This window comes from Tauraco erythrolophus, chromosome 1 (assembly GCF_009769465.1).
Source record: "Tauraco erythrolophus isolate bTauEry1 chromosome 1, bTauEry1.pri, whole genome shotgun sequence".
NCBI lineage: Eukaryota > Metazoa > Chordata > Aves > Musophagiformes > Musophagidae > Tauraco > Tauraco erythrolophus.
In genome coordinates, this window is record NC_141465.1 from 107349120 (window position 1) to 107462792 (window position 113673).

General features: G+C 41.4%; 1 protein-coding gene and 1 non-coding gene across 2 annotated transcripts; both read right to left on the reverse strand.

Annotated features, from left to right (window-relative positions):
* Window positions 1-2513: 2513 nt before the first annotated feature.
* TRNAN-GUU (transfer RNA asparagine (anticodon GUU)) lies at window positions 2514-2587 on the reverse strand. Its single transcript has one exon. It is a non-coding gene; the product is annotated as a tRNA-Asn (tRNA).
* Window positions 2588-32529: 29942 nt separating this feature from the next.
* On the reverse strand, window positions 32530-95238 carry COG6 (component of oligomeric golgi complex 6). Its single transcript, XM_086620843.1, has 19 exons — window positions 95113-95238; window positions 94362-94505; window positions 93863-93934; window positions 90351-90409; window positions 74443-74554; window positions 72532-72614; window positions 72223-72293; window positions 70928-71021; window positions 67130-67258; window positions 66926-67017; window positions 62488-62552; window positions 58309-58400; window positions 56439-56556; window positions 46012-46143; window positions 45306-45473; window positions 43200-43307; window positions 41648-41701; window positions 39006-39085; window positions 32530-35038 (listed from the first exon to the last, which is right to left on the reverse strand). Exons 1-19 carry the CDS (start codon window positions 95236-95238, stop codon window positions 34891-34893), a joined length of 1947 nt encoding a protein of 648 aa, XP_086476969.1. The 3' UTR covers window positions 32530-34890.
* Window positions 95239-113673: the final 18435 nt, after the last annotated feature.

The following is a 113673-nucleotide window of genomic DNA, read 5'->3' on the forward strand; positions in this document are numbered from 1 at the left end:
AGTTTTTCTTGTTGCCCTTGATGTCCCTGGCCAGACTTAATTCTATCAGCGCTTTAGCGTTCTTAACCTGATCTTTGGTTGCTCAGATAATTTCTCTGTATTCTTCCCAGGCACCTGTCTTTGCTTCCACCCTCTGTAGGCTTCCTTTTTGTGTTTGAGTTTGTCCAGGAGCTCCTTGTGCATCCGTGCAGGCCTCCTGGTGTTCCTGCCTGACATCCTCTTTGTTAGGATGCACTGCTCCTGAGCTTGGAGGAGGTGATCCTTGAATATTAGCCAGCATTCTTGGACCCATCTTCCCTCAGGGGCTTTATCCAATAGTACTCTATCAAGGAGATCCCTGAAGAGGCCAAAGTCTGCTCTCCTGAAATCCAGGGTAGTGAGCTTGTTGAGCACCCTCCTTGCTTCCCTAAGAATCTTGAACTCCACAATTTCATGGTCACTGCATCCAAGGCTGTCCTTGAGTGTCACATTCCCCACCAGCCTCTCCTTGTTCGTGAGAAAAAGGTTGAGCATGACACCTCTCTTTGTTGGTTCCTCTATATCTTGGAGAAGGAAGTTATCATCAATGCATTCCAGGAAGCTCCTGGATTGATTCTGCCTTGTTGTCCCTCCAACAGATATCAGGATGGTTGAAGTCCACCATGAGGACCAGGGCTTGTGAACGTGAGGCTGCTCCTATCTGTCTGTAAAGGACCCCATCCACTCAGTCTTCCTGGTCAAGTGGTCTGTAGCAGACCCCCACTACTATGTCCCCTGTCCCTGCCCTTCCTTTAACCCTGACCCGTAAGCTCTTGGTTGGCTCCTCATCCATCCACAGGTGCAGCTACAGCTGGTCTTTGACATAGAGGGCAACACCTCCTCCTCATCTTCCCTGCCTGTCCTTTCTAAAGAGCCTGTATCCTTCCATTCCAACACTCCAGTTATAGGATTCATCCCACCACATCTCCATGATGCCAATAAGATCATAATCCTTCAGGCATGCACAAACCTCTAACTCCTCTTGTTTATTCCCCATACTGCATGCATTTGCATAGAGGCATTTAATTTGGGCCCCAGATGAATCTGACTTCCTGTCTGGAGTGTCTGGAATTCCTTTCTGCTGCTATTCAGGTGCTCTCAGTTTGTCTTGATCAAGCTTGATATTATCCCCCCTCCCCATTCAAACCTAATTTAAAGCCCTGTCAATGAGCCCTGCTAGCTGTTGTGTTAAGACCTTCATTCCTCTTTGAGAAAGGAGAATCCCATCTGGTGCCAGCAAACCTGGTGCCATGTAGGCCATCCCATTGTTGAAAAAACAAAAATTGTGGCCATGACACCAACCACAGAGACACGTATTAATAGACTGGACGCATCTGCTTCTTCCAGTGACACTGCTTGCAACTGGAAGGATGGAAGAAAAGATAGATAACCTGTGCCCCAGAACCCCTTACCAGCCCTCCCAGGGTCCTGAAGTCTCTCTTGACCACCCTTGGACTTCATGTTGCAGCTTCATTGCCACCCATGTGGAAGAGCAATAATGGGTGGTAGTCCAAGGGCCATACCAGGCTAGGAAGTTTCCTAGCGATGTCCTTAACCCGGGATCCAGGGAGGCAGCAGACTTCCCTCAGGGGAGGGTCAGCCCGGCATATCAGTCCTTCTGCTTCCTTCGGATGGGAGTCACCTGTAACTATTCCCTGTCTTTTCTTCTTTGTGGAGGTGGTCGCGATACAGATGGTAGACCTTTCTGACCCTGGTGACACCTCCAGTGCAGATGGACCGTCAACCACATCATCTATTGATGGGCCTTCCACATCCAGAGCCTCATACCTGTTGGGTGTGTAGAGGCATCTGGTAAGGTGAGGTGAGCAAGGAGGGCGTTTGCCTGCCGCCCCAAGCATGGACTTGCCTCCATTCATTGCTTTCCTTTAGGCTATTGCCTTCTGGCTGGTGGGGGAAGGATACAGAGACTCCTTCATCTTGGGGTTTTTTCTGGAGCTCTTCCTGTTGCTCTCAGGTTGGGCAGAGCATGTCACCACCAGTCTCTCTCTTTCTCAGAGTCCCTGACTCTCAACCTTTCTACTTCCTCTCTCAGCTCTGCCACCATGCTGAGCAAATTGTCCACCTGGTCACACCTCACACAGCTGTTCTCACCACTGCTGTCCCTTACGAGGGAAAAGCTCAGGCACTCCCTGCAGCCTGGGACCTGGGTGGCGTTTTTGTGGGAGCTCCCTCTGTCCTGCCACATCCATTCTGGTGGGTGCAGAGGACTTAGCTTTCTGCCGCGGGGACACCATAGCTGAGCTCCTTCTGGGGAGGTGATGGCCAGCAACTAAACTCACCTGTCATTTCCCCGTGTCCTTCTGCACAAATTGTTTTTCGCTCTCCTGGTCACTAGCACTCAAAAACTTTGTTGCAAATTATATTATTCTACATATTCTCCATTGGAGAAATCATAGAACAGTTTGAATTGGAAGAGACCTTAAGGTCACCTAGTTGCAAACCCTCTGCCTTTGGCTAGAGGGAAGGGAAGACATCGTCCCTGGGTGGGCTTGAACCACCAACCTTTCGGTTAACAGCCGAACGCGCTAACCCATTGCGCCACAGAGACTCCTTCATGATGAGAAAGCCTGTAAGTATGACATTTTATTCCCATATTTGATGGATATATGCAACAAAATGTACTGCAAAAGAACACTTTAAAAGTATCCTTTAATGCCAAGCGTACTAAAGTCTTATTTTGGTGCAATTTCAGAGGAGGGCCACGAAGATTATCCGAGAGCTGGAGCACCTCTCCTATGAAGACAGGCTGAGAGAGTTGGGGCTCTTCAGCCTGGAGAAGAGAAGGCTCAAGGGACATCTTAGAGCAGCCTTCCAGTACCTGAAGGGGGCCTCCAAGAAAGCTGGAGAGGGACTTTTTACAAGGGTGTGTAGTGATAGGACAAGGGGTAATGGCTTTAAACTGAAAGAGGGGAGATTTAGATCTACAGCTCAGGGAGCCCTCTCCTCTCCTCTGGGCCCAGGGAGATCCTGCCTGGCTGCCAAGGTCTTTCTGAGGACCCCATCTCCCCTCAGCTGAGTGTGCAAGGCACAAGCCCCAAGTGCCATCAAAAGTCTCAGCAGTTCCTCTCTTTTCAGTTTGCCAGGCTGATTGGTCCAGGGCATATTTTTGACATAAGAGGCTTAAAGAGATATTAGGATAGAGTTTAAGTACATCTAAGCCTTTGAATAGGATCAAGCTGTGTGTAAGGTACCCGCAGCCTGCGCAGGCACATGATCTTATCTCTGCTGTCCTCGTTATTATAACTTCATGTTGATAGTGTTATAAGAAGTGTAATACGAATAAACAGAAAGAAATATCACTGCACCAGGAAATAAATCTTCTGCTTTATTGTATCCATGGCACCTATTAACACCTGTATCCCAGGCACTCACTGAGACACATACATGTACACAAACGCACTCTTTGTAGTGCTGACTCTGAGCTCCTCACAACTGGAAATGTCATTCTTTTCTAAACAGTCCCAAAAGCTGGGAAATATCCTATTTTTTTACAGTTGGGAAACAGAGATACTATGGACCAGAACTTCAAAAATATATGATCAGTTAATCTGCTCCCATGAACAAAGATGCAAAATCCCACTTAGCATCCTGCTCTCTGGCTCTGGGTAGCTCTAGAGCTGGCCACGTTTTGCCAGTGTTAAGCAACGAGTCAAACAAAACCAAGCTGGGATCTACAAGCTCCTCTCCTCCCCCATCTTGATGGTGAGAAGGTGACAGGTAACCTCAGTGCAAACTACCAGACTGATCTTCCCACAGACCAAAGGATGGGCAAATTTTTTCTACTCCCTGCCTGAAGCAAGCTGAAAGTATATCTTCTACTGCAGAACTCCAACCACCTTCACCACCTTTTGGTAGTGCAGGTTGACCTTCGATTCTTCTCACTAGAAGTTGTCACACTTTCCAGACAGGTGAGGGTGGCTCGAAGTACATGGCTCAGACACACCTCAAAGAAAGGATTTCAGTCCTCATTTCAGTGAGTGCTCAAGTATCACTCAAAATGACCCTTAGAGAGATGACTTAACTGCAGAGTCTTAGTCTTAGCTCCTGACTAGCTCTCCTCATGAGAACCTTTCTCTTTTCTCTCTCCTGTCTGAATCACCAGCTGTCGTGGTTTTTTTTTTTTTTGGACTGAGGGTCGAGACAAGAACCTAAAAGGGAGCACCCACCAAACATGGTCTCGGGCAAAACATGACTCGGGCTTTCTTCTTAAAAACAAAACAATTTATTAACAGTTACTAAACAAAAGACAAAAGGGAACGAAACCGGTTACTTGAGAGGAGAAAGAGAAAACAAGGCCCGATCTTAAAACAACACCTCCCCACCCCCTGTTTTCCTTTCGTTCCTGGCTCTGTCTTCCCCCCAGCGGCGCAGGGAGACAGGGAATGGGGGAGTACAGGTCAGTTCATCCATGTTGTTCACTGCCGCTCCTTTCTTAAAGGAGGAGGAGTCTTTACACCATTTTTCCCTTGCTTCGGTGGATCCCCTACTCACAAAGAAAAAGTCCCCAAACTTTTCCAAAGTAAGTCCTGCCCGCAGGATTGCAAATCCTTCCCCATGGATCGCACCAGTTCGGGCTTTACCAGTCTCGGCCTCTTAGGGAGCTGCTGCCACTCGCGTCGGCGTGGGTCGTCCCACGGTCTCCAGATGCCTCCACGACCTCGTCGTGCATTCCATGCCCCATTATCAACAGTACCTGGTCGCGCATCCCCTGCTCCACGACCTCTCCTGGGCTCAGGCATCTCCTTCCCGACGTGGGTTTCTCCACGGGCCACGAGTGGGTCGCTGCTCCGCCGAGTACACCCTGGCTGCAGGGGGGCCGCCTGCCATCTCACACCGATTTGCAAGGGAAGCCTCAGCTCCAGTACACCTCCTCCTGCTCCATCTTTGCTGACCCGGTCGTTGTGGTTGTCTTCTCTTAGATATTAATCCTCTCTGGGGAAGCTCGGCCCGGCGGGCACCCCGGGAGCGGGGCGCTTACCGAGTCCCCCATGCGGCTCCCCCGGCGCCATCTTGAGCACATGGCGCCGGCCCGGGCCCGAGCGGCCGCTCGGCCGGGAGCCGGGAGCGAGGCCAGCGCCCTCCTGCTCTCTCCTCGCTCCTGAGCAAAAAGCCCTTTTTCCCGCCCCTTTGTCCCAACTTAAATAGGGCAATTCGCAGAGGCGCCGCCTTGGCTCAACCTCCCCCGGGGGGGATGGGACTCAGATCTGGTGGCACAGGGAGCAAATCCCCTCCCCTGCCACCAGAACACCCCCCCACACATCAAACTATCACACCAGCCCATGTATGAGAAGTGTTGCTCTTTCCTCTTCTTGCTGTATTGCACAGAACCATAAGATACTCACCTAGCTCCAGAGCTGTGGTCCTCTGCACCTCTCAGCACCCTTACAAATAAAGATACAGTCAAATCCTTGTTTGGATAAGTCAGGACTACTGTGTCTTGAATGACAGATCCAAGTAAACATAAATCCTAGGGTGGTGGAGAAGTTAATGTGGAGGCTTACTAGAGTTGTCAGGAAATAACTCTGTGAAAGTGCTGAGTTCAAGTGCATTGGGTCTGCACCCGTGTCGCATCCTTTGCAAATAAGTCAGATATTTTAAGAGGAGCCTGGGAGACCTTGACACCCAGCTCCTGTTGGGTTTTGACACTTTTCTCCAAAAAAAATTCAACAGACTAAGCCACTATGAGTGACATTCAGAAGGAGGCTGTATGTGTGCTTTAAAATGGCTTAAATAAAGCAAAGGCAACAACAATATCCACAGTATTGCTGCAAAATTAGACCAGGGCTGACCCAGTGGGCCCAGCTGCCCACTGGGCAACTGAGATAAGGATTGAACAGGAATTTGGAGGCGTATGTTGCAGCATGGTCCTATTGCGTTGTTGCTCCACGGTGTCTGTCCCTGCTCGTTTGGCAATCTCAGTAAAGCAAAAGCGCTGCTGCATATATGTGTCTGCTGGACAAGGGTGCCTGGCACAGTACCAGACTGTACCGAAATGGGCAGTTGTCGGGCATCAAGTGTATGGTGACATTGAGGTATGACCGTTGTCTCCTGTGCCATTTTCATTGAGGGAACACTCATCCCTGGGAGAAAAAAAAGAGGTCATTAAAATAAGCATGAGTATACAGAAATGTTGACTCTCATATTTAACTTTAGGACCAAACAGGTTGGTGGGGTTAGAGAGAACTGGGCCTGTTGCAATAAAATCCAGAGAGCAAACACAGTGAATTTTCCAAGTGATGAAAGACAAATAGCAGATGTATTCACTTCACTGCCTGAAACACAAGCGGCTTGGGGGGGGGGGGTGGGGGGTGGTAAATTAACCAAAGTTGGGCTAAAGAAAAGCTTCTAAAAATAATTTATGTTTTTTAATGGCCAACCAAAGAAAAAAAAATTCAGTTCCAGGTAATTGCAAATCTCTGTCTTTCACGTGTGAGATTCCAAGACTTGGGAAGTGATTTGTGTTGCCCGGAGTGGCAGTGGAGCCACCCCACAGCCGCTGTACACACTGTCATCACTGCATATCTGATGTATCTGATGTCCACAGCAGCCGCAGTGAGGCACGACAGACGCTGTCATTTACAGAGGGGTCTCTGCACTTCTCGGGATTTGGATTTGAGTGCGAGTGTGCCTGACACTGCCTTTGAGGGTAGCCCAGAGATGTAGCCTCTGAATAAACATATATAAACATGTTTATAAACTTCAGAAAAATGAATAGACAAATACCCTCTAAGGGTTTGGCTGTCTGTGGTGAGGTGCAACGGTGTTGTTCTTTGATTCTATAGTCCCAGTAGTGATGTTCTTTGATTTTATAGTCCTGTTCAAGTTTTTCCAGGCTGATGGAGGTAGTAAACCAAGAAAAGCCCAAAGCATTTTGGAGTATGAGCAGTGGAGGAAATGCTGACCTCTTACAACTATCAGAAATACACTAATTGCTTCATTTTGCCAAATGTTCCCAAACACAGCATTGCTGAAACACTCTCATGAACTGATTGAATTACATGGTTTGACCTGACCTTAGTTTGCTTTACTAGGTAAGACTCAGTGGCCTACATCCAGAAAAAGCATCAGCTTTTTCTGTGAACATCAGTTCACAAAAGTCCACTGTCCTGCTGTAATCACATCGCAGGTATATTTACATGGAGCTATTAAGTGCATTTCTGGCCCCAGGTGTATGGACTGGTGTGTGATGGGCTCTGAAGGAGAGCTTCAGAGGAGATGGCAGGCAGCACAACCACACATCCCCACATGTGCAGGGTTTGCCCCTAAGCCTCTTAAAATTACTGGGAAAGATTGCACCCTTATTTACTTGGCACGGAAGGGAAGTTTGAGGCAGTGATTGTATACCAAGGTGAGCTGAGGTGAAGATTGCAGGAAAGTAGCCAATTACTTGCTATCCTGTCAATATGAGGGATGGTCATACATTTAGTTCACTAGCTGCACTGAGACTTCATTTAAGGTAATTAGCTTCTTATTATAAAGCAGGATTAAGATATTACAGAGAAAATCCTCCTCACTGATCTTGCAGTGAGGGAATGAATTCCTAAGTCTTTTAGTGTAGCTCATGCCCGACCTCAGCCATTCACTGAGCCTTCACAAAGGAGAGCTGCAGGCCATAAGCACTGCTTCTCAGCTTCAAGCGTGCTTTCCTGCCAGGGCATTAGACCTTCCCAGGCCCCAGGACTGCTCCACCAGTAGAGCCTGGTGGGCAGTATGCAGGCAGGAGAAGCAGTACCCCAGGTTGCTTTGATCCACCTGCATCCCGGTGCCTGCACAGCACACTGCAGCCATCCCCCAGGGATGGAGAAGTTCAGTAGACCTGTTCAAAGTCATGGCCAAGGTTGCTGAGCAATGACGATGAAAGCAGCTTTCACAGACTGTGGACATCTTGCGGTGTGGTGGACTTCTCGCTCCAGACAGGATTGCTGGGGAAAGGTCCCTGGCTTTCACTGAGACAACATTTCATTGGGTTCATGACACAAAAACTGGCATCTGATGGAAAGACTGGAATCTGAAAGATGGTGCTGAATGTCCAGCCCTCCCAGTGCAGCGCCAGCACAACAGGGGCATTGTGTTACCTCGCAGTGATGGTGACCGTGCTGTGCACAAACACCTGGCTGTTCTCCAGGAGGTGGTTATCCTGCATCCAGCCTGCACGAAGTGCAGAGGGAAAGGGGTTTGAACGAGGGGAGCATGTGTGCATTTTCCCTACATTTATTCACCGCTTTGATGCCCTCATACTCTAATGTTGTGTGGCTGGACAGGAGCTCATTATGCACTTGATTGCTCCACTGAAGTGCAGGGAGATTTCGTCTTTAATTTCAATGACATCACAAAGTAGGCAGCTGTGCTATGTGTCTGCTCTCATCAGAAGGATGAGAAGACGAATCCTTTGTCCTTTGTATGGGTGAAGATACATAGCAGGGATTCCTCTTAGCTAACGGTGTACACGCTGATAGGGTTTGCAGTAAGCAGTTCTGATGTTGTACGTTTGCAGAGCTAGGAATAGCTGCTGTACCATCACCTGCTCTAGCAGATACCTTAGCCTTGTTTCCTAAGGTTAATACATAATCTTAGCAAGTTTGCGAGCATATATGTGTCTATCCTGTCTCCGTAACGTGTAAACCCCGTGGTTTAATTCTTCACTTTTGAGTGAGAATTCTCTTGACGGGAGGCAATGGCTGATAAACTCATTATTGTCTGAACATCAGAGAATCCACACAGGCAGGCAGTGCTGGTGAATAGATTTCATACATGTCACTGCTAGGGGAGGTCTGGTTAAGATTCTGTTGTCCCTGGTTAGTGCCTTAGATGTGTGAGATGGTCCAGGCTATTTCTTCCCTCTCTCTGGGCAGCTATTTCTGGACAGCTCTCTCTCTGGTCCCTCTCTCTTACAAATTTCATAGAATCATAGAATCATAGAATGGTTAGGGTTGGAAGGGACCTCAAAGATGATCTAGTTCCAACCCCCCTGTCATGGGCAGGGACACCCTCCACTACACCAGGTTGCTCAAAGCCTCATCCAATTTGAGAAGGTAATTCAAAAGTCATAGCTCTCAAAGTGATCTTAAGCCCCAGCTGTTTGGTTTTGGTTTGTTGGGTTTTTTTGTCTTTTACTCCATGCAAGAGATTTTCGTGTAATCCCATACTACTGATGGAAATGGACGCCTGAAGACTTAGCAATTTAGACTTCCCATTCAGCAACAGCAATGTGTGTGCTCAGACGGGGACAACTGCCGAATGCCTTAGTTTTCCCTGGATTTGATTGCGAAACAAGAGCCTTGATCTCTTCCAAAGGCTGGCAAACAGCACCTGTCCAAAGAGCACAGCATCACACATTTACCTACACCACCTGGCGCACGTGACAGCAAGCAGGGCCCAAGGGTCGGCTTCTCCAGGGACCCCGTGGCAATGCCCACAGGGGAGCAAGGCTGGGCTGTTTGCTTTGCTCAGGTTCTTTATAAAAGGGAAAGCTCACATTGAGTCATGGCTTTGGAGGCTCCCGCTTCATGGCAATTCAGTTTGGCACCCTCTGAGCCCTGTAAGAGACAGACAGACTGTCTTTCACCGACTTTGTGTCTGGGAAATGACAAAACAGGTCTACTTAGTAGGTATGTGTGTTAGACCCCGGTACTGCCTTGGAAATACAGTGCAAGATGAAGCTTTGGACCAGGCTCATCAGTGGTGTGAAAGCTATCTCAACCTGTCACTTAACTTCTGTTGCTTGGTTAAACAATATACTTTCCAAATGGCAGCTCTGAAAAATAGAGGAGGGCAACTGGGGTCTGATAAATTGGCTGGGCTCCAGCAACTTCAGGATATTGTCTATTTACATCAGCTGTGTTGGGGGACAGGCCACGAAAAAATTGCTAATACCAGAAATCCAGAATATAGAAACTCTATCAACCTGCCTTCTGTGGTCTGAAGACCAAGAAGGAATGGGGTTGTTTTCTTTGCTTGCTCTCTGAATCAGAGTGTTTGCTCCGTTTTACTTTTCTGGTCTCTTAAATGATCAGAATAGGCACTCTGAAAACCATAAAAAGCAAGTCCCCACTTTGCCATGCTGTTGTCATCTCTAGCATCTGTTGCTATCTATTTATTAAGGTACATCCTCTTAATAAAAACATCCAAGAAATCAGCCTTTGTTTGCTGATTATACATTCAGGTATTCCATATTTATAGTGCTTATTTACCAAAATTGAAGCTTATGATGAGTACAAATTTTCTGCTAAAAGAAAAAGAGAAAATAGCAAAATGGTATGGGGCAGCGTTCATGTAGAGATAAAGCAATGATTGTGTCATTTGTTTTGGAGGGTAGATTTGCTGTTAAGCTGAAGTCTAAAGTAAGGTACATTGATTTACAGGAAATTGCTCACTTACACACATATTAGACATTTGCAAACCCTACTTCAGAAGCCCCTGAATACTGATAAGCCTCTGTGATTTCAGCCAAGTATGTCATCAATAACATCAGTGTCTGTTTATAAACATATTTTTTTCCTGATTCAGGTAGTCAAAGTTCAGGAAAATATTTGTCTTTGGTCTCTGCAAATGAATGGCTTGAAATTCAGTGACACTGCCCTCTTCAAAGGGAACTGAAGGAACCCGATCCTATTTCCTAGAAGAGTCTCAGAGAAGCAGGAGAACCTGTGTGACTTTCCAGAGAAGTGGCACCCTTCTTTTTGTTTTCATCATTTAATGAAAAAAAAATGGTAGTTTTCTCTTATTGTCCGTTTGCATCTTAGGAGCTTTGAAAAATGTTTTCTTGATCTCCTGGATTGCTTGTGGAAGAGCCATATATGTGAATTGAAAGAATGCATTAATAAATAAAAAACCTTCCTATAATTAAGAGAAAATTTGAACTTGGCCAGCCTCCATCTAATAGCTGGCACTGGGACCTTTTTCCTGAAAGGCTTTTGGCCCCATCTGAAGGTCCTGATTTAGCAAATCACTTAAGCACATGCTGCTGCAAAGCGGATGTGCTTAAGCATTGCTGAAGTGCAACTCTACATTCCGCTCATCCTCCCATGTGTAAAACTGCAGAAAACAATCTGTCTTTTGTCTGTCTTGTGTGCTGAGAGAGAAAGCTTTAGCAAGCAGGTGGTGTCCTCTATTACATTTCAACACAGAGAATGCACGATAATAGAACTTGGCACCGAGGCAAAATGCAAGTAAATATCATGTGGTGCATCTATCTCTTACTCTAAAGCAAACATTAGGAAATGAACGATCTAAATAATTATGTCCAAGAGGGCAGAGCACAGGCTGCTGTGACACGGGCTTCCGCTGCTCAGAGGCAGCCGCCGACGCTGCCGTGTTTCCTTCAGAACTGGCCACTTTCCATCCCTCCCTTGGACAGGCGGTGGCCCAGAAATACCCTTTTTTCTGCAAAGGCTGTGTAAGAGGCATGGGGAGACTTTTCATAAGGGAGAAAGGTTGTTAATTTATTTGCTTTGCTGAGTTTCCACAGCTGATTCCCACCCTGCTGTTCTGCAGTCTCCTTCCAGCCTCTGGTGGGGCAAAGCGGCTGCCCTCCTCACCCATCCATCTTGTGCCATACTCAATCCCTTTGGCTGACTCCAGCACAAAACCCAGCAGAAATGATGGTAACCAGTAACACCTCTTCCACTTTACCTGGGGACAGGTTTTGTGCCAGTGAATGCTCCAGAGAGGTGTCTGCTCTCTAGTGCTGCGGTGATGCTGGAGTGCCTCATGGCACTGGGATCTTGTCCTGCTGCAGAGAAAAATATCAGGCTGGGGCCAACACGAGGCTTCACAAGCACCTGAAGCACAAACTGACACAAAGCCAAAGCTGTTGTGTTTGCTCAGCAGCACTGGCGCTGCTGGGTGCCATTACTCTGGAGAGGTTATCCTGCTGTTTTTTCCCACTGGAAACCCTGAGGTGGATGTAGACATAAAGAAGAAATACTTTCTTCAAAATGAAAAAGATGCATGAGAGTTTCCTGAGGTGGCCATCCTCACGATGGCCAGGAAGGGAGCAGAGGGGTGCCTGGGGGTCTGACAGCAGTGTCCGGCGCATGGACTCCCATGGGTCACCTCCCCACACCACTCTGGCACCACCAGCTCATCTCCTGCCTCAGCGGCACTTGCTTCAGCTGCCAGCAGATGAAACCAGACAGCAGACAACTCAGCAACCTGCGGAGGATGTCTCTTCTGAACGCCCATCCGCTAAAAGCTGGGTTTCCCCTGAAGTTTGAGTGCCAATATGCCTGAGCTTCTTATCTTATCTCGTGTAACTGCGCACATTCTCATTACCCATATCGGTGCCTTATCCTTGTTGCGTGGCATGAGCTATTTCCCTCCTCCTGCCCAAAAGTGGGGCGGGGGGAAGAGAAGGTAGGGGAGGATTCACTGGCTCTTTAGTTTACCTTTCTGTCAATCAATCAGCAGCAATCCCTTCCAGATAATAAGAAAAATGTGTCTGTGCAGATCAGCAACAGCTCATCAGCCTCTAGGAGAACCTGCTGGGACTGAGCTTGAAACCAACGTGTTGAAGTACAGCATGCTGGCCGAGCTAACGAGCTGCGAGAGCCAAAAAGAAAGGGGAAAGACGGGGGAGGGGGGGGCGGCGGGAGGAAAGAAGGAGGCAGTGAAAGAGGGAGGGAGAGAAGTTTGAAGATCCAAGTCCTGTTGGAGCTCCACTGGGAGGTGGGCGCCCACCTAAGCGATACCTACAGCTTTCCAGCTCCAGAGCCGGAAACGGAGGGGGAGCAGCAGTGGCAGCAGAGCAGCTTTGCAAGAGTAAGCAAGGCTGAGAAAGGAGGAAAAGTCTGCAGGATCTACTGTAGCCACAGCATGCCCTCTAAAGGAGCTCTGCTGTTCCCCGCAGCTTTCCCAGACCTTTTCAGATCATCACTTTGGTTCTCAGCATCTCACCTAAGCTCCATGCCTAAAGCAAATGTGACTATGTATATGTACAGCTATATATGTGTATGCACACATACACCTCTCAGGATGGGTTTGAATGGACAGTTGTGATGCAGCTTTTGACACGCAGGTTTCGACACACAGTTTGCACCCCGTCACAACTCTGTCATTACAGATTATTTTTGTGCTGTTAAATGTTTGCAAAATGCGTGCACAGGTTCCCAGCAGCAATTGCCCCTTGGGAAACGACGACAGCTGCTTAGGAGATGCAAAGGCATTGTCTGGATGCGAGCCCTACTGACCGTGGCTCTCTTCTGTATGAGGGGCACCCACTTCTGGAGATCATCTCCCCCATTTTGCAGGCAGCACAGGAGGAACATGGAGTTTGTTGCTTTCCTGGCTTCGCAACAAAGTCATCCAGTTCTAAAATTATCAAAGTGAAATAGAGGCTTATGAAACGTGTGTGTGGGTGTTAATGGAGACAGAATCGCTCTTATAACTGCCTTAAAAGCTATTTCATAAAACAGTTTCGTTGTCAGGGACTTTAAACATACACGATTAATATCTTAACTGACTGTGCCTCATTTTGCATTATCTCAAAGGACAAATTTATAAGATGATACACACTATTTAGTCTTTAAAATGCTTGCATCCTTAACTGGCCTGCGTTGGGAGAGCTTTACCATCATCACTAGTTACAGAAACGTATTAACTTGCCATAAACAACTAGAAGTAAATTAATCAGATTCACAAATGTGTTAAGGAGTTAGCTACTATATATATACACTGCCAAAAGCAACCTGAAATCTATATGAAGTGAGGTAAATATTGCTTAGAGATATTAAACACCACGTGTATAAATCAGCTTAATTTAAAGCATCCTTGAAACTACCAATGCTGTTTTGACTTGTAACGTAAGGTTGTATATTTTATAGAAATGCTTTTACTGAAAATGTTTAGATTTAAAAAGTGTTACAAATATTTTATAATTTCCTTTTTTTTTTGAAATTTCATTTTTAAATAGGGCATCTATCCATTTTATTAGGTAGCCTCAATGTGTTAAGAAGGAAAAATAAAATATGTCGATTATAGGATACCTTAAAAAATTACTTCTCAGAAATGTTTCTTGTCTAGTGATCATCTCTGCATGTCAGTGTACTCATAGGAATCCCTCTGCTTCTCCAAGCATAACACATTCTCACAGTGTGGGATGCTCAGAGGAAAGGAAACCTTTTTTTCTGAGTGGACAGGGAAAGTTGTCAGCTTCCTTAGTCTTGCAAATCAAAGACAGAAAGGAGATGTGTTTGTTCCCTGTGAATATGTTAGAGTAAAATACCAAAAAGCTCTTTCATCTAGTGGAAAATATTGGCATAGAAATAAGTACAAGCATGTTAAGAAGACAAGAATTGACAGGTCTATGCAGCCCAGAGATCCTCTTTCTGACGTAGTGATATTTAGGGAAGAGTATAAAAATATATCCATTTTAAGCTATCCTCAACACTCCCTAAACATTTTGAAATATTACAGGAATCAAGAAGGATATCACAAAGCTCTGAGATTAAAGAGGGAATGTGATGCCCCAATTTTCTTGGAAAGAAGAAGTAAACCATCTTTGTCTTCAACGATCATTCTGGCACCAGACACATCTCCTCTACTTTTTCTTGACAGCAGTTGTCCAGAGCCTCAGAGGGTCTGAAAGAGCTGGGCTGTTGTGCAGAAAGCGTTGAGATTCCTGACATCAGGAGAAGAATAAAAAAGAAAGAAGGTGCGCTCCACAGTGGGACTGATGCCTACCCTGTGTTTCCATTAGCTAGATGCCCCTAGCACCCTGCACGATGTCTGGGGACACTGGATTACTCTCTGAAGGCTCCCTCTGGTCCACAACACTAGACCTAGACACTGACTCCATGGCTCTAAGAAGCCAAGGCATCAGCTTGGATGGATGGATCAGTCTTTGGGGTTATGGATGAAACCAAAAAAGCCTGTTGTGGCAGATGACATTCCTGTCACCAGCGTCCTCTAGAAAACACTTGGAAACACTCCTGGGGAGGACTGTAGAAACCTTGAGAAGAATACTGGAGAGGAGATCTACTGGGAAACATGGTACAGCAGAACACATGCGTTGCTGCAGACACATCTCCTTATTTCCATGCCTTAGTATTCTTTCTTGCTTTGACTCATCCCTCTGTGGAACTGTATCTCCTGCTTCATTGCTGCTGCCTTCTGCCCTCTTGCAGAACCACCTCCAAACCAATTTCTTCTCTTCCTTAACTGTAGGGTACATCTTAGGGCAATTGCACTCCTAATTTACGTACTGCTCCTGGGGTACTAATTGTAACTAGGATGACTCATGCAGTATAAGAGAAAAGGTGTTATCAGATATCAATTATCTGTTAGTCTGGTGACATTTTTTACAGCTGAGATGGCTTCAGGACTTATGTTCTCTCTGGCTTGTCTTGCCAAAGGTCTGCTTAGAGCTCGTGTTGCCATGCTGCCTCCTCCCCTCTCTTCACTTTTGTTAAGGGCTTAGCTCCACTGAGCACGTTATTTTGCCTGCCAGATCTGGACCCTAGTCCCATCCCTGTAAATGAGCAGCATTGCATTGACTGGAAACGATTTCCAAGTGCCGGATTGTCATACTGAAGTTGTCTTAGGTCTGAGATCTTTTTCTTTTTCGTACCCCAATGGCTTGTTGCATCAAAGTCCTTTGCAAAGCAGCTTTCAGGTGAAGTACCACAACTCTTCATGCCCATAGCTCTCAACAATTAGAAGACAGCGACGGACTTAAATACACAAAGAACAGCTGAAACATCTCCTTGCGAAAGTCTGCATTGTCTGAAACACAAAAGCACAGAAGCAGAAGAAGAATATTGTTCACCTATTCGTAGTTATGCCTTCTAAATCGTCTTCAAATTTTCAAATTTTCATTTCTGGGTTTGTATGTATTGGTGTTGCCTAAACCTTGCTTTGCATTCACTGGCTTTCTTTTAGAGACTTTCAGAGAAAGACTGTACTTTTGCTCCACTCTTCTTGTCAGGGAAAGTATCCTGCTCATGGACACAGACTCAGAAATCCTAGTTGTAACTCAAGGCCAGAGCAAGAGACCTAAAAGGTAAGCAAGTAATTGGCACACTAATGGATATTTGAGGTTAGACACTCTGATAGTAGCAATAGCCACACTGGTCTAAAAATACCTTATAAGATTCCACTAAGGCCAAGGAGCCTGTGTGAGAGCTATTTTCACGTGAAAACAGTCTGTGACTTTCAAGGTAAATGTATTTGTTACTTTGAAAAAAACATCATCTGGAGAATTTTTCTGTCTTCTCCTGTTGCCTCCTGCTTGCAACCCCCATCATGTTTTTGTTCTTTCCACTGTTTAATGTTTATCTTCCTTTTCAAAAACAAAAGTCAGATGGGAAACTGTCTCTTCTGGGCATTCCCACAGTGCCTATTTGCATTTTTGAGCAGTATCTCAATAGCACGGTGTTCTTCAGCTAATCTGAAATCACAGAGGCTATGCAGGTAGCAATCACAATACCATGCACAACTCTAAGTGACTAACTATGCCAACAGCCCAGCAATAGAACAGACTGGCTGAAGTGCAAAGGTTACCTGGCAACTTTACGCCAACAAATATATGCAGTCCTGGCTCCTGTGAAATGCGGGTTAAAAGGCAATGACATCCTGGGGTGGTGATTTCTTTCTCTGTTGTCCAGCCACTATGAAATTCAGGCTATATTTTACAGTCCTGTGTGGACCAGCAGCAGAGAGTGACATCGGTTTCCAAGAAAGCCTTTAATCTGAAGATACTTCAAAAGTTTCAGAAAACCTTGATCTAATCTGACAAATTGCAGCACCTCCAGAAAATTCATTCAACTTGAAGCATTTCTTTTCCTTTTCTTTATTTTATCCTCAGTCATGATGTGAGGAGGTGATAAAAGTGCCACCCTCCCCCCCCCCGCCACCATTACTGAAATGAAAGGTATCCAGTTTCTCCAGCACTGATGTTCTGACAGCTCAAATAGTAAGCAACAAGGATTTGAGTTGAGTTTTGTTTGTTGGTTGTTTTTTTGTTTTGTTTTTGTTTTTTTTTTCTTCCTGCCTGAGGGCTGGAACTGCATTTAAAAAGGCACCACCAGTTTTAGCCCATAGAAGAGCTACAGAAAGGGTCAGTGGTGAAGGGACTAGTTGCTGGGACCAGTCTGGCTCTTGGTGAGTCTTAAGTAACGCGGGCAGATGGAAGGTTCCTATAGGAAAGAAAGATGCTAACACAGCTTGTGCAGTAAAGCAGGAGTCAAGTGCCCTGTCTTTACAGCCTCTGGCTTGTATCCAGTCTTTAACCCCACCATGCCCTCCTGATTCAGCGTATAGCATTCAGCAATGCTCAATTCTGGCTGTGCGTTGGAGGGCTTTTTGGACGACGTCGTTCAGCACCACTGATGCCAGCAAAGATCCCTGCCTCAAGGTTTTCAGCTGGAACTGCTCTTTCCTGGTGTCTCTTGATAAATCAGAGCTAAGCAAGCAGCCACCAAAACAGATTTAAAGAAGCACTAGTATAAACAGGAACATTTTGCTGCTGTTTTCACTTTGCTGTTTTTCAACCAAACGCAGCTGCCTGCTGAACTGGGTAAATAGGGAACAGGGCAATGTTACACTTCATCTCTTTATCAGGGTTCAAGGCAAAACTTTCCCTCCTTTTTGCCTATTTTGTGCATATTTTGGAGCTCTTTTTAGAAGGTTTTTTTTTTAGTCTGTGTTTCTGGAAAATGAACTAGCCAAAACTGATTGTGAAATTATTCCCCAGCAAATGGTAAATACGAATCATGCAGAAACGCTGACAATACAAAAAGGTTTTCACAAAAATATCTTTGTTTTTAAAAAGTCTATTGTTTGGTTACCAACGTTATGCTAGCATGTTTTGACGTTCTCTGTGTTAAGAATAAACAGAAGTTGCAAATCTGCCATCCTGGACCAGACCTAAAGCTGAGCTGATTCCCCTCCTGCTTACAGTGATCTGGGAGAAGGGCTAAGCGGAAGGTGTCATGACTTCATAAAGGGAAGTGTACGGAGTCCACTTTCACAGAAGATCCCCAGCTCCATTATGGAATGGAGATTGTTTAAACATGAAGTATAATAAGTATTGTGCAACATTTATTTACCATGACAAAATTCTGATATTCTCATACACCTTCTACATGCCCAATGGTGCTTTAAAACTTGCTGAGATACTGGATCAGGCCACCTGTGTGTTTCTGATTTCCGTGGCTTAACTACACACAACATGAAAATGCCAGTTTTCACTCACTCACACACTCAGTTACGATTTTCCCATCTTTTAAGACAATGGAAGTATTTACTGGATTCCCATACTCTTACACTACAGCTACAGCACATACATTCAAAGAAATAAATGTTTTTATAATAGGATTATACAGTGAATTAAGATCATGTTTCTCAGGTACTAGATACAAAGAGATGGTCCCTGGCTGTAACTGCTGACAGTTTGAGCAGACAAGGCTAAAGACCAGGAGAAACGTATTATTTAACAGAATCACAGCATGGATTAAGCCTCTCTATGCCTGTCAGATGCTCCAATCCATTCATCATCTCCGTGGTCCTTCCCTGGACTCACACCAGTATGTCCACGTCTCTCTTGTACTGGAGAGCCCACATCTGGACCCAGCACTCCAGATGAGTCTCATCAGCACCGCGCAGAGGGAAGGATCACCTCTCTCATCCTGCTGCCAGACCTTTTCCTAATGCAGCCTAGGATAGTGTTGGCCGCCTTTGTCGTAAGGGCTTATTGCTGGGTCATGTCCAACTTGGTGTACACCAGGAGCCCCAGGTCCTTTTCTGCCAAGTCACTTCCACATGGTCAGCCCCAAGCTTGTACTGGTGCAGGACTTTGCCTTTCTTTCCCCAGGTGCAGGACTTGGCGTTTCTTTTTTGAACTTGATGAGGTTCTTGCCAGCCCATTTCTCCAGTCCTCTGGCTGGTTTCACAACCCTCTGGTGTATCAGTCACTCCTCTCAGTTTTATATTGTCTGCACTCAATGGGCAGAGATTTGACATCAAAAGAGGTGAGCAGCCCTCCTCAAACCATACAGGAAAGCTGGGTAAAACCAAGACCTGGCTTCAATCACAAATTATCCTTTTGTGTGCAACAAAATTTCCCTTTAACACACAGAAACTCTATTTGTTAGTGGTTTTGTTAAGAATATCATATCTATTTCCTTTCTGGATTATTTTTGTTATTATTGCAACCCACAGTGAGTTGTAATGGGGTGAAACTATAAAACAGTTATTCCTGTCTTGAAATTCTTACCTAACACGATATCTTGGTGTGGAAGGAGTCACATTTGCTCTCAGCACCTGCTGGAGTGAGATTCCAGTCTCTGACTATCAGATCTTCCCTCTGCCTTCTGCCACGGAGAGTCCTGTTGTCTTGGTCTCACTGGATCCCTCCAAAAGTTTGCTGCCTCCAAGTAACTCTGCCAACCTCTGAGCATTCATCCATCCTGAGGGGTCATGCTCTCGCTCTTATTTCTCCACTCTGAATAGATTGAGTCCTGTTGTGTAATGATCGCTCGCAATAAATGGGAAAGCCAGGAGAAATGCCTTCCTGTGTCAGATCAGTGTCCATCTGTCCTATTGCTTGGGGGAGAGCACATAAATCTTGCTTCTGCCTGAGGCTTGTTGTCCTCATAGTGTTCCATAGAGCAGTTGTATGATTAGGGATATGAGAAGATCTGTTTATGGACCTGTTGGTCATGAGATTTTTCTCCAGCCCTTTTGCACCTGATGGTACTGTCTGTCTCTACAACCTCCAGTGGCAACAAATTCCCAAATTTCTCTATTTACCACGTAAAATTTTTTCTTGCCACTATCTGCTATAAATTCATTCGTATTTCTTTGAGTGCCCACGCTTCTACTATTGAGGAATCAGGTGAACAATATCTCTGTGTTCACCTTACTATCGCCTTCATGTTTTGTAAGCCTCTGTCATATCCTTCCTCAGCCTTCTCCTCTCCAAACTGAAGCAATCCAGCCTTTTCAGTGTCTCTTTATAAGCAGCTTGCACCATTCTCTTCACCATTTTAATTGCCATTTTCTATAGCTTTTTTGATTCTCCTATATCCTTCAAGACCAGAGCTGCACACAATACTCAAGATCTGTGGGTGCACCAAGGTTTTACAGCATGGCTATTTCCACCAGTATGACATGTAGCGTATATAAAAAAAACCCAAACTAAACCAAGATAGAGAATGCAACCTGTACAGATAGGCTGAGAAGAGCATCAATATGGCACCAATCATTCTTATCCAGCTGGACTGAGTTGAAGATAATGACTAATTAACTACTCAACTCAAGGTACCTATCCTGCCTACAAGAGGCAGGCCATTTCCTCCTGGCTGTGGAGGATGCAATGGTGTCCTTGGTGCTGTAGCCCAGGCTGGTGAGCAACAACTGGTGACCCTGACGTGATATGTCCGTGAGACTCTGGGAAGCCCCGACTCCCTTGCTGGGCTGAGAGCCTGAGCCAAAGGAGCCTGAGCCAAAAGAGCTGGAGCCGGGAGCTCGAGTGAGAGTCCTTCGGAGAAGAAGGTAAAGCCGCAAGCCCCGACGTGGTATTTGTGGGAGGGAAGCGTGCTGGAGTTGGATGAATGGGCTGGGTCTCTGCTCACCCATAAAGCCTTTGTGAAAACAAAAAATGGTAAAACAAAAAGGGGGAATTATGGCACCAATCATTCTTATCCAGCTGGACTGAGTTGAAGATAATGACTAATTAACTACTCAACTCAAGGTACCAATCCTGCCTACAAGAGGCAGGCCATTTCCTCCTGGCTGCGGAGGGTGCAACAGCGTCCTTGGTGCTGCAGCCCAGGCTGGTGAGCAACACATCAAATATTCCAGAATGTGTGTGGGTAAAAGCAATGGTGAACAAGAAGTGAGATAGGCACTGAAAAGTGGAGAAGTTACAATCTAGTGAGAACAGGAAGAGCATGATGCTTAGAGTAATTAGAGATTTTATATTCAGGTCTCAGAGAAAAGAAAGCTGCTGTACTTGGTAAAGATGCAGTGCAGCGTGGTAAAGAAATCAGAGGCAGCTCCTGTGGCCAAGGAGCCAATAGATGGAGAACAGGAGAAAGGGCTTGAGCAACTGCTGGGTGCGGAAAGAGAGGGAAAATAATTCAAAACCTTTTCTCTTAAGATTCATGGCTTCTAAAACAAAACAAAGTAGAAGGTTAAACAACAAAAACAACAAAAAAAAGCTCTCCACTGATATAGAAATTACAACTTAATGATCTGCAAGGTAAAGAACTTGGAGGAAAATTCACCCTGAATCTAATTTTTCACAGTAAAAAGAAACTGATTGAAAGTAATAACAACAAACAGTGGAGGTGCTTAAATTCGGATTACCACAGGGTAAATCCCCAGTGCAAATGTCTATGATTTTATGAAAGCAATCTGATTAGTCACAAGTGACTAGGACTAAGGATTAAAATCAACCACTACGGGAGAAGGCTAAAAGATATGATCTCCGGTTTCTGATAGAAGATGAGGCTCCTGGAAAATAGCACAAAAGCAACGAGGCTTTACAAGGGAAGTGAAGTTGAGGAGGGAAACTGCATGAGAGATGAAAAAAAGGGAGCCAAAATGACAAGATAAAGAGAGTCAGGTAATTCTGATATAGAAAAGGCCAGAAGAAGATATGAAAAGAAGAAAAGGGCATTTTAATGTAGAACAAATCTTCAGTTGTTAGGTAAAAGATCTTAAGGATTTACAAGATCAACAAACATGAAGGCAAATATCTGTAATGTGCTCCCCATGACCAGCTTAACAATGTCTTTTCATTGTAGGGTGGACCTGCAGTATGTGGGGCTGGTGAAAGCCAACTCTTCCTTTAATGTACAACAAACAATTCTCTAGACGTTAGACAGAGCTCCCAGTGAAAGCTGTCATCTGGCAAGGTGGAAAGCGAAGAAATAATCTCTTTCAATAAACTTGAAGAGCAGCAGAAAAATAAGCAAAGCCTTAAAGATGAAATTGCCTCAGGTGGATGTTTAGGTAGGGCCAATGTGATGCCCCTATTGACGATTTTACAGCTGGAGTTATGGTCCACAAAAGGCACATATCCAGGTTTTAGACCTGAGCTACCTTCTGTGTAATCTGATGCTAGGCTGTGGGTTTTTTCTAGCTCTAGGTCCTGACCTGGTATTTAACTATACAGCTATCCTTACTGCCTTACTACTTGATAGCCTTTGCTAAGTGGCATTTCAGATGAGGGCAGTGATCCGGCATCCATCTACAATGCTGCTGGAGAGGCAGAGTAAGAAGGGCAGATAAGCAGATTTAATCTGCTGCTGCAAGCGGATGCCAGGGGATGCAGGAGGAGGGCTAAGCAGAGCCTCCTTCTTCCCGTCCTTCTGCAGGCTGCGGCCAGATAAGGGCACAAACAGAGCGGAAAGATTCAGATTAGACCGACAACATCAGCGTAGTAAAATATCTGCTTATTCAGTGCTGCGGTTTCGGATGGGAAAACACAGCGAAGAGGCCCTTTCCTCACCCCCGCCTGGGTGCAGCCCCCTCTCGCCCCGCCGGCACAGGCAGCTATTCTTGACTCCAGTCGAGCTATTCACGACATCCCAGAGCAGGGAAACTGAAGCCCAGAGATTAAGTGACTTCCCCACCGGTGGTGATGACCAGGAAAGAAACCCAGATTTCCTGCTTCACCGTTTCGGGCTTTAACCACAAACCTTTCCACCACGGGGTCTGCAAAAACTCTCCTTTGCTTATCCCCCTGCTCCAAACGAACTGCTCCTCATTGTTAGGAACCATCTGCTGTGGGGACTCTGAGGTTCAGGCGTTTAGTCCACTTGCCCCTTTCACCTCCCTTTCTCTCCCCACAGAGCTCACTAACTTCAGGTGCCGGTGCCCGAAGCAGAAAGGGTCCGGCTGGCACCGTGCACCCCTTCCGCCTCTCCCAAGCATCCCCCGAGGTTGTCCGGAGCTTCCCCGCCCTCTGCACAGGGGCAGGGGACAGGCACAGACCCCGCAGGTCTCCATCACCTGCCGGCTGCGTCATCGGGTCCGTGGCACTGCAGCAGGAACAGGGAGCGTGCAAGCTGCATGGTTTTGAGGTTTACGCAGAGGGGAACGTAACTCCAAAGTTTTCTAAATGAATGCTTGATTTCTGGGGTTTGTTATTTGTGTCTGGCATGTGAACACCTGTAATACGGTGTATTGATGTTTTTGGCTTCTGATATAGACGGGCCTGTCTGAAATGTCATTGCCCGAAACCTGAAAAGCCTTTATTCTTGCATGCCAGGGTCTATTTTCAATGCGTGGCATGATCCTTCGCTCAAGAATGATCACTAGCTGCCCGTTAATGTCTCCTCCCTGTTTCACTGCTCAGCGAGCAGCCTCTGATCCTGCTGCTGTCCCCTCCCAGCCGCGGAACAGCCTCCCGCCGTCTGCAGAAATGCCCTTCCCTGCCGCTCTGCGCCCCGCAGCCTCGGCACAGCCCTGTCCCCGTCGCCCGGGCTGCAACTGCCTCCTTTATCTCCACTTACCAGCCCTTCCTCTGTCTTTTTGCTCTGCCATCAAGGTCTAGAGCAGTTTCCTGTCGTATTTTCTGTGCCACTTGTATCTTAACTTCTGCCTCCAGTAATCTCTGCCTCTGGTGAGCATTTTCCACGTCATGTCTTTCTGCAGACCATATATCTTTCTTTGCTCCCGTCCCTCACACTTCCTCCGATCCTACTGAATCTCTTCTTTACTGACTTGTGATTTTAGGGTTTCCTGTTCTCAGGAGCCAGGATCTCCAGGCAATGTACTATAAACTACCAAACCGACTTTTGACCTTCTGATTAAAGTATTTAAGCTAACTTTGCTCTGTTACACTGGAAGTATACATTGCACATGTTGGCTTCCCCTGCTTTTTTCTCCTCATGCTTTTTTTTTGGTCTCCAAGATCAAAACCTGCTTTTGATCGTTGCTGCAGCTAAGACTTTTCACAAGGAATCAGTTACAGGTGATGTATTTAACAGCTTTACTATTAAATAACAATGTGAAAATAGGAGAGTCTGAAAGAAGTTGCAAATGTTCTACGTATTATGCCTTCAAACTAGAAAGAATGGGCGTGATATAAAAAATACGGATCTAAAATCATAGCACTCTATATATTTCCATTTGCTTAGGAGAAATCAAGACATTTAGTGAAGATTATGCTTTAAATATATGGACCATTAAAAAGTAAGTTTTGGAAAGTAGATATATGGAAAAGAGCTATAAATGAGGATTTCTTGTTTAACACCAAGCAGCATCAATATTCAAGTTAATACAATTTATTAGAAAATTTGCCTCTTTTTCCTTTTAGGAGGGGATAAAAAATAATGCAATTAGTAGATTAGTTTTAACTGAAGTTAAAAAGAAATTCTTTAAAAGTGTAAATACTGGCAAATATACATGTATGAAATTTTGCTAATATTTTTAACACACCTAAATGCAGAAAGAATGATTTTTTTTTTTCTGTTGGTTTGTTAAAAACTCAATCTATCAGTGGTCTTCTCCAGGGAGAGCTGGATTGGGAGTTTTCTCCTAAGCACATTTGTTAGATTCAGTCCTTGACAAGAAGAATGTTATTTCTTCATCTTCAGTTGCAGCCAGAAGTAACTCAGATGTGATGGGACACTCTTAGGGGCTATTCCAAGACTGTACCTCTGCTGAGAGACTGAGCCTCAAATGAGCTGCAGCGTCACACATCCCTGTGTAGTGGCGTACATGAGAACAGATGCAGATGCTCCCTTTCTTTGAAATCACCTGCTTAATTTGAAATACATACACACAGTAGGATTACTTATGTGCCAAAATGTGTGTATAAGTTTCTACAGCATCGAGAACTTACTGAAGAAATAAAGTATTAAAAAAACATGCACTCCCACCCTTTGCCCTCTGCCATCCCACCACTCTGGTTCCTACTTAAGCAACACTTTGAGCAACTTTTCTAGACCAAGAATATCATGACTCCAGAAAATGGATCCAGGGTAAGTATACTTGGGAAGCTAAAAACCTTCTGTTTCTGTATCTTAGGACACAAACAACATATTTTAAACCTACTTCATTTCTGCATCCAGAAAAATCAGTAAAATCAGTCTCAGAAATGCTGGTGCTGGTCCATTCTCATATCCCAGCAACGTGTACTTACCTAGTGAGAAAATACGACTTCAGGGAATGGGAGAAATGATGCCTACTACATTCATATCAAGCGACCTCTACTCAGGACTTTGGGAGTTACATTGGCTGTCAAGCTCTGCAGATGGAGGTGACGGTGGTAGTTAGAGGGTCTCAGCCTCATTTTTTGCTGTACGTACTCATGCTGCTACAGCTGCAGTCAGCATAGGCACCTTAGCTTCTCATGGCGCACCTGTTGAATGAGGAGCGTGGAGCAGCAGGATGCTTGGGAGTGGGGCTCAGGTCCCATGACATCCTGGATGTGCCAGGAAAGAAAGTGCTCAAACAGATCTTGGAGAGATCACAACCTACACTTCCTGTCCAGGAAAACACAGGCAGGAGAGTTTGTAAGTATCTAGCTGGTTAAGTGTCCATTGAATTATTTTATTTCTGTTGTGACTGTGACATTTGAGGGTCTTTTAGGCCATGCTGGGGTCTCTAGGTACTTAAAGCCATGCCAGTCCAAGCTAACTCTGTTTCCATGTGGTTCCATGTGAAGCCAAGCTCACTCAACTTGCTTTTCTCTGATTCTGCCTTTTCCTTACTTAACAGGGAGAACAGAGCAGGACTCAGGGTTCAGGGCTCGAACTGACCCAGTGCAGATGGCTGTCTCTGAAATAGTCCCCACTGTATTGCCTAAGGGAAGAAATAAGCACTTTTATAGCAAAGTTAATCCCTTCTGAAGCAGTTTTCTCTGTCTGACCAGAAAAGCATCGCTCTGAGCACCCAGTCCTGTGCCACCAGCACTGCTGGGAGCTGTGCCCTCAACGAGAGCTGCCTTTGGGCCCCAGGCACCTGTAGGACTTAAAGTACATATTTATGTTCCCATGTTGATGCCAGAATTCAAGCATGTATCAGGTGGTTGGAGGGAAAGTGGTAACTGCAAAGACCTGCAATGGAGAGTTGTAAAAAACTGAGTTGCTCTCCACATAACACTCCTGTATTCTCCACATAAAATCCTTATGTTATTTATGTCCCTACTTAACTTACAAGTCTGCCTGATAATAGATGAAATTTTGATTTTCAGCTGTTTCACTTGTGGTCTACTGGGCTGTTTTCTCTCCTAAAGTTAGCCTGAGTAAATATTTGACTTTGTCCCCTAAGCCACTACATACCGTTGTGTAACCTAATAAACCCTTTTATTTCATTAGCATCAGTTTGTCCAATGTTCCGGACTAATTGAGAGCAGATTTCCAAGAAGAAAAAGGAAGAACATGTTCACAACCATGGACACCTCCTCACCTGTTTACGAAAGAAAATGTGGGTTCTGCAGGACAAAAATATACCAGCAAAAAAAATGCCGCATCTCACCTTTCCACAATTTTCTCAGTCCGTATCAATTCCCTGAACTAAATCCCACATCTTGCAGTGTTTAAATAAAAATGAAAGCTAAAAAGGAAGGTCACTGTTTTTCTCCTCCCGGTAGGGATAATTGGAGCAGATTCTGCACTTACATGTGCAGCGATTGCCTCCCTCTCCATGCTCTGCCTTAGCCATCGAGGAAGCGGCCAGATATGTCCAGGTGGGAAGTGACGACCGGTGTCCTGTTTTTAGCCGCTTGCTTCAGCAGTGTGTGTGATTTTTGTAAGGAAAAGAGGAACCAGAGGGAAAGGCAAAACACCGTGGCAGCGACAAGCCTGCATCCCAAGCCTGTGTCCTGCGTCAATCTCCTTCACCTTGACCACGCAGCGGCATTGGGGGGGTTTGGGCAGTGACCGCCCCATGCCTGGCACAGTCGCTGCTCTGGCCATACCCACCGTGGTCTGACCTCCAGATACCTCAGCTTTGTCACTGCTGCTCTGTGGTCCCAGCTTAGTGTTCAATAGGACTTTCTGGGTTACACCAGAAAGCCTTGGGGATACGATGCTCTTTAAAGATATGGAAAAGGCACAACTCCTTATCCAAGGAGCTTTGTGTCTAGGTGAGGAAAAGATATACAATAAATGGCTGAAAATCTCGAGAGGCAAGAGAACAACTTGATCCAGCACAAAATCTGCTGCAGCAAAGTAACTCCTCCAAAACCCTCTGATTTGTCTTGAGCTAAATTTCAGCTGGCAGCGGGAGCTTGTACCTTGTACAGTGTTTCTCATCATGCAGCCACAGTGGCCCTGACATGATGTTGGCACCCGAAAAGCAGATTCCCCATCTCAAAGACCCACACGGTCACCCTTAGAGGCCTCCAGGAGCCGCCCAGCTCTCCATTGACTCGATGCCAGGATCCGCTCTGTCAGTGCTCTGCACTACTCTGAGCCGCAGCTTTATGTTCAGGTGTTACCATACCTGGGCTTCACACCCAAAGCAGGTGGTTTGAAAATAGCCTGACACCTCTTCTAGAAGAAGGACTAACCGGTAGCACTCCTCACGCAGCAGCCTAATTTGTACACTCGTTGTGAAACAGTTTTCAGTCTTTTTGCCATTCTGGATATAAAAAATAAAAATCAAAGGACTCTCTAAACTGATCCCATTTAAGCAGAAAGCTGACACATTTTTATCACTGCTGTGATATTCCTGTGTGCTGCCAAGAGGACCTGGGGAAGGGGATCCGAAGGAATTATTGTGTTATACAAACAAACCAAACAGTGCGAGAGCGTGCTCAAGTGTAAATTTCATTGCTGAAACCAAAAAGAGAACAACATTGCTACAATATCCTGAGATTCAGAGCTCTTTCTGAGTCAAAGTCCTGGCAGGCTGATCTTCTCCTGGCATTTACTTGAGTTGCTGTCCTGGAAGTCCCTGGGGCTCATCAGCTTCTCCTGCGGCGTTAGCAGGGCTGCTGTAAGAAGACCTGCAGTCCGTGCTGCTGTTGTGGGCTGGAGCACCAGACCCAAGGCACAGGTTTCTCTCCGGGCCGCAGGTGGGGACAGATCCTCGTAGGGATAGATGTTTGTCGTTCCCATAGTATTTAGGTATGGAGCAGCAAAGCCACCTGACCCAAAGGCAGAGCGGTTGGCCATGCTGTTCAAAGTTCTGACTTAGTGTTTGCTGGAGTGAAGGCTATTATTTCACTTACACAAATCAAGTAGCTTGTCTGGTAAATTGCCTGTGTTCTCTTCAGCCGAGAAGGATCCAGACAGCTCTACCCCAAGCTGCGAGCTGTGCTCAGGACACTGTTAACAAAGGCACCAGAAGCACTGTCCTTCGTGAGCACGGACAAGTCTCTTCTGCTAAAGTAGGCAGATGTCCTCAGAGCAAGGTGGGGAAGAGCTGGAGAAGGCAGATCTGCTCCACAGTGTCTCCAGTGGGGCCATGGGAGGTGGACACATGATCAAGTGTTCTTCTCACCTCTGTATCCAGGAGATTTGAGGACCTATGAAGCTTCTGGATGCAGTAAATCAGGATTAGAAATGTTGTATTTGGGCAGTTTTGACAATGGAGGGTACAAGGAGAATCAAGGAACTGGGATGACCATCCAGAACTGATACAGATAGTAGGGACAAGACCTTTCTTTAAGAATTTTCCCATAACTTGGTCCTTCTGAGGCACATTTTCTGAGCCATTTCTAAGGGAGAAAGACCTTTAAGAGCTTAGCCAGTCTTTTACGAGTCATCTTCTGAAAATCATTCACAAATTCCTATTAAAAGTTCATGAGGCTGCTAGGCTACAAAGAAGAACATCAAAAACACTAAGGAGAAAAAAAAAAAAACAAACAAAAAACACGATAATAAAATATGTGTCCTCTTCTGACTCTTACCCTCTTCTGACTATGATCTTTCAAGGTCAACTGCAGATCCAGAGAATGAGCTCATGTCCTGCCTCTGCAGCCTGGCACCGCTGCCAGGGCCTTTGGCAGAGCCAAGCCTGGGCATAGCTTCAGCACCACGCTCTGCCCCTGCGAAACCTGCCTTCACCCAGCAAAAGGGACCAGCACAGGATGCACCCAGGCAGCTCCGTTTTTTTCCCTTTTCGCCTTCTCGGTGACTCCTGGAATGTGTTTGCACATGGAAAAAATGCAAAGGGTAGGGAAAAGTGGCCAGGAACGTCACCCTCCCCATCGGCACTCAGCTGCGGGGCCGGCAGGCGCAGTGGCTCACGCCAGCATCGGTACCCAGGGAAGTCAGAGGAGCCCCTGATGCCTGTTGCAGGTGAACTGCCCAGGGACGAGCTGAATTTTTGAGGTGATCCATTTTGGAATTAAAAAAGGAAAATGCACTGTCTGCACAGATTTAGTTAATGTAAGTTTGCAGTGAAAGAGGTGAAACTTGTTTTGATCAGAAAACTGGCTTGCAAGGAGCACAAAATATTTCATCAACTTTCAAACCTGTTTGTTCCTCCCCTTTTTCATTAACGGGCATCTTTTATCCTGTCCTAAGCAACAGCAACAAGACTAATTAGCTTAACAAGTACGACAAATGGTTTTATTGACAAAAAAGAACCCTTTGAAATATACATTACATTCACAAAGGATTAAATTACACCCTATTATCCATTTTCCATAAAATAAAGATTACTTTGATAAATCACGACTAATGTTATCTTTGGCTGATAAGAACTCTGTGCTTATTTGTGTGGCTTCTATAAATAGTGTGTTCTGAATTTTTTTTCTCCCTAAATATAGTCAATGATACAGTCTGCCAGGCATTCTCCTCCAATTTGACAATACCACATCTGTGAACGAGGCAGCGATTGAAAGGTTCATTGTCTGAATACGAAACATGCAACAGTCCTTTTCTTTTTTGTCAGCTGCTCTGCAGTAATCTATCAAACACCTTTCAGCCAGATCTTGCTCGATCAAGGTTTCCTTACTGCTAAAGCAAGGTACTCAAAATAAACTTTTTTTTTTTTAAGAGAAAAGCCTTTGTGGTTCATCTTTTCATCGTATGCGAAGTCTGTGTGACAATTTAGCACAAGGGGGTCGTACTCCGATTTAGGCCTTAATATACATAAGATATGTGCATTAATGTACATAAGGTAAGTGTAAATTTTCAGGTGTAAAGGGCTCCTTTGCACTTTGTCTTTCCATAGCTTTGTACTAGAGGACTCTGCAGATTACTGAAGATTTACCTGCATCACCTTTGAGGGGTTGAACAAGACAGAAGCAGTGTCTTGGGTTTACTTCAGCCTCACACCAGCTCTACGTAAAGCAGCTCTTTACTCAAGGACGTAGACAACTGGGGTATTGGAAGAGGACTTTCGTGTGACAAGAGGTTCACCCACCTTTTGAGCATTTGGTGACCATGTCTCCTGGGCTAGTGTGAACATTCTCACTGGAGCACCAGGCTAGCAACCCAGCTGTGTGGCAAATGCCCCGTTTAGTATAGCACAGGAGCACATGCTCACCTTTAAAAAACTTTTGAAGAATTAGTTTGATTCTGAAAGAATGAAGTTGGCTTCCTACCATGCAGCAGACAGCTGGAGAGACCTGCTTTGCCATACGAAGGGCATTGCCTCTCCTGTTCTTCAAGATTAGTATCCAAATTCAAGACACATTCGTTTCTCATGGTTCGAAATCCTTTCAAGAAACAAACTGACTCCGAGTTCAACTACTGCTATGTACGTCACTGGGTGACCCAAAGCACCTTATTTTACTCTGAATTACACTTGGGTAATTGTTACAGGATCATCTTGAAGTCTAGTTTGCAAAGTGCTTAAGAGCAGGGGGGAAAAGAGCTAGAGGTTCTGGAAACCTTTAACAAGTAAATCCAATATGTGAGGGAGTTCAGTTATATGACATACTTTTTACTTCCACTGCCAATTTCTTCTAACCTGCATTTTGAAAATTCTCTGAACTATTCAAACACAACATCGATTTATGGCATCTAACCCTACCACGGCTGTTTTGGACAGGTGCCCCAGTCATAAGCAAACGGCTCTTTTTCTGCATTTTCCCTCAGAAGCAGGTGGCAGTAGATTTCAAACAAACCCACACCCACATCTGTGTTGCTTCTGGAGGGTGTGTTTTACTCATGGAAATATGTCTAATCCCTTCATTTAATTTCTAAAATTTTATAAGCTTCCCACCCCCTGGGTTGCCTGCAAAGTGACTCAGCAAGGCAAGCAAAGGGATCAAAGAACAGCTAGAGTTTTTTAACTGAATGGAAAAGTTTAGCAGTTTTGAAAGTATTTTCCTCCAACACATATTTCAAAAACTTCAGCAAAAATAATTACAGCTGAGTCTATTAACAGACAAAACGCAGGACTAGAGTCATAAATCTCGGAGAACAGGGAGGAGCACTCCGAAATGCTGGAAAACAAATGTATTATCACCTTTCCGAACCTCGTTTCTCTTTTCCTGTATTAGAAAACAAAAGATCACTGTGGCCGCGCTGCCATGTGCTTGCTCTAATTAAAATAACTTTTTTATTTTATTTCCATAGTGGTCTGTGTATTTATAAAGAGGGGAGGAGAAAATTGTACACACAGGATTGAAAACAGAGGCACTGTCACCAGTGAGGATGAACCACTCTGAGTCCAACTCAGACTCAACTCTGTAGCTTGCCGTTTGCCCGATATTCTGTGGGTGATAAAGTCCTGGGATCCCAATTTTGTTTCAGGGTCTCATATATTGGAGGTCAAAGACAAGGTCCCTATGTAACAACTGGAGGAAGATCTAGACCTTGGAGTCCTCAGGAGAGCCCTCTCATACGTGCCACAGGGACAAACTCCTCCTTGCTTATTCCATCTCATGCCTCTCATATTTTGCATTGATTTATGCACAGCTGCTAAATTCAGAAGAGAAAAAACAGAGCTGCCCCATCTCATGCTACACATCAGCCAAGGGTTTGGCTGCTCTCCAGGAAGGCGGGAGATGTCAATTCCAAACTCCTCTGGCTCAGAATCCAGCTCTCCCGCTTCTCACAAAAGCGCTCTTTGCATCAGACGATGATGCAAAAAGAGGCCTTTTATGCTTCTGTTCTCAGAACTGGGTTGTCAGTGTCAAATGCCCAGAGCACTGCCCACTATAGGCAGTACTCAAACAACTCCCTTTACCCAGTTTTCCCAAGAATATTGCTGTCCAGCATGGAAAAATGAACTCACTCTTTGAAGGCATGCCCCTCCATGTGAAGTGTTTAAGGACCGACAGCAGAAGTGCTGACTAACTCAGCCCAGCCAGGTGAGCGTCTCTTCTGGCACCGTGACGCTCAAGTGAGACCCACAGCAACTGGTCTGGACACGGATCTGGTACTGACAGCCGGAACGATGCCGTTCACCGCAACGCTTAGATGGTCACCCATCTAACTGAGCAATTAAAGGACTGCAGCTTCATGGTTCCTGGTGTGGGAATCCCAGGAATTTGTGAAGTAAAAGGGTCAGAAATGCCAAGCTAGAAAAGGCAGGTCAAAATTTAATCACCCTTTTCTTCTTCCTTTTAGGAAGGCAAGCAAGAGGAAAGAACACCACGGAAGACAGAAGTCAGTAAATCAAATGCTTTTATTGACGGTCTTTCTCATTTGTGACCCTTTGTCATTTACTTTAATTGCACAGACTGAAATTAGTGATTGACTTCAATTTTTATAAGTTACAACTTTTATAGCTTTCGCATTTTTATTAAGAGGAGATAAAATCATGGATTAATCTCTACATGGACTCAAATATAGGAAGCAACTTCTTACTAATCCTCATGCAAACTACTGACTGATTATTGGAGACTGAGGTTGAGTGTAATTTCAGAAAAAAGTTCACTCGTATGAGTATGTTAAATCTAATAACAAGCTAATTTACAATCCTTTCACAACTGATGTAATTTTCGCATATTAGATAATAATTATAGGCATATTAAGCACTATTAACATTATTAAACAACAATGAAGAGCCTTCTGAATCTATACTATGGTAATGCAAAATCTGAGTAATTTAAAGTGCCTTACTTGGTAAAAGAGCATAATTTTCCATTAGAGCTTTTCCAAGCTTCTAGAATTTTTTGTCTCCAGGTCTGGAGTTTTTAAACAGAACAAATCTAACATTCACATGTACAGAAGAACTTACGCTCGATTCAAGAACTCCAGGGACACTGACACTTTCAAATCTTTTTCTATTATACCAACAAATTATGCCCATTTGGAAAAGGAGCTATTGCTTTATTGTAGTACTACCAAGGAAGCTGAATTCTGAGCACACTACATGTATCTTTTGCAATGAGTTTTCCGAGAGACTAGAATGTATTGCTGCTGCTCTTCCCTATTTCTTGCTCTTTTGCAAGCATACACTAAACTGCGGACTTGGCTGTCACTAAGTATATCTATTATATGGAGAATATTATTATTGATAAAAATAAAATACCTTAGTTATTCAGTACGAATGGCTGCTCATCTCCCCCTTGATGCATATATATAAGCCACATCTAATGAGTGCAAACTCTGGCAACTGTAGTAACTCTATGGCATCCATACAACAACAAAGAAGGGGGAAAAAAAACGTTAAATGCTTCCAACAAAACGGTTAACTTAAATTATCCTTAAAAACAAACAAACAAAAAATCTAACCCCTAACCACCCTAAATTCTTTTCACTAACTTTTTGTTTCTTGAAGGTTTCTCTTTAACAAGGCTTTCCTAAAAGAAGAATATGTTTAAGGAATTTGTAGAGAATTTTCAGAAGGCCCAACAGAAAACAAATGTCCTACTTATCTATTTTCCTCTTTTACTGGAAGCAAAGGTCCTCTAAATCATAACTTTTTATATAACAAGGATTTCTACACAGAGCACGCTTAGCTTTGCACCGAAGGAGTAAAGAAATGAAACCTTCACTCATGGTTTTCTACGCATCAGCCTAGAACAACTACACACTTCAGCTGCCCCACATTATTCCCAGGACAACCTGTGGCAGTCGCAGGTGAATTTAACCGTAATTTTCAGGAGCACCACTGCAGACACATAAACCATGAAAATACCTTGGTGGATTATTAACTGAATAAATGCTTGTACTAGAGCAGATGGATTTTTATTTTTTTTACTTAAAAAAAAGGCAAAACAAAAATCACAAACATGTGAAGGATACATACTGCTGTGCAAAGCATTTTCCTAACCTACATTGTTATCGGTCCCAGCCTTAAGCAATCTGCAAGTTTCAACTGATATAAGGATTCCTACAAAATGATTGCACTAAACCAAAATCCTTCAGTAAAACAAAATTATACAAATAATTTAAAGCATTATTTTCAGGTTATGTACATGCATGTAGTTCAAATATTTCTTTTTCTTTCAGAAAATACCAGAACTAGCAACAATGATAACGGATTCAAAAAAAATACACAAATTTTGCCCCAAAGACTTAATCAACAGGATTTGAAAAACAGCATCAGATATTCTGAAATTATTTATGAGCTGTAAAAGTGATGGACTTGAGACATTCAAAGTATATAAGCTGTATTAAAATTACAGTTATCAGCATTTACTAATGATAGGCTGAGAAAAAGAATGAAAGAAAGGGAAAAGAACAAATAAAAATATCGTCAAGGTCGTAAGAGACACTGGTTCAATCTGTAGTTGAAAGGATTATGTACAGCAAGGAAAAAGCTTCTTTCTCCTTTACTCCTTTTTTCAAAGAGATTGCATATTGTCAAGGTCCATTTCCATTAGAGGAATACATTAAAATAATTTTTAATCTATATTCTATTTTCTGGCCTATAGAAGGTATTTAAAGACACAAGAAAGACTAGACTTCTGCCAAGCAGATTAAACAAAACTGCATTCCTACATATTTGAACCATACAGTTACACATCAAAATTCAAAACAGGAAAAACTCGATGCAAATAATACAGCATTATGGATTCTGATAAACCCGGGGGAAGCAAGACTATGAAAGCAGTGCCTGAACTTGATGAGGAGATCTGTGCAGTATGGTTTCTGGATCCTTGTACTCATTTGAAGGATCCATCACAGCTGCATATAACTCACTGTAAGCTCTGCAGACCAGTTCTGTCGACTGTTTTATTATCTGCTCTCTGAAAAAGAAAACAAAAACATAATTTTCAAATCATAGGGAATATTACTGTCCGACATACAAGGAATTAAAGATATACACTAAAAACCCACATTAAAAATCAGTGCTGATGACATTAAAAAGCCCCTTTACTTCAACTGTGAAAATGACTTGAAGTTTTAAAACAAAAGAAGGCTTCTTCATCTCTTTGTACCGTACACAGATAAACCCACATATATGATCCTGATAACCAACCAACTAGCTTCTTTATTTCTGCAATCATGAAGAAAATAGTAGAAGGATTTAAGTTGCATACATTAATTTTACATCTGCACTTCCCTGCAACTTTTAAAAGACTGATAATCTTAGTGATCTACCTTCTACCTCCTGTGGCTTCTCGCTGGCCTCTGTAAATACACACATTTTTTTGATCTACCAGCAAATATATTATATTTGCTTTATCTCGACAGCACCTGATTCCATAATCATTCAAAAAGGAAGAGCTGAAAGTGATAGCAGTCAGAGATTTAAAACGACCTACAGCCCTTTTACCAACAATGCTATAAAGTCTGTATCCTGTTATTTTTCTGCATCTAAACGAGTAACAATGCACAGAGATTGGGTGCTAAATGTAACCGGAAAGCTTAATGTTTTCTTAAGAGAAACTAATATTTTTATGTTACATTGCCCCTTGAATCATTTACGCTAATCATGGTGATGTGTTTACAGTTGTCCCTGCATTTTTATCTATCAGAAATAGTAGTTACAACTACTTTACAGCCAAATCTATGCAAGTGGAACATCAGGAGAAACTGAGGAAATCAAGGTAACCATGAATGCAGACTGAGCTCTGCTATAATACTCAGAAAAGGAATAAAGACACCAAAACTGCGTCCACTAAAATCAGGGCTGAATTTATCAGCAGTTGGGAACTGACAAGTTAAAGAAATCTCAAAGACTAAGTGCATAGAACTTCATCTTTGCAGGAAATATTAAGAAACGGAAGCTATGAGAAAGAAGATTAAGAGATATAACCTGCGTTCTATTCTGATGAAAAGTATCCAGTTTTTCAATACTCAGGATCAACTGCCAGTATCACTAGATTATTAGAACACCTGAAAACCAGACTGGTCTTATAATAGCAAATTTAGGAACACTATGATATGGGAAATATATTCAAAGTGTTCAGGTAAAACAATTGTCTGTGAACACAGTTCAGGATCACTAAGCTACTCTAACATGACAACCTTTTAATAAAGTATTGCACACAGAATTTGTATAAAATTAACTGTATTGCATCAAATAATACTAAATTAAAAGAAAAAGTTCATTAACATATTCCAGAGGATTGAACAGCATCAAATGAATCTTTCCATCACATAATGTCAGTGTCATTAATCAGTACATTAGGATTCCAGTTGCCATAACAACATGATACATTTTATCACTAACACAAATGGCAGCACTTTCTAAAAATAGTAATTCCAGCATTCGGTTTCTGTGATCCAACACAAATGAAAAGAGCTTTTCGAGACCAACAACACACAAATCAATAGCTTAAAACTTCTTAAATGAGCAATAGTCTTTGAAAGACAAGAGCATGCACTGGCAAATGTTGGAAGAAATGTTCCTCACAACTGTAAAGCTTAAATGATACTGCCAGTGAGTATGTAATATGCTGGTCCCTTATCAAAAGCATGTGGTCTGATTTTGAGAACCACAGAACTCCTGGGTTCCACCTCAATCACTGGAACAGTGGATCACAATTACGTGATTTCAAGGAAGACGTCTTCAAAACTGACATCCAATGTCTGCAAAATTAACGTGAAAATTTCAACTACTATAGCCAGAAATTAAAACTATAGTACTGATTAAATATTTTGCTTGAATTTTGAGAAACTTGAATTTTATAGGCTCGTTTGCTACAAAAAACGCTGACTATTAAGACCCTGATTCTATAGGCATGCATCTTGTAAATAGGTATCTTAACTTCAGAAGGATTGCTTGTGTTTAAAGCTACATGTTTGAAGGCTAAGGGGTTAACAGACTTTTTTTTTTTTTTTTTTAATTCAGAGCAGAACCTGACCTATAGTGTTGAGTTATAGAAGGTCAATAAACTCCTGCATGTTAGCTGAGCTGCAGCAGCTATAGCAATCATCCTCACACAGGCTCACCTCTCAGCTGCCCACTGTAGCAAGACAACATGAATTCGGCTTAAAATGTGCTAAGAGAGGTTTAAAAAGCTTATCAATGGGATAAGGCTAAGAGCGCATATGTGACCAGTTTATCTTGGTTCATCTGACAGAAGAAATGATTAAGTCAAAGTCATTTCACTGTGTTTGAGTCTTTATGGTAGCATAAAGTCTACTTCTGAAAAATTGCTTCTGTGTTAGCAGTGAAAAATTGAGGTTTTCAAAATACATTTACTGTTATTATGATTTTTAACTAGACCTACATTAAAAAAAAATATGAAGAGCTAAAATACAGGTTTAATAGCTTGACAGCTAGAAGCGGAATTTGCACTGCTTCAGTGACATTACTGTTCAAGCCACCCTGTTTGATCTGTACTGGAGCAGAACAGCTCTCTCACAACAGGGTCAGCTCTGCCAGCTGAGCTGTGGGAACGGTAACTCGAGCAGTGAAAAGCACCAACATCACCCATGCACCAGGTATATGGCATGAAACTGGAAACTGAAATGGGGAGAGGCTGTTCAGGAGGGCCTGTTGTGATAGGACAAGGGGTAATGGTTTTAAAATAGAGGGAGGTAGATTCAGATTGGATATTAGGAAAAAATTTTTTACCATGAGAGTTGTAGAACACTGGAACAGGTTGCCCAGAGAGGTGGTGGATGCTCCATCCCTGGAGATGTTCAAGGCCAGGTTGGACGAGGCCCTGAGCAAGCTGATCTAGTTGGAGATATCCCTGTTCCTTGCAGGGGGGTTGGACTAGATGACCTTTGAAGGTCCCTTCCAGCCCTAACCATTCTATGATTCTATGATTCTATCTTTGGATAAGGAAGAACCTGAGCCATACAGCAGGAGAATCTGGCAGTTGGACTAGCTGATCTTTGTATGTCTCTTCCAACTGAACTATCCTATTCTAATAAATTTCCAACAACAAATATTTTTCCCTTGTCATTAGTAATTTTTTAATTGCAAGATGCTGTAATAAAATCCCACTGAGGACAGATACTAGTAATGAGACTCCACATTATATAAAACCTGAAGTCTTAATTTCTGGTATATTCTGTAACCTGCATTCTTCACAAAAGCATGAAAAATAATGTCAAGAAAAGTTTTTGATCAGTGCAGCATGTAATTCTCTGAGTTTAAGTATTACAAAATGTCCTCCTATGGTTCACATTTAATTGGAAAGAAATTCGTGGCACTTTCCCTAGCCTTAGGGTTCAGTTACATTCAAAAAACAAGAGAAGAGATAAATAGTAAAGTTCTTGCTTCCATACTTCAAAGAAGAAATCACTAAAAAGAAAACGTATTAGGTGAAAAATAAAGTAATCTCAGCACAATATTCAATGAGACAGAATGCCAATACTCTACAGCAGAAGACAACAAAGTTGAAAACTCTACACTTGACAGAGCAGCGGGGATAAAAGAAATCTTGAGTGGAGAACTACATATTTCACCTGTCTTTGGAATGCCTACAAAATAGTTCTAAAACAATCTAAAACTAGGTTGACAAAAAACTGCCGACACAGAGGAACACATCCAAAATTTATGAATGTAATTCATTTTGATGGTGTCCATTAAATCAATAGTAACTACTTCAGAAAGTTACAGAATTACATATTCCTCACTGCTTATTCAAAAAGAAGAGAGCCTGAACAAAACCGAATTGTGACCTGAAGGACAATGCAAATATGATCACAGCTGATAACTTGCATTCTCATCATGATCCACTAAAACCTAATCAAATTCATCTTTCTGATCATTATGCAGGCATAATAGAAATTCAAAGGTAAGGTACTTACTTCACAGTGGCACTCAGAAGGAAATTCAGCTGGGACATTAACAGACTATCTGGAGCAGACAGATAACGATCAAACTGAGCCTGGCGGGGGGGGTGGTGGAAAAAGAGAATATGAGATCAACATACTAAAAACTTGCTGTTAGATGAAAATAGGTAAAAACACAGATCTCTGAAAAATGATTACATTAAAATGGCACCTCATTATTTGATAAAAAATTATCTTTTTTGTATATTTAATATAGAGCCTAACATACTATACAAATGTTTAAGGTAGAACTTGACAGCCCAAACCAAATGTCTAACTTCAGCATCCCTGTCACCAAAATTTTAAGTTTCTGACTCTGGGGCAATGGAGGGGCAAATAATGAGCATATAGCTTCCATAATTAGATATTTAAGTTTCCTATGCAGCTCGTGCATGTATACACTCACCTCTGAAGATGAGACCCAGTCTCATCTCACCCGTCGGAGAAGGACTTTTTACAAGGGCATGTAGTGATAAGACAAGGGGTCATGACTTTAAACTGAAAGAGGGGAGATTTAGATTAGATATAAGGAAGAAATTCTTCACTCCAAGGGTGGTGAGGCACTGGAACGGGTTGCCTAGAGAAGTTGTGGATGTCCCATCCCTGGAAGTGTTCAAAGCCAGGTTGGATGATGCTTTGAGCAACCTGGTGTAGTGGAGGGTTTCCCTGCCCGTGGCAGGGGGGTTGGAACTAGATGATCCTTGAGGTCACTTCCAACCCAAACCATTCTATGATTCTATTTGGAGTAGAGGTAATACAGTAGCCTCCACACAGAAATCTAGTCTGTCCAAGCTAGATATGTTGCATGTTTCTTTTTACATATTTCTTTTCACGTGTTTCTTTTATTTTTTGGCAGGAAGTCATTGCTTAATGACCTAACAAGCACTTACGTTGGGAAAAACAAGAGCAAGGGACCTAGTTCAGGTTCCTCGAACTGCTTCTAGACCTACTTCTCCTTCCCCACATAATACAGGAAAAAAAAATTGTGGTGCTTTGATTCTAGCAGTTTGGAGAGGAAAACATTAATAAAGAACATCACTGTTGTCTTCAACTACTTATCAGAGAAGTTGTGGATGCCCCATTCCTGGAAGTGTCCGAGGTAAGGCTGGATAAGGCTTTAAGCAATCTGATCTAGTGAAAGGTGTCTCTCCCCATGACAGGGAGGTTGGACTAGATGACCTTTAAAGGTCCCTTTCAACCCAAACCATTCTATGAATCTATGATCAAATGGGTGACTATAGAGAAGATGGAGCCTGTTCTTCTCACAGGTGAAAACATGAGGAACACTGGACACATACTACACTAAGGAAAATTCTGATTACATAGTAGGAGGGAAAATTCTCATCAGGAGTGCCATCAAACACTGAACAGGTCACTCTGAAAAGCTGTATACGAACAACTTAACAGTCTGGGACCTGGAAAACGTTCAGGTTAAGTTGGGCTGTCTGCAAGTAATCCCTCCACATGGTTTAAATCCTGGGAAGCCAATAGATTAAGCTGATAGATGGGATTTATCTGGGTTTGATTTCAACATACCGGGTTCCATTCTAGTTAAAGTGTGTTCACACAAGCAGACATTAAACAAAGTAATGAAGAAAATAAAACAGTTGGATTCTTCTCTAACTATTCAAATGAATTATGTACCGCTATAGATAAGAGAGTTGATGGCCCCCAAGCTGCAGTCTTTAAATCCCTCGTTGGTCTACAAGACCATGATAAACAGAAGATATTCTAAGTGCAAAATTTATAAATGTTGGTAAGAATGCACGCTGATCTGAGCAAACCACTGAGTGATCTGTGCCAGAGCTCTGTCCATCGAACCAGCTTGGGAATCACTGGTTTAAAACTCGAAGAGAGGAAAACAGGCTTCACTGACACAACTAGGAGGGATTCAACACACAATTTTTAAAAGACCTTTTTTTAAAAACATTTCTTTTAAAAAGCTCTTTTTTTTTGTGGGGGTATACATGTACCGCTGGATGAGTGGGCCTTAATTAAACTTTTGGAATAAAGCTAAACTTGGCTAAGCAAGAAGAGTGACAGATCATATATTGTTGTCTGCTGAACTGTGATATTGTTATCTCTATGCAAAATAGCCTTCACACACTCCCAGAAAAAATATTGGCTGATAATTTGTTTGAAAATGTATTGTAGTTTTCAACTTAAAAAAATATAACTGTGACATATGCCCAGCACCTAACTTCTGAGTTTAGCTGAACTATTTGCATAAAAAGAAAGCCTTAGGACCAAAATTATAAACGACAGCAGAACCTGTATTTCAAAGCATACAGGCAAAAAAAACCCCCACCTTTCGTGATTAAAACTAATTAGAGCTAAGTATTTGCTTTTAGCAATATAAGAAGACTCATGGGGTAACATTCTTCTAAGTTCTGTTTCTCAAGGCTTAGAAATTAACTAACTGTTCACAAATAATTTATGTATTTATTACTCCAAGTGATCAAATTATTACAAATGAAGAAAGTATTACCAGATATGTAATTTAGCTATTCTTAAAGAGTATCACTGGTTAGATGAATATCTACTACACCACATAATTAACAGCATTCTTTCCCATGTCACAGCATCACCACCATAATACGGAATTGTAAAATACTTACCATCGCAACCTTCAGGGACACGGAATCCATACTTGGCAAATTTGAAAGAGGACCCTAAGAGTCAGTAGTCAAAGAGAGGGTGTAAAAAAAGGTCATACTAGCATATGGAAAAGGGTAGGAAATAATAAATTCTACAGTCAGTTCAGTACTAAATTTTTTGGTCCTGCTGCAGGATCTTAAATCACTGAATCACCATATCAATACTGAAATGCTGTAACAGTTCATTTGTATTCTACTGCTCTCTTGAATTAAAAACTCAGAATACTGAGTTTCTAATATGTCCTTTCAACTCCTTCTCTTCCTTCTTCACCATTAAATCATAAAACCCCAAAAAAGCCTTCCACAAGGTCTAGGCTAAAAACTGAACTGCACACTGGCCACATCTCCTTGGTGTTCCAGAGTTACAGAGGACAACTTAGCTCTATTCATCTGTTCTCAGACTATGCAGAATTCAAGTCTGCTTCCTGGCAAATATTCTGTGCTGGTATGGCATTAGAATGTACACACGCTGCCTAAATCCCTAGCAACTCCTGTGACAACATCACCTCTGAAGACAGGCAGCTGGACAGATACAAATGAAAATTGCTACATTCCATTAAACAATCTACCCCGGTCTATTTGAAATTGGTTGGCTTATGAATAGGAAATCATGCTGAGTTATTAATCAGATTATTTATACATTTATTTATTCTTCTTTATAAATAAAAATCTGTTGAGTCAGGGCACTTTATGCAAAATTATTAGCTGAAGAAACAACACAAAGCTCTCCAACAGTATTCTGCTTTCCCCAGAAAACACTGTTCTTCGCCTTCACAAAAGACCACAAAAGGACATAGGCACAGCTGAAGGGAAGAGGGGCTGTATTAACACCTATCACATAACAACTGTGGTTCACAAGAAGGGAAGAGCATGAGCTCTGAATTCCAGTTTTCAGCTCCCTCTAAGTTTTCACTTTTAGAATCTCACTGCCTTGGTGCTAGAATAACTAGAATATGAACAAGGACAAAAGAAGAAATTATTTCAAATTACTATCAAACTCATCTGCCATTTTCTCCACAGAAGAAAAAAGCAGTAATTGTCTAAGGCACGCAGGGTACGCACTCTGTGCATGGCGCGCAATGGAAGAAACCTGAATGCTGCATGCACTGTAGGTCCAGTACGTTCTAGACGTCATGCAACTAGAATACATACTCTGTAGTTGTGTTTCAGAGCCAGCTTGACCCCGACGCTTTCTGAGGTGTATTAAGCTACCTACACAGTTATTCTGAGAAGGTACAGGATGTCTGTGGTGTACGGAGCCTGCTGATGGTACCCAGATAAGTTGCACAGAAGGACTGTTGCACACCAAACCTGCTAGGCTTGCTGAATATATACAGTGTAGGGGAACTCTGTACTTGCAAAGTGCCTAATAGTCCTGGTCCCATGAGAAAATCAACAGATTACTGAGGTTTTGCTTTCAGAGGAGGCTTAATTTGCAAAAACATTAGTGCTAAAATTCTTCTAGTTGGTAGGTATGCAGTACCTCCTCAACATGTACATTACATGATCTTACCTGTTCCGGCTTGTGTTGCTGCACGGAGTTATATATGTAACTTAGACCGGCTTTTGTTAAAACGTAGGAAGCTTGTTCATTTATGAGTGTATCTAAATGAGCTTCAATCTGAAATTTTAAGCATAAGGTATTTATAAAATATGCATGAGAATATTAAATAGAACAAGCTCTGGGGTTAAAAGGTCTAGAAACACAAATAAGAAGAAAAAAAACAAGTAAGAAGAAAAGGCAAGTGATCAACAAACAAGGAAAAACCACAAAGACATACAGCATAATTATTTTATCCATTTACATCTTCCATATTATAAGGAGCCAGTAATAAAAATATCGATAATTCTTTCATGTCTGACTAACAGAATAACCTATTTTTTTTTTGGATTTGTAAATTCAACAGCACCAAAAGTTAAGAATACCAAAACTCTAATCTTAAAAATTGCTATATAACTTTATTTTGCTATAGTTCTTCGAAAATATGTGATAAAAATAATACAAATCTTATTGAAAATATTGACAATAGCATGGCAGTTTTATAATAAACAAGAGAAAGAGTCTTTCACAAGGAAAATAAAACCGAAACTAAATCATAATCAGTAATGCTTTTAAATTCAATAGTGATAAACGTGTATTTGAAAAAAGTTAACTGAAAGAACAATAGACAATGAATCTACAGCTATCAATTTTGCTTTAATTATCTTCATATGAAAAAAGTCATAAACGTATTCTACATTCTTAGCATAATCTTCACTTCGCAGAGAAACCTAACCAATAAATCCAGTCACAGCAGCAGCAATCGTTTTTCAGTTTGAGTAGTCCTGGAAAGATATTTGGGTATATATGCATTATTACTTCATTTTTACAGATAACTAGTTGATTCCTTTTATTTTTCTTTCAAACCTAAAGAAAAGCAAAAATTTATAATACATCAAATTCTAGCAAAATGTAAGTCTTCCATGTCTGATATTTTAAGAGTTCACCTTTTCACTTCCTAAAATTGTTCAGAAAAATGCACTTTTCTTTTTAAATCATGAGGGAAATCTTAATATTTCCATTTGGAGATTTTAACTGTCTTAGAGAGTTCTTTTTTTCTATGAAAAATACTTCTCTTATTAAATATGTCATTCTAACTCCACTTTAATAACCTACTTATGGATAATCTTAAAGATATTTTTTCAGTCTGTTCCTGTATTTGTAAAACGTTTGAAGAAAGTAAATGGTATTAAATGCATAACCTTCAGTTCTACTGCTTATTTGAAGAATAAATCAATTGCAACATTTACTGTGAAGAAGAAACTCTGATAATGTAAATTAGAAATGCCCCAGACAGTTTGGTGGGGTTGTCTGTTTGTTTGTTTCAGAGTTAAAAGGTGCTAGAAATTCTAATTAGGAGTAGAAAGCAAAAAATGGCTCACAGCCAGTCTTTACTGACACCTTCAAATAAGAAGTTGTGCCTTTTTTCCAAGCCCCCCAGCTCCAATATCTCTCCTGAGATACATTGCAGAGATGTTCATGTACCAAAACTATAAATGGGCAGTGCTTAAGTTTCCCCAAGTCAATGGTTTATTATAAACTACATTTCCATTTCAAAATGGTACCACTTAGGAACTACTATCCTGGCACGTCAGGTGAAACCAAATAATTAACAAAAGAAAGGCAGAAAGGAGCCCTGAAGCAGTAACTTCAACTATACTATATTCTAGTATAAACAAGATGATCTAATATTAACTGTATGATGGGATATAGTCAGCCATTTGACTCTTTGAGCTTTCAACTTTCATTTGCTTCTTCTCACACAGTTTGCAGATAAGTATTAGAATGAGTAGGATAATGAAAACGTTCACTGATATAGGTTTATCTGCAACTAAACCAAACCAAATCTGCTAATCATTTTCTTTTTCTGTTTAAAATAAATGACGCTGTGTACCATAAGCTCTGATACCTGCTATTTGCTTATGGTGTCTGATAAGAACTCCTCTTATCCCATTTCCTTGATTTAGAATTGACCCAAAACTAACATTATCAAAGATAAATACGTTCACATCACCACGTATAGTCTGCAAAAAATCAGTAATTTAAAGTTCATTTTCTTTTGGGGCTGTTAAAGCTTACCTGAAACTGTAACATTTCTAGACGTTTGTCAGTGAATTCAAAGAGAGCCAACGTAGTCTTCATCATATAAAGTGAATTTACCATGAAGGTTGCCATATCAGCTGTAGCCAAATTACTAGCAGACACCGTACACATCTGTAACAATGGATCTAGCACACAAGACAGAACCTAAAATAGAAAACACACAGAAAAGACAGAGGGGAGGGAGGAAATCATGTCACATGAGGCTTCTAAGCTCATTCTGTCTCTATGATGTATTTATTCCCCAAAGCAGAACAAAGAGAAATGAGAGTTTCCAACTGTGAAAGCAGTTTTCTACTGGATTTGTCAGCAGGTGATCAGCTACCATAGTGATGGAAAAAGTATAAAAACCTGAGAAGAAGAGATTCTAACCTAGCAGGAGGAAGAGTAACCCAGATTAGATAATTGGTAATTGTGCAATCTTGAGGGTGTATTTACTTAATGGAGTAGTAATTGGATAACAGAATTTAGATACTGTGTTAAGAGTAGCACTCCATACTGTACTGTAATTATCCACTTTGTTAGTCACCATCTTATTCACATTACAAACTTGGGTTTGGTAGAAAGCTCTCAAATGGGACCCAACAAAGAAGATTACTGTTTCATCCATCTTTGGTGAACCAAGACTAACTTACACACAGGTTTTTTTTTCCCTCCTCTTCAGAGCAGTCAAACACTCTTATACCTGCACAAAGTCAGCTTGACGGGCATCCAGTGGAACAACAGATGAGTCGTGAGATGACAGAACCTCCCGTAGCAAGTTAAGTGTCTGATTCAGTGCAGAGCTTGGGCCAAGATCAGGAGGGGGGAGTTCAACCTGAAGAACAAGATTATCTGTTCGTGGGGGTTTTTTAATCTCATTTACAGAAAACATCATCCAATCTGTTAACAAAAATGCAATGAGCTAATAATAAAATTACATGTAGCCACTCAGAGAAGAACTTTAATTTGACACTGGACAAATCTACTAGGTTTCAGATAATAATTGCCTGCAATTATTAATAACCATCTCATTCAGGGACAAACAGGCAAGACTGAATTTCTCCTTTCACTCAGACTATGCCTATTTTATAATCTAGAGATCTAGAAAAACCCAAATATGACCATTTTTGGTAGTAAAAAAAAAAAATTTCCTAGATTAGGTGCCAAAGAATAGTCACGTTGTTGCCACAACTGAGTTCACTTTGAGCAGGACCTCTTGTAAACACTCCAGAATCTTGGATATTAGGGCCATGGCCATACTGCAACAGCTGAATGAAGTCATCTTGACAAGGCTGCACAGCCCTTGTCATGCTGAGTATGACAGCTGCAGTCACAGATGCAATAGTCTTAACCCCCAGCACGTTTTAACCTTAAATTACCAGTACACAAATGAACAGTGTACAAACTAACTCAAGTACACCTACATAAACCGCAGCGATACTCCGAGAACCGGAATGCACGCCCACCTCAAAGATAAGAAGTAGGAATCACAGACAGTTAAAAAAAACCCAGAAAGAATAAAAATTTGTAAATCTTACAGAAAGCACACACTTTCAGAGTCAAATTATGAAAAGCTGGAGCACCTGAAATGGACTGAAATTCTATGCTATTTTTAACACAGGCTCGCATACTTTATCCCTTCTTTGTAACAGGCAAATACCCACCAAGTGCTTCGTAAAATGTTTCTATAACAGGCAAATACCCACCAAGTGCTTCGTAAAATGTTTCTATAACATAAAACCTAGCACATCTCTCCCAGCTCACATTCCCTAGGCTTCACTCCACACGTAGTGGCATCTTCTTGTCTCCAATGTTGCCTCAAACTGGCTTCCTGCAGCCTCCAGACCCTCCCTACAACCTGGGCTGCTGCCCTCCTTTCCTCCTGCCGACAACTCTCTTCCTGCCCTCCTGTCACCTGGCTACCCAGGGGCAAACACGGATCTGGCTGGGTCGCATGGGAGTCAGGAGACCTCCCAGCAATACAGAATCAGTGAACGCTCCAAGGCATGATCTCCTCCCAGTAGGATGCAGGGAGAGGGAACGAAAACTGGCCTGGCCTGGAACTGGTCTGTGCGTCTTGCTGAAGGTGTGTGGGTGCAAGACGGGACAGCAGCGCGCACTTCTGCATCACTCTTCGGGCTCCGGCTCGACAAGAAAAGAAGACAGCTTTGGATGGACCCACGAGCCACACGCAACACACTCCATACCATCCCAAATGAGAACTACTGATAATTGTAGTATTATTATGTAGCATAATAATGTACATGTCAATCTTCAAGGAAGAAAAAAAGTAATGAAAGGGGCAGAGGCTGTGTCCTGGTTTCAGCTGGGACACAGTTAGTTGTTCTTTTTAGCAGCTAGAAGAGCTCTGTGTTTTGACTGATGGCCAGAGAAACCAAGGAGAGTGTAACAGACATTTTCAGAGTGGATCATTTCAGAGCCTCCTGGAAATGAACCTGCACGTACTGAACGTGCCACCAGAGGAAGACGAAACAACCGTCTCTCTTTGGAGCCAGGCCCAGTTTTCACACTGTGCGTGTTTCGAAACATCTGAGATACTGTGCATGTCCCCGCATCCTTTTTTGCATCCTTCTGAATACGAAGTGTTCCTCTATTCTCCCTTTCCATGAGACAGTATACTGAATTCAAGGAACTAATGGAAAACTAAATCTAACAGGTTCAGAGAACAGTTGTTCAGCCTAAGCAGTCTTGAAGGTATAAAATGAATACGAAGTAATTCAGAGAGAGGCACTTACTCAGTGCTGATTAGCAGTAAAGTTTACTGAAATTTACAGCACCGAGTGACATTCTTCTTGTTTATTCTTGTTCTTATTATTAGGGGTATTGATTGTGCCGTGAACACACTGTTCTCAGACCTGAACTGGACCGTGTTCAGGGATATTTTGGCATTAATTTGAGAGCAGAGTTTGATGGGGTTTTCACTTCCAACATACACATAGATCATGGCAATGATAATTTCAGGCTTCTTTGCACAGAATTTTTGTCTCTTGAAGTGGCTGATGGTCAGAAGCTTCTAAATTAGCTTAATCTTTCATTTAATCTGTTCTCTTAAAGTCCACTGTCTTCTAGGTGGGAACAAGGAACAACATTATGGTAGAAAAAAACATGGCACGGAAAAAAGGTCTAGATCATTAGATTCTATTTGGGTCAGCCTAAAACTCCTGACTATTGCAACACAGGCAAAATTATCAGTAAGTGGAAGGAAAATTAAAGCAGTGCTATATTTATTTTGGAAATTCTAACCTTTTGCACATTAATGTAGAGTGGAGTTTTTTTCAGAATTAATAAGGAAATGAATTCTCCTAAAATTACAATGGACACTAGAAGTTGTACATGAGGTTTAGTATAAAAGGTTGTATCTTCATTTAAAGTTCTGCATATCAATCAGTGAGGAGTAATTACTAAGCCAGTAATGTTCCTCCAAACACACAATCCAGAGCAGGCTTCCCTGTCTACGAGAACAAGTAGCTCAAAGGATGTCTTGAAGGATTTAACAAACAGCAAAGGAAAATACAGGAAAAAGAAAAGGGAGTATCAACAATCAAGACGAGAGCACATATATGTTAATTGTTTCCCCTTCTTGTTTATCAAGGTTAAATGGAAAAAAAGTATGCGCAATTTTTGCTCCTACGAAATATAGCTAATTCTATTAAGGGCCACAAAGTTCATGGACTGGAGTATTTCCTACACAAGGAGAGGCTGTGTTCAGCCCAGAGAAGAGAAGGCTCAGGGGGGACGTTATCAATGTGTATAAACACCTTATGGGAGGGATAAAGAGGGAGACAGACTCTTCTCAGTGGTGTCCAGCAACAGGCCAAGAGGCAATGGGCACGGATTGAAACAGAGGAAAACAATTTTTTACTGTGAGGTTGGTCAAACACTGGAGACAGTTCTACAGTGAGGTTGTGGCATCTCCATCCTTGGAGACATTCAAAACTCAACTGGAACCAGTCCTGGGCAACCTGCTGTAGCTGAAACCGTGCAAGATGGTTGAACTTGCAATTGTTCTGCGATTGCAAGATGATCTCCAGAGGTTCTTGCTGATCTCATCCATTCTGCAATTCTGTGACACTAGTATTAAATAAAACAAGATGGTAATTTAAACCACAGAACTCCTCAGAGAAAGTACTGCTCAGAGTGACAAACAAAAGGCTGGTGGCTTTTTGAAGGGCCTAATCAGCTTTTAATAGTCTTTTTGGAAACCACACTGACAGAGGATGGAGATAAAGCACTACAGACATGAAACCTTGTAAAAAGGTATCTGGAGATTTTATCCTGTCAGTTACAACGGGTTAGTGTCAACTACAGAAGTTCATTCTACAAATTGAAACAATTTTCACCATAGCGAAACAGCAGCAGTCTAAGAAACTCGAGTGTATGTCTACAAGTGAAGATTCAGAGAAGCCGTCCTAAGCTCTTTTGAGTCCTATAAGGATCCTACAGAGATCTCCACAGGTTCCACAGTAGAATGCCTAATGGCATGCTTTTCTTTTCAGCTATCAAGTTGGTACTGAAAGAAAAGACACAAAAATTCTTGCTAACTAACTTTGTTTTTTTCACATCCAGATTGGAACAGCATTCAGACCACATCAACCAGCCTCATTTCATCTGTCCCATATCTGGTTTCCCAGAAACCTGATAGGTTTCATTCTGACAGGAACCAAATTATGAGGGAGAAGTTTACAGTTATTCTCATGCAATGCTGTGCTGGGTTTACGTGATGGGGTTTCGGTAGCAGGGGAGGGGCTGCAGAGATGGCCCCTATAAGGAGCTGAGAGAAGCTTCCCCGGCTCCAAAACCTGTTGGATCAGCCTCTGGGCAGCTTGGGCCCCACCATCCCCTCCGGCCAGGGCTGAGCCGATCAGCACCTCTGCCAATGCCCTATTTAAGAAGGGGACAAAAGAATCAGAGCCATGTGGGACCTGCACTGAAGAGGGGGGGTGGACTGGCCCTCCTGCCTTCCTGGACGGGTGACTGCCCGCGCTGGGCCACTGCCACCCAACTGGAGATGGCCACAGCAGCACGGCTTGGAAAGCCCTGAAGTGCCGCACTCCCGGGGCACCCGCTGGGCAGTTTTCCTGCTGGGACTGCTGAGGTTGGGCTGGTTGGGCCCAGCAGAGGTGCAGCAGAGGGAGGACTGAGACCTGAGATAAATAGTCACACAGACACCAGTTCAGTGAAGATGGAGCAGGAGGAGGTGTGCTGGAGCTGAGAATCCCCTGCAGCCCATGGAGATTAACGATGGAGCAGAGATCCACCCGCAGCCCGTAGAGAATCCCACGTGGGAGCAGAGATGCCTGTGTCTGAAGGAAGTCAGAGAATGGTCTCCATGAGCTGTTGGAGACTGATGACAAGGCAGAGAGACATCTGAAGCCCGTGGAGAACCCCATGCCAAAGCGGGCGTCAGCTCCCTAAGAAGCCGTGACTCTTTGGGGGAGAAGCCCGCGCTGGATCAATCTGATGGGTAAGGCTTGCATCCTGCAGGAAGGACTCATGTTGGAGAAGTCTGTGGACTGTCCTTTGAGGAGGGGATCCACTGGAGCAGAGAAAAAGAGCATAAGGAGTCCTCCTCCTTTAAGGAAGGAGTGGCCAAAACAACATGTATGAACTGACCTGCAGCACCCCCCCATTCCCCATCCCCCTGCACTGCTGGGGGAGGAGGTAGAGCTGGGAAGAAGGGAGGGGCGGAGGGAAGGTGTTTTTCAGATCTGGCTTTGTTTCTTGTTATCCTCTCTGAATGAACCATGAACAAATTAAATTGATTTGTCCCCAAGCTGAGCCTGTTTCGGCCAGGGCCGTGGTTGGTGGGTGATCCCTCCCTGTTCCTTATCTCAACCCTCGGGCCATTTTTCTCCTCTTCCCCTCAACAAGGGGGAGGAGTGAACGAGCAACCTCATGGTAGCTCAGCTGTCTGCTGGGCTAAACCACAACAAATGTTTTAATAAATCTCTCTGTGCTGGTTTTGGCTGGGATAGAGTTAACTTTCTTCCTAGTAGCTAGTATGGGGCTATATTTTGGATTTGTGCTGAAAAAAGTGTTGACAATGCAGAGATATTTTTGCTATTGCTGAGCAGTGCTTGCACAGAGTCAAGCCCTTTTCTTCTTCTCATCCCACCCCACCAGCAAGTAGGCTGGGGGTGCACAAGAAGTTGGGAGGGGACACAGCTGGGACAGCTGACCCAAACTGACCAAAGGGGTATTCCATACCATATGACATCATGTTCAGTGTATAAAGCTGCGGGAAGAAGCAAGAAGGGGAGGACATTTAGAGTGATAGTGTTTGTCTTCCCAAATAACCACTACGTGTGATGAAGCCCTGCTTTCCTGGAGATGAACATCAGCCTGCCAATGGGAAGCAGTGAATTCATTCCTTGTTTTACTTTGCTTGTGTGCACGGCTCTTGCTTTACCTATTAAACTGTCTTTATCTTAAGCCATGAGTTTTCTAACTTTTACCCTTCTGATTCTCTCCCCTACCTGACCAGGGGTTGGAAAACAAGTGGCTGTGTAGTGCTTCGTTGCCAGCCGGGGTTAAACCACAACAATCTCCCACTGACAAACCTAATATACAATGTGATCGTAACATTTAAATTGCATACATCTAGTCTAAAAAGAACGGCATTAAGGAATAACAATCCCAAAGATTGATTTGAGGTACTCTACTAATAGTCTCCTAACAGCTCAGACAGCAGAGGACAGATTAGTTTGGCATAATCTCTCTTTAGCACCCTTATGATAACTCTCATTCCATTTAATTCAATGTTTGTAATTATTCATTCCTTTAGTAATTGTTCTGGAGTACTACTGAAGCCAGAGGAAGGACAGGTGTGCTTGAAAATTCCCACTTTCTAAATTTATTAGCTGGTCCAATAAAACATGCTGGCATAGGTTGGTCTCATAGGCTTGTTAAAATGCCTCACCAGCAGACTCACCATTTTGAGTAACAATTCTCTCAATATGAGAGAACTGAAAGAGCAGTCCATCCACTCCAGTGCATTAGGTGCTTTGAAACTTGCCTCCAGTTTCATTGGGACAGTTTCTGTTTTTCCAATAATTATTTAATATTTTCTCTTGGATTTATCATCATCTGTAAAATGGTAATCTGTACCAGGCTGCTCTTAGATCCAGACAGTGGATCTGCACAAGCAGAATTCCAAATCTCTGAACATCTGATTTATTCACACAGGGTCAAAGGAAACATAAAAGGATACATAAGGACTGAATCTATATTTCTCAATTGCTTTACTAGCACAGCTGCCAGATCCATGGCTGGGACCGAGAAAGCTAAAAAGAAACAAATTCAAGCAGTTTTTTTCAGCACAGGGACACTAACAGTGGCCAAAAAACATTCTGGTTGAACCATCAACCAGAACAAACCGATTGTTACCAGAGCTAGAAAGCACTGGCAAGACTGCCCAACACTGCCTCTGAAAGAGCCCATGCAACAATGCAAAGGAGAGACGATGTTTGCAGTAAAAGCTGATGCACTGAACCTTCTCAGTGACACAAGAGAAGGGTGGCAATGGCAATCACCTTCTATATGATGTCAGTGTTGAGCTCTACCACGACTTGAGAATCTCAAAGCTGTGAACGGCATCTTAAACCCTGAAAACAAAGTTGCTTTACAATGACTGTTACCAAGCTTTATGACAGGTTTCAAGGACTACCAGAGCCAAAAAGACTCCATTGTGTATTGCCCTTCTTTGATAACGATGGACTTACTTTCAAGCAGCACGCTGGATATTTGTTACATAGACTTCAGACGGTAAAGAGGTACCTGAGAAGTGTGAATGAGAACACCATTAAAAGGGTTTCTCAGACTGAAGAGTCCGAAGTTGTGAGAACTGCTGACTACCTTATTTTCAGATTACAAGCAGGATGCTTGAGATTTTCTGATGTAATGAAAAAAAAATGTTCACAGGAAAGTGCTTTTGAGCAAGCCAGTAAGTACTCTGAAGTAACCAGGGATTTCCCTGTATCATTTACACAATAATGGCTGGACAATCAAGAGGGAGAATCCTGATCTAAGACTGCCTTTAATTTTCCATACAGCTCCATGCTTGTGACTCCTTACATAATATAGGACTCTTCGCAAAAACAGATGTGAAGAGGAAGCTATTTTCTTGTCCTAGAAAGAGCAGCCTAAAGTCTCAGTCTCCCATCACACTTCAGAAATTAAACCCCAGACAGTTTGAAGGCAACGCTCAACTCAGCATAATCGATAACCTAGGCAATTAAATTGTCTGTGGTGATGAGGACACCACAGTCAAACTACCATCCTGTCATTCCTCCACATCCAAAGGAAGGGATCTTGAGGAATGAACACATTTAATGAAACCTATTTTGTCTAAAAAAGTTCCCATCTAGCTATACTTAAGAGAAAGACTTGCTCAAATACTATTCTCATCTAGCAACTACTAGACAGACTGCAAATATTAAAAAAGCATATCATAACAAGACAGTCCTCACCACACTACAGCACAAGGGCTAAAGAGACTTCTGTCAAGTTACAAATTCACTGGTAATTATGACTAAGTCTTCTGGAATTTCATAGCTACAAACAGCAATTAATAAAACACTTACATTCTCTTTAAATTAAATAACAAGTGTAGAACTGATTTCCATTCAGAATTTCTTGCTTACGACTTTCAGATTATCAGCAACAACTGATGATACTGAGGGAATTACAATGATGTAACTCACACAGGCTATATTCACCATTTTCTAATGTTCTAAACAAAAGAGGCATTTAAGTTTATAGAAATAAAAATATTTTTATTTAAGAACACCCTATTTGTATTCTAATCTCTTTCCAAAGTTATTTAAATTGCCTTAAGAATCATACCTTCATCAAAGTAACTGACAGTCGATATTCTTTGAAACAGGCTTATCAATGCCTTAAGATGTGAAACAAGCGGAAATAAGGAACCATGATTTCCAGACTATCCAAGTGAAAAGTAATTTACTCATTTTACAAGTGAGTATTCTCTTTATGGATAACAGGAGCAGCAATGAAGCCTTTGCAACCACATATGTAAGCACAAAGGGTCTGTATTCCAGAGCTTTAATCTCCTCTGAAAATAAAAAAAAATTCTGGAAGCAGTTTGGGTGCATACATAGTTAGCAAAAACTGGTAAAAGGTGGGATATGAAGAGAATCTTACTAATATATATACACAATTTTGGTCTGAACACACATTAACAAAAAGGATGATAAAAAGCAACCTTGAGATTCCTCAAAACGTAAAAGCACTGTGACATTAATTACTGACTTAATAAAGACATATGAAAAGGCATAAAAGCTGCTTATCTGTATATTAACACACAATAAACTAAGTAACAGGTGAATTAAATTTATGATAAAATAGAGTCTTTATCTCATGGAAACTGATGTTTCTCTGAGTGTAATTCAGCCTATTAATTTTGTATTTTTTGTGAAGTAAAACTAATTTCAGTCATGAGGAGATAAGATAGTCTATCAATTCAGTAGTCCCCTTACAAAGGCAAATAATGTAAGGTGCTTCAAAGGTCTGAAACTCTCAGTCACAAGAACTACACATCAGTACTGTAAGATGCCTTCTCACCCATAGAGTTACCTCGTCGTTAACTCCTGAAGGACAGAGACTAATAAATAACAGTAGATGCCTCTGTTACTCATGTATCTACTCCTCTTCGGAGTCTCTTTAATCTTTTGACCTCCATTTTATCCTGAGGAATGATCTTCCTAGGGTACATATGCAATGTAAAATTTTCAGTGTTCCAGATTTAATGTATAGAACGTGTTTATGAGAAAGAGCAATACTATAATATTTTTACATTACATGTTGTCCTTGGTATGCCATTCGTTATTCATAATAAAGTGCCATTGAAAGTGGCAGTGCAATCACTATCTTCATTTACCATCAATAAAACCAAACTTGACTCCTTTATAAAATCATGGCAGCGTCTAGAGCCAGTTACATCCAGGCTGAGGGACAAGGAACTAAGAAGGCAAAGAGGAGTACACAACCTTCCCATAGTGGGGATACAAAGAACACACGCTACAAACTGAGGGATCACAATTCCTTTATCACTCGTCATTCTGAATTCTGCTCATCTCCAAACTGAACCATCACCCAAAACAAAAGTACAAAGATTTTGAGTTACGTGAGTAGAAAAATTATGCTGGATCCTGTTTGAGTGCAGATGTAAGATCCAGCAGGATAAATACGACAGAGCTAAATACAACAGAGATGAACACAGAGCTGACTTACAGTTTCAAGCCAAGAAAATTTCTTTCCTTAAGGACTACTTTGTTTGCACATTCTTTGCAAGTAAAGAGCAGTCAAATATTTCTGCTAAGGTCTATTGCTGATTTCTCTTCATAAAAGGAACAAGTACACAGATATTTTCTTTCAGCTTACGTATTAGGAAATAAAACGTTCGGAGGAATTCACATGCAGCTAGTGTATGCTCACAGCAAGCTTTAAGCTTTTTTTTTTTTTTTTTTTTTTTTTAAAATCGTACTGTCCCTGTCCATTGTATGTTTTACGAAAAGGTACCAGGAAAGTGATTCTGGCTTAGGTACAGTTGTTTGGTGTAACAAATCTATATTCTGCTTTTAACAGCAGCAATGTTCACGTGGTAAAACTATTTCTATAAAAAGACAAAAAAAGCCCAAGTTTTGTTTTTACTTAGCTTACCACCTTGAAAAATACTTCATAACTTCAAGAAAGTTAATTATTCATGTGCATAATTCCTAATAATGATGCATTAATACAAATCACTCAATCAGCTGACTTTGCTTTGCTTTGAACTTAGGGAAATTTCCTAAATTTTTTGCTTATCAGAGATGTTAAAAACATGTAAACTGCTGTGTTGTTCTGTAAACAAATGCTGCCAACAACAGTATTTAAGACGTATTTCACAAAAATAAAACTATTAGAAGAATTAAAACATAGACAGGAAGGGTTTTTTATGTACTTCCAAAGCTAGAATACAGAAACTACAAAATTTCAATTTTAGGAAAAGCTGAAATATAAAACAACTATTCATCTAATCATCTTACTATACAAAAAGGAGATGAAAGCATGTGTTTTCAAACATGAAAGCTGTACAGTTTTGAAACAAACCTTGTCCATTAGTTTACTTGCATGAAGACTCAGGCTATTAAAGAATATCTTCTTGCTCAACAAATGCATTTCTTCAATAGTTGTCAACAGTGTGGCTGCACTGTTTCCTACAATACCACTGAAAACAAAATTAAGACTAATTAAATAATCTGAAGGCGGGGGGAATGTGACAGGGTCAGATACTTTAGATAGTATTTCAAATACAATTTTTTCAAAGTTGAAAATTTACAACAAATAATTGCAGGGAACAGTTCTCCATATTAGCAGAGAGATTCAGTCATAAGATGACTGTGAGAACAAGCATTATCAACTATGTCATTAAGCAGATAGTACAGGCTATCTAAGCTTTACACAAACTTTTTATTAGAATTCTAAGGTTTACTGGATTCTTGTTTGTTTGTTTTTTTTATTCTGTAAATCTATTCCTGTTATAGAAAACAGATTAAATAAACAAAAAAGGTTGATAACTTTATTCTGTCAAACTGTCCTTTAAGGACGGTATCATGTCTCTTCTTTCTTCATTGCAATGTTAGGCATCTCCAAAAATACAGTAATTCATGCCGCACTATTCCAAATATCAAGTTAATATACTTAGCATGAATACTGCAGAAACCTTAAATGATACTACATGACTATGCACCTCTCATGGATACACCTTCTGTCTACACTAAAAGCACTTCTAAGCTACAAAAATGGCAGTAAAAATTCATTGCATCATTATAGGACTAATTTAAACTTGTACCTTGATTTTCAGATTATAATCTTCTTGTGTTTAATAGATAATTTCCCAAATTGGATTTTCTGTTCATTAGTCAGGTGCACTCCCTCCATACAGAGGAAATTATTCAGCCCATAGAAGGTACTTCCATGGACTTTAAATAAATGTATCATTAGTAAGAGAGAAACCAACAGATAAGACTGCTTAAGATTTTCCATTTTAACATCACGTTTTCAATTGCACAGAACTTCATAACCACTGGGAAATACAAACTTTGGAGACAGAAAAAAGCAAAAATCTTTCAGCTGTTTTTGACAATAAGATCAGGAATAAAATATGTTTTGTTCCATTTTACAAGACTACAAGACTTTTTTTATATGTGTTCTACCACAGATCTGTAGTGCCATCACAACTGAAGATTTTAAATACAGTGGGGGATACCCAAGAACCACTTTATCTCAGTCTGCCCAACATCTAAATGTCTTTTCAGACAGCAAAAAACTCAAGTAGTAATATTAGTGACTCAAATTCTCAGCAGTTCAGTTCAGGGCTGTGGAGGAGGATTTTTCTGCTATTGCTGTTTCTAACCAGTATGCACTACTGCAAATGCCACCATGTACAAGACCAGCGGTTCTGGCTGTTCTCCAGTTTCTGTGTTCCTGGTGGCATCTGGCAGGTTGGAAGATGACTGGTGCACCTTAAACAGTGAGATATGGAATGACAGAAGTATCTTCCCAATAGAAAAATGCAAGTGCATGACTAGAAAAATCAGTATAAAAACATAGTTGTTTAAGGAAGATAAAAACTGAAGTTCTACACATAATCTAATTATAGCGTTTTCCTAAAGGAGACTTAACTTTGTAATTTTAAATATTTTGTGTGGGTTTTTTTTTTATATTATTTGTGTCTACACAGTATAATAAGAGAAACCATTTCTGTGGCAAATTGATGCTATATTCTAAAGCAGATTCGATATGAATGGAGGAATGTCAACAGATAAATGGCATCTGCTTGTCATCATGCACATTTCTCCTTGATTCCATTGCACAGAGCAAAAACTAAGCCATGAAAATACTCTTTTTACTACATTGATCTTTATAGATACAATAAATAAAAAAAGACATCTTTAACATACTTTGTAATTTCGCATACCTGATTGTATGGTGGTAGAACTTGAGAAGATTAGAAATCTTGTACAGTAAAACTGCTCCTGGCTCGGCAACAATCACCTGCTCAATTCTAACCTGCAGAATAAAGAAATACGAGCATCCTTCAGGTCATACATTCTAAAAGTCAACCTCTATGCAACTTCTATATATGCAATAGATGTCTGACTTTTTCAAAATAAATTTAAGCAGAAATAAATTTTAAAAGAGAAGGTCCAGTTAACTATAACATTCTACTTGAAATAAAGTGCTTCCTGGCTGCCAAACATCTGGGTAGAAAACAAGCAGGTGTATGTATTCTTAAAAAAAAAAAAAATCAAAAAAAATCACCAAAACCATCAACTGTTTCCTGACAGATTTTTGTTACAACTTGTTATTGAAAATCTCAAAATGAGACCATTTGATGGATTAATACCAGTACATACTGGAATTCTCCCCAGTGCTGAAGAGCTGCAAAGCTGTAGAATCCCTAAACTACAACAGTTGCTCATTAACATCATGCAGCAATTTAGAACATCCAAACTATTAGGTATTTTACCCAAAAGACAAAATTTCATCTGGATCAATCTCTCCTTCACTTGAAGAAGAGATTATATACTTGCTACCAGTACATAATTAGATACATTTATAACTAACGACCTGCTATGTTAACTGTCTCAACCAGGAGATATTTGCTACACAGACCAAAACAGCGCTGACTGTCTTTATAGTTGGACAGTTGATGTCTTGTCTCCATGGTACACACAGTCTCAATCCACTCATAAAAGGGATCTGGGCACTCATGCAGCAGTGCCAGACAGTGACTTATCGCTCCCCTGTTCTCCCATGTGCCTGTGCGTGAAAGGGCTACACACAAATCACCAGCAGCCACCCGCTCTCCCGAGTTCTTTGTCTGCTGTTCGATGGGGCACGATGTGCAGCAATGCCTTCTCGTCAGAGCCAGCTGCGGGGAGAATTACCTAAGATTATGCTTCCTCAATCCTCTCCCTTTGCATCTAAGTCAGAGACCAAAAACAAAGAATAATTTTTGACTCTTATTCACAAAGCTCAATGCACAAAGTGAGTTTCAGCACTCCGGTTAACTTTGCTCTTCAAGGCACGTGTATATACAGAGGTATATATACAAATACCTATCTCCCATGTTGCACAAAAGGTCACTTGGGCAGGGATACTGAGTATACTCTAGGTGTACAGCAAAAGATTATAAAGCAGCAGGGAAAAAGATGCAAATCAAAACACTGACAAAAAATAAAACCAGTAAGAATTGAAAATAACGAAAAGAATTAAGAAATAGAAAAAGACAGAATAGGAAGAAGGAGAGAAAAAAAAAACCACAACAAAATATTAGGATTAGGAAAGATTAGGAAACAAAAAAGAGAACTAAAAAACAAAGCAGGAAAAGAAGCATTGCTGCTTCCCATACAGAAATCTCCACCGCACAGAACCACAATTTGCAAGTGACTAAACCTAACCTGCTCAGGGAAGTCCTGACTTACAGCTCTTACCATTTCCTAATCCCATGCGTCCTGTATTCAGTTGACCATAAAAGACTATCTGAAGTCTAAGTAAGACATCAAAATAATTTTGTTAGTTTTGACCTCATCTTAAGTGCTGTGGAAAAGTCAAGGACCTTAATTTAAATGGTTTTTATGGTCCTCCTACTTTCATCTGAAATGAGAGGCCTGTGGTAAGATCTACGACTAGTGACTACTCAAGATTCACTTAGATGCCTAAAACTCAAATCAACTATCAGTAAAAAACGTGGACAATTTATACTGCACACAAGCATAAGCCTTCCTCAAAAGTAAGGAAACTGTATCATATTGTACAATCACATGGAAAGGCATAAACCAGTAGGAAAATTCTACATAATTCTGTAAGTATTTAAAAGCGCCTGTGGAAATTCTATGACTCAGCTTTTATCAAGCTATTTTATACTTTAGCATCAACTCAAATCAAAGTGACAGGTTTGCAAACATCCGCAGAATTCCACTAGAAAAAGCAGTATACTGTGGTGCCATACAACTACAGCAAAGAGTGTTTTCCCTGAACTCAATGCAGTTAGTTTTCTTCTTGTGGACAATCTTCAGAAAGAACAATGTATTGCAGAAAAGACTCTTCTGAACCGAGTCTATTTTTGTTGTTCCTCTCAACACGACAGCTTGCAATTATCTAACTTAATTGTATGAAGGCTTTTCTGCTTGGGAGTTTTTGGGGTTTTTTTCCTGCTTTTTTTTTTTTTTGCTGTGGAAGATTTCCCTAGGGGAAACAATAAGCACTGCATATTTTATATTGAGAAGTCTAGACTGGCAGCGAATTAACGTAAGTTGTATTATATTAAAATACAGAATGCAATGGGAAGTCTTTAATTGTTCTTTTAGTTTTTTAAATTTTTATTAGCACAGTAACTATCAACAACATTTCGGGGATATTTTTACGTATAGCAGAAGTGCACAAGTCTAAAGAGTTTGGCAATAAAAATGAAAGGTAATCTGTACCAAACCGTACAAATTACAAGTACTCAAGACCAAAACACCCTCTGACTTACACAAAGGTTTGATTCTATCCATACTTACTTTGTTGGAATGCACAGAAATACTGAACTCAAACATCAGCATTCAGTATTAACAGAACTAAAGTATGCAAGAAGGACACAGAAAGCTTGGAAAAGATCTTCCAAATAAGCTGTAATAATAGCTTGTTTGTCTAATATGACAAGTGTTTTTCTACAGGTCAAAAACTAAATGCTGTGAAGGATGATCATAATTACATGGCAACAGGCACAAACTGAAACACAGGAGGTTCCCTCTTAACATCAGGAAACATGTCTTTATTGTGAGGGTGACCAAGCACTGGTTTAAGTTGTCCAGAGAGGATGCAGAGTCTCCATCCTTGGAGATATTCAAAAGCCGTGTGGATACCATTCTGGGCAACTGTCTCTAGGTGGCCTGGCTTGAGCAGGGGGTTTGGACCAGATGACATCCAGAGGTCCCTGCCAATCTCAACCCTTCTTTGACTCTGATATTCTGAATGGTACTTTCTTGATTTTTCACCTCTCTTCAGACCTTATCTCTTCTTATCAGGAACGCACATATAGTATTCAGAAGCTACCTGTTAACATTTGAGACTAAGTATTTAGCAACTGGACACAGTTGTTTTAGCTACAGCATCCTAAAAGAAACTTATTGTAGTAGTATTTAGTATACTAGATTTTTATTTTAAAAACACAGATTTATACGCTGCACCATCAGGCAATTATTGGTATCAGCTTCATCACATTGATTATTTTATTTTGTACTTATGTGAAGCACATCTAATCAATCAGAGAGTCAATCATTTGATAGATCATTATTGATTTCTATCAAATGGGTCCCCTAAACTGACTAAGGCTATAGCTTGGAAAAAAAAAAAAAAACACAACTGTGGAGGGATGCAACAAATACAGCAAATCAGGGTAGCAAGAAGATGTTAAGTAGGAAATAATTTTTCATGGTCTCTTTCAACACAAGAGCTGGAGTTGTTAAACAAAACAAAACTAAAAAGATTTGAAAAAAGGAGCTCTAAAAAGAGCTGAAACCAGGACATTCACACAGCATACAGTTAAATCATGCAATTCCCTCCTGCAGGTTATGTTGTGAATACCAACAATTTATATCGGCTCGACATATTAACGTAAGGAAAAACTACTGACAGTGGCTATGGCTCAGTAAGTCCACAAACAGGGGAGGAAACTATCCCACTGAAGTATCATGATACAACTGCACAACCTGTACACTTTCCTAAGCATATGCTAATAGTTACTAAGACAAACGAGGTAAATTAAGCCAATTTTTCATTTGACCCACTACAGCCATTTCTATGTTCTTATCCCAAAGCTGAATTTTTGTACATAAGGACTTCTGACTTCTGAACTTTAGGGCAAGTAAAACAAAATCAAGATACAGATTTAATATCCCAGTATCTCTCACATATGGCTATTTAAACCAGATACCTATGAATTACGGAATCTTTAATTTTGCAGGGGTTTATGATGCTCAAAGTTGAGAATCTAACTTTCAACCAAGGGTGATGAAAATGCATTGTAGAGATGGGGACACAGGTTCTGGAAAACCACGACAGAACAACTTTTATATTTAGAAAAACAAAAGAAAATAAAATACTCCACCTTCAGAGGCCTGCAGACACCTTCTGTGATATGGCCAACTACTTCTTGAATATTTTCTTCCACACCTACAGTTAATGCAAACATATGCTAAGATTATGCAAATGTAATTCTCTTTTCTTCAAGACTATAAAACAAACAAGCAAATGTAGGAGCTACTCCTCCATAAAAAGCATTACGAACTGCATGTTTTTTTCTCCATAAGACTAGTTTACACCTCCAGTGAACTTCAAACCCAGCCTTTAAGAAATAGCTGTATGACAAAGCAGAGTCCTGGAGAGTCGTTACCTTATGTTATGCAATTGCTTCCCAGCACAACATAGTGCCTGGGGATTTGAGGGAGAAGCAAGGGGAAGAATAAATGATCTAGCAAGAAACTGTCACAGTAAGGCTCAATATTAGCACTTCATGAAACTAAACAGAACAGAAAAGGCCAGTGAGATGCTCACGGAGCAACAGGACGTACCATTTTGAAAGGCCTGAACCGTGAACGCACGTGTCTGTCCGCGTTCGGTACTGACGTGCTCAGGGCATTATCACAAATTAAATCACGTATGTACCTCCACGCTGCTGTGTGCTGCAGCACCAGCAGACACTTCCTCCCCAGCAGCAACTGAAACTCATCTTTCACAGAACTATATACAAAAGAGAATATTGCTCTATCTTATCGTGGAACACAAATGAATTGTTGCATGGCAACTGGTACTGTCATAAATCAATCAAACTGAAAGCAACAGATCTTCAAGCTCTCACTTCAGAAACAACTCTGAATAGATTTATGGAGACAGCAATACTTTAACTCTAATTTAAAACTTGTCAACAGGAGTTCATCTTCAGATGGGACCCATGCAATGAACAGTAAACAAAACGACTGTGATGCGTGACAGAAATCAGGTGACTTGAAGCTATATTTTGCAGACCTTATTTCAGACTAAAAGAGATTACCTCTGAGAGTAAAAATTATAAAAGATCAGAGATGTGTGCCAGTGTCTCTTTACACCAAGATATGTGAAAAGCCGCAAAAGCAGAAACGACTGAATTCGGTGAGGTGGCTGGAAGAATTTCAGCATACTAAATCGGTAAGATAATAAAAACGTGTTTGTATATTTGAGTATTGACGGTGTGTTATGTAACGACTAGCTCCCAGAAACACCCTAACGATTTACACATTTTTAGTAGGAGCAGCCACACTTTTACTGTTCATCACTATAACAAGCACCTAGCACATTTTTGATAGTGTATGTAGACCAGATTGACTTAACAACAAGTTCTTGGGTATGAAAGTTTTAGCTGCAAAAATAGACAAGTTCAAATGCCAAAGGACATGGAATTACAATCTTGATACATCACATGCTTATGCCTTCACATACATTTTCATGTCCAATTAGAATATTTTAGATTCAGCAAACAGTAAAAAGAAATCTTCCAGCACAACGGGTTATATAACTGTTGCAAGTATCACTACACCACACTGATGAGAAAGAATTATGGAATAAACAATTCTTAGACTCAAAATTTACTTTTAGAAAACAGTTCATTACTGAAGATATGCTTCTGTCTGCCTGCTACACCACGTATTATTTTTCTTTCTGCATCTTGCTATAAGGGAGAGATCCTTCTGGGAGTTCAGTTGGCTTCTGCTCTGCCGCTGGGTTCCTGTTACTCCAGGAAAAATGGGTTTCTGTTGCTCCTCTTAAACAGAATGCCTGCAATCCTCAAGTAAAAAATCTCTGTAAGACTGGAAGGCTCTTGTTAGCAGAACACCTAAGCTCCAAAGAAGAAAACCAGATGCTTTATGCTTGGACAGTACAATGCAAAACAGTTTAACTTTCCTGAACATGTTTTCAGTGCTTAAAATTTTAATAGTATTTTTGGTCAGATTAATTTTAAAGAGTTAACCTTTGTAAGCTTCAAATTTTAAAACTTTTTAAAAGCTATTCTTGCATAGTTGATTAAGGGCTATATAGTTTCTTCTCTTTAAAGTCAAAACTGGGATGGGAACATCTCTCCAAAAATGTGACATGCACACATTTCTTCCACTGGGACCAAATCCACCTCTGTCTCACCTATAGCTGTACATGTGGCTATGCATTTCTGCATTGCTGTGATTTACCACATTCTCCATAGTCTTGAAATTACACAGAGCTTACAGAAGCATTTAAACAGAAATCTGAACTCAGAACAGAGAAGTCGGAATTAAAATAATAAAACCAGTTCCACCTGCAAAAGGCTACTCAAGTTGAAATTAAAGTTAAAACATTTGACTGATCTATTATAGGGAAAGATGCTTGTCCCAACTTCAGACTCCCAGTTCGGTGTCTTATCGATACTAGTTGCTTGGGCTCCCCCTGTAGGGAATGGGAAAAAAACCCAAACAGTTGTGATGAAAGTCTCCAGAAATGCCCATGTTAGATTTAACTTTTGCTGGGAAGATTTGTCCTCTGGAGAGGCAAATCTCTGTCATTATCTATAAATACGAATAACAAGATGTCCACTTTTTAAATGGCTATGTGAAATTAACTCAATCTCTGCTGTAGCCTGCACAACCAGACACCTCAAGATCGTACAACAATACAGGGATTTCAACTTGAATCTCTCAGTAATGTAGAGACTGTACCCACTTATCAGTCACTACCACTCAAGGTCTGTATTTATATAAAAGTTGTCACTGCCCACAGCAGGGAGGTTGAAACTAGATGATCTTTAAGGTCCCTTTCAACCCAAACCCTTCTGTGATTTCATGGTAAAGAATATAATCTCAAGGTACTTCACAAAGCTGCACTTCCCATAAACAGTTCTTATTAAACCCAGTGGTATCCCATTAAGTCTGTTCTGTCCTACAGATCTTATCACATAACTATCGTTGTCATCGAAAAAATTTCCCAAAGCTGTATAGGAATAGTTAACAGATAGCATCTCCCAGGCTTTGTTGCTCTTAGTATGAAGCTAAGCTCTTTACATTTCTTGAAAACTGTACGACAGTGATGGCAAATCCATTCCTGAAGAGCTTAGGAAAACGTATTTTTGCTTCAGACAGAAATATTGAATCTCTTGTTCATATTAGTCTCTCACAACAAAAATTTTGGCTTGGAGGGTTTTTTAAAATATTTTTCTCCAAAACATACATATTCTGAAGTATTTTACTCTGCTCAATGGCTGAACTGTTCTAAATGTATCTAATTAGGTGGTCACAGCATCTCAGCCTGACTTCCTGCCAGAAGGCCAAGGGATTTAAGAGTTAAATAAAGCACTGCACAAGGAGGTGGGACAGTTTCAGGACAGAATTCAGGACTGGGCAGCAGCAGTAGCACAGTCTACAGCAGAACCAGATACAGTCACAACCTCCATGTGGCCAGCTTTTCATGAAGGACTCCTAGGTTACAGCAGAAGCATCAGACAGTCATCCACAAAAAACTGCCATGTCTTTTTCTCTACCATACAACCATCATGAGGCCTGCTTTCCTGTCTCCCTGAGACACGGTCAGTAAATAGTATTAAATTTACTTCTATACTACACTATAACTGTAGTTAAAAACCAACAACATTCCTTCAGTTTGATTTACAACAGATCCTAAGCAGTCTCCTTGCTCATATACTGTTAATTAAGAAAGCCAATTAATACTTCCAGCAGTAAGGAAAATGAGAATGCATATTAACTGTAAATCCCAGAGCAGGACTCAATTAAGATGTATAGTCTGAAGAGTCACCAGATAGAGATCAAATGTAAGTTCTTACACTGAGTTTGTTACAACTGAGTACACACGCTTAATTTATTAAACAAGTCTTCAGCTGAAGCTATGGAGGCAAATCATACCACAGCTTCTACAGGATAAAGGTCTTAAAGGTCCAATGTACTTAAAAAAGAGCAAAAGCGCTGAAGAATAAGCATGAGAATCTGTAGTTCCATTAATGGAGAGCTTCACGTGTCTATGAGTGGCCTACTTTGACCTTCGTAAGCCTATAATGACATGTTACATGACAGAAGAAAATTCCATTTTACTTGTAGCATAGAAGGAAGAGAATTATAGGAAGAAGGAATTATAGTTTAAAAATTTACTAAACAAATGAGCAAGGCATAACGAATCCTCAACATATCAATGAGCAACCCTACAACAACATTTCCGGAGAGGTATGTTTTCATATACATTAGACAGAATTTTTGAACTCTCAACTACAGTCTGAAATGTCCCTTTGTAAATCTACTGTAAATCTACTATAAGCATAGTAAAATAAAAGGAGTGCATTTTTTAAATACTCTTCTTCATTTAGGGCTTTCTTCTGGCAAAATGCAACCATCAGCCATTCTGAAATTATTTCCAGGAAAATCTAAGCTCAGACTCTCATAACTGAAGGCCAGCCTAAGAAATTAATCACACTTTCTGACTCATCACAGACTTACTTTCTGTCATTTCCCAATTTATGTTTTAAAATCTAGTACTACCTTCAATAGTTACAAGCTTTAGCATAGCTTCTAGGTGTTCCTTTTCAGAAGCTGTAGCTTGATGCAACCAGGCCAGCATGTCTCCTACGTACCTAAATAAAGACAGAAATTTATGCGTACATAAGCAGTTTATGGTGTCAGGGATTCAAAGTGCCAACAGGCAAAAGAAGGATTATTTCATATACGTCCTTGCTAGTACTGTACCTCAGAGGATCGTGGGAGTGCATTTCAATAGGGCGGGGAGTACCTCCCAGACCTCCTCTAGTAAGAGCATCTATAAAGCCGCGGACTACAGCACTCCTCCTAGCTGTTCCAAACTCATCCAAAGTGTACCTGTTATTGAAACATGACAATGGGTAAAACAAAACAGTTCATCTCATCACAGTTTATTAGCTCATTTTTATAGTTCTAGAAATCTTGCATCAATGTTTCTACTATGAAGCATTCAAAACCTTCTGATTTTCTTCACTCCTCGAAAGAGATACTAAAGATAACTTTTCCTTGACCCTCCCATTGCCTTACTCCACATAAATAAATAAATAAATGAAAAATCAGCTTTTCCATCTTTGTACATATAAGCATTTGTTGACGGGTGTCGGACCCCTGTTCACACGTGGTCCAGTTGACGGACAGAAGCAGCAACTTATTGCACTGCAACGTAAGGCTTTTTCCTTCTTCTTTTAGGCCACCATGTGATTAGTAGCAAAAAAGTTATTTTCATTTGATAGCCGTTCACTGGTTTTAATCAAATGTGTCTTAGTTAGATACTTAATGGATGGACAATTACAGCCCCGAGTGCACAACCTCAAACGGCTTGCTAGTAGTAGAGGAGGTACCAAGAACATTCACGACTCATTTTTTGAGCAACCTTCCTGTTGGGGCTGAAGTATGATAGCAAGTGAAGGATGGGGAATGAACACTGCCAACATTCCTGTTACAACTGCTTAGAAACAGGGTTTTTTCAAGCCATAGAACACGATTTTTCTGAAAAAACAAATTTAAGCATTTTGAACAACACGCATAAATTACACAGGAGAAAAAGAAAATACAAGTGATAGTTTATTTTTCCAATATAATTGAAGAAATGCCAAAGAGTAAGCATGGTGTCACTTACCAATGACACCCAGCAGTTGAACAGATATAAAAATAATAATAATAAAAAGCATGTTACTCACTGAAGTTAAATGAGTAGTGCATTCACAATTAAACAGATGTGGAGAACACAACACAAAAGAAAATAACACACTGTGTCAAATATTTTCCAAGTTAAGTTCAATTAGATTTCTATTATGCTATAAAAAGTCCAAGGGATCCTTCAGTTTTGCTCTTTTCAAGCTACATTACTATTTGAAAGAGAAAGAAAAAAAGCACACTGAAGATCCTGAAATTTCTGTTTAAATCTTTTTTTTCCATAAGCTGTACTTGTTAACTCAGACAGTAAATATCTGCAATTTTTTTTTTTTTTAAAAAGGCCAATGAAAAAAGTCTTTAATAAATTCCTCTTTACAAAAATTATGCAACTAAAAGTGGGAGAGATCTGGGATCTGGGTTCTGCTGACTACCTACAGTTCAGGAATAGCAGTGCTGCAGTGAAAATCTCAAATATTTGTAAAAAACAGCTAAGCCTTTTTTTCCCCCCTCCAATAAGCAGCTATATAATAGATCATTAAAAATACAGCAGTAAAACAGATCTTGTGATCCTGTTTTTAGTTTTGAAAACAGCATTTAATAACGATAATTTTTCTTTAAAAAGAAAACTACTGATTTTCCTATTGCTCTCAGAGGATTGTGGGAGTGCATTTCAATAGGGCGGGGAGTACCTCCCAGAACTGGTATAGCCACGACAAAATCCTGTATCTTAAAAAATTCAGTAATAACTATTATTTACACTAGAAACACAGTATTTACTACTATGTTATTACACGTACTTATGTTAGGGGAAGAAAACAACACTTGGATTCTTTTCAGCCCAGCTTCAATTTTTCAAAAACCCAGTAGAGTAATGATCACTGGGAGGACAGCAAAGAGGTGAAGAGAAAGCTTTGAACACCAGGGTGGAGAACTGAAGAGAAACACTGCTTTGAGCTATGACTCCATGTATTTTCTATGAAACAGTTTTCAATTTTTCTGTTAGAAACAGGAAGTGAAAACCAAACTGTTTATTTCAGATCCCTACTGACTGCAGTTCCCAAAAGTCTGTGCAATCTTTCTGCCACCTTAAAGTTAACAAGATACACGTGAATATAAGAAAACAAGAACCTGAAGTTTTGTTTCTAAACTCCTGCCCTTCTCCATCTTACTCACTTTCACCCAATCAAATCATAATCTTTATCAGATCAAAGGGCAGTGATTTGAAGGAAGTGTTTAGTTCACACAGCAGTGCTTATATACATAAACCCAACAAAAATTTAAAATTACTTTCTTCTCTAACAGAATTTTTACAGTTTGAACTCAGCAGTTTGTTACATACTAAAGGTATACAAAAATTTTTGGAAGGGAATAAACTAAATCTGAAGATTTAAAACGTAAAGCATCAGCACTACAATTTTGCAAATGCTCCTGTAGCAAGTGGTTAAGCATGATAATCTATAATGAGAGACATATGGTTGCATCTTCTACAGTAATGTTTACTTTTGCCTTTCTGGCAGAAGAAAAGTCCTACCTACCAAGTTGTACCTTTGGTAACACTAGTACTGCCGTTTGTGAGAGAGATGTCAGAAGAAAAATGAAGTGTATTTTGCAGATTTATTCTAAACCAGCCAGCTGTTGGTTTATATAGAAGACAGAGTTTTTTCCATAAATGTTAAGAAAGCAAAACAACGTTTTTTTGATGTTTGAAAGCAACACAATTTAAAAATATATTTATTACAGAAAATATGAACCCTATCTATAAAGAATCCTATAAAATATTGTGAACACAGTTGCGACTGATCCTTTTCAGCTGTGAAAGAGGGCCTGAAGGAGGGAAAACAAGGACTCTGCAATCCCCAGCTACTGCCCGATGTACTGCAAGAGGTCAAGTGACACCACCTCTCCCTCACATTAACTAGCAGAACCGACTGAGCATGTCGAGATGTGCACTCTCTCTCCCACTGACAGAATTTTTAAGGTCCACTTGCACTACGCATTTTCCCCGTAAATTGCTCCATGAAGATTTACAGTGTCACATACCCCCATCTTTGCACGTGTGACTCTTTTAAAGACAAGGCTAGCCTTTGAAAGACTTCCTAGTGCTCTGCTGTCCCGGATGCCTGTGGCTAAAAGTAATTTGCAATAGTTGCAAAATGTGATGAATGTATGCTTCAAAAAACCCTAAAGAGCAAAGAAGTCCAAGTACCACTTCTTCAGGTATAGCCACCCCAAAAACAGTTCTTACAGTGCCATCTGGTGGTTGTCTCTACTACTAACTACCATTTCATTTACGTTGAGCAGTCCCTTCTGCAAATTCTGAACAAGAACTAAAGAGCAGTATATTTTTTATACATATAAATATATATGTATATAAATACCCTACACTTTAGAGGCCCATATATAGTAGATTGTTTTTATTAGATTATCGTAGAACTCATAATGAAAGACATTCTTACTATCAGGAGCACATCAGTAAAAGCTAATTAGCCTCATCAAATTTTTACTTTAGGAATTTAAATAAGAGAATCACATGCTTTGGACAGCATTTCTTTCTTCAGAAAAACCCTACAAGAGCAGCAGAAATTCACAATTCATTTAGATTAAAATAAAAACAATCTGACATTTTACTTAAATTAGAAATCAGTAAATTGAAAGAAGTCCAATGATATTCACTGCACCGCAATCCAGTCAAAAAGACTTCTGAAATTTAAAGAAGTTGAAATGTGTTTGTTGTGTTGTTTTCTTTTTTTTTTAAATCTGACACAAGACTAGATGTCCACCATCCTTAGCACTGTAATTCATGCCCATCCTTAAATTTTATAGGCTGCAGGTACTCATTTCTGTTCAAGATAATCACGAACATTTACTTACTTATACAGGACAGGTCTATCTTGTAAGGCTTCCATGGCTTGAGCAAGAACTGGAGAAATGTCACATGATTCTTGCGTCAAAGTCCTGCATTCATCTATAAAGTATTAACATAGATAAAAAGTGCATTCTTACATTGTAATACCTATTATAACAAGCTGTCAAACAAGAAAATGAGCCAAAAACGCAAAGGTTTTTGAGTGGAAGCCTTCAGAACATGCTATCTGGCCTAGCTCATGTTAACATAATTAACTTCTCCCATAAGCAGTACTTCGCTGTAAAACAGATGTCCACCACAAATCTCAACAGTAATAAAAATTAAAGGAAGTTTAGTATCTGGTTGCGTCCATGTACAAACGTTAAATCATTCAATCATCAGAATTCCGTCAGGCTCCTTTACAACTGTTTACCATATTCCAGGTAAACCACTAAGAACAAGTAAGCAAACATTTAAGCACACTGTGGGTTTGTTTTGGGTTTGGTTTTCGCTTTGTTTGGTTTTTTTGTTTTGTTTTGTTGTTGATTGTTTGGCTTTTTTTACTTTAATAACCTTAACTATATAATCTTGTATATTCCATGCAAGAATGTGGAAATCATATAAACTAAATCAAACACTGGCATAAAAATGATCAATTTTCATTAGACTGAACCAGTATTTGAGACTTCAGAATCCACTCATGAACAAATAATGAATATAGTATTGCATTGCAGCAGCTTCTTTTTCATAAAGTTTCCTGTGAATGTCTTGGGAGAAGACGGAATAATACAAAAGCATCTACATTCTACACTATCGAGATGTTCCCCTGAACACTGATACTTGGATCCAGAGTAGGTATGTGAAAATATAATTGCCTACTATTCAAAAGAGCACTCTGACAAAATAAGACTTTTTTTTTCCTTTTTTAAATGTAATAAGCCACTCCTCACAGAAAACTAGATGTTACTACCAAATTGTCGAAAACAAGAACTTCCCTGTGACCTGCAAGAAACGAAATGCAATACACTTAAGAATTTGTTTAGACTATCAAACTGTAGTTGTTCTTTGTGGAAGACATCTGAAAATATAAATAATACAGTTCTACAAACAGAGATAAGATAGGCCCAAAAAAAGGACAGAATCTCTAATTAACTATTTGGTTCACAACAGCTAGCATTTAGACAAACCTTTCACTAAGAAGGAAATGCAAAGCCTTGCTAATGAATCTTGGAAAGGGTTTTTGCTGAGTTCAATCCACATCAAGGAATTAAAGGAGTCATCATAATAATATTCATAAACATAAAAACATTCTTAGTCCTACTTTGAGTCCATCTGTAAAGTCGTTCATAAGATGTCTCTTGCAGTAAAGCCATCTGTTCCATAATTTCCAGGCTACAAGACAAAAAGATTTTCTTTGCAAATAATATTTTAGGAAGTACTAGCAAAGGCATGTACAAATCAAATAAAATACAGTATTATTAAAACTATGAAAATTTAGAAATATTTTACTATTCTTTGTGTTTATGTGAAATACTCTATGGAGTCATATGAAGTAAAGAATGAGACCTTGCTGTAACTTCTGTTTTTAATGAGTAAATGGTTATCTTGCACTCACTTAAGTAGCACTCACCCTGCCCTTTGCTGATTTGTCCGGAGGAGAATCTTGACATCATTGTGAATTTGCTTTACTCTTCCCAAAGCCTTGAAAAAATCCTAAATCAGTTAAAAAAAAAAAAACAAAAGCAAAAAAGAAGAGTGTTTGAAAGCAGTAACTTCTCATTCAAATCTCTAGGACTCTATACTCTCCATTTCAATCCCATATTTATGTTCCTTGCAGGTCTGTGTTCCAACTGCTGCTTTTAAAACACAAGCTCCGCTCAGTCACTTCTCACCCTTCATTCCACCTTAAAAGTCTTAGGATTTTTTTCTTTCCCATTGCACAAAAAATTAACAGCAGCAAAGATGTGTTTTTAACCCGTCTTTTATGTGGTATATGTGTGTTTTACAGTTATTAGTTAACACTTAGGGGAGATTTTGAGGACGTTACTATGCATTCCGTCATGTTTTCTCCATTAACATTAGCAACTAAAGAGCAAACTGAAACATAATAAATTACAATGATTACAGGTTGGTATTTTTGGTTTTCATATAATGAGGTAACAATTTCTAAGAAAAATCAAACATTTGCAATAGACTAGACCAAAGTTTTCCAGGACAATCCTTCCCTCCTGCATAACTCAGCAGCAGCAATGAAGAAAAAAACCCTAGAACGCATGGACATAAAGGCCAAAAGGTTATTTTGTTACTGTTTTAGAGAGCAAATGGAAATCCACTAACATTCTCAGACACCTGTCTTATTATGAGCTCATCTTTCCAGTATCATGGAGGAGACTAGTGAATTCAGACATAACTGTTGTATCTTTTCTGATTTGAACACAGTTTGCCTCAGGAAAGTAGAGTTTCATTCTGGTTCAAGTCACAGTTTTCTGCCAAAACAGAAGCCTGACTAAAAACATTTAAAGCATGTTGTTCGATTTTATCATAGGGAAAAGCACTCTCATGATTTTACTGAAGTCTGCCATTTCAGTAGCACAACTATGATTATATCTCAGTTACTTTGCACATTTTTTAGACAGATCAAAGTATCAAAAGGACTAATTCCTTGTTCTGCTGTGAACCAAGCACTGAAAAAATGGCGCAGCATTGCTGTCTTTGTTCCCTGCAACACGTGCTTTTTAGAAACCTGAATGTTCCTTCATGGTTGCACACAGCAATCACTCAAGTGCACAATCATTTAACACATTCCATTTATGCTTTCATTAGCACTGTTTATGGTTATCTGTTCCATGTTTTTAATAATACTCTGAGAACAGGATGCCTGTGAAAATGAGATAGTATGCCTCAGCAGGTAGTCTACATTTAAGTGTAGGTTTCTACGCAACTACAACAATAAAAATCTATTAAGTGCACTCAATTTTCTCATTATTCAGTTGATTTTACTGCAGAACAATGTGCCTTATTCAAACCATAAACATATTCAAAAACTTGTTTTGGTAGGTGGCAAAGTGAGTCAGCACTTAATATGTTCATCAACCAAATAATGCTGAGGGAAAACCTCAGCTTCTATTGTTTCGAGCCACTGAATACCTATATACACACATATGAAACACACACACATGCACAAGGGTAGTACTACATACTGAACTTCTCATTTGCTTTATTTGAGTGTGATGAAGTTTTAAAACATCTTCACTGAAAATTCAGCCTTCATACAGGTCTTTTTTAAGGGCAGAACCACACAATCGCTCATTTGCCCCTTAAACTCACAACACAAACTAGAATTTAATGTTGATTTTCTTTCTTGTTACTCGAATCTTTCACCACACATTTCAAGCTCATCAGAAATTCACTATTCTGTTAAAAGGTACATTACTCCATAAAAAAATAAATTACAAACTGATAATAAGATCTCATGTACAATTCAGCTAGGACACTTGCATATTTTAGCTCAGGGCAAAGCTTTTAATGTTCATTGAGCTACCTCAGTAATTGGCTCATCTTTCGTGCCTCGAAGGAGGTTCATTTCATCCGGTGTCAGCTGGAATTTTGCTATGAATGCGTCTGCAACTTGTGCTTTCATTTCCAGTCTCTGACTGTAATAAAACAAAGCGAAGAGGGCATTACCTTTTTATGCTTATCTCAGATTCATTTTGCATATTCATACTTTTGGAAATATAATTAGCATTAGAAACCAGTGTTAACTAAATTCTAATAGCACATTCCTGCCATCAGACACTTGAGTTGCATCTTCACGTACAATTTTCTATTAAGTTTACATAAGTAAAGACAGTATAAAGGTAAGTTAGCACATTTGAAAACTAGTAAGTTTACTAGTAAGTAATATTCCTTTAGTGTATCAAAAGTTATCTAAGCCAGATACTTTGTGCTTGTACAGTTGTAATGCTTGCAGTTATTTCCTTTCAAATTTATCAAGGAAAGAATAGGGTTTCAGGTTCTGTTTTCAGAGAAACACAAAAAGCTGCAGCACCCAAAATGACTAAATGATCATTAGATTAATCTACTTTTCTGTAGAACAGATCCATTTCTTTTTAACAATGTACAGTTGAGATACAAATTTACTAAATCTCACAAGCAATCAAAACGTAATGGCTAATTCTCTTGTTGATTACCCTCCCTGAAATAAACACAGCAGTGATGTAATACGCAAATGCCATCTCATGGGCAGCATGGTTTTGCACGTTTTGTCACACACACACCTGACAACCACAGAAGGACCCAAATGAATAGTTTTATTCCACAGGAAGGGACTGGAATTCCTGTAACAATGGAAAAATTGCTCCAACTGTGATTTGAGAACAGAGCATTCCAGGAAATTAAAACTACTTTCTCAGGACATTGAGAAGACACTACTTAGTTATTTGTAGAAGAACAAGGCTCAATTACTTTAAGACCATTTCAACTTCCAATGTAATTACTGCAAGATAAATACGCTGTTATTATAGGGTGGTAAGACAGGCAAGTACGCTTCTAATACTGGCTGCAGTAAAATCAAAGCAAGATCAAAGCTTGAAAACTAAGCTTTTACTCATTTAACACTCCTCTACTATCCAACTAGAGTCTGGACTGCATTCAGCTTAAGAAGCACAGAAAACTGGTTTCCCTTCGGTAGACATGGATGGCCTTCTCATCCTGCAGTTTCACAAACTCCTTTAGAGATCAGATTAAATGTTTCGCAATTGTCGGCGCTCTAGCATACTGAACAGTGAGAATGAAGTGAATATAAAATCCAACAGTGTTCTGACAGTAAAATTTATGAAAATCAAAGGGGAAAGCAACTCAGTACTTGTAAGTTACACAGAAGACACTTAAACAAAAAGGAAAACCAAAGACTCATATGCTTTAATACCACATCCTGTAACTAATAAGCCAAGTTTCCCCAGGGTCCTATGCAGATGTGGCTGTGTTGCCTTTATATTGACTGTTTTGCAATGCTTAAAATCCATCTGTCTATTTAATTTTCTCTAACTAAATTTTACAATTGCAAATTCAGGGTCTCCATGAATTCTCAATTTTCAATCATTCTCAGGGAAGGAATAAGACTGATGGAAGATAGTTTTGGACAACTAAACAGGCAATGATAGCACTGGCATCCGTGAAAAATTATAGCACTTTCCAAGCAATCTAGTGCTAACTGACTGCAAGTTAGCAAGTACAGGGAAGAAGTCTAAAAAGGGAGGGTTCAAGAGCACGTAGGGACCTTGGAAATGACAAAATGCAGGTAGAAGAAGAAAAGGTGGGAAAAGTATTTGGAATAGAGAGGAAGAAGATGGAGAAGCATCATGATGGTTTGGCAAGGAGGTAGGCGGACTCAGTTTTCTAGAACAAGGGCATGGGGACGAAGAGGTTTAGGAGAGAAGAAAAGTACCAAAAGACTCTGGAGGCTGAGAGGGTAAATGTGTGAGGTGATGGGTCTGAAGGGATTGAATTTGTTCCTGCCTCATCTTCTCTTTGAATGATTTTATCTAAATCTCTTATATCACGGTGAGGACACACAACAGGATCTTCAAACCTAAACAGAGTTGGCACTGTATTCCAGCCCCACTGATCATAGATTCATAGAATGGTTAGGGTTGGAAGGGCCCTCAAAGATCATCTAGTTCCAACCCCCCGATACATTTTTCTGACACAGAAAGCATGTTAGACCTCAACACAGTCGAAGGAGAATGGAAGAATACCATTTTGAACACATTCAGTAAATTTTCAGCATGAAGACTAGGCAATAAAATCTGAAGAGAAGCAGCCACAGTGTAACTTCAGCTGGAGACAGGAAAAAGTACCAAAAGAAGCTGTCTACAAAACATACTCACAAGAATTAACAGACAGCAGGATACTAACAAAAGAGGTTTTTTAATTAAATACAAGGCTTCTGAGAAATTTTCTTATGATAACTATGTCATTCTCACAACATGGCTGAAAGACGGATCAGGTCAACAGTAACAGTAACAGCAATAAATTCCATCCTTGCAGTGATGCCCCAGACACGCCGCTTAGGCTGCCTCAGCCATCCCTGCCCCTACAGCCCTTTCCACTGTGCCAGAACTGCTGTTTATACTATCATGGAGTCCCCATGAGACAAATCTGGCAGGAAAAAACCAAAAGTTTGTATTTTATTCATTTTTTCTCTTCTGGGATATAAAAAGAGGTCATTTCAATAGTCAGTTAATATTAATAATAGGACTCTCTCCTCTCAACACTCCAAAAAACCTAGAGGAATATGACATAGCTAGTCAAATTGAAAATAAGGCAGAGGACACTTAAAATTTCACCAAATCACGGTGCTTTCAACAGCGCATTCCTGTTCCACACCATTGTGCTGAGGAATTCTAATCCATCAATGTCACCATCATTGGATTTGGTCGAAAAAAACCAACAATGTAATTTAGTGAATTAACTTTATTTAACAGTTGCTCCAAGTCTCTCCTCTTGTAATGGAAATCTAAATTTAATATAAAACCACAAAGCTGAAAAGTCTTACACTGGATTATCCCTCCCTTTAGGGAAAAGAAGAAAGGTAGGAAAGAGACTAGAGAAAGCAAATGCAAGACCTTCATTGGTTTCATCTGGAACAAGATCTCCCATAAACACAGGAGCAGATGGGATGTTGAGAAACTCTTCTGTTCTTTAAACCTGTGTATCACCTGGGCACATTTTTAAGTGCTCTTACAGAAGATCTCACTCACCTTGATCTCTTGTTCTTCAGATTTTTGAATGTATACCTTCACCAAACTGGGGAGCAGGGGAAGTCTGATTTTAAGAAGTGTGATATACCAGGCTGAACAGTTTTTTCAGCTTGTTTTGCAGATTTGGTGGAATTAAGGCTGTAAACTTTCAAAGAACAAGGGCCAGAGTCTCAAACTGTACAAACAGCATGCTCCTTAGTCTGCACTGGAATTCTGTGCCCCCTTCACTCCTGGGGTTATAAAAATGAACAACGGCAGAAGATCTCACTAGTCAATCTCTCTCCTCCTGCAAATCTTCACTCTGCAGAGTCCCCCCTCTGTTGTTTTTTTGCTGCTACAGAGAACGAGGTTCAATCAAGCATCATGCTTTAAAGCCATTCCCATCCCCAGCTGTGTCTTTGGCTAACATCTGCTGAAATTGCTCACAGACCCTCTCTGCACACTCCCAATAATTAACTTTTATAAAACAGATTCAATATATTAAACTTCCACAGTGTAAACAGAGTGAGAGCCTCAAGGTGGCAGCAACGTTTCATGTATCTTTCTCAAGATAGTGACTCGGAAGTGGTGAGAAACATCCTAAACGCAGGCGTCTCAATTTTGATAAAGCTATTTCTTTTGGGCTCTTTACGAAGGGCGCGAGATTTCAACAAGCTACTCCATTTCAAAACCCGGACTATCCATCTCTGCTTATGTTGACTAAGAAAGTTGCATTGGTTATCAATCTGCATGAGAAAGAGATCCTATATCCTACATGATGGATCAGGAACAAACTAAGTGCTATGTACTCTGGACTTCTACCTGGCAATATACAGTATCAATGACCAATACATTCACATAGGTATTTAATTTTATACATATTTCCTTCAACATAAGCTAACAGATATTTAACTAGAATTAATAAATCTTATTAAAGCAGGGGAATGGATTAAAAGATCACTCGAGTTTGCTATAGTTATTTCACTGCAATAAGTGCTATGCAAAACACAATGCACGTAACAAGAAAAGCTAAAATAAGGCCTTCTTACGTATAACCCACAGCAACCCGAACCTGCGCAGACACTTGGACATTTCAAGACCCACTGGCCTTTCTGTAAACATTATCCTTGACAAATTGTGCTCTAAGCATGTGCAGTACAGCAGAGGAAAAGGCCACACTGTGCTAAAGCCTTTGTGTTTTTTTTTTTCTTTTACCAAAGTTATGTCTGCATAAAGGAACAAAACTAACGGATCATGGGAACACGGCACCAATGCAAAGGGGGAAGTGCCAAGCGCTGGTAGACTTTTGAGCTTGGGCAGGGGACGGGACTCCAACAAAGAGCAATTTCGCCAGTTTTAATCGTTACCAGGGAGACAGAATTCTTTTGCAAGACAACTCAAAAGGCTGGGAAAACTATGCACTTCATGCACTTTTCTCCTGAACCAAAAACAAATGCGCACTGTTTGTTCGGATTATCACCTAGACAGCTCAAAAAACAAGGTGGAGGCAAAACAGGCTTTTCCAGAGTTTAATTTTATCTTGCCACCAAGTACAGCACAAAAATCTGCCAGTTTCCCTTCACCAGGAGAAGTCATAGCAGCACGTTCTGAAATTACTTTCAATTTGTGGTACTGAGGATTCAACACAGTTTTAAAGCCTCAAAAAGATAGAGTATTTCTAACTCATAAACAAGTAACAACTATCTTTAACAGACATCTAAAAATGCTTTGCAGCAGCAGCTGGAAAAATTATTTTTCTGTGATTTTTTTGTGGAAGGCAAATATACAAGCCTATGTAACAAAACACACGTAAGTGTTAGGAAAACAAGAGTAAGTATCAAGTGCAAAAATGCATCTGTAAATGCTAAGAACAAATGCATTTATTATACATTTTTTGTCAAACACATCTTTTATTAAAGAATTGAAATATTGTGAGAAGGCATTCAGTGACCAATTCCATCACAGAATATAATTATGAAATTTTCTCCTTAATTAAAAAATAGGAAGGCACAGAAAATCATAGTGAATTGTCTAACATTCCCAGGGTACAGGAAAATAGCAATTATATTACAGAAGGCTTTAGTGAGACCTTATCTGGACAACAGATCACAATCCTGATCATCTGTTTTCAAGAACAATGGACTCCCATTAGACCAGAGCTAGCAGGATGACCATGGGAATAGAGAACCTAATTTATGAGAGGAGATGAAGGAAGCTCTTAAGATAAAGGATAAGATGAGAAAACAGCCAATTTATATCCAAGAATTAGATTGGAAATTAGGGAAAAAGCTTTTACTGAAAAGAACAAGCTTTTGAGTTAAGTGTTCCAAGAACACCACCACATAAAAAAATGCAAAAATAATTAACAAGTCATATGTTGAACAGTTGATAAGTTTATGAAAGTCATCCCGCAAATGATAGCTGGCAGCAGGAGTGTGGACTTGAACTTAGAAGGTTTCTCCCACCTGTAATCCCTATCTAAAGACAGCTAGCCTGCAATGCTGCAGCCCTGCCATATAGAATCATAGAACGGTTTGGGTTGGAAGGGACTTCAAAGATCATCTAGTTCCAACCCCCCTGCCATGGGCAGGGAAACCCTCCACTACACCAGGTTGCCCAAAGCCTCATCCAACCTGGCCTTGAACACTTCCATGGATGGGGTATCCACAACTTCTCCAGGCAACCTGTTCCACACTCTGCTCTAAAAGTAATGGGTAAACATCAAAAAGGCTAAACTAAAAGTTAAGCAACAGAGGATGCTAAACACACTGAAATAATTCAAACCTTGTCCAACAGATTACTAAACACTAGAATAAAAAAAGCTTATAAGCTGTGAATAAATTAATGGAATTCAATAATTTTCTACTTACACACCAACCAGGCTTTCTATAAACATCATTGGTATGTATCTACAGAATTGTCTGGATAAGCAATTTTCACATGCAAAACTTCAGAGCTATCATGTGATACATATACCTACCAGGCAAATCAGTGTCAGCAACGGTTAAGATACAAGATATGGTTTCCAACTTGCGAACACAAACACAGTTACAAAGGAGGGTATTTCTAGTAAATAGATTATTTTCCATTTTGCAGAGGTGAGCTAGTTGATAATGCCATACCAAACAGACCAATATCTTCAGCATATCTTTTACACTATCTGATATAAAGACATTTGAAAAGGGAACGCTTAGTCTTGCTTCAAATTTGCCATCAAACTCAAAAATGTTGCCAAAGGCATGAAAATAACACACTGTTCTCTGCATCCACCTGGAATAAGATCAGAACAAATGAGCTTAACCAGCAGCAAAAGGAGAACTAAATCAGATAGTAGGAAAACAATAAAGAACCAAAATCAATTTCCAGGGAAGATCACGAGCTCTCCGTTCCTATGCTTTTCTTCTAAGAGCAGATTAGACAAACATCAGTCAGGAATGGTATCATGTAACTGATTCTGTACTTCTGATGAATGTTTCTCAACCTGTAAGACTATGCCTCATTTCATACTGATCAAGAGTATTTCATGCCTCAACAGAGTACATGGCTGCCAGGTAGAAAAAATGGCAGGAATTAAGGCTTTGCGCTTTCTCTGCTGGTCACGCTACAATATAACAAATTAGGGTTTTTTTTTTAGTTCGAATCCACTTTAATTAACTGGTTTGATTGCTGCGTTAGGCCCTGTTACCTATGCTTTATTTTAGTACAAATCAGGAAAGAAAATCAGCCTCAGAATTTCAAACCTTCACCCTCTATGTCATTGAATTATAATTCAGTTTAGGCAATCACTGCTTTTTCTCATGAAGCATATTTGCAGGAATAAATGTAATTACAAGTTTCAAAAGGTCAAGACATGAAATACATCCCATCAGTGCAAAACACCAGAACATCACTTTTTCAGCATATGCTGATGAAAGCAAACCTCTCTAACCTGCTACAAATACTGCTGAACTTCCTGCATCATTTCCAAATTGCCTATGACAAAAAAGATATTTTTAAAAAAAAAAGAAAATGAGAAAAGGACCACCAAGAGACAAACATGAGATTTGTAGTGTAGCACTACTGAAGCAGCAGATGTTCACTAAGAAACATTTTTCCTGTGACTTTTGACCTTGTATTGAGCACAGAGGTGACAGTCAAATCATTCACTGAACTGTGAATCCAATCATTCAAGAACTGTGTTTGTTAAATTTAAATAAGGACCAAGTTTGAATGTACTTCAATTAAAATAAATTGAAGTACACACTGCTGCATTCCAAAATATGTTTGGGAATCATATTTAACTGTATTTTTAAAAAGAGAAACAATCCTAATGGTACAGAAACTGATTTTCCAGAATCAACATAACTAATAAAGACTGACATCAAACTACATATTTTGCTCCGTTTAAGAACACAATTAATAGAAGCTAGCAAAACAAGGGAATGTGTAAAGGTGTTCAAGTGCATAATCTCCATGAAAGCTCTGAAACTTTAGCGTGACTCAAAAAATACCTATCCAAGCTATTTCCATTCCTGTTCTTTCATACAGTTCTCAGAGTATGGTCGTCTTTACTTTCAGAAAACTACTTCTGACTCTCACCAATTTTCCACCTCTGCAGGCTTATTTTCTGTGATCTCCCTGAGCATATGCGTACACTCATGCAATCGTTCTTATTTAATTTTATAAGAATTAATATTGTAACTATTACCTTCTGCTCTCTTTCTTCAATTGTTAGATCCACGATCGTCATTTGTGGCTAACCTCGAAAACAATCTTGCACAGTATCTTACCATTAAGTGTCTGGCAGAACTACTATGAAGCCAGGCTTCTGGCGTTCTGCATACAGTATTTTGGAATTGAACTGTTGTTTCTCTGGTTTGAGAACTGTACTGAACTCCTAGACCTTGTTCCCAATGCAAGGTGAAGTAATTTAGTATTGCAAGGAGGCTTTTAGCTTCACAGAGAAGTGAAAAAGGACTGAACTCAGGTACAACAAGACGAATGACAAGTCACAGGAAGCTTTTATTAAAGTCTCACTTAAAGGAGTAAGACCCTTTTTCTGTCAGCCTATTAGCAATGGCAATAAACAAACCCACATGTTTTAAAACACAGCAGATGTTGTTTGAAAACAAACTAATCTCCTCATTAGTATACATAAAAAGCCTAATGTGACCTGAAAGCAATATTAATGTGCTCAAGTAAATGTACAGAAAACTAGTGAAGATGTGGAAGTGGATTTTTAACAATTCACAGAAATTGTCTAAATTAACTACCTCAGTTTTTCTTTATTATCAACATTTGCTATGAAATACATTAAAACAAACATTCTGTTCAAGACTCCACATTACTGAACGGAAATACATTAACCTGATGTTACACAGAGATGGGTTAAACAGTTTGGAATACTTATTTCATGCTACATGGTTCTATTAAGTTGTCATAAGTATCAATTTTAAGGAGAGAGAAAAAAAAAAGCCCTAGTTCCTATATTAAGTAAATTCTGTAACTTCAATAATGTGAAGGAAAACTGTTCCACTGCTAATATACAATAATTTAAACTAGTCTTTACAGGGAAAATAAATTCAGAACAAGCAACCTAATTGACCAAAGAAATGCACCAACTCTGACATATTCACAAATATAAAAATGCTATTGATTACTTTTTTAATTTGTCATCTGAATAACACACTCTATTGAGTATTTATGCCAGTAGAGTCTAAAGTTCACAAACTAACTTGCAAGAAAGACAATGCTGTCAAACAATAACCTGAGAATGCAGAAGTTTTAACTGAAATCTGAGATTAACATCTTATTTTCTACCCCAACTATTTAACCAAGTGTCTTAAATTACACATTTTACCTACATAGCAAGTCCCCAATAGCTCATCAGGATTACCTACAGGATACTGCTGATGCACCACTATACCTTCAAACCACAAATTTGAGAGATGAGGATGACCAACAAGAAGCTCAGGTAGGAAACTCAGGAAACTGAAAATCATCTTGAACTACATCTAATTATATAGGTGATGATACAACACAAAAACTACTTAGAATAATAAACCTAGTACCCAGACAGAACCACTGAGACAGATGTCCCTTCACAAGTGTGGCAGAAAAGAAAGAATACATGTAAAAATGAAAGCACCAATGACCATTCTTACTTAAAATTTTCATCCTAGTACTCAAGTTCCCATGGCCACTATGCATCTTTGGGAAATCTTATTCTTCACTGGTATCATGCAGTTCTTGATTAAAAAAAAACCACTACACAGGTTCAAATGCCACACAGTGAAAAATTTCTTGTGAGATATTTACATCTGCAAGGTCAAAAAATGTTGCAATCTAAGAAAATAGTTCACTTACTATTTCAACCTTCCCTTTATTTGCTTTGTATAGCTAGGGGAATAAAGTTACAACTCCAACTAAAAAGAAAGGGGGAATTGTCGGGGGAGTTCCTGGCTACTACAATAGAAAGCACCTGTGCCTTGTTAGGACAGGTGCTGTGAGTCACGTTGGTCAACCGGAAACCACGTGACTCATGGAGGTTTAAAGGTGGGGCACTCCCAGGAGGGAGTGGGGCAGTTCCCTCCTGGAGACTGGAGTGATAGGAGCCCCTGGAGAGCAGCATCTTGAAGCTCTCTGTTAGAAACCTTTGGTTGTGACAAGGACCTTTGGAGGGTGTTAGAGCCTTCTGATATACGAGGAAGATCACAACGACCTTCTGGGTTGTGATCCCCGAAGATTGAGGCATCAGTAGTCCGCAACAATTGGTGACCCCGATGTGATTCGTCGGAACAGGAACCACTGGGACTGCAGACCGAAGCTTGAGAGCGGCAGGAGCTGCGGACTGACCAAGACACCTGGAACAAGGTGAGCCGCTGAGAGTGAACATGGGTCAGAATCTTGTAAAGGAAAGCCAGACCTTCACCTTTCTCAAATCTGCAGGAATGGCTGCGGGGCTCAGTATAAGTAATGAGGATTTATATTACCTACTCAACTGGGCAGCGGGACATGAAGATCTAGTCAACCTCACCTCTACCTTTAACCTAGAACTTTGGAAAAGGTTGGGGGATAAGTTACTCTATGAAGCTGTGGTTAATCAAAAGGGCCGGACCGACCTGCTGCGTACATGGGAGGCCCTAGATAATATAATCCAAAAGGGGTCAGCAGAAGAGAAGGAAGAGGAATTAGCAGATTATGTATCTGCAAGTGAAGGGTATGAAGGGAGCAACGAACTATCTGAAGGAAGACTAACCCCAGACAGCGTGGACAGCAAGTTAGACATATCCTCGCTGTTCACAGAGGTCAATAAAGTTGCGGGGACTATGCAGGGACTCTACCCCACCCTGCAGGAAATAGTGGAGCGTCCCCCACCCTTTGCCCCAGCAACCCCCCCTTCCTCCTCAGGATGCGTTATGCCTACGGCTCCGCCATTCGAGCAATTGGCCCCACCCTTGGCAACTTCATATCCCGCGGTATCTGGTTATCCGGCCCAGGTACATTTGGCGCAGCCAGCACTAGTGCGCCAGGCCGTAACAATGCTCCAAGGAGTATCTCAGCAGTTGGCAGCTGTAGTGGAGATACTGCATCAGGCTATGACCCCCCCTGTAGCAAAAGAAATTTCAGGAGAAACCTCCAAGACAAGTGCTAAGGAATTACCACCGGTTTCTCCACCAAGGGAAAAATCACTAGAATCTATCTGTTTATTAAATCCAAACCTCTTGGGAACCCCTACAGCAATAGTTCAACGCCGTGACCCGGTCCGTTTTTGGAACGAAATAAAAATGAAAGCAATAGAGGCTGGGGATTGGGACTTGGCTCAAGTCTTGGGGCTGCCAGTCAATAACGAAAAATTATCCATGATGGAAATAGGGGAAAGGCCAAATGTATTCCCTGTGGAATTGACCCTCCCGGGTTCTAACCAGCCCAATCAATACCTGGGCTGGTCATGGAAAGTCGTACGAGACATACAAAAAGCGGTAGCACAGTATGGGCCAAACTCCCCAGCAGTAACACAATTATTATGATTACTAAACTTGGAAATATTGGTGCCGTATGACTTTCAACATCTAGCTCAAATTATGTTCCAGCTGGTACAACGCTCCATTTTTATGAGCACATGGAGGCAGTTGGCTGACCGTCAGGCACTACAAAATATACAGTTACCCCAAGGTGACCCATGTTATGCCGTAGGTGCAGATGTCCTGATGGGAACGGGTCAGGTATTTAGTAATCCGGCGGTACAGGCCCAATGGCATCCCCAAATTCTTGGGCAAATCAAACAAATAGGAATGCAGGCCCTCATGCGGACCATAGAAATGGCGAAACCCCAAGCGAGGTATTCTACAATTAAACAAGGAATCAAGGAGCCTTTCTTACAATTTGTAGAAAGATTGCAAGGGGCTATAGAAAAACAAGTTTATGACGGCAATCTACGGGCCCTGTTGACAAAACAACTCGCAAGGGATAACGCCAACGCTGACTGCCGAAGAGCTATTGAAGTACTCCCAGGGGACCCCTCCCTAGAGGAGATGGTCATTGCATGTGCTAAGGTCGGGTCCGTGGAACATGAAATGACCGCGCTAGCAACCACCTTGATGGCCTCAGATAATAAACTGAAGTGTTATAAGTGCGGGAGAATAGGTCATCTCGCAAAAAACTGCAAATCCAATGGCCGGCCGAGGAGCAGCAGAAAGAGAAAGTATGCACAGATGTCTTATACTCCAGGCAAGCCCTTTGCGGGAACACTGCAACAACCGCAAACTAATCCGGAAAAGACCCCTGAAGGAATGTTGCGGCAGCCGCAGATCAAGCAGCCAGAACAACCAGGGTGGATGTATCCAACCTCATCAGAACAGTGGATATATCCACCACCGACATGGTATGACAGGAAAACATAAGAACGACTCCCCCACGGTTTTGTTCCAAGGCATCTGACAAATGGCGATGAAAAATGGAACTGGAACATTGGAAAGCCCTAAAGGCTACCAGGTGTTTGTTTCTTTTTTTTCAAAAAAAGAAAGGGGGAATTGTCGGGGGAGTTCCTGGCTACTACAATAGAAAGCACCTGTGCCTTGTTAGGACAGGTGCTGTGAGTCACGTTGGTCAACCGGAAACCACGTGACTCATGGAGGTTTAAAGGTGGGGCACTCCCAGGAGGGAGTGGGGCAGTTCCCTCCTGGAGACTGGAGTGATAGGAGCCCCTGGAGAGCAGCGTCTTGAAGCTCTCTGTTAGAAACCTTTGGTTGTGACAAGGACCTTTGGAGGGTGTTAGAGCCTTCTGATATACGAGGAAGATCACAACGACCTTCTGGGTTGTGATCCCCGAAGATTGAGGCATCAGTAGTCCGCAACATTTGGCTATTGACTTTTCTTTCTCTGGTTTTGAAGTGAACATTTCTGTTCTTTTAATTGCAGTTTGCTTTAAACTTGATACTAATCATAACATCTTTCAACAGAATTTACTTTTCATGAGAACTGACCAGGCATGAAGAGGGTTTTACCCAAGCCAAAGATTCCACTTGTCATTTACTGAAAACAGTCTTAAGATTATTAAAGAAAGACTACTAGACATCTTTGATCAAAGCCAGAGCTAACATGTATCCTTAGAAAATGAAGGGAAGTAAATAAAAAGCTGTGAAATACTAACTCAGATATTTGCCTAAGTAACCTGTCTTCATTATATTATCCAAGCGAAGACAGCAGCCCATTTTTCCTAAAATTTGAGTCAAATACGAAAATCAAATATTTTTAAAAAGGTAAATCCCTAATTCCCATAAATGCATGAAATGCATCTGAAAGTTTACTATCTCCCTTCAGTTTTAGAACATTGGATCAAATCATAACATTTTCCTCCTATGCGAAAATTGTCAGCTAAAGTAGATCAGATAAATCTTAAGCATAATAGAAGACCTTTTTTTTGGACCGACAGCTAGTACAGCGAGTCATGTACTGCAAATCAAAATAATTTCTGAAGTAATTTTTAAACAATGGCTAGAAAAGTGAAAGTAGGACTTAATGTAGTACTCAGTGAGAAGGGCCAAGTCAAAATGGCTTTCCTTAAAGACAATGCAAACAACCAGTTCAGCAAAATGACAGAATGTATCACAAAATGTTCAGTAACTATCCTTGTGAAAAAGAAGAGCATAACTAATGTGGAAAGGAAGAACATAATTAATTTTATTATTCAGGGTAATGTTTAAAAACATACCATTCCTCAGCACTGATTTAAAAATCAAAAAAACTCACAAATCCTGTGGTACATAAACCAGAATTTTTTAAAAAATAAAAAAAGTTGATGTTAAATTAAAAAAAAATACACCAAAAATTCTGCTATATTGGTGCTACTCAAATGCAAATACCCATTATCCTAGACTTCAAGAAACTTCTACTTAACTTATGTTTTCTTGTGAAAAGCCTATCACAATATGACCAGCTGGCAGGACCACTGTGAGTAGAAGAAGAAATTTGAGACTTACAAAATCTGGAGTCTTCTGTAACTTTCATAGTAAGAAGAGAGACATCTTTTTATAGGAAGAACTCTAAAAAAACTGATTATGTTCAGCAATTACTGCCTTGTTCTAGACTGACTCTTTTGCTTCAGAGTCATTGTTTCAATTCCCATCTTTTTGAATGGGTCCAGCTTTCATCTCTGCATTTGAATCAGTGTCTTAGGACAACTCTCAGAAGACAGAGAAGCCATGTTCTCCGAGTTTCACCATTTACTCCTTTGCTGGATAAGAAATGTCACCTTGTAAGTTGAAGAAATCAGCACTTAAAGATCTGTATTTTGTCTGACTGCTGGCAAGATTTTAGCTTTTCAAGAGACCTGTAACATTCAGTAGGAGAAGCCTCTTCATGTCCTTGATGTAAATCAAAGCAACGCATCAGAAGATACAGTCATTTAATGAGCCAAATAAAAGGTGACTCCAACGACCCACGCAGGAAAAAAATAAAAATCTTTTGCTTAAATTTTTCTTAAGTTTAGGCAGGAAAAAAGGTAACTTTGCTAATAAATGGCACTATGATTCTTCCATAAGCATCCTACTGTAAGATCACAAATATGTTTGACTTCTCCTAGTACGTACTTCACGTATACTTTCAAAAGAAAACTTTTGCCTATATCTGCACTCTGAGGTCACACAGATCCTTAGAAGGACAGGCGACTTTCCAAACCTTTTTTCCTTCTCACACTAGGGGGATGTTCTGCCTCTTAAAGGAATTAGCAGAAAGTCTTTCAAGTAAACTATTGTGCGAATAAGGAACATACTGTAGAATTACTGATGCACAGTCTGCATAATCTCCTGTAATGGAATTTAAGGCCAATTAGATGTACACCACTTGGGACTGGTCTTCCATTTTGCTTAAGAATAAGGAATCAAAGCAGTTTTTCTTTTCTTGAGACTACATAAAAGATGACCATTTGTCTGCCTTACTACTTCACATACTCATATTTAAAATAACAAATTTCCTATGACTTGACTTCTGCTCCCTTACTTAAGAAATTTTTTCACTCTGAGGGTGGTGAGGCACTGGAACAGGTTGCCCAGAGAAGTTGTAGATGCCCCATCCCTGGAAGTGTTCAAGGCCAGGTTGGATGAGGCTTTGGGCAACCTGGTGTAGCGGAGGGTTTTCCCTACCCATGGCAGGGGTGTTGGAACTAGATGATCTTTGAAGTCCCTTCCAACTCTAACCATTCTATGATTCTATGATCTATAAACTGTGACTTTGCCAAATCCTTCATTCTGTATGAGCCATTACTGTATTTTATGCAGTTATTCCACATTCAACTTTAGATTGTAATCTGTACTTATTTTAACTTCACATTCAGACTCGCACAGGACATAATCCACTTCCTACTGAAGTCCACAACACGAACCTACTGATTTTGAAAGTACATCCAGAGCTATTCAAAGTCATAATTTCTACTGGAAACTTATCACTGGAAATAATCATTTCTAATCTCCAGTGAACTGTATATAATTTTGAGAAGAAAGCTCATAAAGCAAGAAGATTCATTCTTCTACACTGACAAAGGCTAAAGCTATAAAACCAGCCTAGCCATAAAAAACGATAAAGATTACTTGAATCTCTCATAGGCTATTATCCCCTTCCCATGAATAAAAATATTGAAAAGAGCAAAATACAAATCTTTTCTTCCACAAGAGGCTGGAGAACCAAGGGACATAGTGGTCTGTGTTAGGCTCATTAAACAGCACTTACGTATTTCAGAGTTAGTTTAAATATGGCAAAGTAGGTTATAAGCCAACTTTCTGTTCCTACATACAGTCCCTGAACAAGACAGTGATTTCCACTGGATATGAAGGATTAACAACAAGGAGAAGCCTGTGAAACCAACGAAACACTGAGTAGGTCTGTATCTGTTACAAAACAATATAACTTACATTAGCAACTAACATTAGGTAAAGAACATCCATATTCAGTATGCAGTACCACTATAACCAATTCTCTTCCCTAAAAGGTCAATTTTTACAACAACAAGAACTGACACATGTTCTTACCTTTTTGTATCCTCTATTAATAAATTAAAAGTTGAGCATTTTTCATTCCAATCGAGCTACAAACACAGATAGTGTTAAAAACAAAGTGCAAATACAAAAAAAAACCCAAAGTCATTACTGAAAAATACGGGTGGCAGAATCAGCTCAAAAGAAAATTCCACCAGTACTGTCATGTCTTCAAGAAATAAATAAGACGGTATACATACTTCTCTGCCTGAAGTTTTGTGGTTTTTACTATCAAGTCCTGGGTTTGTTCCTTTGCTGCCTAGAATACAATTAGAATCATTAAGAATATGAAAAACACAAACATATCAAATCTATTACACAGCCTTTAAAATATTGAATAATTTTGAAGATTTCTGACTATAAGCAGTTTAAAGTGTACTCTTTGAAACAAAAGGCCTTCTTGAAATAATTATTCATTAACTCTCCCTACTTTCAGGCATGAAAAAATAAATAAATATCTTTATCCATATATCTTTCACCTTTATATACATGTATATTCACACACAGCTTATTTTTAACTTATATTTAATACAGAAACATTGTAAATATTAGAAATAGTTCTCATTATTTTGTTTGTCTGTAAATTGTTTGCTGTTACAAAATGAAATGCGAAACAAGTTCCTTTGGATGCTGAACTGCCCAGTATGGGTGTCCATCCAGCCACTTTAGACAACATGAATACAGCTGTGCTGGTCTTAGCAAGTTTAGATCTACAAGCAGTTCAAAGGGCTGAAAGGACCAAGTGCAACGCACTCAAGTTCAGCACAGCCCTAAATGTTCAGCGATAACAATGCAAGGGAATCCATGCAGAAACGGTGCTGCAACAGACAGCAGTTGCATGACTAAAGGGATTGCTGCAGCTGAAGTTAAAGAGTTTTGAAACTTATAAATCAGCAAGATAAAAGATATCCAGAATTGCTGGTTTCCCACTGGACGCCATCAGTGATCATTTGGGCAGAAAAATAAGAAGATTTAATGACAACAAAAAAATAATCCTGAAACCAAAATACATTCAGTATGGAATAATATTGCAAGTGAAGAGGTGGAAACAGCTATAAAGATACCCCATGTGAATAATTTCAAGACTGTAATAGGTCTAAATTACAGTGTTTGCCAAAATGAAGATGCCAGTCTTGAAACCTGTAAGAGATCTAATGCAAATATATACCCGCACCGGTTCATTTCAGCCTTTCCATCTGCCACACTACGCTAGTTACAATGGAAAAGCAGTCAAGGTACAGAAACACTTTTCAAGGTGAAAGCAGGACTGCAACCGCTCAAGTACAACTTCAGTCATCGGAAGAAACCCGAGCAGTTCCATGGATAGAGACAGCAGGTACCGCTGAGGTGCCAGTTGCCGAATTTTCTAAAGGAAACTATTATGAACTAGCACACGAATTTAATAAAAACTCAACAGAATTTACTGAACATTTTGTAGTTCCAAAATAATTTATCTTTAAGCTTTTTATATCTTCTATAAATAATAATATTTAATTTTTTTCATGTACATGTATTTAAAACTTTTTTTCAATAATATTAATTTTCAATAATTAATTTTAATAATAATTTTCAAGCCTAACAAAAAAAGACTACTACAACAAAAGACTGGATCTGAACTATTCAGTATGGAAATCTACTAATTCCAGACTTCTTTTTCCACCTCTTCCTTCAGAACTGCAGTTTTTAATAAACCAAAAAGTGTCAAGAAGAATGCTAACACTAGGACAGCAGAAAGAAAGGAAAAGCAGCTTTTCTGGATCTAGTTAGATATATCAGGAAACCTGTTTTTATTTATATGCATTCCAATACATGTCAGATACTGTTATTATTGTATTTATGTAACGTAAGAGCTTACATCAAAGCAAAAAAAGTAACTGGCCGAAGAGTCGGACATATCAGAAAAATCAGAAAGTTGGTATTTGATGTTTCTTGCAAATTCAAAATAGAAGTATTTTTCTCTTCCTCCCCACCTCAGTATATTAATTAAAACTTTAATTACCCTTCAACCCCACTTTGCCTCCTTTTTCCCCTTTCAGCCAATGCATTTATCAAGTTACAGTCTGGAAATCAGATCTGACAGTATCTGATTATTTAGATTGGACAGTATCATAAACTTACAAAATAAAAAAGGCAAAAAGCTTTCTCACTTATCAAGATATAGTCCCTTTCATATCTTGTATTTGTTTTGCTCTCTTAATACACTGCTCTCTTAGCACACTTGTCTGTCTTACATGCTACAGACACTCCTCTTTATATTGTCTATTTGCTTTACTCAGTTCATTTTTGTCTTCTTATTCAGCTTGGGCACATGCTTGCAAGTCTCATGTCCCATTACAGATAAAATACCAGAGTATTTGACAACTGAGCGCTAGTTCATGGGCTTATTAACTTATTTTACATTCATACAGACAAAGCAAACACGGGTTGAATTGAGACAAGTTAGGAGTTCTACAGGGCTCTAGAGGAACCTCCTGTGGGGCACAGAACAAAACGACCTACTGACTTTAACAGAAAAAGAAATCACTGCAGGGTGGCTCTACTCTGGGGGGAAAAAAAAAAATCTCAGATGACAGTTACGCTTCATGATCTAAAGACAGAAAAAAGCAAAAATCTGCATGGACATGACTCGTTTCCACATCTATAAGATTAATCAAACAGCTCCTGAACTGCACTAGGTAATACATCCACACTAACAGTGTTCAAAGAGATCTGAGACCTCCGAGGTGCATTATCCACTGCCTTCAACAACAGAAAATTAAGTGCTGCAGTGGGCTACACTGTACTCTCACACTTTGTGGAACAAGGTCATCAGACTACAAGCATTCCTATGGGAATTACAGACAATGATTATGAAACCTATTCATCTAAGTAGGGGGACATCTACACAAGATGTACACAAGATGGGGGGGACCACACACATTAGGAGGGGAAAAAGCAACTGTTTTCACAGGGTTTTTTAGTGAAGGATTCTCATTCACGTACTATAACTTATATGCTATATTCAGAACAGATTTGGTTTGGCAAAACATCTACACTTCGGCATCCATAAACCTTTTAGAGCCATCACTGTGTTGAATACCAAGGCTGTCCACTAAACCCAAGGTAGATTTAGCAATGCATTATAGAACACAACTGTTTTTTTCCCCTAGAACATTACAGATTCAGGAGTAATACGAAAGAGAATTGGTTTTGTTGCATTATCAGCATTTTGAGACAATGTTACGAAACATAACCAACAGAATGAAGATGGCACACTAGATGTGTCTCCCTCTTTGGATTACAAGATAATTTCTTATGAATATACTTAAGATATTTATATGAACATATAACTCAGATGTAGTCAATGTGAAAGGCACATATATTTTAAGCAGAAATACACAAATGTAATTAACCTTTAATCTCACACACATCCAATCTAATAAAATATTTCCTTTACACTCACATACAAATAAATATGGCACTGCTATTCTCGAAATAAGTACATTGCTGCATTCTGAATTGCACCTGGGAAGAAATTAAAGTTACTTTCTCAGTACATTTTCCCAATAAGTAAAAAGAAACATATTAATATCGTCAAGTAACATAATACGCATACTATGGAAACATCTTGGTGCCACTGTTAATCCTCCAAAATAATTATTTATCTTTTTAAAAGAAAGTAGTCACATCTCAAAAGGAAAAGATATACAAAGCACATCTATTTATATATTACCTTCAAACGACTGGACATATCTTCACAGCAGCTGCTCATTGCTTGCACGTCTTCATTTATACTCTCAAGCTCCTAAATAAGTTCAAATAACAGTAACTGTGTTTTAAATCAGAAATGCCGTGCCTAGGCCCAGCTTCATCCCACCAAAATGAGATGCCCAAGTTACAAGGAACACAGTTGCTCTAGGCTCCCTGATAATCAGTGGAGAGAATGCACCTCTAAAGAGCAACATTCACTTGGGATTTTTACCTGTTTGAAACACCACCTCTCTCTGTGGAGGGTTTTCATCAAATGAAACAAAGGATGAAATAATTTTACTGTAAAAATATATTTGTCCCAGAAAGTCAAGAAATGAAACAAAGGATGAAATAATTTTACTGTAAAAATATATTTGTCCCAGAAAGTCAAGATCTCTCTTAATCCTTTTTTCCCATTTTTAAACTTCAAATTACATGGCAGTACTCTTACGAGACAGCTAATCACACTGCGAAAACGTTACCTCTTTCACCTGCTTGAATATGTGGACAAATTCTTCATTTATGGCTAAGCTTCGTCGTTCAATGTCTCCACGCAAGTTTCTCCGGGTGCGCAAGCTGTTTTCAACAAAAAAGGTCGAGAGCGCCTTGAGTGCTTCCAACATTTCCTACAAAATAAAAAAAGACCTTAACTTTCCACACAGTTACAAAGAAGCAGGTTACACAGCCCGTAATCATCGCAAGTTCATGGTCTCAGAACAAACAAAAAAAAACCCAAACTGCTACATGGTTTTAGAGAAAAAACTACCTAAACACACTCTGGAGCAGTTGGTCAGCAACTAAAATAACTGCCAAGTTTTTATTTCTCTCGTATTATAACACGCAACTTTGTCTGCTATTTTAGAACGGCTCTAATCAGCAAGACAAAATTCGGTTAAAGCATGACCTGTCCATAGCCAGAAAACATGGAAAAAAATCGGGAAAAGCCTGAGAAGCGCCCTCCGAACTAAGCAATACAAACCTCCTGCCGCCCTGAGGGGAACGAACAGGTACGCGGCATGTCGCCGGCGAAGCAAAACCGAATTTTATTCTTAACTAACGCTGCCAACGCCGGCTTGCGATTCCGCAGCGGAACTGAGGGAATGACAGGGCTCGCTTCCCAATTCCGGAGCCTATCGGGGCTCGCGGCCTCTGACGGCTCATCCGGCCAATTCCCCGCAGGGCGCTTCCCGCCGGGCAGGCCCAGGCCTCGACCCCCGCCCCACCCCGCCCCACCTTGTCGTTGTCCAGGCGGGTCTCCAGGATCTTGTTGAGCTTGCGGGACAGCGGGTTGCTGCCGGGGGCAGGCGGCAGCCCCGGAGCGGGGGCGGCGGGCAGCGGCGGCGCGGCGGTGTCGGCCATGGCTGCGGCCCTCCCCGGCCGCCCGGCCCCGGCTCCGGCTCCGGCGGAAACGCGGGGCCGAGGCGTTGGTTCCGGCCCGCGGCGGGCGCCTGTGAGATCCGCGGGTTCGGTCCCCGGTGCGGGCGGCGCTCGGGGGAGTGAAGGGAAGATTTTGGGCTGATGGTAAGAAAGAAGGTTCTCTGCCCGAGGCCGGGTAGCCGTATGGATTTCGTCAAATAAACGCTTTAGTTGTGAGCATAACTAAAAAGGAAACATAAATGGACTCTTTGTTATACAAGCTAATAGCGATGACAGTAAAAGCGGGTGAAAATGAGGAGGGTGCCTTGTTTCGGCTGTGCATGTGCTGACACAGAGGCTCTGCCTCCGAGGTCTTCTGGCTTCAGAGCAGCAGAGCTTCTCTGCAGCAGAGCCACGGGGGCAGCACTGGGGCCAGCGCTGTTCAACATCTTTGTTCACGACATACCGCACCCTCAGCAAGTTTGCTGATGACACCAAGTTGTGTGGTGTTGTGGACATGCTGGAGGGAAGGGATACCATCCAGAGGGACCTTGACAGGCTGGAGAGGTGGGCCTGTGAGAACCTCATGAAGTTCAACAAGGCCAAGTGCAAGGTCCTGCACGTGGGTTGGGGCAATCCCAAGCACAAGTACAGGCTGGGCGAAGAATGGATTGAGAGCAGCCCTGAGGAAAAGGACTTGGGAGTGCTGATTGGTGAGAAGCTCAACATGAGCCGCAATGTGCACTTGCAGCCCTGAAAGCCAACCGTATCCTGGGCTGCATCCAAAGAAGTGTGGCCAGCAGGTTGAGGGAGGTGATTCTGCCCCTCTACTCTGCTCTTGTGAGACCCCACCTGGAATACTGCCTTCAGCTCTGGGGTCCCCAACACAAGAAGGACATGTTGCTGCTGGAGCGAGTCCAGAGGAGGGCCACAAAGATGATCCGAGGGCTGGAGCATCTCTCCTGTGAAGACAGGCTGAAAGAGTTGGGGTTGTTCAGCCTGGAGAAGAGAAGGCTCTGGGGAGATCTTATAGCAGTACTTAAAGGGGCCTACAAGAAAGCTGGAGAGGGACTTTTTACAAGGGTATGTAGTGATAGGACAATGGCTTTAAACTGAAAGAGGGGAAATTTTGATTAGATTTAAGGAAGAAATTTTTTACATTGAGGGTGGTGAGGCACTGGAACAGGTTCGTCAGAGAAGCTGTGGATGCTGCATCCCTGGAAGTGTTCAAGGCCAGGTTGGATGAGGCTTTGAGCAACGTGGTGTAGTGGAAGGTGTCCCTGCCCACAGCAGGGGGGTTGGAACTAGATGATCTTTGAGATCCCTTCAAACTCTAGCGATTCTATGATTCTATGATTTACTTCTGACTAAGCTTCCAGGAGCCAGGATCTCCCTTCTCCATGTCAGAAGAGATAAAACAGCATGCAGTCATCACAGGTGTGAACAATTAGTATTTAAGCATATCAAGAAAATCCTATTATTAGAAAGATCCCCTCCCAACCATAAACTGGATGTTGTTAGCAGTTTGAACAATGTTGGATGAGTTGACAGAATGAAGGCACACCTTGAAGTCTTGAACATCTGAACCACAAGTGTCAGATAAATTAAGATCATTGTCAAGTCTTGTCCAGCAAGTTATACCACAAACATACAAAGAGCCACAAAGATTTTCCTCTATCAGTTGGTACATGCATTTTCTTTTGAAGCATCCCATTCTGCTTTCAGATACTCCTTGATGGGTGTGCATTTTTTCGAGAATGTATTTCATGAGCCAGAATGCTTCTAGCTAACATAACACATTGGGCTGGCAGGAACCGATAGAATTTTGAAACAGTGTGTGTGTATCTGCGTGTGTGTTCTCCCTCAAAAATGAGAAGAGATAATCAAGGGAGCACTTTTTAATCTCCCACAACTGAAAGAAGTATTTGTATGAGGGCACCAGGGTTTATATTTTGTTCTCCTTTCAGAAATATTAGATGTAGCTACAACAAAAGTCCTCTCTGTTTCAATTTGTAGGCTAGATTTTTCCTCAGAACAGATTTTTTTTAACAAAAATGCAAATGTGATTGTGTAATAAAGTCACCATCTAAAACTCAGCTGCTGTGCCATGGCTTGTATGTGTCACGAAGGTGGGTTTGACATGATATTCTTACCAGCTTGCTTGTCCACCAGCAAGCATTGTCCTGTTAATGTACATTGTGGGATAAAACAATTGGGAGTTTGTCACCCGTAACTGCCAGAAAGGATTTTGATTTCAGATATCAGTTTCTGTGTATCAATAGAAGACTGTTTGTGTAATGCGTGTAATTTACTCAAGCATAAGTTCCCTTACCAAAGTTAGATATGGCAGCAAAACTATAGGTGTCAGCAAAGAAATGTCAGGTGCATGGCGTCTTCTGTTGATTTTCTTATCTCAGTTGCTTATTATGTTTTTTGTTTTGTTTTGTTTTCCCCATGAATAGACAGCAAAATAACTGTTACCGCTAAGCAGCTAGTGAAAGTGTTCACAAAGCACACGTTTTGTGCTATACAGACAGGACCACAGTTCAGCCTGCAGAACGAGGACCATGTGGTCCGTGGAATGCCACCTGCCATCTAAGTAGCCCGAGCTAATAATGCTGTTGTACTTTCAAATGCTTGGAGGTACATGTACTTTTTTAAGGCAAAGACAAAAGAGTTTATAGTAGTCACCTGAATCTGTTCCTCAAAAGGCTAAGTAAGAATAAAACTCCAGTGTATGAATTGGTTGAGGGGTCAAAGACATGACTAGAGCTGGTATTTCCCTACCATGTGGCAAAATATGAATGATACAGCAGGACATTAAAGAAATGTTTTCTTAAATACAGAGAGGGAGAAATAGCCCTTGCTATGGATGCTGTCATAGGCAAATGAGGGTGACAGAGGAGGATTTTTGTGATGAAGGAAGAAGAAAATATAAAAATACATCGAAAGAAGAGAAGTAGAAAAAGGGGGAGGAAGGGAGAGAAGGGAAGGAAGGAAGGAAGGAAGGAAGGAAGGAAGGAAGGAAGGAAGGAAGGAAGGAAGGAAGGAAGGAAGGAAGGAAGGAAGGAAGGAAGGAAGGAAGGAAGGAAGGAAGGAAGGAAGGAAGGAAGGGAGGGAGGAAGGGAGGAAGGGAGGAAGGGAGGAAGGGAGGAAGGAGGAAGGAAGGAAGGAAGGAAGGAAGGAAGGAAGGAAGGAAGGAAGGAAGGAAGGAAGGAAGGAAGGAAGGAAGGAAGGAAGGAAGGAAGGAAGGAAGGAAGGAAGGAAGGAAGGAAGGAAGGAAGGAAGGACTAATGCAGACCTTGCCTCAGTATGATGCACAGAGGACATGGGAACGGGAAAAACCATGAAATGGATCAGGTAGGTGAAAGATCGTATAACAAATGCCCATAATTAGTTATATTTTCTTACAGTGTAATAGATAAAAATAATTTGACAATGCTACCATTACATTCAGTTTACAGGCCCTGATGCTTTCAGATGCAGTGAAGACGAGCACCTGCAGGAAGTGGCTATAGTAAGTTGCAGCTCAGCTACCCCATCCCTGTGAAAGCAATAACAGCCCTTTATGCTGCAGCCCCTGTAGGAGATCAGGTGAGTGGAATTCACCTCTGCCAGGCTCCCCGCTGCTCACAATGGACCTCAAAAGATGCCCAGCAGTGCCTTATGTTCTTCACTAATTCTTGGCTATGAAATTATCAATCAGCTTTCCGCAGCATTTTGAAGTCATTTTGTGCTATGGTTGGCCTAGGAAATCCAGTTGATAGGTGGGAGCACAGGAAAATGTTCTGTGTCTTTAACTCAATCAGGATTGGATTTTTTATTGGTTTGTTTTCAGAAAGGTTAGTATTGTAGATACTTTTCAGTGGACCGAATCAGCCCATTCCTTGAGCTAACAATTTTTCAAGAGCTCAAACAGGGTTGACCCCATTCTGCAAATTAAGGTATGACTCCCATGAGTGATTTGGCCAAGGGTCACCCTGACAGCATCCTGTAGTCATGTGGTGAAACCTGTCTCTGTCCCTTGAAGCTCCAAAAGAATGTACAGTTCTGAAGTTTTCGGTTAGCTCATGCTGTGGCACTTGAGGATTTATTGTCATGCCTCACAGTCAGCAGTAGTGGCTATAATATATGTGATGCTGAATCAGCCACCTGGTTGAGGAGCTGTAAAACTCCTGTTTGTTATAACTCACTGGAAAGATAACACTGACAGTACAGTATGCACTTTAATGGATACCAAACCCATGAAATCTTCCTGTTCATCTCCCGCTAAAAAAACCCAACCATTGATTTCAAGCGAAGTACTGTGTCAGCAAAAATAATAGGATTCCATCTAAATAAATTTGGCTTTAGAACTCTACAGAATACAGGACTTTCTCTAAGGAAGTGGTCATCTAAACTACATGGCCACATCCCCAGCAAGGTCAATAGCATTGGTTGTGGCGCTGCCACTCACTTCAGTGGCAGCCCAAATTTCACCTAGAAAAGAAGAAACAAGTGACTTAGATGGTAGAGTCAGGAAAACTAGGATCTGCTTGTGGCTGACTAGCTGCATCACCTCAGTGACATTGTGTCTCTGTGGCTGAGGTATAAATCTTATCTTCCTTTGCATATGCCTGTTAGTATACCGATAAGATCTGTAACGTAGGAGATCATTGTTATAATGAAAATAACAATATAGCAATGAAGGAGAACATTTTGGAAAAGAAAAAAAAAACACGTAGAAACAGGACATGAAAAACACATGATGTAATGCTAATGGTGTATGCTAGACCTGCCATCCTTTCTCTTCAAGCAATGATTGCCTATGTACTGCTGGCAAAAATTCACTGGAATGTGTTCTGTTTTACAGATGAAATAAAAGTAACCCAAACAACTGAACAAAAAAATACAACTATTCACCATCAGGCAAAGAAACAGCACCCTTCACTATGCCCTGGTCTCAGCTGAGGTCAGCCTCTAGCAAAGCAAATCTAGAGAATGATACCTAAGTTACTGGGCAGTGCTTTCACATCAGTCAATCAACACAAGACCAGCAGTCAACACAAGACCACCTATGGCATGATAACATTGCCATGACATGGATCATGAGAAGCCAAAGGTAGATGTACTAAAACATGGAAAAGACGGCATTAGGAAAAAAGCCTTTTGAGTACATACATCAGCAGCACAAGTTTTAACACAAACTATAACTGCTGCAAACTTGGCAGAGTTCCCTTTTTCAACAGCTCCTCCAACTGCTGTGTTTTAATCCAGACTTGTGGGTCAAATGTCCATGTCTTACAGACCTGAGTTGAATCTCTTAGTTTTTCCTTCCTTTGACTTAGTGGAGTGTTTCATGTGAACAGACTGTTCGTTGCCATCCCTTAAGGGAAATCCAGACCACTGCCTTAAGCCGCCAGAGCTAGTGATGATCCATAACTTCTCATCACTGCAATGCCTGCATAGCTGAGGCAATTTTTGTTTTCCCCAGAACCCAACCGTTATGGTAACTTTGTGTTTACAGTTCAAGTCACTGGAGACCTGTGATAAATGTAGCGTGTATTTCTGTCATTCAGGATTCATTCAGGATTCATACAGGATTCCCAGATACTATTAGTCTGCTTGGCAGGACAAGAGAGGATAAATATAGATACAGTAATAAAATGTATAATTAAGTGGGTTTTGCAGCCTTTTCCGTTTCCTTTTCTCTTTTGCATTGATTGACTGATCCTTGATTTGAAGCCTACTTGTCTTTTCCAAAGCTTGTTTTAAACTCCTGTTGTATAACTTTTGCCCTCTTGCCCTTTTTGCATCTACCCCCACACGCACTTCTGCCACACAGGCAGGGTAAAATGACTGGCTTCTCTCAGCTCCTGCCAATTTCTCTACCATAGTCACTATTCAAAGTACAGTCCTTAGTATTAATAACTGCTATACTGGATCTGGTAGCTGTTCCTTGGGATGTAGTTGCATATGATGAGAGATTTCTCACCTTGCTAACCCAGCAAATCCAGCACAAATGTTCAGATTGGCACAGGAGAGACTAGAGTATATGGCCAGGGAAAACTGTGGGGCAGAACCTCCGTTTAAAATGGCAGCTGACAATTTTGTCAGGCAAAAGTGAATCTGGAACCTTGAGGAAATAAAGGAACTCTTGAGGGGACAAGCAATGGTGTGGCATGGGGTCAAAAGTGGGGCAACTTCACCACAAAAACCATTGTCTTGTGAAACTGCACCTTAGGGATGTTGCTAGTGCAACTCACATAAAAATATCAACAATCATGGCAATTTTCGTAGCAGCATTACAACATCAACCTAATTTTACAGATGTAGGTGTCATAAACAGGTTTCCCTAGTGCTCATAACAATTCTGTTTGGGTGAATTTAATGAAATTTTATTGCTATAGCAGGAAAAGTAAAAGTTTCCAAAATGCCAGAAGTTGCACTCTCTGACATCTGTCAAAAGGGAAGCAAAACAACTTCTCAGCAACTCCAATGTGGAGCTACCTGGCATATTTGGATTTGATTCCCTCCGTAAAGTTGCCTCAGAAGTGTCCTCCGGGCTTGCCTCAACCATTCATCTTTGTATGTCAGCTCATGCAGCCTTTCCAAAGGTTTGGCGAGATGCCACCACCCTCAGAGATGCTGGAGAGCTGCAGTGGATAAAAATAACTTATTACTTAACAGCTGACACTGGTCGCAGTCACTGCAGATGAGTTGCAAACAATTTCTCTGCAAAGATCCGCTCACCTCCAGAAGAAATATGTTTAAGCCTGCGGTTTCTTGCTAAAATTATCTGCTATCTCTTTCTGGTGGTCATTTCTGCCTTCATGGTATTATTATAGGACTGGCATGCTCACAACTGACGCACTGGAAGCCAATAATTATGTCTCTAGGGGAAGGCAAAGGTCACAACCTTGTTTCTAAACTTCGGCGTCTCTGGTGCGTATTTATCCATCTGAAATCTGAAATAGGCTAGAATGAGTGTGGGCAGCTCTGCCAAGAATGGGCAGAGTGGCGGGTACTTAGTCTGTCCTGGGCCCCACTGGGTGACTGTAGGACAGCCAGGGAGGGCTCGGTGGTGGGCTGCCTGCTTTGAAACGCAGAGGGAGGACAGCTCAGCCTTGCTGCCCTGGGTGATGTGGCTGTCAGATGGCTGGATAGTACTGATGTCACTCTCCGATTGCATTGGAAGGAAAAAGGGCTGTGCATTTTGCTGCTCAGATGAGAGTTTTGCCAACACAGGAGTTCTGTGTCAGCATCTACTGCAGCCGAGTAGGTTGGTTCAGTTGGTGCACAGCTCGGCATCAACAGCTTTGTGAAGAACTCACATTCCTTGGCAGGAGCTCGAGGAGCATTTCCAGCAACCTCCAATTACAGTATTAATTACAAGAGACTATCGAGTTCCCCAGAATAGGCCCCAAGCTTCCTTTTGCATGCAAACTAGCAAGGACTTTCCTGTCCATGCAGGTAGAGCTCTCTTCAGAATATCATCAGCCTGTTTATACATCACCCGTCACTGTCAACTTTCCTTAAGCAATGACACCTTACAAAAATTTGTGTGCATGCAGAGCACGTGCCTTTCGAAAAGCAAATGTCATGTTGAGTGAACTGCCAATCTGGAGGTTTTGAAAGGATAATTTAATGGTAATTTTGATGATTAGCAGCTTCTTTCTACTTCTGTCCCATACATGGCCTTTATGTGCTAAAGTCTGGAGTCCTAATAATACAGGCACCTTAAAGAGAAGCATCAGGTGCCCTGACCATATTGCAGATTGCAGCACTAACTGGGAGAAATTAGCAGATTGTCTTCAAGCAGTATTTGTGCCTCACTGTGGAACGCTTATGGCAAGAAAAGCCCTTGCTGGCATGGAGCTAGGTTTTCCTTTCACTGGTCAAGAAGCAGATTACTTTGCTGCCTTACTAGGGGTGTGTTTGCTGATACAGGGAGCTGACAGCAGAGACACCTTCCACTAGATCAGGTTTCTCAAAGCCTCATCCAACCTGGCCTTGAACATTCCAGGGATGGGGCACCCACAACTCCTCTGGGCAACCTGTTCCAATGCCTCACCACCCTCTGAGTGAAAAATTTCTTCCTTATAGTAAATCAAAATCTCCCTTCTTTCAGTTTAAAGCCATTGTCCCTTGTCCTATCACTACATGCCCTTGTAAAAAGTCCCTCTCCACCTTTCCTGTAGGCCCCTTTTAAGTACTGGACGGCTGCAATAAGATCACCCCAGAGCCTTCTCTTCTCCAGGCTGAACAGTCCCAACTCTCTCAGCCTGTTTTCACAGGAGAGATGCTCCAGGCCTCGGATCATCTTTGTGGCCCTCCTCTGGACTCGCTCCAGCAGCTCCATGTCCATCTTATATTGAGGGCCCCAAAGCTGGATGCTGTACTGCAGGTGGGGTCTCAGAAGAGCAGAGTAGAGGGGCAGAATCACTTCCCTCGACCTGCTGGCCATGCCTCAATTGATGCAGCCCAGGATGCGGTTGGCTTTCTGGGCTGCCAGTGCACATTGCCAGCTCATGTTGAGCTTCTCATCTGCCAGCACTCCCAAGTCCTTTTCCTCAGGGCTGCTCTCAATCCATTCTCCGCCCAGCCTGTACTTGTGCTTGGGATTGCCCCAACCCACGTGCAGGACCTTGCACTTGGCCTTGTTGAACTTCATGAGGTTCACACAGGCCCACCTCTCCAGCCTGTCAGGGTCCCTCTGGATGGCATCCCTTCCCTCCAGTGTGTCCACAACACCACACAGCTAAGTGTCATCAGCAAACTTGCTGAGGGTGCACTCGATCCCACTGTCCATGTGTCGTGGTTTTAGGCTGATCCAGCAACTAAAACTCACACAGTCTCTCCTTCTCCAATAAAGTAGAGAGGAGAGGGAAAAAAAAAAAACAAAAGGACTGAGGGTTGAGGCAAGAACAGAGGGAGCACCCACCAACCATGGTCCTGGGCAAAACAGGCAGCGCTTTTCTCAAAGCAAAACAGTTTATTAATGATTACTTAGAAGGACAAAGGGAAATAAAAACCGATTACTTGAGAGGACAGAAAGAAACAAAGCCAGATCTTAAAACCGACACCTTCTCCCCCCCCCACCTTCCTTTTCCTCCCGGCTCTACCTCCTCCCCCCAGCAGCACAGGGGGCAGGACTGGGGGAGTGCAGGTCAGTTCATTCCGTGCTGTTACTGCCGCTTCTTTCTTAAAGGAGAAGGAGTCCTTACACCCTTTTCCCCTGCTCCAATGGATCCCCTACCCACGAGGAAAAATCCACAAACTTCTCCAACGTGAGTCCAGCCCACTGGAAACAATCCTTCCCCACAGATTGCTCCGGTGTGGGCTATACCACAGTCTCGGGTACTTAGGGAGCTGCAGCCACTCGCTCCGGCGTGGGTCGTCACGAAGACTCCAGATGCCTTTCTGCCTTGCCGTGCCCCCAACACGACCATCCTCGGGCTCAGGCATCTTCTCCCCATGGGCTGCGAGTGGGTCGCTGCTCCACCGAGGCCGTCCTGGTTGCAGGGGGGCAGCCTGCTATCTCACCATCAGCCGCAGGGGAAACTCGGCTCCGGCACACCTCCTCCCGCTCCATCCTCACTGACCTGCTGTCGATGCAGCTGTTTCTCTCAGATCTCAGTCCTCTCCAGGTGAACTCAGCCCAGTGGGCACCCTGGGAGTGGGGTGCCCCCGAGTTCCCCAGCTGGCTCCGCCGCCGCCATTCTCCGTGGGCGGCGCCGGCCCGACGCAGGCAGCCGCCCGGCCGGGAGCCAGGGAGCGGGGGCAGTGCCCTCCTCCCTTCTCTGGTCGATCCTGGGCGAAGCACCTTTTCCGGTTCCCTTGTCCTGACTTAAATAGGGCAATTCGCAGAGGCGCCCTATTGGCTCAACCCCGAGGGGGATGGCAGTCTGATCCGGTGGCCAGAACTAAGCCTAACCCGGATCCAAAACCGGGGAGGTCGCAGGGAGCAAAATCCCTCTCCTGCCACCAGAACCACCCCCCCCTCCACATCAAACCATGACACCATGTTGCCAACAAAGATGTTAAACAGCACCGGTCTCAATACTGAGCCCTGAGGAACACCACTTGTCACTGGTCTCCACTTTGACATCAAGCCATTGACCGCCACTCTTTGAGTGCAACCTTCCAGCCAATTCCTTTTCCACTGAGTAGTCCATTCATCAAATCTGTGTCTCTCCAATTTAGAGACAAAGATGTTGTGCGGGACGGTGTCAAATGCTTTGGACAAGTACAGGTAGATGACATCAGTTGTTCCTCCCGTATTCACCAATGCTGTAACTGCATCGTAGAAGGCCACCAAATTTGTCAGGCACAATTTGTCCTTGGTGAAGCTGCGTTGGCTGTCACCAATCACCTCCTTATTTTCCATGTGCCTTAGTGTAGTTTCCAGGAGCACCTGGAAGGAAGTTCAGGACCTTTCACTTGGTAGTTATGATGGGATACATCTCACCAGTCTTCTACAATCTAAAAGTCAGAGGTGAGGTCCATAGGTAACCATCCTATCAGCAGAGTGAAAGAAAGGCACTTTCAGAAACTAATTCATCCTAAGATTCCTACCTAGTCCTCTCCACTGGCTGCACAGAAAACTTGTATGATGAACCATTGACTAGACACTTAATTTTTTTTACCCCTATTGATCTGACTGTGTCTTTCAACTTCTCTGCAATAATACTAAGAGTTTGCCCCAGCTTAAGTGCTGTGGAAATTAAATACTATGTTTGAATCTTGGTGTAAGCCCAGACTCCTTATACTCATGGGGAAGGGGGTAAAACCCCCAGGATATTTGATTTTACAATTAAGTAAATAAACTGTCTTATTTTCACAGTAAAATGATCCACTTGGTGCCTGTAGGCATGTGACATATCATCCAGATATATATCATTTTGGGGGACGTATCACGGACTTGCCAGTTGCAAAGGTTGAACTGCCCAAGGCCTAGTTTAATTTTTGCACCTTAGTCAGAAAAACTTTTAGATTTTCATTCATAAATCAATGGTGCAGTCTAGTTCATACTTGCTTCTTCTGTTTCCTCTTCTCCTGTGTCTCCATTCTTCATTTATTTTGTCACCTCCTCTCCATCGTCCCATGCTAATCCATCTCTCAGAGGTATTTGTTTCACTCTCTCAGAGATATGCCTACTTGGGATGCATTACTCACCTTCTCAGATACCAATATTAACCCAATTTTCTTTTAACAGGCTGAGATTTGGACACAATTTTTATTATCAGTAGCAAGGATATTATGCCAGCACGTCACCACAGGGATCGGCTTGTGTCTGATTTGTTGGAAAGAATAGTTGTCTTACGAGATGCTTGAGTGTGAGCAGGAGTATGTGTGTTGAGCTCCGTTCTCCAAAGTGTCAGGCACTGACTTGAAGATGAGCTTAAGTGCTTCGTGATCCATGGATAGAGTTTCTGTGTTTTGCAAGGTTGAGCCAAAGTTCCTTTCTTTTTCTAGTCACTGAAGTGAACGGAAACACTCACAGATGGGTATTGCAGTGTAAATTAACTTCAGCTGAAGAAACAAGACAATCACGAAGAAAAAGGAAAGACAACTCTCACTGCGTCAATCAGAAAGGAAGGATGCATTGCCTTCCTGAATTTGGAGGAAGAAAATCAGAACTAATTCCCTCCTCAGCACTGCCTCAGCCCCGTTCTACCTTATTTTCCTCCAGGTGCTTAAAGGCCCAAGCCATGGGCAGTTCTTGAATATGCAGAGCTACCATAGAGTCCTATTATCAAACATGAAAGTGGCTTAGCAAATATCTAGCTTCTCTAAGGACAGCTTATGCTGTATAGTTGGGTGAAGGATTTTTTTTTTTTTTAAAAAGAGTCCTCAGTTTAATGGGTAATTTCCCTTGAAAATGGTAAACTGCAAATTAAACGGCAAAAAGCAATTAATTATTGAAATGATAATATCCTTGTAAAGGTTAAGAGGTAATATAAATGAAGTTCCTGTGAGCACATTAATGGAATTACTATCTTCCCCCTTCTAAGTGGCAACTGTAACGACCTTGCTAATTAGCTTTTTCATCGGGAAAAGGAATATTGAAATATGTAGTTATATTGCAGAAGCACAATCTATGACTAGGTTATTTTGCTACAACATAATACAGAGAGAACTCTTTTACATGCAGTTAAGAGCTCTTGCCAGAGCACGAAGCTTTTGTTGGAAACAGGAAACAACACATTTGAATGACACAGGAAAAACAAGTTGTAATTTGGAAGCATAACAAGAGCCAAAGCCAAAGATTAACACAGACCAAGATACACCTCTCTCCAGCTTGTTTCAGCTTCCCTGTGAGCACAAGGCATGGCCAGAACGTGATTCATCCCACTGTGGCTGAATAGGTGCCTATCGCTTCCCACGTGCAGGGCAGGGCAGGGCAGGTAGCCTGGGCTCACCAGTCCCATCTGGGTCTCAGGTACTTCCTGTGCAGCATTTTTAGAATCATAGAATGGTTTGGGTTGGAAAGGACCTCAAAGATCATCTAGTTCCAACCCCCCTGCCATGGGCAAGGAAACCCTCCACTACACCCTCCATTTTCATATGTGGAGGTATAGGTATATACATATAATACATAAATGCATACACATTTAGGTATATGAATGCTATATATGTACTGGATTTCCTATTGACAAGCCTTTTAGAGAGTTTTAAAAAAATGAGCTTGGTTCTTCCCCCACTAAGAACATGTTTCAGATGTTGATACACTGGGAAACGGGTACTGTTTGGGTTTCAGCCGACAAGAGTCGGCATTACCATTTTTCCATTAACAAATCCATGTGAGATTTCAGAGGTTCCAGCTTCACGGAGTGCCTGAGATCTGTACAAACCTCAGGGTATGATGGGGAGGAAACGAGCCTCCACTTGTAAAGTGAATTGGCCTTTGTCGCCAACAAGAGGATTTTCAGCTTTCCTTTCTAAAAACCCCAGAAATCATTAGCCTCGTCCTTGGGAATGTGATCTAATATGGTGACCTAGATGCAAATCATTGCTAGAGCTCAGCTCAGCTCCAGTTCTGCAGCAAAAGCCTTGGGAGGAAGACAAGGATTCCTGCATCCTGTTCCCAGGTGCACACAGTTCATGCAAACCGTGCCACCAAAGTCGCTGCTGCCTGTTCTGCAAATGCACCTCGTGAACCTCAAGCCAGTGGCACAGGACGGTTGCGAATCACACCGATTTTGTGAAGAGCGGGAACAAGCTCTGCCCTCTGCCCTGCTCTTCACCCACACGCCCTCCTCCACCTGCAGCCCGCATCGCATGCCTCAGGAGCGGCGAGGACTAACCCGCCGCCATTGCCACAGGGCCCCGGCAGGCGGGACCCCCCCTGTGCTCGCAGCTCGGCCTGTCCCCGCTTCCCGCGGCCGCCCGTGACCGGAGTCCCGCTCCACCGCTCCCCGGGGGCCGCCCGTGCCCGGGCTCCCGCTTCCCGGGGCCGCCCGTGCCCGGGCTCCCGCTCCCTGGCCGCCCGGCGAGTGTCACTGTCGAGCAGCGCAAAGCCCCGCTCCCTCCTCCACCGTGCCCGCGGGACCAGCGGCTTTCTGGCCCTCTTTCTAAAACGTGACTCTCAACTAAAAGCCGATCCTCAACGAAGGCTTTAAATTAAAGAGAAATATCTCCTTAGTGTTGGCCGCGTCGTTAAACAATCTCATTCCTCCGAATGTGCGCACCATGAAGCGCAAGAGAACGCCGTGGCAAGAGCGGCTCATCGTGTGTTCCCCGCGTCTTTCCTTAACAGCATCCAGGGGAGACAGACAGATGTTCCCCTGGTTAATAAGGTGCCACGATTAAATTATTTGTATTGGGTCTATATGCACAGAAAACAGGCTGCCAGTAGACGAGCGTTTCTTACTGAGAAATTGCTCGTTCGTCATCCAGACATTCCTTATGTTTCAAAGTCCGCTTGGGAACAGTGGAAATTTAGGATTGAAAGCATCCATATCTTTTTCCTGAGTTTGTGCGCGAGACTAAGCCAATTCCCTGTCGAAGGAAGATGGGTCTGGGACGTGTCATCCCAGAGCTCCGTCACCTTGGCAGTGTCTGCGAGGGCAGAGCAGGCATTCCTCCCTTCAGCTGCGGGGCTGGTGTAGAATAAACCTCTCCAGCCTCTCCCACAGCCACCAGGCTTGTCAGCAGCAGGACACAAAAGAGATAATCGGTAGGTTGATTTGCTGTAGCTACTATTTTAGAGCCTTGCAAAAGGCAGACCACCTGGTGGCTTTTATATAATGCATAATAAGTAATTATAAAGATGAAACGACATGAGGAGGGTTTATGGCAAATAATAAAGGACGTTTCCCTTTTCTGTTTTTCATTGACGTGTTATTTGTACATGTCCAGAGATTAAAAGACTGATACACAACAGCGTTATGTCCAGTCAGACAACTGTCCTTCAGAAATGTGTTAAATTCTCTTCATGAACTGTCGGTAACAGGATTCATAAAATTTACCACCAAGAGAACCACCATAGAAATAAGTACTAATCATAGTGTAGTGTTAGAATGGAAGTGGAAAGAGGATCTTTTGTTTAGAGCTCATTTTTTAAGCCAGGATTCAGGTTTAGATGTGTCAGCCCAAAATCTTGGGAGTCTAGTTCCACCCACAGTAGAAAACATGCCATGTGTTCTACTTGGAAGCAGACACCACATGGATGTATTAGGATTTGAATTTGTTTTCTTACTTTCCTCTGAGAAATTTGCAGGTGTTAGACTTCGGGTTCTCTTTTTCTGCCTGTTTAGTTGATGTTTTTTCCGGCTGCTGCGGATTGGACATAATTTCAGGCAAATGTATTAATTATGAGATGACTTCCCTAACAGTACTTGTCTGTTTGGTTTTTAGTGACTGTATTTGAATAATTGGGTTGACTTTCTGTTGCTCCCAGTACGTAGCCTCAAGTCTATTGTTGTGCCTACATCTTTCTTTTTCATTTAAAATCGAGTAGAGACATGACTTGAAGATCCAGTTTTGTAAGACGCTCGGAACCATATCGCCGCGATCACCTCCTGCAGACTGCACAAGAGAATACCAGATGGTGACCTGCAAGATAAAAACGTCTTGTTTCGTTTTCTTGTCAAAGACTGAAGAATGAGATGGAGATATGCTAGCTGCTTCATTTTCCCGGGGGTTCAGGAACATATGTACTCCCCTATGGCATTTTATATGACAGTGGATTGTCTTACAGTATATGCTGTAATGAAAGAGTCTGTGGCCAAGCCTGTGATGTGTATATTAGCTGGGATTGATTTAGGTACAGCGACAGGATTTTCTCTCTTTATTCTGCTGTACTGATTAGCTCCATCGAGTCTCAAGGGCCTCAGCTGTAACAGCAGCTTAGTCAATGGGTCGGGGAAAAGAGAAACGGCAAAATCTATAAGCGTATTTTCCCATCTCCCTGCTAGGGTGGTTTTCTGACAGCATATTCGTGAGTGTTTGATCCAGTCTGACTTCCACTAGTTCCAGCAGTGTGGAATCCATGCTTCAGGTTCCCTCGACCAACTCTGAAGCTTGCTCAAAAGCAGATTCTCTTAAATTTCAAAACACCAGAACGAATTTTTAAAACCAGCTGCTATTTCAGTATAGACAAGACCCTGGAGACCAGGGCTTTTGTTATCCCTCTGCTCTGAGGAGGTCTCTCTGCTTTTGTGGTTACAAGAGAGATTGAGGATCCTGAAGCACCATGTAATAACTCCCTTTTTCTTTCAGACAGGTTAGATGTGGACTGAAATATTTTGGCTAACTTTCCCAGTAAAAATATTTCTAAGCTCAATGTTCTCTGAAAGGGGCAGCAAATGTTGATACGGTTGAGTCATGTTGAGTTGTAAACATTAGGAAGAAAATGGAATAAGAATTTGGATGTTAACTTATACACACAATGTGTTTAATTTGCTTCTAATCAAAACAAAACTCCTTCTCTGACAGAAATGTATTGTGAAATAAAGCTTATTTCCCTACAAGTGACTAAGTCATGCAGTCAGCTTGCGGGGGCATTTGGAGACAGTTGGCAAGATAAGATGCTCCAGGAGAGATGCAGAATTCAGTGTGCAGTTTCCATGAGAGAATGCAGAATGGCAGCAGCTCAGGGAGTGAATGTAAAGGCCATATAAGGGAAGTAAATGAACTGCTGTAGAGATGCCATTAGCAAAGCAAACACCGACTTGGGGACCTTGGCATATACAATGGAAGAGATAAATGACATGAATAAATGCACACTTGTTTGCTTCTCCCTAACTTTACAAAGCCATTTTTAACTGAGAAACTCTTTACATGTGTGAAACAGAAGTTTTTCCACAGTCATTTTAATGCCAAGCAATTTCTATCCATGTCTAATCCCAACACATGCCTAATTTAGACAGATTTATCAGTTTCATTACAACTGAGGCCCTGGGCTAAGGAAAGAATGCCAGACTGGGTCTTTAAACAATTGCGGATTTAATAACTGTACTCGATTCTTCTCTCTCTTTACACCAGGAGCGCAGTTCAAATGTCACAACATTAGCTTTCTATCCCTGTCATTTCAGGTGTTGGTAAAATGAATAGCAGGAGGTAAAACATCTGACTGAGACAAGTGAAGGCATGAGGGCAGTAAATGAAGAGAATCTACACTCATCAAGAAGTGCATAGCTCCTTGCAGAAGTGGAGACCTGAGAGCTGGTGCACACTCGAAGGTGGAGGCTTGGCACCAGGCAGAAAGTGGATTTGCGCAGAGGGTGCTAGAACAGTACACTGCGGAGCAGGCTCCAGCTCTCAGCCTCAGCAAAGTCACAGCATCTCGCTTTCTGTTAGACACCCCGTGGGTACATCCACGTCATTTTTTGGTGTGGATCAGGGGAACGCTTTTGGAGTGAATCTCCAGATGATCCTCACTTATGATGTTTTGGTTCAGCCAGTAGCGGTGAGTAGACAAAGTGGATGCAGATGGCACTAAAGCAGAAGACAGGTGCCAGGAGTGCATTATCTGACACGTTCTAAGTGCTCATGGGGCCCTCAGTCCACAGGCCCAGACTGGAGTAAATCTGAAAAAAACCCTGTGGAAATGTGTGAACATTGTTCAGGTCCTCAGCACCAACTGATCAGATCGGATTGATCCGGGTTACTTGCTAATACAGATTTCTACTAGGTGGATGTGGCCTAGAGGTAGCCAGGGGGGCATGACTGTTTTGGGGGTATGCCTTCATTTTCTTCCTTGTGAAGCACACTATTGCACACTATTCTAGTACTCAGTCTCTATTTAACCTACCTCTTTTATTTGAAGCACTTTTCCTTAAAGAATATGCTTGAAATGTTAGGATGGAAAACTTGATCTTGCTAGATACTTTCCAATCCATTTTTTATCCCTTGAGAAAATACACATTTTCAGTAGTATTCTCATTTTCAGACTTTGCATTGTGGGGAAAAATGGAAAGTCTTATTTAAAAAGAAAAATCCAATAAAGTAGCTTTGTAATTTAATTCTGAATATGACTGTTGTTACTGTTAAATGGTGTAAACACAGACTGAGTGCACTAAACCTCACTTCCATTTAGCATTAATAATATTAATGATTAGTACTTAAATCACATGTCATGTTCCAGGACTGTAAAAGAAACATTACCAAGAGATTTTGCATGTCTGGTGCCGACATAACTTAAACCTGGCATAAAATTGTCTTCTGTCTGAAGGAATTTATTCAAGCTGCAGGGCGGAGAGGAAAAAGCAGAATAGGAAAGCTCTTTCTCCCAGAGGCTCCGTGTGCACCATCCCTCCTCGCCCGCAGAAGGCAACCCCTCCCCAAAACTTTCCCACTTAAGACACTCAGGGAAAGGGCTGGAGCTCCTGACTCTCCGCTTGACCTAACCCAGCCGGGATGAGCTGCTTGGTACTCTGGTCACATTTACTCTCGCTGTAGACCAGCTCCCGAATTGTTGCGATCAAAATGCTGGATCAGCAGCTCGCACGCAGGCACGCTCACACACACACACACACACACACACACACTTATCACACGCACACCACCAGGAGATTAGTCCGTATTTTCCCATGTAAGGGCTGCAGCCTCCCCCTTTTCCCTTTAACGCTCCTTCCCCGCCGGCTTTTTCCTCTTCTCTCCTCTCTCTCCTGCCCTTTCCTCCTCTCCGTCCTCGGCTCCACAGCCCCACGCACCCCGCGGGGAGCCGCGGAGCCGCGGCGGGCGGAGCGCAGCCCGGCAGCGCCGCAACGCTCCCGGCCGCCCCCGGACCGAGCCAGCCCCGGGCGCGCTCGGAGAGCCGGAACCCACCGCTCCAGCCCCGGGAAGGTCCGGGAAGACGGAACCCACCCTCCGCCCCGACCCCTCGGAGCCCGGACTCCTAGGAGAGCTCGGGGAGGCGTGTCCCTTCCCCCCGTCCGCCGCTCCCCCCGCCGCCGCCCTGCCCCTCGCCCCCGGCCCCGTCCGCGGCCCCGCAACTGCGCCGTCCGCGGC

What these genes read in the sequence shown, in the direction of transcription:
- COG6 (XM_086620843.1), bottom strand. Translation starts at nt 95,238, where the DNA reads ATGGCCGACACCGCCGCGCCGCCGCTGCCCGCCGCCCCCGCTCCGGGG. An exon ending in GATAGACCTGTCCTGTATAA is followed by an intron (nt 67,259 to 70,927) that starts GTAAGTAAATGT and finishes TTTCAATAACAG; the next exon opens with GTACACTTTGGATGAGTTTG. An exon ending in TGTCCCTGAAGGTTGCGATG is followed by an intron (nt 39,086 to 41,647) that starts GTAAGTATTTTA and finishes CCCCCCCGCCAG; the next exon opens with GCTCAGTTTGATCGTTATCT.